Raw genomic sequence first — 142,108 nt, 5'->3', positions numbered from 1 at the left:
AATGAAAAAGGACAATCACTTTACAATGGCATCCTGTAACAAGCCGATAGAGCAGGTGTCATTTTGGACATATGTAACAGCTGTGCCAGCTCGTGTCCATGCCCAGCAACTAGTTGAGTGCAGACCCTGACTGGTGGGGAGAACTAACAGGGGGATAGGAGCCTGTGACTATGTGAGGCTTCTCTACTGGGACTGTGAAAAAAACTGAGGGAGTGTGGGAGGGAGCATGGCTGGGACTCTGGGCACTCACACTGGGAGACTCCACACGCTCAGGGCTTCCTGGTTACCTGGAGAGAGACATCGCTGGAGAATCTGAACTTACACTGAGGACTGCACAGATCCTTTGTGTGCTCCTTGGGACAGAGTGGATGAATATTATAGCCACTGGGGCTAGCGCTGAGGTACTGGACTCCATTAAGGAGAGGAGCTCAGCTGAGCAGAAAAACTTTCCCTTCTGATAAAAAAGAGAGAGCGAGATTTATCATGCCCAACCTGGGTGTGTCAACATAGGCATGCCCTTAACCCTGGAGAACTGAACAGAGCTCTCCAGCCACATCCACTACAAGCCTCTATAGAGATTCAAAAGCAGACATTCCACTTATCTACACAGTCACAGTACAAATATAAAACACACCAGAGCAAAAAAGGAAAAAAAAAAAAAGAACAATGAGTATCTCCACAAATGCCAAACAACAAATGCAGCAATTCAAGAAACAAGAAGGAGGAAGACAACATGAAGTCCCCAAAACAACACAATGCTTCCATGCTAGATTGTGAAGATGATGAGATGGAAGAAATGCAAGAAACGGAGCTCAAAAAATTGATCATAAGATTACACAGAAATAATCAGAAGCAAACGCACAAACTACTGAAATCCATACAGCATATGAAAGGAAATTTCTCCCATGAAATTGAGATCAGAAGGAGAAATCCAAACGAAATGAAGAATTCAACAGAACAAATACAAAAATGCAACTGAGAGTCTTAACAATAGAATTGGTGAAGCAGAAGAAAGACTATAAGACTTAGAAGACAAAGCACAGGAAAGAATACAGTCAAACCAAAGACAAGAAGAGGAAATTAGAAACCTAAAAAACACGGTTGGGAATATACAGGATACTATAAACACACACACACACACACACAATTTGGGTTCTAGGAGTTCCTGAAGGCATGGAGAGAGAGAAAGGATTAGAAAGCCTTTTTAGGGAAATATTAACAGAAACCTCCCTAGTCTGGAGAGATAAAAAGACATCCAAGTACAGGGAACATACAGGAAATCTAATAGACATGGCCAAAAAATACCCTCACCACAACACACTGTAATCAAACTCACCACAGTAAAACCTAAAGAGAAGATTCTAAAACATGCATGAGAGAAACGCCAGATTACTTTCAGAGAATCTCCAGTTAGACTCACAGCAGACATCTCATCAGAAACCCTACAAGCTAGGAGAGAATGGTGAAACTTAGTCAAAGTCTTAAGAGAAAAAAACTGTCATCCCAGAATATTATACCCTGCAAAAAGATCTCATTTATGAATGAAAATGAAATAAAGACCTTCCCTAACAAAGAGAAATTAAAACAATCTGTTGCCACCTGTCCAGCCCAACAAAAAATGCTTAAGGATGAGTCGCACACAGAAACACTGTCATCACTATGAAAGAAGGTGAAGGAAGGAAATCAATCAGTGAAAGCTCAAAGAAAATTCAAACTAAAAAATGGGAATGTTTTTGGAAAAACGGCAGGAAAAAGTGATTACATATCAATAGTCACCTTGAATATAAATGGCCTCAACTCCCCCATTAAAAGGCACAGACTGGCTGAATGGATTTAAAAAAACATCTATTTTCTGCCTACAAGATTCACATCTCATCAAGAAAGATGCATGCAGACTGAAAGTGTAAGGGTGGAAAAAGATATGCGATGCCAACAGAATCCAAAAGGAGGTAGTGTAGCCATCCTAATATTAGACAAAATAGACTTTAACACAAAAACTGTTGAAAGAGACAAAGGATAGGCTTGGTGCTGTGGCACAGTGGGTTAACACTCTGGTCTGAAGCACCAGCATCCCATATGGACACCGGTTTGAAACCTCGCTGCTCCACTTCCAATCCAGCTCTCTGCTATGGCCTGGGAAAGCAGGAGAAAGGTGGCCGAAGTCCATCAGCGCAGCTCCAGCCATTGTAGCCAATTGGGGAGTGAACCAGCAGATGGAAGACTGACTGACCGCTCTCTCCCGATCTCTCTCTCTCTGCCTCTGCCTCTCTCTATGTAACTCTTTCAAATAAATCAATCTTTTTTTTTTCTTTTTTAAAAACTTTTATTTTTAAATATAAATATAAATTCTGAAAGTACAACTTTTGGATTATAGCGGCTTTCCCCCCCATAACCTTCCTCCCATCTCCCACTCCCTCTCCTATCCCATTCTTCATCAAGATTCATTTTCAATTATTTTTATGTACAGAAGGTCAACTTGGTATATACTAAGATTTCAACAGTTTGCACCTACACAGATACACAATGTATAAAGTACTGTTTGAAGATTAGTTTTACCATTAATTTGCATAATACAACATATTAGGGACAGAGATCCTACATGGGGAGCAAGTGTACAGTGACTCCTGTTGTTGATATAACAATTGACACTCTTATTTATGACACTAGTCTTGTTTATGTGGTCCCTTTGACATTTAATCCTATCTTTTTGATCAATTATGAACTGCAACTGATCACTTTGGCTAGTAAGATGGCATTGGTACATGCCACCTTGATGGGACTGATTTGGAATCCCATGGAACATTTCTAGCTCTACCATTGGGGTAAGTCCGAGAGAACATGTGCCAAACTATACATCTCTTCCCTCTCTTATTCCCACTCTTATATTTAACAGGGATCACTTTTCAGTTAAATTTAAACACCTAAGAATATTTGTGTGTAAATCAAAGAGTTCAACCAATAGTATTAAGTAGAAAAAAAATACTAAAGGGAATAAAACAGTAAGTTTTTCCTTGACAGTCAGGACAAGCACTGATCAAGTCATTGTTTCTCATAGTGTCCATTTCACTTCTACAGATTTCCTTTTAGATGCTAAGTTAGTTGTCACTGATCAGGGAGAACATATGATATTTGTCTCTTTGGGATTGGCTTATTTCACTAAGTATGCTGTTTTCCAGATTCCTCCATTCGGTTTCAAATGACCAAATTTCATTTTTTACTGCTGTATAGTATTCTATAGAGTACATATTCCATATTTCTTTAGCCAGTCTACTGTTGATGGGCATTTAGGATGATTCCATGTTTTAGCTATTGTGAATTGAGCTGCAATAAACACTGAAGTGCAGACAGATCTTTTATCAAATAAATAAATCTTTAAGAGGGGGGGCACTATGTAATGATTAGGGGATCAATTCAACAGGAACATGTAACTACTATAAATATATATGCACCTAATCACAGGGCAACTGGCTATTTAAAAGAAATGTTAAAGGATTTAAAGGGAGACTTAGACTCCAGTGCAATAGTATTGGGGAACTTCACTACTCCACTTTAAGCAATGGACAGATCAACGAGAAAGAACATCAACAGGAGAAAAGCAGATTTAATCGATGCTATACACCAAATGGACCTAACAGAGATCTAGAAAACTTTTCGCCCTACAGTCGCAGAATACACATTCTTATCAGCAGTGCATGAAACTTTCTCTAGGACTGACCACATATGAGGCCATAAAGGAAGTTTTAGCAAATTCCAAAAAAATCAAAATCATACCATGCGTCTTCTAAGACCACAATGGAATGAAGCTGGAAATCAGCAACTCAGGAATCTCTAGAGCATATACAAACATGGAGACTGAACAACATGCTCCTGAATGAACAGTGGGTCAAACAACAAGTCAACAGAGAAATCAAAAAATTTCTGGAAACAAAGGAAGACAACAACATAACATATCAAAACTTATGGGATATAGCAAAGCAGTGTTAAAAACAAAGTTTATAGCAATAGCGGCCGAAATCACAAAACTGGAAAAGCACCAAATAAATGAGCTACGTGCATCTCAAGGATCTGGAAAAAAACAACAGTAAACCAAACCCAAAACTAGTAGGAAACAAGAAAAAAATTAGAGGAGAAATCAACAAAATTGAATTAAAAAATATAAAAGATCAGCAAAATGAAGAGCTAATTTCTTAAAAAAAAAAATAAACAAAACTGACACACCATTGCCCAACTAACCAAAAAAAAAAGACCCAATTCAATAAAATTAGAGATGAAAAAGGAAATGGACAACACACACCACAGAAATAAACAAAATCCTCAGAAATGACTACAAAGAGCTGTATACCAACAAACTGGGAAATGTAGAAGAAATTCCTAGACACATATAAGCTACCTAAATTGAGGCATGAAGACATAGGAAACTTAAACAGACTCGTAACCAAGACAGAAGTTGAATCATTAATAAAGGCCCTCCCCACAAAGAAAAGCCCAGGACTGGATGGCTGCACTGCTGAATTCTACCAGACATTTAAAGAAGAATTCACTGCAATTCTTCTGAAGCTATTCAAAACAGTTGAGAGGGAATCCTCCCAAATTCATTCTACAAAACCAGCACCACCTTAATTCCTAAACCTGAAAAAGATGCAACAGAGAAAGAGAATTACAGGCCAATTTCCCTGAAAAACATACATGCAAAAATCCTCAACAACTTCTAGCCAATTGAATCCAACATCAGAAAGATCACTCACCCAGACCAACTGGGATTTATCCCTGGTATGCAGGGATGGCTTAACACTCACAAATCAATCCATGTGATACATCACATTAGAAAAATGCTGACAAAAACCGTATGACTATCTCAATAGATGCAGAGAAAGCATCTGATAAAATACAACAGCCATTCATGACGAAAACTCTAAGCAAATTGGGCAAAACTTGGAAGCATTCCCACTGAGATACAGTACCAGACAGGGATGGCCACTCTCACCACTGCTACTCAATATAGTCCTGGAAGTTTCAGCCAGAGCCTTAAGGCAAGAAAAAGAAATCAAACGGATACCAATTAGAAAAGAGGAAATCAAAATTTCCTAGCTACAGATGACATCATTCTATACGTAGGGGATTCAAAAAAATGCCACCAAGACTCTACTGGAACTTATAGGAGAGTTTGGTAAAGTAGCAGGATATAAATTCAACACACAAAAATCAACAGCCTTTGTATACACAAACAATGCCAGCTGAGAAAGAACTTCTAAGATCGAACCCATTCATAATAGCTACAAAAAGTCAAATACTTTGGAATAAATATAAGCAAGGATGTCACAGATCTCTCCAATGAGAATAACAAAACATTACAGAAAGAAATAGAAGAAGATACCAAAAAATGGAAAAACCTTCCATGTTCATGGTTAGGTGGAGGCAATATCATCAAAATGTCCATTCTTCTGAAATCAATTTAAAAATTCAGTGCAATTCTGATCAAAACACCAAAGACAATCTTCTCAGATCTAGAAAAATGATGCTGAAATGCATATGAAGACACAGGAGACCTCGAATAGCTCAAGTCAGCTTATACAACAAAAATAAAGCCAGAGGCAGCACGATACCAGTTTTCCAGACATACTCCAAGGCAGTTATAATCAAAATAGTCTGGTACTGGTACAAAAACAGATGGATAGAACAATGAAACACACAGACTAGACACACCAGAAATCAATCTGCACATCTACAACCAGTTTATATTTGATTAAGGAGCCAAAAAACTGATCCCAGGAGCAAGGACAGTCTCTTCCTGAAATGGTGCTGGAAAAACTCGACTTCCATACACAGAAGTTTGAAGCAAGGCCCCTACCTTATCCCCTTACACAAAAATCCACTCAACATGGATTGGAGACGTAAATCTATGACCCAACACCATCAAATTATTAGAGAACAGTGGAAAAACCCTGCAAGACATTGGCACAAGCAAAGAGTACTTGGAAAATACCCCAGAGGTGCATGCAGTCAAAGCCAAAATTAAACATAAGATTACTTCAAATTGAGAACTTTCTGTATGGCGAAAGAAACAGTCAGGAAAGTGTAGAGGCAACCAAAGGAATGGGAGAAATTATTTGCAAACTATATAACTTAAGAAGGATTAATAACCAGAATCTACAAAGAGGTCAAGAAACTCCATAACAACAAAAAACAACCCAGTTAAGAGATGGGCCAAGGACTTAAACATTTTGCAAAAGAGGAAATCCAAATGGCTAACAGACACATGAAAAAATGTTTAGGATCACTAACCATCAGGGAACTGCAAATCAAAACCACAATGAGGTTTAGCCTCACCCCGGTTAGAATGGCTCACATAAAGAAATCAGCAAACAACAAATGCTGGTGAGGATGTGGGGGAAAAGGTACCCTAATCCACTGTTGGTGGGAATGCAAACTGGTGAAAACCACTATAGAAGACACTTTGGAGAAACCTCAGAAGTCTGAATATATTCCTACCATATGACCCAGCCATCCCACTCCTTGTAAGTTACCAAAGAGAAATGAAATCATCACACAAAAGAGCTATCTGTATCTCCATGTTTATTGCAGCTCAATTCACAATAGCTAAGAAATGGAATTAACCTAAATGCCAATCAATGGAAAACTGCATAGAGAAATTAAGGGATATGTACTCTATGGAATACTACATTGCAGTAAAAAAAAAAAAAATCCCATCATTTGAAACAAAATGGAGGAATCTTGAAAACACCATACTTAGTGAAATAAGCCAGTCCCAAAGGGACAAATATCACTTTCTCCCTGATCTGTGACAACTAACAGGACACCTAAAAGGAAACCTCTAGAAGTGAAATTGACACTAAGAGAAGCAATGACTTGAACAGCCCTTGTCTTGACTGTCGAGAAACAGTTTATGCTTTTATTGTTTTCACTATGCTCTTTTTCTACTTAATGCCACTGGTTGAGCTCTTTACTTAACATAGAATTAATCATAGATGTTTAAATCCATTTGAAAATAGATCCCAGTTTAAAAAAATAAGAAATGGAATAAGAAAGAGAAGAGATGTACAGTTCAGCAAAAAGTTCCCATGGACTTACCCCTGAGGGTAAAGCTAAAAACTTGCCATGGGACACCAAATCACATGAAGCTGGGTGGTACTAATGCCACCTTACTAATCAAAGTGATCATATTAGGTGTGTAACTGATCATATAGATAGGATGAAGTGTCAAAGGAATCACATAAACAAGACCAAGTGTCTGCTAATGACAATAGAGAGAATTAAAAAGGAGAGAATGATCCAACATGGAAAGTAGTCCACACAGCAGACTCACATAATGACAAATGCCCTAAACAGCACTCTGACCTCAGAATCAGCCCTTAAGGCATTTGGATCTGACTGAAAGGCCCATGAGAGCATTTCAGGCATGGAAAACCAAGATACTGTGGCAAAAAAAAAAAAAAATGATCACCATGAAGGATGTCTGTGAATGAGGTTCCAGGGTAAAGAAGAGGCCATCAAAGAAGGATGAGCTTTTCTTTGAAGGGAGGAGAGAACTTCCACTTTGCTTATGGCCTTGTCTAAATACTGCCAGAGTTTGTGGACTCAAAATGCCTCCATAGCCTTGGCAGCTCATGTCAAGAGCCTCGGGTGATTACTGATGTCATCAATACGAGTGTCAACTGTTAAATCAACATTACAGGAGTCACTGTGCACTTACTCCCCATGTAGGACCTCTGTCCTTAATGAGTTGTACTATGAGAATTAACTGTAAAACTTGTCTTCAAACAGTACTTTATACTTCGTGTGTGTGCATTAGGGTAAACTGTTGAAATCTTTACTTAATATAGAGTTGGGCTTCTGTATATAAAGATAAGTAAAAGTTAGCATTAATGAAGAATGGCACGGGCAAAGGAGCAGGAGGTGGGATGAGACTGGGGGGTGGGAGGGTGGGTATGGGGGCAAGAACTGCTATATTCCTAAAGATGTACCTATGAAATTTGTATTCATTAAACAAAATCTTTCTTAAAAAACTCACAGTGTTCATACCACACAAAATACTGGATGACGGGTGCATTATGAACACCCTGATGCTAGAGAAGAGCACCGGAGATGGTTATTCATGCAATCACCCCACTAAAAATGTAAAATTCTAACTGTGACAGCTGCTATGAAAGGGGAACTGTGCCTGGCTTTGTGGTGTAGGGAGTTAAGCTGCCACTTGCAGCACTGGCACCCCATATGAGTGCTGGTTCGAGTAGCAGTTGTTCCACTTCTGATCCAGCTCCTTCCTAATGTGCCTTGGAAAGCAGAAAAGAATGGCCCAGGTTTTTTGGCCCCTATGCCCACCATGTGGGAGACCAGGAAGAAACATTACTATGCTCCTAAGTCTGCATATATATTAAATACATGACATTTGTTCACTTAACATTTTCATTAGATTTCATTTAAGGTAAACAAAATTCATGTATTTCACACATACAAATTTAGGAACATAGTGATACCTCCCACCCTACCCTTCTTCCCATCCACTCTCCCACCCATTCTCCTCCTTCCTCTATTATTCCCAAGAACTGTATCTATGAACTATATTGAATCTGTTAAGACTAACTGAAAATAAAATAAAACCCTTAAAATAAAAAAAGGAAAGGTCAGCTGAATCACAAGAAGGATTTCAAAAACAAAAAGGGGACCCAGCTTATAAACAAAAAAACTACAATGGCTGTTCTGTTGTTCAGTGATGATTTGTTTTCCTTCTTTGACGTTCAGTTTCCTAGTTAAACCTAATTTTATTTTCCTGAGGTAAACATACTTTTTTTAATTTCTGGAGCACCTAGTGTGTACATCATGGTACTATACTTTAAATTACTTCCACCTTAAAAAAAAAACTTAAAAATAATTCTACAGATGAGACATCTGAAATTCAGAGAGATAGAGAATCTCCCCTGAGTCCTATGCTATTTATCATCTCAATGATCTGGGGAGTGTAAATAGAAAGAGAAGTCAGAGAAGAGAAGGACGGGTGCCCGCCCGAAGGATTCCAGAATCCAGGTGCAGAGGGGCAGTCTCCAGCATCCAAGGAAGTCCATTGACAGGCTGAAATTTATATGAGACTGTATTCATTTGACTTAAATTCCCAATTTATGAATTTTTAATGGTTCAGTTTGAAATATATGAACAAACATTTATTGAATGAATACAAAACTAGACCATGCAACTTATTCTTATCCATACAGAAGGAATTTCACATTGTTCTATCTATACAGAAAAGTTTACTGTCATTGGAAGCAGTTTTTTTTTTTTTTTTGGTGGGGGGGAGATTTATGTAGTTAATTGAGAGAGTTATAGACAAAGAGTGGGAAAGACAGAGAGAAAGGTTTTAAATCCACTGCTTCCCTCCCCAAATGGCCACAACTGCCAAAGGTGGGCCGAATTGAATCCAGGATCCAGGAGCTTCCTCCGGGTCTCCCACATGGGTGCAGGGGCTCAAGCACTTGGGCCATCTTCTACTGCTTTCCCAGGCCATAGCAGAGAGCTCGATTGGAATAGGAGTAGGAAGGACATGCACTGGTACCCATATGGGATGTCAGTGCTGCACGTGGAGGTTTAGCCTACTACACCACGGTGCCAGTCCCTGGAATTAGGTTTTGAATATTTTCTTTAGTATAGTCTGTCACTCTGTGGCCTAGGGAAAATGTTTTGGATTTTCTGGGATTGAAAAAGCATGGGTAGTGATTTCAAGCTTTCTTATTTCAACCACTTTCTAGGCTGTGAGTCTTTGCAAACGTGATGAATGCAACAATGCATCAAAAAGATACCATATACACACACACACACACACGTATGATATATATATACACATATGTATGATATATACATATATACACATATGTATGATATATGCATATATACAAACACACACACAACATGTAATGTGACGAAGTATGTTTTATCACAGGAATGCAAGTGTGGTTCAGCATCTATAAAAAAAAATCAATGAAATCACATCAGCAGAACGAACAACAAAAAATAAATGAACATCTCAACAGATTAAGGGAATGCTCCCGTCAAAATCCCTTAATGATAAAAAAAAAATTCTACTAACAAGGTACAGGAGAAATATAGCTCAAAATTATCAAAGCTAAATGATAAACAATAGCCAATATCATACTGAATGGGAAAAAGCTGAAAATATTTCACCAGAGTTTTGGAGCAAGATAAGAACTCCACATAGACCATTCTTAGTCAATACAGTATCTCAAGTACTCACCAGAGTACTCAGGTAAAGTAAAGAAATAAAGGATGAAAATTGGGAAGGAGGAAATCAAAATACCTGTTTTTTCAGAAGACCTGATTTTAGACGGAAAAACTTAAAACACCGCAGTCAAAATATGTTGGAAGTGATAAACCAGTAAGTCACAGGATACCAAATCAATGTTAAAAAAAAAAAAAGTTGCATTCTTACACACCAATAATGATCCTCTGAAAAGGTTAGTTTAAGATCTTTGTAAAAAGTAAGCATGGGAAGAGGAGAGGGAAAAGGAAGGAGGGTGGAGGTGGGATGGAGAGTTGAATGGAAAGTATCACCATCTTCCTGAACCTCTATATATGAAGTATATGAAATTTGTATATTTTAAATAAAAAATAGGAAACAGGAAAAAAGAAACCTAAATTTATAATAGCTACAAAAATTAAATATTTAGTAATAAATACAACCAAATAAGTGAAAGATCACAATAAAATTATAAAGCACTGCTGAAATAAATCATCAGACACATGAAAATGTGAAGACATCCCCTGTTCATGAATTAGAAGAATTAACATTTAAATCTTCATATTCCCTAGGAAATCTACAGATTCAATGCAAGTCCTATCCAAATACCAATGACATTCTTTAAACTGTCAGAAAAAAAGCTTCTAACATTCATATGGAACCAGAGAAGGCCCAGAGAAGTCAAAGTGATCCTATACACACCTGGGGGCGTAACAATACTTGATTTCACAAAGTTATAGTAACTAAAATAGGATGAAACTGGCATGAAAATAGATACAAAGATCAATGAAAAGAGAAAAAAATATATAAATACAAACATACATACATAACAGCTACCTGATTTTTTGATGAAAATCCGGAAGTCTTTTCAATAAGTGGTGCTGACAATACTAGATAGACATATATAGAAGAATGAAATTAAATGCCTGTCTTTCACAACATATAAAAATCAACTCAGATGGATCAAAGACCCGAAAATACGAAATTGCTGGAATACAACATAGGGAGACACCTCTTAAAAGAGGCAGAGGCAATGACTTTTTGTTTAAAACCCCAGAAGTTCAGGTAGCAAAAGTAAAACTAGATCAAACTCTGAAGCTTCTGTACAGCAAAGAAAACAGTAACAGAGTGAATAAACCACCAATGGAAAGGGATAAAATACTTGCAAACTACTTACTTATCCAACAAAGGATTAATAGCCAGAATATCAGGAACTCAACAAATTCAAAATCAAGCATCCAATACAGTTAAGAAATGGGCACAAGGGGCCTAAAAAGACAATTCTCAAAAGAAAAAAAAAAAAGGAAATGACCAACAAATATATGAAAAAAACTATTACGAGCCATCAGAGAAATGAAAATAGGGGCCCACACTGCAGCATTCTAGGCTAAGCCTACGCCCACAGGGCTGGCGTTCCATGTGGGCACTGGTTCATGTCCTGGCTGTTCTTCTGATCCAGCTCTCTGCATATGGCCTTGGAAAGCAGTGGAAGATGGCCAAAGTGCTTGCGTCCCTGCAACCACCTGGGAAGAAGCTCCTGGCTCCTGGTTTTGGATGGGCTCAGCTCTCACCAATGTGGCCATCTGGGGACTGAACCAGTGTATGGAAGACCTTTGTGTGCCTACCTCTCTGTCTGTAACTCTGCCTCTCAAGTAAATCTTTTTTTTTTTTTTAAAAGAAGAAATGCAAATCAAAACCCCAAAAAGATATCACCTCATAACGCTAGAATGCCTATCAAAAAGAAAAAGTAAAAAATTCTAGCAAGGATATGGAGAAAGGAGAACTCTCCTATACTGAGTGTGGGAATCCAAATGAGTACAAGCACTGAGGAAAACACCGTGGAGATCTCTTAAAAACTAAGAATAGCACTGCCATATGACTCGACAATCTCAATACTCTGTATACATCCAAAAGACATGAAATCACTGGATCTAAGAGACACCTGCTCCACCATGATTACTGCAGCACTGTTAACAACGGCCAAATTATGGAATCAACCAACGAATCCATCATCTGATAAAGAGATCAAGAATTTGTTGAGTATCTACCAAATGGAATACTATTCAGCCATTTAAAAATGAAATCCTGTCCTTTGCAGCAAAATGTATGCAACTGGAGGATATCATGTTAAGTGAAAAAGGCCAGACACAGAAAGACAAATAACACGTGCACGGCTTCACATATGCAAGCTAAGAACCTGACTGCATAATGATGAATAAAGGATGGCAGGCACTGCGGCGGATGAAGGGAGTTTCGACGAGGGGCACAATATCAGAGTCGGATCAATGGAATAAGTTCCTATCGTTACACAGCACAGTGAGGAGACTAGCTCACAATAACCTAGTATATGTTACATGAACACACAGAAGAAATTCCAGGCCTTCTGTCATAAAATAGTGACAAAGAAAGGGAAATGCTGATCATCCCATTTTTCAACAGGACACAGTACAGGCATGCACCGAGACATCATCCTGTAGACCCTAGGTATGTGAAATTATTGCTAATGTCAAAATTTTCAGAAAACAGAACCATACCGTGCACCAGCAACACCACCACTGGGTACATGTCCCACAGAAAGGAACTAAGTGTAAGTAGTTCTGTGTATCTATAGCTCCGTGTCTGAAGCACCAGGGAGCAGTTCATACATCTACAGTCCCATGTTTGAAGCACATTTTCAGCCATGAAGGAAAAAGCAAGGAGCATCTGGTGTGCCCATCAACAACGATAATCACTTGCCTCTTGAAACAGCAGACCAATAAAACCCACCTGCCAAACAGCATGTGAGAGTAACCACTTCTCCAAATGCCACCGTGGGAGAAAAAGGAATGATTTAAGTTTTGTCTGCAAAGCAGACATTCCTGGGGGACTTTTCCAACTGGGTTGGATGGAATAGGAAAACCACAATCAGAACTCCAAATTGACAGGCATAAGATGTCCCCAAATCAGATATGCTCGGGAGCAGAAACTCATTCTCATACCACAGTCCCCACTAGGAGGGCAAGGATGCAGATAAAGTAGACTGCATTTCTGTCTCACTAAAAGGGAATAGTATCTTGGCAAACAAAATGAGCAGAGAGTTCATCAGACGAAGTGGTCAGGAGTTTGTTGTATATATGCAAAATGGAATACTATCCAGCCATTTGAAAAGAATGAAGTCCTGTCACTTGAAGCAAGAAGTATGGAACTGGAAGTAAGTGAAAACAATCCAGACACAGAAAGACAAATACTGTACCCACTCCCTCACAAACACAAGCTAAAAACAATCGGGGGCCAGTGCTGTGGCACGGTAGGTTAAGGCTCTGCCTGTGGTGCCAGAATCCCATGTGGGCACCGGTTCTTACCCCTGCTGCTCCTCTTCTGAACCAGCTCTCTGGTTATGGGTTGAGAAAGCAATGGAAGGTGGCCCTAGTGCTTGGGCCCCTACATCCACTTTGGGAGACCCACAAAAAGCTCCTGGCTCCTGGCTTTGAATTTGCTCTGCTGCAGCTGTTGCAGCCATTTGGGTAGTGAAGGAGCAGAAGGAAAACATCTCTCTGTCTCTCCCTCTCTCTGCAGCTCTGCCTTTCAAATAAAAATAAATAAATCTTTAAAATACACCAATCTGAATATATACTAATTAATAAAGGATGTAAGAGGTTGGAGGGAAAATGCAAGGAGTTTGGATGATGGGTACCAAGTCAGAGTAAGATCAAAGAAATAACTTCCTAATGTTACACAGAATAATGGAGAGGATAGCTCACAATAATGGAGTATGTGTTGTATGAACATACAGAAGAAATCCCAAGACTTCAATCATAAGTACTGACAAACAAAGGGAAATACTGATCACCCCATTTTTAATCAGGACACATTACAGACATGTACCAAAATATCATACAGCAGCCCTTAAGTAGGTACAATTATTGTTAACTTCACAATTAAAAAAAAAATAACCTTCACATGAACTAGAAACTCCATTGCTGTGTATACACCAAATGGACAGGAACTAAGTATTTCAGATACTTTTGGTCCCATGTGTAATGCACCAGGGATGACGTACTTAGACTCTGATGACATTTTCAGCCACGAAGAAAGAAGCAAGGAGAAGTCTGGTGTTGGCTTACATAACAGGAAGCACGTGCCATTTGCTACAGCAGGTCAATAAAATCCACTTGCCAGGTAGCATGTGAATAATCACCACTCCAAGTGCAACCGTGCAACAAAGAGGAATGACAGTTTTGTCTACACAGCAGGTATTCCTTGGGAACTTCCACAACTGATGTGGATACAATAGGAAAGCTACAAGCTGAAATCCAAGTCGACAGGCCTATGATGTCCCAAATAACATAAGCCAGGGAGACTCCACTATGAAAGCAAGGATGCAGATAATACATAGTGCGGTTTTGCTACATTAAAAGGCAGTAGAATTTTGGCAATCAAAATAGCTGAGAGTTGGTCAGTGAGGTTAGGCCCGTAGCACAGATATCAACAGTGTCCCACCAAAGGGGGTACTCCAATGTAAGGGTATGGACTATCCAGTTTGAGGCCACACAAAGGCCACTAGCAATTGGTGATGTCCCAAGAATTGGTGGACATGTGAATTTCAAGATGGCCTTGAGTGAGGGTGGGCTGCTCAAGGACCAGTAGGATGATCACACGTTCTGCCCACTTCCATCTAACTTGAGATTCCCAGTGGCTGGAGGCCAGGACACAGCTCATGATGCTGAGTGAGGTAGTCCAAACTCTCTGTGAGTCAAACAGTAGTGTCACTAAAAGCTCACAGCTAAGTTCAAGTCCTTTACCCATGTGAGCCTCAGAACCACAAACTATCCGCCAAGGTGCAGCCTTGTGGGTGACTGGTGAGATAGGTGGGTCTTAGGGTTCACTAGAGGTGAGGATGTTGGTGTTATCACAAAGTGAAAATGTGCTGGGCTTCCTTGGTTGAAACCGAGTCACTGAGGAGAAGGAGTTATATGGGGATTTGCTGAGGAATTTTTCTGAATTCCTTTTTCAAAACGTACACCAAAAATTTGAGGTTGCAAGCTCTCACCTCCTATGGGACTAGGGTCCACACTGACTGGGACAAGGCGTCAGATGCTGATGTTTGAGGCCCATTTTTCCTCCTCCTCTTGATTATCAGTTGAAACAACGTCCTCAACATAGTGTCACAGGTGGATGCTAGATGACAACTGAAGGCCAGCCAGAGCCTGTTAACACAGACCACGAGCCCTGGGGGACCAGAGGCAGCCCACAGAAGTCTCAGAAAGGTGCAGTGTTGGCCTTCAAGTTAAAAAGTAAATGGCCCCAAATCTCCACCGGACACAATAAAATGCTTGCCACACCAATAATGGCAAAATTCTCAGGGGCAGCCTGGTAATGTCAAGTAAGGCGAATTCAAAGCGAGGCATGACCTTCTTGAGGTCGTGGTAATCTGCAGGATGCCTCCAATCCTATCCTCCAGCTTTGAGAAGGTGCTTGATGAGTGGGTTAATAGATGACTCAGCGTATTTCAGACAATACTTCTACTACGTCAGGGACAGCTATGCCAATTCCCCACTTGTCTTGCCTGAGTGGCTATTTTAGGGTGCTGACAATATAGGGAGGTGTGTGGTAAATGTCCAGGCTCTAGGCAAGCATGCCACATCAGTACAAAAGACTTGGGCTTGATCTAGGTGAAGAACAGAAGTGTTAGGCTGTCCATACCAAGGAACAGAAATGACAGCTGAGCAGTGGGCAGAAGCAACACAAGGACTCAAGGGAAGAGGTTGGGTCCTGTCTTAATGATGGCCATGGCAGTCGACCCAAGGGCATGTCCTCTCCATAGTCTGTCAATGAATATTGCTGGGCAGATGCACTCTACTGGGAAAGATCACAATGCCGTAGGAGTTAGTGCCCAATGATCCACAAGGCTCTATAATGTGACCCTGCTACACGGTGGTTGCCATCCATAAAGTTGCCTGGTGATGACAGCTTACCTTCGTGTGCAGAAGAAGCCTACCATTGTTGAATCTCTGGTGGTCTTCTGTCTAGAAGGCATCCGTGGTGTCCAGAGGGTCTGGAGAAACTCATGAGACTTGCCTGAAGTGAGCCAGTAGGCAGCAGTGCAGCCTGCAAAGCCATTGGCTTTGTTGTTGATGCTCAGAATAGGTCCCATCATGTACACAATGGATCAGAGCAAGTCAGAGAGCACCACATTCGATTACATAGCACTGGACTGCAGGGAGATGTTGAAGGAAACTCTGGCTGTGAACACTCTACGTGTCCACCTTGCTATTTCCCAGGATGCGCAGCGTTTGCATAGCTTGATGAACTTCTGAAGTGGACGCCAACAGGGCCAGAAATTTTGCTTGGTCCTGTGGTGGGACCGCTCTTACAAATACCGACGGGAATGCTGACGTTGTGGAACTGCAGGTAAGGCGTCAGCTAACAAAGCTTCCATTTCATATTGTAGTGCTGGGTCATGCCCCAGCTGCTATGCTTCGACTCCAGCTTCCTCCTAAGGTGCAAGGAAAGACAGTGGATCCTGTCTGAAGATCTCAGGCCTCTGCAACCCATGTAGGAGAAGAAGATGGAGTTCCTGCTCCTGGCTTCACCTTGGCTAATCTGTAGCTGACGCAGCCATTTGGAGAGCGAGGTAGTGGATTGGACAATATCCCGATATCTCTCCCTCCATAATGTTTTTTTTTTTTTCCAAATAAAAAATCATTACAATATAACAATAGCCAAGGAACTGAGACAGAGTTGTTAAGATGCCATTTGGGTTATCAACGCCCCATATCAGAGTGCCTGGATTTCCGTACAATCTTCTTGCAGTCCAGTTTCCTGCTAATGTACACTCTGATGGGTAGCAGGCATTGGGTCAGATACTTAGGTCTCCTCCACCCCCGTGAGAGAAGTGGATGGAGCTCTTGGCTTCCGACTTTGGCCTAGCCCTTCCATAATGTTTGCAGGCTCCGGGGTTGAGGCCAACAGATGGAAACATTTTTCTCTATCTCACACTGCCATTCTAATAAATTAGAATATAAACGCATCAATACATTGTATTTGGCATGGCAATTAAAGACATCATCTTTGGTGCCAGCATCCCATTACAGAGTAATTACAGAGGATCAACACCTGGTCGTGCATTCAAATCCAGGTTCCTGCTTATGTATACCCTGGGAAACAACAGAGGATGGCTCAGATATTTGGGCCCTTGCCACTCAAGTGGAGTGATCCAGCCAATGGGAAATTTGTCTTCTTGTCTTTCAATGAAACAATGAATAACGCTTAAGCAAATGAATAAATAATTCCACTGGGTCCAAGGTACCTTGTATGGGACTGTCCTACGGGCAGCTTTGCCATTCAGGAGTGGGGGCTGCACATAGTCGCTGAAGAATGCCTAACAGCCTCAGTAGCTCTCTTTTTTTCTTAATTGTACGCCATACACGGAAATATAGAGGCTCCTTCTGTAGTGTGGTGTTTAACATGCTCTGGACACCCACTGCAGTAGAAAAAGGGACAGTTTATGGTCACCCTCTGTGCAAACATGACGCCATCTGTTTGTGCTTTCCAGACAAGTCGGACAGGATCTTGATGTAGTTCCGTGAGAGCTGCCAGCTGCCAACTCTGTTGCCCGGTGATTTATAGACTACTTCCTGTCAGGAACACGGCAAGGTTGCCCTTCTCAATGCGTCCCTGTCCAGTCTTTGAGCAGGCTTTGTGTCTCCATCCACAGCAAGGTGTGTACCTCTATGTGGACTTCCTTGGTGTCTGAGATACGGCACTTCACCATCTGAGACAGCTGCAGAGGAGGCAACTACTTTCTTACATGTCCTGGGTGGTGCCTGGCAGCATGTGAGGGGCAGCCGGCAGTCATCTGGTGCATCCAGACTCACCATCTCACAGCACACAAGACTCTGCATCACCCAGGTGCAGGTACAAATGTCTGAAATGATCCCATGAGATCATGTTACTTATATGCTGCGGACAGCAACACTCAGCACACAACCTTGTAAGAAGCCTCACTGTCTCACTGGGAGTCGGGGGGGGGGGGGCACAGAAAGCAGTGATAAACCAATGGGTGAACCCATGCACTTCATCAGCAATGTCAGTCCACAAGTCTGCCAGGTACTACTCTAATTCCCCCATGGCAAACAACAGAGAAATTTTCCACAGGTAAACTTTTAAGCCTCTATGACATGCTCTTATATTCATAACATGAAATATTCCTCAACACAACTATTAACAATAACTGAATTCAACAACATTGTAGAATACATGATGTTGTGCATGGAAAAATCTAAACACTCCACCAAAAAATGCTTCAAGATGAAAAACCAATTCAGTAAAGTCACAGGTTACATAATCAACATACAAAATACAGTAGCTTCTTTATATTCTAATAACCAACTTGCCAAAAATGAAATTTAAACATTAATCCCATACATAATAGGGACAAAAATAAAACATTTAGGAATAAATGTACCCAAATAAGTAAAAAGATATCTACAATGAAAATTCTAAAACATTGAAGAAATAAATCATCAAGGACTCCCAAAATGGAAAAAAATAGAACTTGCTCATGGATTGCAAGAATTAGTATAATTAAAATACCTATAAAGCAACCTACAAGTTAAATGAAATTCCTATCAAACACCAATGACATTTTTTTTACAGAATGAGAAAATAATCCTAAATTCCATAAGAAATCACAAAATATCAATAACAGCCAAAATGATCCTTAGCAAAATAAAAAAATCAACTTGGACATGTCAGAATACCAGACTTCAAAGCTTACTACAAAGCTATAGCAATCAAAGCAGCATGATCATGGAAAATTAATTAATTAATTAATTAATCCACACAGGGAGAGCCAACTGATTTTTCATGAAAGTGCCCAGACTATACATTGGAAAAAAGTACAATCTATTCAGTAAATGGTGCTGGCAAAACTGGATGCATATATGTAGAACTGAATATTACAGAACCATAAAAAAATTAAAACGCTGTTATTTCTATCAAAATCGTTGCAACTGAAGGACTTCACGCTCAGTGAAATTATCCAGACACAGTAAGACAAATATTAGATGTTCTCCTTTATATATGGGAGCTAAAATTTTCTTTTAAAAAATGAGAAAACAACAAAAAATACAAAAAAGAAAATAATGCCTCTGTGTATCAGTATTGCTGCAAATACAGTTTTGTCACACTTTCTTTTATATCTTTGTCAAACAAATTCTTAAGAATGATATGCTGGCCGGTGCCGTGGCTCAATAGGCTAATCCTCCACCTGAGGCGCCAGCACACCGTGGGTTCTAGTCCCGGTCCGGGCGCCGGATTCTGTCCCGGTTGCCCCTCTTCCAGGCCAGCTCTCTGCTATGGCCCAGGAGTGCAGTGGAGGATGGCCCGGGTGCTTGGGCCCTGCACCCGCATGGGAGACCAGGAGAAGCACCTGGCTCCTGGCTTCGGATCAGGATCAGCGTGATGCACCGGCCACAGCGCGACGGCCGTGGCAGCCACTGGAGGGTGAACCAACAGCAAAAAGAAAGACCTTTCTCTCTCCTCTCTCTCTATCCACTCTGCCTGTCCAAAAAAAAAAAAAGAGAGAGAGAGAAAAGAATGATATGCTACTATTATAATTTTAATAATTCATGATCGTTTTAAAATTTACTGTGTATGAGCGCAGCTGACATTTTTATACAAACCTCTGATTTAATAAATATAAATCTCGTAAGCACACCTTTTGGATTATAGTCATTCTTCCCCCCATACCCTCCCTCCCACCCACAAACCATCCCAACTCCTACTCCCTCTTCCATCCCATTCTTCATTGAGATTCATTTTTAATTATCTTTACATACAGAAGATCAACTCTATACAAAGTAAAGATTTCAACAGACTGCACCCACACAGACACACAAAGTTGAAAGTACTGTTTGAGGACTAGTTTTACCGTTAATTCTCATAGTACAACACCTTAAGGACACAGGTCCTACATGGGGAGCACGTGCACAGCGACACCTGTTGTTGATGTAACAACTGACACTCTTATATTTGACATCAGTGAGCACCCTAGGCTCTTGGTCATGAGCTGCCAAGGCTATGGAAGCCTCTTGAGTCCACAAACTCCAACATGATTTAGACAAGGCCATAATCAAAGTGGAAGTTCTCTCCTTCCTTCAGAGATAGGTACTGACCGCTCTGACAGCCCTTCCTTTCTCCTGGGATCTTACTCCCAGAGATCTTTCATGTGGGTGACTTTTTGCCACAGTGTCTCAGCTTTCCATGCCTGGAATGCTCTCATGGGCTTTTTAGCCAGATCCGAATGCCTTAACGGCTGACTCTGAGCTAGAGTGCTGTTCAGGGTATTTGTCATTCTATGAGTCTGCTGTGTGGCCTGCTTCCCATGTTGGATCATTCTCTCCTTTTTAATTCTATTACTATTAGCAGACACTTGGTCTTATTTATGTGATCCCTTTGACACTTAATGCCATCTTACTAGTTAAAGTGATCAATTCGAGTATACAACTGATCCTAAAGATGGGACTTCGTTTGTTTGATAATTTTTATGGCCCTTGCCTATATTCTTCCTTACTAGCTGAACTCTTTATGAGTGAAATATAAAGCTCTTAGGAGGCAAGTTAAAAAAAATACACTATTTCAAAAATAATAAAAGATTTAAAGAGAATGACAAGCCCTTACTTTCTAAATTTTTGGTTTGTTAAGAATAGTATACAAACTGCAATGTCTCTGTAGGGATTCTCAAAATCCAATAAAATCTCAATTATGAAAAAAAGCTTATCTCGTATTCATTGTATTGCTCTGATGCTATTCAATTTCACATACACGTGAAAACATACTACCATTTTCTTAATTAAAGGAAACAATCTAAAATAAATATTCATCACCAACTTAAAATGCAGCATAATAGCCTTTTGACTGAGCACGTCAAGAAAGAACCATTCAGTCATTTACAGGTTATGTTTTTGTATTGATTAACCTTTTTCAAATACCATAATATTAGTTGTGACATTAATCATTTAAAACCCCTTAACCTTATACACCAAGTAACATGTTGGTATTTTTACTTACATTTTATCCACAAGAGTTGTACATATGTATGGGCTAGTGTGACATTTCAATACTTATATAAAATTTGTACTGATCAAATCTACATTTCTCTTTGGACATTATTTTACGCTTAGAGCCTTGAGCTCGTGTACTTGGTTTGCTAATAAAAGATCTAACAGAGATTACTGTGAGCTACACACAGCCCACTGTGTGACTTTAGGAAATGACTCAATGATCTACTGCCACTAGGATACAGCATCATCCGTAAACCCTTTTTTCCACCTCGTTTTAATATCGCAACTGGTTTCAAAAGCAAAACACAGAGAAACAATAAAGGGGAGAGGGGGAGAGACAAAGAGAGAAAGATACCCACCCGTCTAGCAGTTCATTACCCAAATGCCCACAAGGGCTGATCTGACCCAGGCTGAGCTGGGAGATGGTCTCCAAGGTGGTAGCAAGAATCCCACTACTTAAACCATCATTGCTGCCACTGGTATCCTGAGCATTGTCTTTCCCACTAGGCCAAACATCCATCCTTCAAAAAACTCTGACATAGCCTCATATAGCCCTGGCTTCCAGAGGAGGAGGCCACAGTCCCCTGTCTTGACCCCATCACTGCATGGTCTCCTACTCCCCAATCACCACACATGCCCCCATGTGTGCCTCCCACAACCTCCCTAACTTCAACCAGCCCACTGTCTTCTCTGGCATAAGGGCCACATCATAATACAGCTTCAGATATCTGTATGTGGATACTCAGTTTGGTTCTGCCTGAGATATGGGTACCCGGGTCTGCTGAGTGTACACTTAACAACCCCAGTGTGCAATGAGGCCCATTGTCACCTGGGGACCTAGTACCACAGATAGAACAGAACATCAGAGCACTGAAGCTAGGACGGCGGCATGGGACTCAGACCACGAGCCAGCAGTAAGGGCCAACCTGGCTTCTGCCAGCTTCTGCCAAGCTCCTGCTCAACTCCAGCCACAGCATCTGGTTAAACGGATCCAACGGAAGACACTGGGAACCCTGGCCCACCAGGGCTGCCAAACATGCAGTCACTGGACGTAAGGGCCCACATCTGAGGCAGAAGCAACCTAGCTATCCACATGTACAAAACTGAAACTGTGGCACGGCACTGTCACACCACATATTAAAATCAACTCAAAATGAACTGAGAGTCCACACAGAAGATCTGAACCCTTACAACTTATAAAATAGAAAAATCCTTGACATTAGCCTCAAGAGTGGTTGCTCATGTGTTAACAATTAAGCACATGAGCAAATAAAAGGAAATGAAACTACAACAAACTAGTAAAGCAAGGATCAATGAAATGAAAAGGCAAACCAATGAATAGGAGAGAATGTTAGCAAACCAGATGTGCGATCAAGGGAGTAATACAAGGAATGTGCACCACTAAGAAGCAAAGAATACAATTAAAAAGGGACAAAGGACTGAATCAATGTTTTCCAGCAAAGACATACAATGTACCCAGTGGGTATGTGAAAAAGTTCTGAACATTGCTAACATCAGCAAAATGCAAATCAAGATGACAATGGTTATTATCTCCTATCTGTTAAATGGCTACTGTTAAAAAGCTAAAAGATAACAAGTATTGGGCACAACATAGAGAAAACGAACACACATTATTGGAGGGAAGGTACACTGTACCGTCCATTATGAAAAACAATATGGAAGTTCCTCAAATACAATTTAAAAAGGAACAACCTTTATTGACCATGAATCCAAAAGAAAATCACCATCTCAATGAACTGTCTGCACCCCCACATCACTTCAGCATCATTCACAATTGCACGATATGGAAATAATCCAAATGTTTGCTGATGGACCCATAAGGAAAAATGGGATACACACACAGTGGCATCCTCGCCAAACCTTAAAAAGAAAGGAAATATTACTACTTGTCACAGATGGATCCAAAAGTATGGAACTATAGGACATGACCATGAGGGAAACAAGACACACAGAAATGAGCACTACTACACGATCACACTTCCATGTGGAATATACAAAGTCCAACTAACACAGTCAGAGAGCAGGATGGTGTCTGTGATGAACTGGGAGCATGAAACTGAAGAGAGGGCAGTCAAACGATACAAACATATGGTGATGGGGCTGGAGCTGGGGTGTAAAAAAAAAGCCTGAGCCTCCACCGGCACTGCCAGCATCGCGTATAAGCACCAGACCAGGTCCCAAGTGCTCCACTTACCATTCCCCTCCCTGCTAACGTGCCTGGGAAAGCACTAGAAGATGACCCAAGGACATTGGCCCCAGTGCCAAAGTGGGAGACCTGGGGCAGAGCCCTGCCACTGAGGACATCTGAGGAGGGAAATAATGCATGAGATGAGATATCCCTCATCCTCTCGCTCACCCTGTCTCTGCCTTACTCTCTTTATCCCTCTCTCCCCTTTTCTCTGTTTCCTGCCTTTCAAAAGAAATGTACAGGGGTCGGCACCGTGGCTCACTAGGTTAATCCTCCACCTGCGACGCCCGGCATCCCATATGGGCACCGGTTCTAGTCCCGGTTGCCCCTCTTCCAGTCCAGCTCTCTGCTGTGGCCAGGGAGTGCAGTGGAGGATGGCCCAAGTGCTTGGGCCCTGTACCCCACGGGAGACCAGGAGAAGTACCTGGCTCCTGCCATTGGATCAGCGCAGCACGCCAGCCGCGGCGGCCATTGGAGGGTGAACCAACGGCAAAAGGAAGACCTTTCTCTCTCTCTCTCTCTCTCTCTCTGTCACTGTCACTGTCACTGTCCACTCTGCCTGTCAAAAAAAAAAAAAAAAGCATAGGAGTGTCAATGAGAGGGCAGGTACGGTAGAAGAATTACTGCTACCAATAAATACAGCTGCTAAAGCTGCAATTATTGAATGCATAAAGTATGTATACCTTAAATAAAAGTTGTCTGGGAAAATACATAAAGAAATAAAATTTGAAAAAGTTACAAAACACGGTAAAAGTGATAAATTTGTTAAGTGGCCTCATTGTACTAATCCTTTCATAGTGTACTGTAAGTACCAGGAGAGTCGAACGGTCTGTGTGAAAATGCAATATGCAGATCAGACTCACATCGAAACACAGAGAACGTGCCTTGAATAGATAGAATTTTTGTTTCTCAGTTACACTGTGAAAAGGCTGGAAAAAATAAAGCATTCAAAAATAGGTTCCTATACTTAAAATGCATCATAAAAGTTAAGGAACTTAGGTTAATATTGTGGGGTTTTGGTAGGCTTCATGGGACAGAAATGATGCTAAAACATTCATGATTGGGGCTGGCACTGTGGCATAGCGGGTGAGGCCACCAAATGCAGTGCTGGCATCCTACACGGGCACCAGTTCAAGTCCCGGCTGCTCCACTTCCAATCCAGCTCTCTGCTATGGCCTGGGAAAGCAGTGAAAGACGGCCCAAGTCCTTGGGCCCCTGAACCCACGTGGGAGACCCAGAAGAGGTTCCTGGCTCCTGGCTTCACACTGGCACAGTTCCGGCCCTTGCAGCCAACTGGGGAGTGAGCCAGCAGGTGGAAGACCTCTCTCTCTCTCTGCCTCTCCTTCTATCTCTGTGGAAGTCTGACTTTCAAATACATAAATCCTTAAAAAGAACATTCACAACTTGACTAAACTAAATTTCAGGAGATTTATATCTTGAAAATAAAGATTCGGGAATTCCATCAAGAGAATATTTAAGACAATATCCAAGTAACATAATGCATTGTCGCCCCACCCCACCTCCCTCAAACTGAAAACTCAGAAATACAACATGAAAGGAAATGTATCTGAAGGAAACCAGGAAAGTGAAAAGTGAAACGAGAATCCTAAATTACTATGTGCTATTCTCCCACCAATGTGTGCACATTCCTATGTGCATTTAACATAGCTACTATTATAGGCAGGTTGTGAATTAGCCCAATTAAACTATGGAATGGAAAATGCAGGGCCTGCTTCATCAGTAGGCGACCAGTGACACTGCAAGAAAATGTTAACATAATTTAAATGTCTTTAAAGTAGCACTCTGAAAACCACAGATATACCAATTCATTGAAGGATTTCCTGGACTCCATGCCTGTTCTCTCACTACAGAACTCCCAAATATTTGCAACATTGAACTGCAAGTCAGTTTTAGTTTTCCCATTCATAATTACTGAGGTGTACATAACTCACAAACAAAACAAAGGCATTGTGTGAGGTGAAGACTCCATCTAGTCTCCCCCCCCCCCCCATAGATACGATTCTAGTCAAACACAGGGAAAGCATCTTAAGACGTTTGGCGTAAACCACTTTAATTTTGGAATTTCCCCAGAAAGTTTCTAAATTTTAACTTCCTGTTAGTAGTACACTAGTAGTTGCTAGCCTAGGGAGAGGCTAGGCTTATGGGAGATGATAAAGTTTTATGGTGGTCACAGGAGCAGAGGTGTGGAAAAGGTGACGGAATTGAGACACAAAAGCGAAAAGCCAAAGAATCACGTATTCATGTGGCTTCCAGAAGGGTGTGGGGACCAGCCAGCCTTTGAGATGCCTGGTGAACGTTATCAGAGAACATGTGTGGACTGGGAGCATGAGAAAACAAGAGAACAGATTTTTCCTGGTTTGTTGTGTGTGAGGGAAAAGAATTATGGAATCAAGGAATCAAGTTTGAAAATAGCCAAAATGAGAAAACCATGGGCAACATAAACAGGTCTAGCTAATGATGGGAGAAAAAGCCAAGACCCTCCTGAAACACGGTACAGAGATGAGGCTGTCTAGGATGAGAAGACCAGTGAGAACAAACACTTAGACTGAACATGGGGTCATTTCAACATCTGGATTTGAATAATCAGGACTAAGAGGAACACCAAGAGTGGATAATGAGGAAACTGGAACATCCATGATGACTCGCCTCAAGGGGTTGTTACCGATTAGTCCCTGCTCAGCATCTCCTAAAATGAAAATCAAGGAATGATCCTTGGATGTCAACACTAGTGAATGCTAACCAGCAGGAAGGAAGACTCGATTCTCCACATACTATAAGAACCAAACCACAAAACACAATACCTAGGGATTCTGAAATTCTGTGTTGTTTAAACACACGGACTAACAGGGATTTCATTTCGTCAACCAAAGTTTCACAACCAATGGCATGGCAACCATTGTGGATACTGTGCAGAAACAATACCCCTCTCCTCTCCGACCGAAAAATATCATAATCCAAGTGATTTCAATATTTCAAAATCTAACTTAGAAATAAAAAGAACCAGTATTGAGTTATTCAGAACCTTATAGTTTTATACCTGCAACAAATATACTTAGGGAATAATGCTTCCTTCTCAAACTTTCGGTGCCATCCTCTGATCTACTTGCCTCTGATGATAAACAGAGTCCCCACAGTCCTAGCTAATGTAATAATATGACTGGGATATGTGAAGTTTACATCGTATGTCTCCCCATATAGCCGCATTCGTTAAGACGATCTAACAATATCTTGCTAAAGAACTTTTTCATAAAATTAGGGCAACACTGGATATCACAGAGGCAGAATTAGAATTCAGTGGGGCAATGACATCGATATACAACCATTTTGGGGGGTTTCCCAGTCAATGCTATCACTGCTGTGTTGCAGAACCTTCCATGTAAACTGAGATAAACTAGCTTAGCAAATTAGGAAAAACAGGAGTCAAAGCCTGTGAGCAGGAACTTCCTTTCTGGATGACTAGATCCGTTTTCTCAGCTCCTATCCACCAAGCAGAACTATAAATCCAGAAAATAACACAAGAAACCTGGAAATTAACGCAGTCGCTGGGCATCGTAAGTGCCCACCCGACAGAAGATGACTCACCTGCTGGTTCACCCATCCTGGCATGACAATTCAGCCAGGTAGGCCCATTCCTTCTGGAACCGTATGTGATACCTCCGAGCACATACACATTTTACGATATACAATGTAAAGCCTATTTAGAACATGTGACATGAAATTTATAATATATAATACAAATTGAATATACAGCATTCAATTTATAACATACAATATAATACACAATTTATCCTTCCTTTCCCCTGGCTCCTGAAGGCCCGAGTGTCCCCTGCCTGTGGCCAGGGCCGGCATATGATACGCACAAACATTTCAAGAAGACTCACCAGGCGAGGAGGGACAAACCTGAGGGTCCTGTGGAACCTACTGCCACTCCTCCGACACCAGCAGCCCGGCCCTTCGTGCAGGTGTTGCTCTTGGCTGCTCACCTCCTTGTTCGAAGGTTTGGCGCCAGTGCTCAGCACATGTTCCAACAAAGAACTCCACGACGCTGGATGCTAAGAAGAGAAAAGGGAAACAGCAACACTGAGCACCCTTTTTATAAACTCGGTATTCGACAGCATGCGTCAATTCTGATTGGATTCCCTTCAGGCACCAACCAATCAGAAAACAAAGACCAAGCCCACACAGGTTTGCACACGGGATGTGGCTCCAGGCTTCTCCGGAGCTCCTGCTGTCTGTACCAAGTAGACAGCGAGGCCAGGCTCCAGTGCGGTGGGGCCGCGGGTCAGCTGTTTGCTTCACTTTTGCCATGGAATTTATTCCACCATTCGATTTAAAATTTGACAGTTTTTCTCTTTAGGTACAGTACATACTCCTCTGATTTTCTCCCTAGAGTGTTCAAATAAAGTGAAACTGCTTTTATAGGACTCATGCATTGGGAGTGGTTTTGTTTTTCAACGACTGGATTACAGAAAGAAAACAAGTATGGGATGCTGGCATTACGGGTGGTGGCTTGACCCACTGCACAACACTAGCCCCTACCCACAGGAATTTAGAAGCCCAATGATTTAGAAAAAGACTGTCTCACATGTGGAAGGAATGCAAATGTATAGTTTCGGTAAGTCTGAATGACTTTTATTGCAGAAAACAAGAAAACACAAAGATATTTCAACTAGGTGATGAGGAGTCTGATATACAACAAATGATTCATTTAGCAGTACCGTTACCACTGCGGGATCTTTTCCTCTAACTACTGGTTTAGACACTTGATTTAAATTTGCGGCCAGCCTTGGAAAGCTGGAAATCTTGATGCCAAGCAGAAGCGAGATGAAATTTGAAACAGAGGCATACCAGCTAGAACCACAGCCTAGACCTAATTCTAGTGTTTACCCTTGGCGAGAGTTGGAAATCACAAACTCTGTAAGTAAGAAAACACCATCTCCACCTCCAGATTCCACGTTAAGCACCATGTGCGCTGACCAACAATGCTTTCCTCCCTCCTACTTAATAAAAATATAATAAAAATAAGTCTATGATTGCTGCACTAATTGTAAGATACCTCTGCTTAAAGATACACCATGAAATAAAATATTTCAAGGATTTATAATAACTCTAAGAGGTTTCTAACTCAGAGAAAGTTCCAGGAGGCAAGGGTAGGTCTGTTCTAGTCTCTAGAACAGTGGGCAATCAATCCCCCAGGGCCCCAACTGTTCCCCTCCGAGGTGACTCAAAAACACGTGCTTGAGCAATTTTGAAAAGTCACAAGTTGAGGGGCTGTGTACTAACAGAACCCTACCAGCCATCCAAATGAAGGGAGAACCATCATGCAGACATTGTGCAGACACCACACCACCTGTGGGTAAGGCCTCCCCAGTGTGCACAGCACTAGCCCTGGAAATGCCAGTCACAGGGCGTAACGATGCCCACGGGGGCTGTGCAGTGTGACGACTCTGCCAGTAATAACATCTCTACCCAACAGCTCTCGAGTAGCTCAGGAGCGTAGCAGTTACATCTTGTAAAAACTAGCAGACGTGACTTTTACACAGGCCAAGAATATCTACTAGCTCACTTCACACAAGTCAGTATGTGTCATTTCTGATGATCACTTTATCAGCAAACTTCAACAAGAATTTCAGGCAAGATTTTAGGTCAGTAAGTACTGTAGGTCTGCAAGATTCTTCTTCTTTCCACTTGAGTCTTTCTTTGAATGGTTACAGGTTTTTTTTTTTTTTTTTTTAAAAAAAAACATTTTATTTATTTTAAAGGCACAGTTACAGAAAGAGAGGGAGAGAAAGAGAAAGAGAAAGAGAAAGAGAAAGAGAAAGAGAAAGAGAAAGAGAAAGAGAAAGAGAGAGGTCTTCCATACACTAGTTCACTCCCCAGATGGCCACAATGGCCAGGAGCCTCTTCTGACTTTCCCACGTGGGTGCAGGAGCCCAAGCACTGGGGCTATCTTGTGCTGCCCTCCCAAGTGCATTAGCAGAGAGCTGGATTGGAAGTGGAGCTGGGAATCTGAATCAGCGTCCATATGGGACGCTGGTATCATTGGGGGCGGCTTTACCAGCTAAGCCAAAACACTGGCAGCAAAAGTTCTTATCTTCTACTTTAAGATTTACAAAACCCCTCAGAAATCTAGAAATTTTATGACACAGCTAACAACTCGGAAAGGACAAGAGTTATTAATGGGTGGAGTAGGGCATCTGGTACAGTGCTTAAGGAGAAACAACCTGGGCCTGGTGAGTGGACAGTGCTGTCTGTGACTGTCCTCCAACCTACTTTATTTTCAGCTGTGAGCCCTAGAGGTTTGAGAGCACATTTAATAATGTACAAAGCAAAGAGGCAGAAAGAAGGGCAGTCAGGCACAAGAGTGCACTGCTCTAGTCTTTTCCACACTGCAGGTGCGGAGATCTGTTCAACACCTGTGTAAATTTCAACGCGGTCAGCCTTGTGCTAGGGAGCGAGCTGGCCTGCAACCCCACTGCCTACTGCAGAATGCTAGCAAAGACCTAGTGATTCTGAACTAACACAAGTCATCAAAACAGTTCCAGGAATGCTCTGGTATGGATAATCCACGTTGCTCCCTGCAGCATTGCTTTAATGGTGAAATAGCCGAATTATCATACAAAATAGCAACCGCTTATGTTGGAATACAATGTAATCTTATACAGTCACAGCCAATGGATTATACTCAGCAGCCAAGGCCAACCTCACGGGCGCAGCCTACAGGGTCACAAAGGAGCCATCACACAGCGCTGGTACTCAGAAGGGCCTTCACTGGGTGTAAACCTCTGCTGGTGGTGACTCAAAATCCTCGGTTTATAAGCGAGTCCAAAGAACATGAGGCTGAGCCAAGGAGGTATGCGGGAGAAAGGAAAGAGCTTTATGACTTAGTACCTTTAGTGGCACTTTATCCCTGCCTTAGGAACAAGGTGCTCACAAAATTATGCAGCAGGCCCTGTTAGCAGTGGTGATGTAAGCCCCTCCCAAGCAGCCAGCCACCCTGTGAAGGAGGGAACGGAAGACCAACCAAGGAATGGCTTCTGGTATAGTGGCTAAGCCACTGCTGGAATCCCCACAGCCCATGTTAGAGTGCCCAGGATCAAGTCCTGGCTGAAGTCCTGATTCCAGCTTCCTGCTAATCCACCCTGGGAGGCAGCAGGTGAAGGCTCAAGTACTTACATCCCTGCCACTCACATAGGAGACTTGGATTGAGTTCCCAGGCCCTGGCTTCAGATACAGTTCCAGCTGTTGTGGGCACTAGGGAAGTAAACTAAGGGATGAAATATTTCTCTCTTCCTTTGAAATAAATAAATAAGAAACAAAGACTAATCGCCAGGGACCTTGTGGACCCCTCAAGCCCTCTGGTCTTAACCCTACCAGCAAATCTCCTTTCATACCTAAGGGTCCCTCTCAAAAGTCAGTTCCAGTCCCCGGGTGGCAAGATGCCCACCTCAGACTCCTCCGATAGCTCAAAGAAAGATGACCACTGGTGGGAACCAGGACACAGGACCTATATTAACAAATCACAGCATGAGGCCACAGAGTTATTAAGAAGGGTCCTTAGTAACATGGGACAAGTCCCTGTGGTTCTGCTCCATACAAAGACAAGCCCAAAAGAAAAGTACCACTGGTTTTTATGAGCTACACCTCTCTGATACGCCACCTCTAGAACTACTGGAACCTGGGGTTCCAACCCCAGGAGGGACACAGCAGAGCAGGTTTTAAACTGGGGCTTTACTGTTTTTGATATATGGCCTAGGGCAGGTCCCCACCTCCTTTAGCCTCCTATTTCAAAGGGGATCAGCAGTGCCTTCCTCACAGAGCTTTGAAGAGGATTAAACAGTACAATGTGGTATAATTAAATAAAACTCTTGCTTTCCCTCCTTGTGCTGTTATTTAGAAATGAGACGATGGTACACTAAGAACCCTGACAAGTGAAAGTGCTTCAAGAATGCTGATTCTGTTGCTGTCTCCTTCCTTGGCCCTCGTGCCCTTGTTCTTGAGACCAGACCCTTCATAAACCATCAGTTCCTGTCCCAAGACCCACCAGTGAGTGTATTGTTAGTTCTGCATAGGCTGAATACCAACTGTGTACCAGGGACTACAGGAATGAAAGCAGAGAGAAAAGGCCTGCCCTGGACAAGCTCACAGTCTTCTATGAGATACAGGTATTTAGCAAATACATGCTGATAAAATGGGTTAAGCGCTTTACGAAGATAAGCAGTGTGTTATGCAAGTTCTGGAAACGTATCCCTGCCTGGGAGGATGAGAGAAAAGTATCACAGAGAAGGAAGACCCTTGAGTTGGATATTTTGAAACATGGCTACGACTTTCTCAAGCTGAAAACACTGAGGAACATCAAGTAGTGGCTGCCTATCTGCAGAGCAGTGGCAAGTCTGGCATGACAGAAGCAGAGGCTGTGCAGCTTGGAAAAGGAAGCTGTGAACAGACCTGAGAACAAGGCCTTGGAATGCCCCCCTAAGGGATTAGGGCTTTTGAAAGTATGCAAGAGGAGATGAGAAAAGATCAGACAGTCCCCTGTGCTTTCTAGGGAAATGCAGGTGGTATGCAGGCCTGAAGCAGAAAAGCCTGGAAGAAAGAATCCGGAGAGCAATGAGACTTGGCAGCAGGCAGCCTCGGCCTGAGGGCTTGTGTAGGACCTGAGCCACCACTGACATAGATTCGGTGACTACTAGGAGACAGATGCTGGTAAAGAGGGTGCTGCCAAGCTTGCCAACTTGGAAGGCAAGTCAGATGGAGCCGCCAATACAGAGATCAGTGCAATGTGTGGAGCAGGTTTGAATGGAACAGGAAGTCTGCAGTACCTGCAGGACACTCAAGTGTGTGTCTAAGAGGCTTCTCACGGACGCGGCCAAGACTGATTCCGGCCAGGGCCAGGAAACCCCCAAAACGGAACCCGGGCCGTGGGAAAAGTTCTTCCTCTCCCAACCCCCGCCTCCACCCGCCCACCGGCACTCCTGTCACACTCGCCCTCCCTCGACGCTGCCCCACACGCCTTCCTTCCCCTTCCTTCCACGCCACCCCACCTTCACGCCACCTTTTCCTTCTCCCCCCTTCCTCTCTCCTCCCGAATCTCCCTTGGCCGCCTCTCTCCTCCTCCTCTCCCCTCCACCCCTCACATGCACACCCCTTGCCTGCTACCTGCACCCCAGGCCCCACCTACCCCGCGACGACGGGAAGGCCATCGCGCCCAACTCACCAAACAAAAAGCGTTTCTGCTCCTCTGGAACAGGAGCCGAGGCCCGAGGGGTAGACTTCTGGAAGCTGCCCAAGAAGAGGCCCGCGCCTACACATTTCCAGAAGGGCAAGGTAACTGATGCGGCTGTCCCGGGCTGCAGTGTCTCTGATTCAGGCCTGACCCCAGAGGCACTGGGTCTCACTCAGGCTCCGCCAACAGCATCGAGGACGGCTCCTCAAGACTTGAACAGGCTTTTGGGCAGGAACAGATGAGGAGCAGACTTCCATCTGAGGATGGCTGAGCAGGAGATGTACCTACGGGTACAATTCCTGGTCACAGCGCAGGGCAAATTCACTCCCCACAGGCAGCTGCCATGGCACCATGGGACACATCTGCATGCTGCTACGTCCAGTGTGGGGCGCCCAAGAGCCGATTCCAATCCCGCTACTCCAGGTTGGGAACCAGGGAGGCAGCCGCTGATGGCCCAGGTACTTGGATCCTGCCTCCTTCCCTCCTGGGAGTCCTGAATGGAGTCCTTGCCTCCTGGCTTCTGCCTGGCCCAGCGCTGGCCATTGAAGCCGCCTGGGGAGAGAAGCAGTGCATGGGGCATCGCAAGCACTCTTGCTCTCTCTCAGTGATTGCCCATCTGGTGGTTTGCCCTCCTCCCAGGTGGCTACAAAGGCCAGGGCTGGGCCAGGCTGAAACAGAAGCCAGGGACTTTATCTGGTGCCCCATTCTGAGAACCTGCCACCGGGCCCCTGGCTCCTGAATACTGGCTCCGGATCTGCTCATCCCCCATCATTGAGCCAATTTGCAGAGGACCAGCAGATGGAAGACTTACTTTCTCTTTCTCTCTCTCTCTCTCTGCATATAACTCTGAATTTCAAATCAACAAATAAGAACTTTATATAAAAAAAAGGGGGGGAAGACATAGCTATAAATAAAATACTACATCACGGCCAACTACTAGAGTTTATATCGAACTTGATACTATATGCATCACCTGGCCTATTAACACAGAACTCCTGTGGGAAGGATAGTTAAAACCCGTGATTTGCAAACCCTTCCAAAAAGGAGATGAAGGGGAAAAATCTTCCATCTCATCCCTTCGGACCAACATTTTCCCAACATCCAAAACAAATGCATCATAAAGAAAACGGCACATACGTATCTGTCATGACTGCGCTGTCACATTCCTCAACAAAATATTACCAAACGCGCTCCTGAAGCACAACCAAAGCTTAGCACGCTGGGTGCAACTCCAGGAATGCAAGGATGGCTACCATACACAATCAATATATCACAGAACAGAATAAACATGGGGAAAGCCCACAAAGTATCCCTATAGACACAGAAAACCTATTTCACAAAAACTCCCACCACTTTGGCGATATCAAAATAAAAAGGAATCATCAAATCAGGAACAGAAGGTAAACCTCGGCTTGACAATGGCCTCTCACTGAAAACCCACAGAGCGCTAACATCACACCAAATGCCAGTTAACCGGAAACTGTCCTCCTAGACCAGGAAACAGACGAGCGTTTTCGCTCTTATTCCTCCCCGTCAGCAGTCTCGGGGGTCTCGAGCAGGGCGGCTGGGCCATCAAAACGCAAACAGACGGGAACGCGGAGCCGCTCCGGGAGGAGACGGAGGCCCCTCTGCTCTGGCACAGCTGCTCGCACACTGGGGAAAGTTGCAGACCGACCGTCCGCACAGCAAGACCACGACTCCACCCGCGCCTTCGGGACCCGAGAGCAACAGGCACGCCGGCAGCGAAGACTCGAAGACTCGCAGCGGGAAACCCCAACAGCCCCCGCATCACTCACCGCCAAGGGGGCCCGGTCTGCTGGCGGCACAGGGGCCCGCGAAGGCCGCTGCTTCCACGAAGGGCCGAAGAAGAGAACCGCGCCCGGGAAACGGCGCGGCAGCCTCGGGCCGCAGCCTCTCTGAGCCCGGCCTGACCCCGGGGGCGCTGGGTCTCCCGCAGGCTCCGCCGGCAGCGTCCAGGACGGCTCCCGACGGCTCGCGCGGGCTCTCCGGCAGCAGCGGACGGGACCCGCGAGGACTCCTACCTGAGCGCCGCGGGCCACAAGGGGCCACTTCCGGGGCACAGCGCCGGGCGCAGGCGCACTCCCCACGGGTGGCCACCGTGGCGCCACCGGACGCACCTGCGCACTGCCTGCCGCGTCCAGCGTCCGAAGCCCCAGGGCCGCTGGCGGGGCGGCCTCTCCAGCCTGTGACCCAGGGACCACGCCTCCCGGCCTCCTGGGCGCCCTGAATGGAGGTCAAGCCTCCTGGCTTCTGCCTGGCCCGGCGCTGGCCGTTGGAGCCGCTTGGGGAGAGAAGCAGAGCACCGGGCATCGCGAGCACTCTTGCGTCTTGCTCTCTCTCACGGATTGTCCCTCTGGGGGTTCAACCCCCAGGTGGCTACTAAGGCCGGGGCCAGGCCGGGCCGAAGCAGAAGCCGGGGACTGTATCTGGTGCTCCACTCTGGGTTCAGGGGCCTGAGTCCTTGGGCCGTCTCCCTCTGCTTTCCTAGGCATGGCAGCAGACAGCTGGATCCCACGGGGAAAGGCTCCCAGGAGGGGCCGGCGCTGTGGGGGAGCGGGTAAAGCCACCGCCCGCAGCGCCTGCATCCACATGGGCGCCGGTTCGAGTCCCGGCTGCTCCACTTCCGGTGCAGCTCTCTGCAGAAGATGGACAAATCCTTGGGCCCCTGCACCCATGCGGTACACCCCGGGAAGGCTCTTGGCTCCTGGCTTCAGATCCGCTCAGCCCCGCCCATTGCAGCCAATTGGGTAGCAGACCAGCAGATGGAAGACCTCTCCATAGCGATTCTCTCTCTCTCTCTCCCCCTCTCCCTCTCCCTCTCCCTCCCTCCAGCCCTCCCTGAATTTCATATAAATAAGATCTTCAAAAAAATAAAAAATTAAGAAAAGGAAGACATAGCTTTAAATAAAATACTACATCAAGGCCAACTATTACAGTTCATTACAATTTGATATTATATACATTACCTACCCTATTAACATAGAATTTGAAAAGGAATTTAACTCACTCTTAGAAAAGGTGTTGGTGGCAGGCAACGCAGCTCACTAGGCTAATCCTCCACCTAGTGGCGCCGGCACACCGGGTTCTAGTCCCGGTCAGGGTGCCGGATTCTGTCCCGGTTGCTCCCTCTTCCAGGCCAGCTCTCTACTGTGGCCCGGGAGTGCAGTAGAGGATGGCCCGAGTCCTTGGGCCCTGCACCCGCATGGGAGACCAGGATAAGTACCTGGCTCCTGCCTTTGGATCAGCGCGGTGCACCGGCTGCGGCGGCCACTGAACCAATGGCAAAGGAAGACCTTTCTCTCTGTCTCTCTCTCACTGTCCACTCTGCCTGTCCAAAAAAAAAAAAAAAAAAAAAAAAAAAAAAAAAAAAAAAAAGGTGTTGGTACCCATTCTTTCTCTTCTGCCCTTAGAAACGTTCCGTGTGGTATTATCTATGACTTACGCATGAGGAAATCAATGTAGTTTATTTATTCAGACACTTGGGTACCCACTCGCACAGGGACTTGAGACACCTGTGATCTACAGAGTTCTCCACTGAACACAGGTCTGCTCCCCAACCTCCGCCCTCCACAGTCTAGGCCTGCATTTAATGGATGGAGCATGCTTGAACTAGGACAAACCGTGTCTTCCACAAAGCACGATAGAATACGTAAATGTAGCGTCTGAGGTCCCTCTTGGCATTTTCTACGTGCACGTTATCACGTTGGTACTTTTTCTCTCCTTTCTCAACGTTAGATACAAATTGGGAGGGAGGAAGTCAAACTATCACTATTGGCAGAGGACATGATTCCATACAGAGGAGATCCACACGACTCCACTGAGAGACTATCGAAACTCAGAGTAGAGTTTGGTAAAGTGGCAGGATAGAAAATCAACAGCCTTTGTATACGCAGACAGTGCCGTGGCTCAGAAAGAACGTCTAGGACCAATCCCGTCCACATAGCTACAAAGAAAATACAGGCTCTGGGGACCATTTCAACCAAGGATGTCCACTAGCTGAGAATCACAACAGATTAAAGAAAGGAATAGAAGAGGGCAAAAAGCAATAAACCAAATTGAGAAGCTTCTGCACTGCAAGCAAAACACTCGGCAAAGCGCAGAGGCAACTAACAGAATGGGAGAAATTATCTGCAAAGTATGCAGCTGGTAAAGGATTCACTACCAGAGGTTTTCAAGAAACTCAACAGCAGCAAAACAAACCACCCACTCAAGAAACGGGCCAAGGACTTCCGCAGGCATGGTTCAAGAAAGGAAATCCAAATGGCCAACAAACACATGCAAAAATGCTCAGGGTCACTAGCCATCAGGGAAATGCACAGCAATACTACAACAGCCTTGAGGATGTCGGGGGGGAAAGGCGGCCTGCTCCGCTGTTGGTGGGAATGTAAACTGGTATAGCCACTGTGGGAGACAGTATGAGAAACCTCAGAAACCTGAATATAGACAAACCAGCCGTTCCACCCCGGGGAATATACGCAAGGGAAAGGAAATCAGCATATGGAAGAGTCATATTTACTGCAGCTCATTTCACAACAGCAAAGATAGGCAATCAACCAAAATGCCGCTCTCCTGAAGACGGAAGAAAGAAATTACGGGCCATGTACACCACACATACATATACAGACCGCAGGGGAGAGGAAAGGCCATCATTTTGAAATAGCCCTGCCTATATGTTCTCCACTTGAGAACAAGGAGACCACTCTACCTTAGAGCCTAATCGACCTTGGGGAAGGGCAATTAACCAACTCCTGCCCCTGGAAGACTTGCTGTCTTACACAGGGGATAAAAGAGCAAAGAAAAAGGCTAGAAAAGTATTGTGAAAGCTACAGGCTAGGGGTGTAGGCCAATGAAACCAAATATTCAATCCTAAGATTATACATGCTTTCTTCCTTCAATACTTTAGCACATCACCCGGGCTCCAGATCTATACCAGACACAGGTTCTATTTAAGAAGGAATTTCTAGGGAAACCCCAAAAAAGAGTGTGAGACACCAAAATAAAGGCCCCAAAGGAAAATGAAACCTCTGATACCTACAGCAAAGCAAACATTAAATAGCCTAACTCCCACCCAGAGGAACATAAACCTCACACTAAGAGACCTGCTTACTTTGCTTTCTATTACCTGATACATTGTGTCCAGCTTTCAGAAAAAAAAAAAAAAAAGTTAAAGCAAGAAAAATGCAGTCTGAAGAGACAAAGCAAGCATCAAAACCAGGCCCTACCATGGCAAAGATTCTGGAGCTGTCTGACTGGGTTATTAAAACAACTGTAATAGGAAAATTGGACGATATACAGAACCACATGAATAATGCAAACAGATAGATGGAAACTCTCAAAGAATCAAAAGGGGCCGCCAGATCAAAACAACCACTGAGACAGAAACGAAGAATGTCTTGGAGGGGCTCATTATCAGACTAGACACTAGAGAGAAGACAATCCGTGAGTGGGTGTGTATCAATAAAAACTTCCTCAACTAAAAGCCAAAGAAAGAAATGGGGAAAACGCTAATGGAATGCCTAAGATTATGGGACAATTACAAAGGTATGACACACACAAAGCAGGAATACTAGAAGAAAGGAAGGAACAGGGGCAATATTGGAAGTAATGACGGCCGAAAACGTTCCAAAAGCTGAAGGTAAAAACGATAGAGGTTGAGGGGCTGGCGCTGTGGCGTAGCAGATACAGCTGCCACCTGCAGCATCGGCATCCCATATGGGTGCCGGTTCGAATCCCATATGCCCCACTTCCGATCCAGCTCTCTACTGTGGCCTGGGAAAGCAGCAAAAGATGGCTCAAGTCCTTGGTCCCCTGCACCCACATGGGAGACCCAGAAGGTCCTGGCTCCCGCCTTTGAATCGGCATAGCTCTGACCATTGTGGCCATCTGGGGAGTGAACCAGCAGATGGAAGACCTCTCTGTCTGCCTCTGCCTCTCTGTAATTCTGCCTTTCACATGAATAAATAAATACATCTTAAAAAAAAAAAAAGGTTGAATATCACTGGTAGAAAATGTTTGGTGATAGAAATATCTCAGATGAGAAACAATGACTTGATCAGCCCTTGTCCTGACTGTCCAGGAACACCTTACTACTTTATTCCTTTTAGTATTTGTTTGTTCTACTTATTACCATTGGCTGAACTCTTTAATTTACACACAATTATTCTTAGGTGTTTAAATTCAACTGAAAAGTGATCCCTGTTAAATATAAGAGTGGGAATAAGAGAGGGAGGAGATGTACAGTTCGGCACATGCTCACTCAGACTTACCCTTAATGGTAGAGCTAGAAACGTGCCAGGGGATTCCAATTCAATCCCATCAATGTGGCATGTACCAATGCCATCTTACTAGTCTAAAGTGATCAGTTTCAGTTCATAATTGATCATAATGAGAGGATTAAATGTCAAAGGGATCACATAAACAAGTCTACTGTCTGCTTCTACAACTGATAGAATTAAAAAGGAGAAAACAATCCAACATGGGAAGCAGGATACACAGCAGACTCATAGAATGGCCAAAGCCCTAAACAGCACTCTGGCCTCCGAATCAGCCCCTAAGGCATTCGGATCTGGCTAAAAAGCCCATGAGAGTATTTCAGGCATGGGAAGTCAAGACACTCTGGCAAAAGAAAAAAATGACCTAAATTTAAGAACGCTGTGAGTGAGATCCCAGAGGAAAGAACAGGCCAGCAAAGGAGGAGGTACTTTTCTCTGAAGGGAGGAGAGAACTTCCACTTTGACTCTGGCCTTGTCTAAATAAGATCAGAGTTGGTGAACTCCAGAGGAACTTCCATAGCCTTGGCAGCTCATGACAAGAACCTCTGGTGATTACTGACGTCATCAATAAGAGTGTCCATTGTTAAATCAACAACAGGAGTCACTGTGCACTTACTCCCCATGTAACATCTCTGTCCTTAATGTGTTGTACTCTGTGAATGAATGCTAAAACTACTACTCAAACAGTACTCTATACTTTGTGTGTCTGTGTGGGTGCAGTCTGTTGGAATCTTTACTTAGTATATACTAATTTGATCTTCTATACATGAAGAGAATTGCAAATGAATTTTGATGAAGAATGGGATGGGAGAAGGAGTGGGGGATGGGATGGTTGCGGGTGGGATGGATGTTACTGGGGGAAAAGCCGCTATAATCCAAACATTGTGCTTTGGAAATTTATATTTATTAAATAGAAGTTGAAAAACTAAAGTATGTGTGTATGTTGGTACAGTAGAGCATATGTGTAGTTTCTCAAATGGTAGCATCAACAGGAATAGAACAAAATTTTTCAAGTTAAAAGAGAGGTCAAAAAATCTATTAAAAAAGAAAAAGGAAAATAAATGTATTTAAAACTATTTTGGAAAATAAGAAAACAAGTATTCAAAATCAATCCCACGAAAACCCCTTTTGATGCCAGCTTGCCAACAGAAGACGTATATGCTCATATAATCACAGGCTCAACTAAGAGGTGATCCTTAACACTTTATAAGCATTTACCCACCTACTTAAAAACTTTTCATAACAAAAGAAATAGCTTTCGGGGCTGCCGTTGTGGGTGGGTGGGTTAATCCTCTGCCTGCAGCGCCTGCATCCCATGTGGGCGCCGGTTCTAGTCCCAGCTGCTCCTCTTCCAATCCAGCTCTCTGCTATGGCCTGGGAAAGCAGGGGAAGATGGCTCAAGTCCTTGGGCCCCTGCAGTCATGCCGGAGACAGGAAGAAGCTCCTGGCTCCTGGCTTCGGATCGGCACAGCTCCAGCCGTTGTGGCCATTTGGGGAGTGAACCACCAGACGGAAGGCCTTTCTCTCTGTCTCTCCCTCTCACTGTCTGTAACTCTGCCTCTCAAATACATACATACCTACTTACATCCATACAATCTTAAAAAACTAAATAGCTTTCTAACATTTTACTCTATGGATGCAGCAGAATTTGCTACTTACTTATATATTATTCTTTTCCATGTATATATTATTCCTAACTTCATTTTTCCTCCCTCATCAGAAAGGAAGACATGCTCAGGTTTGAAAAACTGTAAATCACAATCATTCAAAAAGGAGAGGATAAAAGCCACCATAACCCCTTCACTAGAATGAGCATGCTAACATGGAGGATTACCTTCTGTGCATTTATCCCATTCTTCATTACAACTAAGGTGACTTTAAACATCTTTGCACGTGAATGTTTGTTTGCATTTTTATTTCTTTAGAGTAGAAGATTGCAGAACAAGTGGATCATAAAGCACTAACTGTGTTGTGATCCTAGAATGCAATATCTAATTTCCTTTGGGAGCATTTCTTTCAATGCTGTTTTTCTCAATGCAACCCCAGATTACTAAGTCTGAAGCTAAAGCAGCAACTCTTAAGGTTCCAAAGCAATCATACACACATCTGACATCCTAGGAGCAGTGAGTCTCCCTTTCCATGCTCACAGCCCAGGCAGGCTGCCAGGTGTCTTCCCTGCGAGAGCCCACAGGCGGAAAACTCCACACCTCCTGGGCTGAGCTCACTCACTCCCTTCTTCCTTCTCCTGACAGGCCGGCACCACTAATCACCAAGCATTAGAACTAAGAGTTATCCTGAACCACCAATGTTACCTAAGTTCAATTGGTTAAGTTGTACCAGTAGCTACAACTGAACTGTCACTAAGGCCAACTGGTCCTATTTCACACAGACCTTGCACATCCTCCCCCTGCACAGCCACTGTCCCAGTTCAGAGTCTCATCGTGTCACCTACATAACTGCAATAGCTGCTCCCAGAAATTCACTCTGGATTTAAATCTATCCCAGTCGTCTAAAACAAAAAGTCATACCATTCCATCAACATCTGTCCTTACACAACCACAACCACACACACAGGAAACTCAATGTATCAAAACCAAACTGCTGATTTCCCCATGAAACCTCTTGCTCTGGCCCCCTATCTTCCCCTGCAATAACTGACCCACCATTTCACCAGCAGCTCAAGTCAAACCCTAGCATCATTCTCACTCCTTCATTTCCATCAAGCCATCAGTGCCACCTGTAAACTTTCTCCACTTCTCTCCATTTTCAGCCTGAGCAGATTTGAAGCAGGAGCCTGCAGCTTCCTCCAGGATTCCCAAACAGTTGCAGGAGACCAAGGACTTGGGTACTCTTCTACTGCTGGGCCGGGCCACAGCAGAGCTGGAATGGAAGCGGAGGTGCTGGGACGGAAGTGGAGGTGCTGGGACTTGAACCACCACCCATATGGGATGCTGCTACTTCAGGCAGCAGCTTCATCCACTCTGCCACGGCTCGGCCCGCCCCCACCCCCAAATGCCCAGGTTGTTGCACTCGTGATCCAGCTGGCTGCTAACAAGCCCAGGAAAGCAGAGCAAGAGGCCCAAGGACTTGGGCACCCGAACCCACACTGGAGTCCTGGATAAAGTACCTGGCTTCTGCTTCAGCCTGGCGCAGCCCCAGGACATCGTAGCCACCTGGGGTGTGAACCCATACACTGACTCTCTCTCCACCACTGCCTCATCAGTAACTCTGCCTTTCACACCAGTCTTTAAAAAGAAAAAACAATCCAGTACTTACCATGAGGTGTCAGAACCTTGGACAGGCTGGAACAGAGCACAAAGGGATTCCTGGGGTTTCTCTAAGCTTCTGCTGTCTAGTCCTTGTGTGCAGTCTGTGAAAATTCACCGGATTACGTGCAAGTTAATTCGAGTGCCCCAGGCCAGCTTTCCCGCACACACATTACAGTTCAGAACCACCCAGAGAAGAGAGGCCGGGAGTCAAGGCCGCTTCTCACGGACGTGGCCAAGACTGATTCCAGCCAGGGCCAGGAAACCTCCAAAATGGAACCCGGGCCGTGGGAAAAGTTCTTCCTCTCCCAACCCCCGCCTCCACCCGCCCACCGGCACTCCTGTCACACTCGCCCTCCCTCGACGCTGCCCCACACGCCTTCCTTCCCCTTCCTTCCACGCCACCCCACCTTCACGCCACCTTTTCCTTCTCCCCCCTTCCTCTCTCCTCCCGAATCTCCCTTGGCCGCCTCTCTCCTCCTCCTCTCCCCTCCACCCCTCACATGCACACCCCTTGCCTGCTATCTGCACCCCAGGCCCCACCTACCCCGTGACGACAGCAAGGCCATCGCGCCCAACTCACCAAAGAGCGTTTCTGCTCCTCTGGAACAGGAGCCGAGGCCCGAGGGGTAGACTTCTGGAAGCTGCCCAAGAAGAGGCCCGCGCCTACACATTTCCAGAAGGGCAAGGTAACTGATGCGGCTGTCCCGGGCTGCAGTGTCTCTGATTCAGGCCTGACCCCGGAGGCACTGGGTCTCACTCAGGCTCCGCCAGCAGCATCGAGGACGGCTCCTCAAGACTTGAACAGGCTTTTGGGCAGGAACAGATGAGGAGCAGACTTCCATCTGAGGATGGCTGAGCAGGAGATGTACCTACGGGTACAATTCCTGGTCACAGCGCAGGGCGCAAATTCACTCCCCACAGGCAGCTGCCATGGCGCCATGGGACACATCTGCATGCTGCTACGTCCAGTGTGGGGCGCCCAAGAGCCGATTCCAATCCCGCTACTCCAGGTTGGGAACCAGGGAGGCAGCCGCTGATGGCCCAGGTACTTGGATCCTGCCTCCTTCCCTCCTGGGAGTCCTGAATGGAGTTCTTGCCTCCTGGCTTCTGCCTGGCCCGGCGCTGGCCTTTGAAGCCACTTGGGGAGAGAAGCAGTGCATGGGGCATCGCAAGCACTCTTGCTCTCTCTCAGTGATTGCCCATCTGGTGGTTCGCCCTCCTCCCAGGTGGCTACAAAGGCCAGGGCTGGGCCAGGCTGAAACAGAAGCCAGGGACTTTATCTGGTGCTCCATTCTGAGAACCTGCCACCGGGCCCCTGGCTCCTGAATACTGGCTCCGGATCTGCTCAGCTCCCATCATTGCGCTAATTTGGAGAGGACCAGCAGATGAAAGACTTACTTTCTCTTTCTCTCTCTCTGCATGTAATTCCGAATTTCAAATAAACAAATAAGAACTTTATAAAAAAAAAAAAAGGGGGGGGGGAGACATAGCTATAAATAAAATACTACATCACGGCCAACTACTAGAGTTTATATCGAACTTGATACTATATGCATCACCTAGCCTATTAACACAGAACTCCTGTGGGAAGGATAGTTAAAACCCGTGATTTGCAAACCCTTCCAAAAAGGAGATGAAGGGGAAAAATCTTCCATCTCATCCCTTCGGACCAACATTTTCCCAACATCCAAAACAAATGCATCATAAAGAAAACGGCACATACGTATCTGTCATGACTGCGCTGTCACATTCCTTAACAAAATATTACCAAACGCGCTCCTGAAGCACAACCAAAGCTTAGCACGCTGGGTGCAACTCCAGGAATGCAAGGATGGCTACCATACACAATCAATATATCACAGAACAGAATAAACATGGGGAAAGCCCACAAAGTATCCCTATAGACACAGAAAACCTATTTCACAAAAACTCCCACCACTTTGGCGATATCAAAATAAAAAGGAATCATCAAATCAGGAACAGAAGGTAAACCTCGGCTTGACAATGGCCTCTCACTGAAAACCCACAGAGCGCTAACATCACACCAAATGCCAGTTAACCGGAAACTGTCCTCCTAGACCAGGAAACAGACGAGCGTTTTCGCTCTTATTCCTCCCCGTCAGCAGTCTCGGGGGTCTCGAGCAGGGCGGCTGGGCCATCAAAACGCAAACAGACGGGAACGCGGGGCCGCTCCAGGAGGAGACGGAGCCCCTCTGCTCTGGCACAGCTGCTCGCACACTGGGGAAAGTTGCAGACCGACCGTCCGCACAGCAAGACCACGACTCCACCCGCGCCTTCGGGACCCGAGAGCAACAGGCACGCCGGCAGCGAAGACTCGCAGCGGGAAACCCCAACAGCCCCCGCATCACTCACCGCCAAGGGGGCCCGGTCTGCTGGCGGCACAGGGGCCCGCGAAGGCCGCTGCTTCCACGAAGGGCCGAAGAAGAGAACCGCGCCCGGGAAACGGCGCGGCAGCCTCGGGCCGCAGCCTCTCTGAGCCCGGCCTGACCCCGGGGACGCTGGGTCTCCCGCAGGCTCCGCCGGCAGCGTCCAGGACGGCTCCCGACGGCTCGCGCGGGCTCTCCGGCAGCAGCGGACGGGACCCGCGAGGACTCCTACCTGAGCGCCGCGGGCCACAAGGGGCCACTTCCGGGGCACAAGGGGCCACTTCCGGGGCACAGCGCCGGGCGCAGGCGCACTCCCCATGGGCGGCCGCCGTGGCGCCGCGGGACGCACCTCCGCGCTGCCTGCCGCGTCCAGCGTCCGAAGCCCCAGGGCTGCAGGCGGGGCGGCCTCTCCAGCCTGTGACCCAGGGACCACGCCTCCCGGCCTCCTGGGCGCCCTGAATGGAGGTCAAGCCTCCTGGCTTCTGCCTGGCCCGGCGCTGGCCGTTGGAGCCGCTTGGGGAGAGAAGCAGAGCACCGGGCATCGCGAGCCCTCTTGCCTCTTGCTCTCTCTCACGGATCGTCCCTCTGGGGGTTCAACCCCCAGGTGGCTACTAAGGCCGGGACCGGGCCAGGCCGAAGCAGAAGCCCGGGACTGTATCCGGTGCTCCACTCTGGGTTCAGGGGCCTGAGTCCTTGGGCCGTCTCCCTCTGCTTTCCCAGGCATGGCAGCAGACAGCTGGATCCCACGGGGAAAGGCTCCCAGGAGGGGCCGGCGCTGTGGGGGAGCGGGTAAAGCCACCGCCCGCAGCGCCTGCATCCACATGGGCGCCGGTTCGAGTCCCGGCTGCTCCACTTCCGGTGCAGCTCTCTGCAGAAGAGGGCCCAAATGCTTGGGCCCCTGCACCCATGCGGTACACCCCGGGGAGGCTCCTGGCTCCTGGCTTCAGATCCGCTCAGGCCTGCCCATTGCAGCCAATTGGGTAGCAGACCAGCAGATGGAAGACCTCTCCATAGCGATTCTCTCTCTCTCTCTCTCTCTCTCTCTCTCTCTCCCCCTCTCTCTCCCTCCCTCCAGCCCTCCCTGAATTTCATATAAATAAGATCTTCAAAAAAAATAAAAAATTAAGAAAAGGAAGACATAGCTTTAAATAAAATACTACATCAAGGCCAACTATTACAGTTCATTACAATTTGATATTATATACATTACCTACCCTATTAACATAGAATTTGAAAAGGAATTTAACTCACTCTTAGAAAAGGTGTTGGTGGCAGGCAACGCAGCTCACTAGGCTAATCCTCCACCTAGTGGCGCCAGCACACCAGGTTCTAGTCCCGGTCAGGGTGCCGGATTCTGTCCCGGTTGCTCCCTCTTCCAGGCCAGCTCTCTGCTATGGCCCAGGAGTGCAGTAGAGGATGGCCCGAGTCCTTGGGCCCTGTACCCGCATGGGAGACCAGGATAAGTACCTGGCTCCTGCCTTTGGATCAGCGGCGGTCACTGGAGGGTGAACCAATGGCAAAGGAAGACCTTTCTCTCTGTCTCTCTCTCTCACTGTCCACTCTGCCTGTCAAAAAAAAAAAAAAAAAAAAAAAAAAAAGGTGTTGGTACCCATTCTTTCTCTTCTACCTTAGAAACGTTCCGTGTGGTATTATCTATGACTTACGCATGAGGAAATCAATGTAGTTTATTTATTCAGACACTTGGGTACCCACTCGCACAGGGACTTGAGACACCTGTGATCTACAGAGTTCTCCACTGAACACAGGTCTGCTCCCCAACCTCCGCCCTCCACAGTCTAGGCCTGCATTTAATGGATGGAGCATGCTTGAACTAGGACAAACCGTGTCTTCCACAAAGCACGATAGAATACGTAAATGTAGCGTCTGAGGTCCCTCTTGGCATTTTCTACGTGCACGTTATCACGTTGGTACTTTTTCTCTCCTTTCTCAACGTTAGATACAAATTGGGAGGGAGGAAGTCAAACTATCACTATTGGCAGAGGACATGATTCCATACAGAGGAGATCCACACGACTCCACTGAGAGACTATCGAAACTCAGAGTAGAGTTTGGTAAAGTGGCAGGATAGAAAATCAACAGCCTTTGTATACGCAGACAGTGCCGTGGCTCAGAAAGAACGTCTAGGACCAATCCCGTCCACATAGCTACAAAGAAAATACAGGCTCTGGGGACCATTTCAACCAAGGATGTCCACTAGCTGAGAATCACAACAGATTAAAGAAAGGAATAGAAGAGGGCAAAAAGCAATAAACCAAATTGAGAAGCTTCTGCACTGCAAGCAAAACACTCGGCAAAGCGCAGAGGCAACTAACAGAATGGGAGAAATTATCTGCAAAGTATGCAGCTGGTAAAGGATTCACTACCAGAGGTTTTCAAGAAACTCAACAGCAGCAAAACAAACCACCCACTCAAGAAACGGGCCAAGGACTTCCGCAGGCATGGTTCAAGAAAGGAAATCCAAATGGCCAACAAACACATGCAAAAATGCTCAGGGTCACTAGCCATCAGGGAAATGCACAGCAATACTACAACAGCCTTGAGGATGTCAGGGGGGGAAAGGCGGCCTGCTCCGCTGTTGGTGGGAATGTAAACTGGTATAGCCACTGTGGGAGACAGTATGAGAAACCTCAGAAACCTGAATATAGACAAACCAGCCGTTCCACCCCGGGGAATATACGCAAGGGAAAGGAAATCAGCATATGGAAGAGTCATATTTACTGCAGCTCATTTCACAACAGCAAAGATAGGCAATCAACCAAAATGCCGCTCTCCTGAAGACGGAAGAAAGAAATTACGGGCCATGTACACCACACATACATATACAGACCGCAGGGGAGAGGAAAGGCCATCATTTTGAAATAGCCCTGCCTATATGTTCTCCACTTGAGAACAAGGAGACCACTCTACCTTAGAGCCTAATCGACCTTGGGGAAGGGCAATTAACCAACTCCTGCCCCTGGAAGACTTGCTGTCTTACACAGGGGATAAAAGAGCAAAGAAAAAGGCTAGAAAAGTATTGTGAAAGCTACAGGCTAGGGGTGTAGGCCAATGAAACCAAATATTCAATCCTAAGATTATACATGCTTTCTTCCTTCAATACTTTAGCACATCACCCGGGCTCCAGATCTATACCAGACACAGGTTCTATTTAAGAAGGAATTTCTAGGGAAACCCCAAAAAAGAGTGTGAGACACCAAAATAAAGGCCCCAAAGGAAAATGAAACCTCTGATACCTACAGCAAAGCAAACATTAAATAGCCTAACTCCCACCCAGAGGAACATAAACCTCACACTAAGAGACCTGCTTACTTTGCTTTCTATTACCTGATACATTGTGTCCAGCTTTCAGAAAAAAAAAAAAAAAAAAGTTAAAGCAAGAAAAATGCAGTCTGAAGAGACAAAGCAAGCATCAAAACCAGGCCCTACCATGGCAAAGATTCTGGAGCTGTCTGACTGGGTTATTAAAACAACTGTAATAGGAAAATTGGACGATATACAGAACCACATGAATAATGCAAACAGATAGATGGAAACTCTCAAAGAATCAAAAGGGGCCGCCAGATCAAAACAACCACTGAGACAGAAACGAAGAATGTCTTGGAGGGGCTCATTATCAGACTAGACACTAGAGAGAAGACAATCCGTGAGTGGGTGTGTATCAATAAAAACTTCCTCAACTAAAAGCCAAAGAAAGAAATGGGGAAAACGCTAATGGAATGCCTAAGATTATGGGACAATTACAAAGGTATGACACACACAAAGCAGGAATACTAGAAGAAAGGAAGGAACAGGGGCAATATTGGAAGTAATGACGGCCGAAAACGTTCCAAAAGCTGAAGGTAAAAACGATAGAGGTTGAGGGGCTGGCGCTGTGGCGTAGCAGATACAGCTGCCACCTGCAGCATCGGCATCCCATATGGGTGCCGGTTCGAATCCCATATGCCCCACTTCCGATCCAGCTCTCTACTGTGGCCTGGGAAAGCAGCAAAAGATGGCTCAAGTCCTTGGTCCCCTGCACCCACATGGGAGACCCAGAAGGTCCTGGCTCCCGCCTTTGAATCGGCATAGCTCTGACCATTGTGGCCATCTGGGGAGTGAACCAGCAGATGGAAGACCTCTCTGTCTGCCTCTGCCTCTCTGTAATTCTGCCTTTCACATGAATAAATAAATACATCTTAAAAAAAAAAAAGGTTGAATATCACTGGTAGAAAATGTTTGGTGATAGAAATATCTCAGATGAGAAACAATGACTTGATCAGCCCTTGTCCTGACTGTCCAGGAACACCTTACTACTTTATTCCTTTTAGTATTTGTTTGTTCTACTTATTACCATTGGCTGAACTCTTTAATTTACACACAATTATTCTTAGGTGTTTAAATTCAACTGAAAAGTGATCCCTGTTAAATATAAGAGTGGGAATAAGAGAGGGAGGAGATGTACAGTTCGGCACATGCTCACTCAGACTTACCCTTAATGGTAGAGCTAGAAACGTGCCAGGGGATTCCAATTCAATCCCATCAATGTGGCATGTACCAATGCCATCTTACTAGTCTAAAGTGATCAGTTTCAGTTCATAATTGATCATAATGAGAGGATTAAATGTCAAAGGGATCACATAAACAAGTCTACTGTCTGCTTCTACAACTGATAGAATTAAAAAGGAGAAAACAATCCAACATGGGAAGCAGGATACACAGCAGACTCATAGAATGGCCAAAGCCCTAAACAGCACTCTGGCCTCCGAATCAGCCCCTAAGGCATTCGGATCTGGCTAAAAAGCCCATGAGAGTATTTCAGGCATGGGAAGTCAAGACACTCTGGCAAAAGAAAAAAATGACCTAAATTTAAGAACGCTGTGAGTGAGATCCCAGAGGAAAGAACAGGCCAGCAAAGGAGGAGGTACTTTTCTCTGAAGGGAGGAGAGAACTTCCACTTTGACTCTGGCCTTGTCTAAATAAGATCAGAGTTGGTGAACTCCAGAGGAACTTCCATAGCCTTGGCAGCTCATGACAAGAACCTCTGGTGATTACTGACGTCATCAATAAGAGTGTCCATTGTTAAATCAACAACAGGAGTCACTGTGCACTTACTCCCCATGTAACATCTCTGTCCTTAATGTGTTGTACTCTGTGAATGAATGCTAAAACTACTACTCAAACAGTACTCTATACTTTGTGTGTCTGTGTGGGTGCAGTCTGTTGGAATCTTTACTTAGTATATACTAATTTGATCTTCTATACATGAAGAGAATTGCAAATGAATTTTGATGAAGAATGGGATGGGAGAAGGAGTGGGGGATGGGATGGTTGCGGGTGGGATGGATGTTACTGGGGGAAAAGCCGCTATAATCCAAACATTGTGCTTTGGAAATTTATATTTATTAAATAGAAGTTGAAAAACTAAAGTATGTGTGTATGTTGGTACAGTAGAGCATATGTGTAGTTTCTCAAATGGTAGCATCAACAGGAATAGAACAAAATTTTTCAAGTTAAAAGAGAGGTCAAAAAATCTATTAAAAAAGAAAAAGGAAAATAAATGTATTTAAAACTATTTTGGAAAATAAGAAAACAAGTATTCAAAATCAATCCCACGAAAACCCCTTTTGATGCCAGCTTGCCAACAGAAGACGTATATGCTCATATAATCACAGGCTCAACTAAGAGGTGATCCTTAACACTTTATAAGCATTTACCCACCTACTTAAAAACTTTTCATAACAAAAGAAATAGCTTTCGGGGCTGCCGTTGTGGGTGGGTGGGTTAATCCTCTGCCTGCAGCGCCTGCATCCCATGTGGGCGCCGGTTCTAGTCCCAGCTGCTCCTCTTCCAATCCAGCTCTCTGCTATGGCCTGGGAAAGCAGGGGAAGATGGCTCAAGTCCTTGGGCCCCTGCAGTCATGCCGGAGACAGGAAGAAGCTCCTGGCTCCTGGCTTCGGATCGGCACAGCTCCAGCCGTTGTGGCCATTTGGGGAGTGAACCACCAGACGGAAGGCCTTTCTCTCTGTCTCTCCCTCTCACTGTCTGTAACTCTGCCTCTCAAATACATACATACCTACTTACATCCATACAATCTTAAAAAACTAAATAGCTTTCTAACATTTTACTCTATGGATGCAGCAGAATTTGCTACTTACTTATATATTATTCTTTTCCATGTATATATTATTCCTAACTTCATTTTTCCTCCCTCATCAGAAAGGAAGACATGCTCAGGTTTGAAAAACTGTAAATCACAATCATTCAAAAAGGAGAGGATAAAAGCCACCATAACCCCTTCACTAGAATGAGCATGCTAACATGGAGGATTACCTTCTGTGCATTTATCCCATTCTTCATTACAACTAAGGTGACTTTAAACATCTTTGCACGTGAATGTTTGTTTGCATTTTTATTTCTTTAGAGTAGAAGATTGCAGAACAAGTGGATCATAAAGCACTAACTGTGTTGTGATCCTAGAATGCAATATCTAATTTCCTTTGGGAGCATTTCTTTCAATGCTGTTTTTCTCAATGCAACCCCAGATTACTAAGTCTGAAGCTAAAGCAGCAACTCTTAAGGTTCCAAAGCAATCATACACACATCTGACATCCTAGGAGCAGTGAGTCTCCCTTTCCATGCTCACAGCCCAGGCAGGCTGCCAGGTGTCTTCCCTGCGAGAGCCCACAGGCGGAAAACTCCACACCTCCTGGGCTGAGCTCACTCACTCCCTTCTTCCTTCTCCTGACAGGCCGGCACCACTAATCACCAAGCATTAGAACTAAGAGTTATCCTGAACCACCAATGTTACCTAAGTTCAATTGGTTAAGTTGTACCAGTAGCTACAACTGAACTGTCACTAAGGCCAACTGGTCCTATTTCACACAGACCTTGCACATCCTCCCCCTGCACAGCCACTGTCCCAGTTCAGAGTCTCATCGTGTCACCTACATAACTGCAATAGCTGCTCCCAGAAATTCACTCTGGATTTAAATCTATCCCAGTCGTCTAAAACAAAAAGTCATACCATTCCATCAACATCTGTCCTTACACAACCACAACCACACACACAGGAAACTCAATGTATCAAAACCAAACTGCTGATTTCCCCATGAAACCTCTTGCTCTGGCCCCCTATCTTCCCCTGCAATAACTGACCCACCATTTCACCAGCAGCTCAAGTCAAACCCTAGCATCATTCTCACTCCTTCATTTCCATCAAGCCATCAGTGCCACCTGTAAACTTTCTCCACTTCTCTCCATTTTCAGCCTGAGCAGATTTGAAGCAGGAGCCTGCAGCTTCCTCCAGGATTCCCAAACAGTTGCAGGAGACCAAGGACTTGGGTACTCTTCTACTGCTGGGCCGGGCCACAGCAGAGCTGGAATGGAAGCGGAGGTGCTGGGACGGAAGTGGAGGTGCTGGGACTTGAACCACCACCCATATGGGATGCTGCTACTTCAGGCAGCAGCTTCATCCACTCTGCCACGGCTCGGCCCGCCCCCACCCCCAAATGCCCAGGTTGTTGCACTCGTGATCCAGCTGGCTGCTAACAAGCCCAGGAAAGCAGAGCAAGAGGCCCAAGGACTTGGGCACCCGAACCCACACTGGAGTCCTGGATAAAGTACCTGGCTTCTGCTTCAGCCTGGCGCAGCCCCAGGACATCGTAGCCACCTGGGGTGTGAACCCATACACTGACTCTCTCTCCACCACTGCCTCATCAGTAACTCTGCCTTTCACACCAGTCTTTAAAAAGAAAAAACAATCCAGTACTTACCATGAGGTGTCAGAACCTTGGACAGGCTGGAACAGAGCACAAAGGGATTCCTGGGGTTTCTCTAAGCTTCTGCTGTCTAGTCCTTGTGTGCAGTCTGTGAAAATTCACCGGATTACGTGCAAGTTAATTCGAGTGCCCCAGGCCAGCTTTCCCGCACACACATTACAGTTCAGAACCACCCAGAGAAGAGAGGCCGGGAGTCAAGGCCGCTTCTCACGGACGTGGCCAAGACTGATTCCAGCCAGGGCCAGGAAACCTCCAAAATGGAACCCGGGCCGTGGGAAAAGTTCTTCCTCTCCCAACCCCCGCCTCCACCCGCCCACCGGCACTCCTGTCACACTCGCCCTCCCTCGACGCTGCCCCACACGCCTTCCTTCCCCTTCCTTCCACGCCACCCCACCTTCACGCCACCTTTTCCTTCTCCCCCCTTCCTCTCTCCTCCCGAATCTCCCTTGGCCGCCTCTCTCCTCCTCCTCTCCCCTCCACCCCTCACATGCACACCCCTTGCCTGCTATCTGCACCCCAGGCCCCACCTACCCCGTGACGACAGCAAGGCCATCGCGCCCAACTCACCAAAGAGCGTTTCTGCTCCTCTGGAACAGGAGCCGAGGCCCGAGGGGTAGACTTCTGGAAGCTGCCCAAGAAGAGGCCCGCGCCTACACATTTCCAGAAGGGCAAGGTAACTGATGCGGCTGTCCCGGGCTGCAGTGTCTCTGATTCAGGCCTGACCCCGGAGGCACTGGGTCTCACTCAGGCTCCGCCAGCAGCATCGAGGACGGCTCCTCAAGACTTGAACAGGCTTTTGGGCAGGAACAGATGAGGAGCAGACTTCCATCTGAGGATGGCTGAGCAGGAGATGTACCTACGGGTACAATTCCTGGTCACAGCGCAGGGCGCAAATTCACTCCCCACAGGCAGCTGCCATGGCGCCATGGGACACATCTGCATGCTGCTACGTCCAGTGTGGGGCGCCCAAGAGCCGATTCCAATCCCGCTACTCCAGGTTGGGAACCAGGGAGGCAGCCGCTGATGGCCCAGGTACTTGGATCCTGCCTCCTTCCCTCCTGGGAGTCCTGAATGGAGTTCTTGCCTCCTGGCTTCTGCCTGGCCCGGCGCTGGCCTTTGAAGCCACTTGGGGAGAGAAGCAGTGCATGGGGCATCGCAAGCACTCTTGCTCTCTCTCAGTGATTGCCCATCTGGTGGTTCGCCCTCCTCCCAGGTGGCTACAAAGGCCAGGGCTGGGCCAGGCTGAAACAGAAGCCAGGGACTTTATCTGGTGCTCCATTCTGAGAACCTGCCACCGGGCCCCTGGCTCCTGAATACTGGCTCCGGATCTGCTCAGCTCCCATCATTGCGCTAATTTGGAGAGGACCAGCAGATGAAAGACTTACTTTCTCTTTCTCTCTCTCTGCATGTAATTCCGAATTTCAAATAAACAAATAAGAACTTTATAAAAAAAAAAAAAGGGGGGGGGGAGACATAGCTATAAATAAAATACTACATCACGGCCAACTACTAGAGTTTATATCGAACTTGATACTATATGCATCACCTAGCCTATTAACACAGAACTCCTGTGGGAAGGATAGTTAAAACCCGTGATTTGCAAACCCTTCCAAAAAGGAGATGAAGGGGAAAAATCTTCCATCTCATCCCTTCGGACCAACATTTTCCCAACATCCAAAACAAATGCATCATAAAGAAAACGGCACATACGTATCTGTCATGACTGCGCTGTCACATTCCTTAACAAAATATTACCAAACGCGCTCCTGAAGCACAACCAAAGCTTAGCACGCTGGGTGCAACTCCAGGAATGCAAGGATGGCTACCATACACAATCAATATATCACAGAACAGAATAAACATGGGGAAAGCCCACAAAGTATCCCTATAGACACAGAAAACCTATTTCACAAAAACTCCCACCGCTTTGGCGATATTAAAAAAAAAAAAAAAAGGAATCATCAAATCAGGAACAGAAGGTAAACCTCGGCTTGACAATGGCCTCTCACTGAAAACCCACAGAGCGCTAACATCACACCAAATGCCAGTTAACCGGAAACTGTCCTCCTAGACCAGGAAACAGACGAGCGTTTTCGCTCTTATTCCTCCCCGTCAGCAGTCTCGGGGGTCTCGAGCAGGGCGGCTGGGCCATCAAAACGCAAACAGACGGGAACGCGGGGCCGCTCCAGGAGGAGACGGAGCCCCTCTGCTCTGGCACAGCTGCTCGCACACTGGGGAAAGTTGCAGACCGACCGTCCGCACAGCAAGACCACGACTCCACCCGCGCCTTCGGGACCCGAGAGCAACAGGCACGCCGGCAGCGAAGACTCGCAGCGGGAAACCCCAACAGCCCCCGCATCACTCACCGCCAAGGGGGCCCGGTCTGCTGGCGGCACAGGGGCCCGCGAAGGCCGCTGCTTCCACGAAGGGCCGAAGAAGAGAACCGCGCCCGGGAAACGGCGCGGCAGCCTCGGGCCGCAGCCTCTCTGAGCCCGGCCTGACCCCGGGGACGCTGGGTCTCCCGCAGGCTCCGCCGGCAGCGTCCAGGACGGCTCCCGACGGCTCGCGCGGGCTCTCCGGCAGCAGCGGACGGGACCCGCGAGGACTCCTACCTGAGCGCCGCGGGCCACAAGGGGCCACTTCCGGGGCACAAGGGGCCACTTCCGGGGCACAGCGCCGGGCGCAGGCGCACTCCCCATGGGCGGCCGCCGTGGCGCCGCGGGACGCACCTCCGCGCTGCCTGCCGCGTCCAGCGTCCGAAGCCCCAGGGCTGCAGGCGGGGCGGCCTCTCCAGCCTGTGACCCAGGGACCACGCCTCCCGGCCTCCTGGGCGCCCTGAATGGAGGTCAAGCCTCCTGGCTTCTGCCTGGCCCGGCGCTGGCCGTTGGAGCCGCTTGGGGAGAGAAGCAGAGCACCGGGCATCGCGAGCCCTCTTGCCTCTTGCTCTCTCTCACGGATCGTCCCTCTGGGGGTTCAACCCCCAGGTGGCTACTAAGGCCGGGACCGGGCCAGGCCGAAGCAGAAGCCCGGGACTGTATCCGGTGCTCCACTCTGGGTTCAGGGGCCTGAGTCCTTGGGCCGTCTCCCTCTGCTTTCCCAGGCATGGCAGCAGACAGCTGGATCCCACGGGGAAAGGCTCCCAGGAGGGGCCGGCGCTGTGGGGGAGCGGGTAAAGCCACCGCCCGCAGCGCCTGCATCCACATGGGCGCCGGTTCGAGTCCCGGCTGCTCCACTTCCGGTGCAGCTCTCTGCAGAAGAGGGCCCAAATGCTTGGGCCCCTGCACCCATGCGGTACACCCCGGGGAGGCTCCTGGCTCCTGGCTTCAGATCCGCTCAGGCCTGCCCATTGCAGCCAATTGGGTAGCAGACCAGCAGATGGAAGACCTCTCCATAGCGATTCTCTCTCTCTCTCTCTCTCTCTCTCTCCCCCTCTCTCTCCCTCCCTCCAGCCCTCCCTGAATTTCATATAAATAAGATCTTCAAAAAAAATAAAAAATTAAGAAAAGGAAGACATAGCTTTAAATAAAATACTACATCAAGGCCAACTATTACAGTTCATTACAATTTGATATTATATACATTACCTACCCTATTAACATAGAATTTGAAAAGGAATTTAACTCACTCTTAGAAAAGGTGTTGGTGGCAGGCAACGCAGCTCACTAGGCTAATCCTCCACCTAGTGGCGCCAGCACACCAGGTTCTAGTCCCGGTCAGGGTGCCGGATTCTGTCCCGGTTGCTCCCTCTTCCAGGCCAGCTCTCTGCTATGGCCCAGGAGTGCAGTAGAGGATGGCCCGAGTCCTTGGGCCCTGTACCCGCATGGGAGACCAGGATAAGTACCTGGCTCCTGCCTTTGGATCAGCGGCGGTCACTGGAGGGTGAACCAATGGCAAAGGAAGACCTTTCTCTCTGTCTCTCTCTCTCACTGTCCACTCTGCCTGTCAAAAAAAAAAAAAAAAAAAAAAAAAAAAAAAAAGGTGTTGGTACCCATTCTTTCTCTTCTACCTTAGAAACGTTCCGTGTGGTATTATCTATGACTTACGCATGAGGAAATCAATGTAGTTTATTTATTCAGACACTTGGGTACCCACTCGCACAGGGACTTGAGACACCTGTGATCTACAGAGTTCTCCACTGAACACAGGTCTGCTCCCCAACCTCCGCCCTCCACAGTCTAGGCCTGCATTTAATGGATGGAGCATGCTTGAACTAGGACAAACCGTGTCTTCCACAAAGCACGATAGAATACGTAAATGTAGCGTCTGAGGTCCCTCTTGGCATTTTCTACGTGCACGTTATCACGTTGGTACTTTTTCTCTCCTTTCTCAACGTTAGATACAAATTGGGAGGGAGGAAGTCAAACTATCACTATTGGCAGAGGACATGATTCCATACAGAGGAGATCCACACGACTCCACTGAGAGACTATCGAAACTCAGAGTAGAGTTTGGTAAAGTGGCAGGATAGAAAATCAACAGCCTTTGTATACGCAGACAGTGCCGTGGCTCAGAAAGAACGTCTAGGACCAATCCCGTCCACATAGCTACAAAGAAAATACAGGCTCTGGGGACCATTTCAACCAAGGATGTCCACTAGCTGAGAATCACAACAGATTAAAGAAAGGAATAGAAGAGGGCAAAAAGCAATAAACCAAATTGAGAAGCTTCTGCACTGCAAGCAAAACACTCGGCAAAGCGCAGAGGCAACTAACAGAATGGGAGAAATTATCTGCAAAGTATGCAGCTGGTAAAGGATTCACTACCAGAGGTTTTCAAGAAACTCAACAGCAGCAAAACAAACCACCCACTCAAGAAACGGGCCAAGGACTTCCGCAGGCATGGTTCAAGAAAGGAAATCCAAATGGCCAACAAACACATGCAAAAATGCTCAGGGTCACTAGCCATCAGGGAAATGCACAGCAATACTACAACAGCCTTGAGGATGTCAGGGGGGGAAAGGCGGCCTGCTCCGCTGTTGGTGGGAATGTAAACTGGTATAGCCACTGTGGGAGACAGTATGAGAAACCTCAGAAACCTGAATATAGACAAACCAGCCGTTCCACCCCGGGGAATATACGCAAGGGAAAGGAAATCAGCATATGGAAGAGTCATATTTACTGCAGCTCATTTCACAACAGCAAAGATAGGCAATCAACCAAAATGCCGCTCTCCTGAAGACGGAAGAAAGAAATTACGGGCCATGTACACCACACATACATATACAGACCGCAGGGGAGAGGAAAGGCCATCATTTTGAAATAGCCCTGCCTATATGTTCTCCACTTGAGAACAAGGAGACCACTCTACCTTAGAGCCTAATCGACCTTGGGGAAGGGCAATTAACCAACTCCTGCCCCTGGAAGACTTGCTGTCTTACACAGGGGATAAAAGAGCAAAGAAAAAGGCTAGAAAAGTATTGTGAAAGCTACAGGCTAGGGGTGTAGGCCAATGAAACCAAATATTCAATCCTAAGATTATACATGCTTTCTTCCTTCAATACTTTAGCACATCACCCGGGCTCCAGATCTATACCAGACACAGGTTCTATTTAAGAAGGAATTTCTAGGGAAACCCCAAAAAAGAGTGTGAGACACCAAAATAAAGGCCCCAAAGGAAAATGAAACCTCTGATACCTACAGCAAAGCAAACATTAAATAGCCTAACTCCCACCCAGAGGAACATAAACCTCACACTAAGAGACCTGCTTACTTTGCTTTCTATTACCTGATACATTGTGTCCAGCTTTCAGAAAAAAAAAAAAAAAGTTAAAGCAAGAAAAATGCAGTCTGAAGAGACAAAGCAAGCATCAAAACCAGGCCCTACCATGGCAAAGATTCTGGAGCTGTCTGACTGGGTTATTAAAACAACTGTAATAGGAAAATTGGACGATATACAGAACCACATGAATAATGCAAACAGATAGATGGAAACTCTCAAAGAATCAAAAGGGGCCGCCAGATCAAAACAACCACTGAGACAGAAACGAAGAATGTCTTGGAGGGGCTCATTATCAGACTAGACACTAGAGAGAAGACAATCCGTGAGTGGGTGTGTATCAATAAAAACTTCCTCAACTAAAAGCCAAAGAAAGAAATGGGGAAAACGCTAATGGAATGCCTAAGATTATGGGACAATTACAAAGGTATGACACACACAAAGCAGGAATACTAGAAGAAAGGAAGGAACAGGGGCAATATTGGAAGTAATGACGGCCGAAAACGTTCCAAAAGCTGAAGGTAAAAACGATAGAGGTTGAGGGGCTGGCGCTGTGGCGTAGCAGATACAGCTGCCACCTGCAGCATCGGCATCCCATATGGGTGCCGGTTCGAATCCCATATGCCCCACTTCCGATCCAGCTCTCTACTGTGGCCTGGGAAAGCAGCAAAAGATGGCTCAAGTCCTTGGTCCCCTGCACCCACATGGGAGACCCAGAAGGTCCTGGCTCCCGCCTTTGAATCGGCATAGCTCTGACCATTGTGGCCATCTGGGGAGTGAACCAGCAGATGGAAGACCTCTCTGTCTGCCTCTGCCTCTCTGTAATTCTGCCTTTCACATGAATAAATAAATACATCTTAAAAAAAAAAAAGGTTGAATATCACTGGTAGAAAATGTTTGGTGATAGAAATATCTCAGATGAGAAACAATGACTTGATCAGCCCTTGTCCTGACTGTCCAGGAACACCTTACTACTTTATTCCTTTTAGTATTTGTTTGTTCTACTTATTACCATTGGCTGAACTCTTTAATTTACACACAATTATTCTTAGGTGTTTAAATTCAACTGAAAAGTGATCCCTGTTAAATATAAGAGTGGGAATAAGAGAGGGAGGAGATGTACAGTTCGGCACATGCTCACTCAGACTTACCCTTAATGGTAGAGCTAGAAACGTGCCAGGGGATTCCAATTCAATCCCATCAATGTGGCATGTACCAATGCCATCTTACTAGTCTAAAGTGATCAGTTTCAGTTCATAATTGATCATAATGAGAGGATTAAATGTCAAAGGGATCACATAAACAAGTCTACTGTCTGCTTCTACAACTGATAGAATTAAAAAGGAGAAAACAATCCAACATGGGAAGCAGGATACACAGCAGACTCATAGAATGGCCAAAGCCCTAAACAGCACTCTGGCCTCCGAATCAGCCCCTAAGGCATTCGGATCTGGCTAAAAAGCCCATGAGAGTATTTCAGGCATGGGAAGTCAAGACACTCTGGCAAAAGAAAAAAATGACCTAAATTTAAGAACGCTGTGAGTGAGATCCCAGAGGAAAGAACAGGCCAGCAAAGGAGGAGGTACTTTTCTCTGAAGGGAGGAGAGAACTTCCACTTTGACTCTGGCCTTGTCTAAATAAGATCAGAGTTGGTGAACTCCAGAGGAACTTCCATAGCCTTGGCAGCTCATGACAAGAACCTCTGGTGATTACTGACATCATCAATAAGAGTGTCCATTGTTAAATCAACAACAGGAGTCACTGTGCACTTACTCCCCATGTAACATCTCTGTCCTTAATGTGTTGTACTCTGTGAATGAATGCTAAAACTACTACTCAAACAGTACTCTATACTTTGTGTGTCTGTGTGGGTGCAGTCTGTTGGAATCTTTACTTAGTATATACTAATTTGATCTTCTATACATGAAGAGAATTGCAAATGAATTTTGATGAAGAATGGGATGGGAGAAGGAGTGGGGGATGGGATGGTTGCGGGTGGGATGGATGTTACTGGGGGAAAAGCCGCTATAATCCAAACATTGTGCTTTGGAAATTTATATTTATTAAATAGAAGTTGAAAAACTAAAGTATGTGTGTATGTTGGTACAGTAGAGCATATGTGTAGTTTCTCAAATGGTAGCATCAACAGGAATAGAACAAAATTTTTCAAGTTAAAAGAGAGGTCAAAAAATCTATTAAAAAAGAAAAAGGAAAATAAATGTATTTAAAACTATTTTGGAAAATAAGAAAACAAGTATTCAAAATCAATCCCACGAAAACCCCTTTTGATGCCAGCTTGCCAACAGAAGACGTATATGCTCATATAATCACAGGCTCAACTAAGAGGTGATCCTTAACACTTTATAAGCATTTACCCACCTACTTAAAAACTTTTCATAACAAAAGAAATAGCTTTCGGGGCTGCCGTTGTGGGTGGGTGGGTTAATCCTCTGCCTGCAGCGCCTGCATCCCATGTGGGCGCCGGTTCTAGTCCCAGCTGCTCCTCTTCCAATCCAGCTCTCTGCTATGGCCTGGGAAAGCAGGGGAAGATGGCTCAAGTCCTTGGGCCCCTGCAGTCATGCCGGAGACAGGAAGAAGCTCCTGGCTCCTGGCTTCGGATCGGCACAGCTCCAGCCGTTGTGGCCATTTGGGGAGTGAACCACCAGACGGAAGGCCTTTCTCTCTGTCTCTCCCTCTCACTGTCTGTAACTCTGCCTCTCAAATACATACATACCTACTTACATCCATACAATCTTAAAAAACTAAATAGCTTTCTAACATTTTACTCTATGGATGCAGCAGAATTTGCTACTTACTTATATATTATTCTTTTCCATGTATATATTATTCCTAACTTCATTTTTCCTCCCTCATCAGAAAGGAAGACATGCTCAGGTTTGAAAAACTGTAAATCACAATCATTCAAAAAGGAGAGGATAAAAGCCACCATAACCCCTTCACTAGAATGAGCATGCTAACATGGAGGATTACCTTCTGTGCATTTATCCCATTCTTCATTACAACTAAGGTGACTTTAAACATCTTTGCACGTGAATGTTTGTTTGCATTTTTATTTCTTTAGAGTAGAAGATTGCAGAACAAGTGGATCATAAAGCACTAACTGTGTTGTGATCCTAGAATGCAATATCTAATTTCCTTTGGGAGCATTTCTTTCAATGCTGTTTTTCTCAATGCAACCCCAGATTACTAAGTCTGAAGCTAAAGCAGCAACTCTTAAGGTTCCAAAGCAATCATACACACATCTGACATCCTAGGAGCAGTGAGTCTCCCTTTCCATGCTCACAGCCCAGGCAGGCTGCCAGGTGTCTTCCCTGCGAGAGCCCACAGGCGGAAAACTCCACACCTCCTGGGCTGAGCTCACTCACTCCCTTCTTCCTTCTCCTGACAGGCCGGCACCACTAATCACCAAGCATTAGAACTAAGAGTTATCCTGAACCACCAATGTTACCTAAGTTCAATTGGTTAAGTTGTACCAGTAGCTACAACTGAACTGTCACTAAGGCCAACTGGTCCTATTTCACACAGACCTTGCACATCCTCCCCCTGCACAGCCACTGTCCCAGTTCAGAGTCTCATCGTGTCACCTACATAACTGCAATAGCTGCTCCCAGAAATTCACTCTGGATTTAAATCTATCCCAGTCGTCTAAAACAAAAAGTCATACCATTCCATCAACATCTGTCCTTACACAACCACAACCACACACACAGGAAACTCAATGTATCAAAACCAAACTGCTGATTTCCCCATGAAACCTCTTGCTCTGGCCCCCTATCTTCCCCTGCAATAACTGACCCACCATTTCACCAGCAGCTCAAGTCAAACCCTAGCATCATTCTCACTCCTTCATTTCCATCAAGCCATCAGTGCCACCTGTAAACTTTCTCCACTTCTCTCCATTTTCAGCCTGAGCAGATTTGAAGCAGGAGCCTGCAGCTTCCTCCAGGATTCCCAAACAGTTGCAGGAGACCAAGGACTTGGGTACTCTTCTACTGCTGGGCCGGGCCACAGCAGAGCTGGAATGGAAGCGGAGGTGCTGGGACGGAAGTGGAGGTGCTGGGACTTGAACCACCACCCATATGGGATGCTGCTACTTCAGGCAGCAGCTTCATCCACTCTGCCACGGCTCGGCCCGCCCCCACCCCCAAATGCCCAGGTTGTTGCACTCGTGATCCAGCTGGCTGCTAACAAGCCCAGGAAAGCAGAGCAAGAGGCCCAAGGACTTGGGCACCCGAACCCACACTGGAGTCCTGGATAAAGTACCTGGCTTCTGCTTCAGCCTGGCGCAGCCCCAGGACATCGTAGCCACCTGGGGTGTGAACCCATACACTGACTCTCTCTCCACCACTGCCTCATCAGTAACTCTGCCTTTCACACCAGTCTTTAAAAAGAAAAAACAATCCAGTACTTACCATGAGGTGTCAGAACCTTGGACAGGCTGGAACAGAGCACAAAGGGATTCCTGGGGTTTCTCTAAGCTTCTGCTGTCTAGTCCTTGTGTGCAGTCTGTGAAAATTCACCGGATTACGTGCAAGTTAATTCGAGTGCCCCAGGCCAGCTTTCCCGCACACACATTACAGTTCAGAACCACCCAGAGAAGAGAGGCCGGGAGTCAAGGCCGCTTCTCACGGACGTGGCCAAGACTGATTCCAGCCAGGGCCAGGAAACCTCCAAAATGGAACCCGGGCCGTGGGAAAAGTTCTTCCTCTCCCAACCCCCGCCTCCACCCGCCCACCGGCACTCCTGTCACACTCGCCCTCCCTCGACGCTGCCCCACACGCCTTCCTTCCCCTTCCTTCCACGCCACCCCACCTTCACGCCACCTTTTCCTTCTCCCCCCTTCCTCTCTCCTCCCGAATCTCCCTTGGCCGCCTCTCTCCTCCTCCTCTCCCCTCCACCCCTCACATGCACACCCCTTGCCTGCTATCTGCACCCCAGGCCCCACCTACCCCGTGACGACAGCAAGGCCATCGCGCCCAACTCACCAAAGAGCGTTTCTGCTCCTCTGGAACAGGAGCCGAGGCCCGAGGGGTAGACTTCCAGACTGCCCAAGAAGAGGACCGCGCCTACACATTTCCAGAAGGGCAAGGTAACTGATGCGGCTGTCCCGGGCTGCAGTGTCTCTGATTCAGGCCTGACCCCGGAGGCACTGGGTCTCACTCAGGCTCCGCCAGCAGCATCGAGGACGGCTCCTCAAGACTTGAACAGGCTTTTGGGCAGGAACAGATGAGGAGCAGACTTCCATCTGAGGATGGCTGAGCAGGAGATGTACCTACGGGTACAATTCCTGGTCACAGCGCAGGGCGCAAATTCACTCCCCACAGGCAGCTGCCATGGCGCCATGGGACACATCTGCATGCTGCTACGTCCAGTGTGGGGCGCCCAAGAGCCGATTCCAATCCCGCTACTCCAGGTTGGGAACCAGGGAGGCAGCCGCTGATGGCCCAGGTACTTGGATCCTGCCTCCTTCCCTCCTGGGAGTCCTGAATGGAGTTCTTGCCTCCTGGCTTCTGCCTGGCCCGGCGCTGGCCTTTGAAGCCACTTGGGGAGAGAAGCAGTGCATGGGGCATCGCAAGCACTCTTGCTCTCTCTCAGTGATTGCCCATCTGGTGGTTCGCCCTCCTCCCAGGTGGCTACAAAGGCCAGGGCTGGGCCAGGCTGAAACAGAAGCCAGGGACTTTATCTGGTGCTCCATTCTGAGAACCTGCCACCGGGCCCCTGGCTCCTGAATACTGGCTCCGGATCTGCTCAGCTCCCATCATTGCGCTAATTTGGAGAGGACCAGCAGATGAAAGACTTACTTTCTCTTTCTCTCTCTCTGCATGTAATTCCGAATTTCAAATAAACAAATAAGAACTTTATAAAAAAAAAAAAAGGGGGGGGGGAGACATAGCTATAAATAAAATACTACATCACGGCCAACTACTAGAGTTTATATCGAACTTGATACTATATGCATCACCTAGCCTATTAACACAGAACTCCTGTGGGAAGGATAGTTAAAACCCGTGATTTGCAAACCCTTCCAAAAAGGAGATGAAGGGGAAAAATCTTCCATCTCATCCCTTCGGACCAACATTTTCCCAACATCCAAAACAAATGCATCATAAAGAAAACGGCACATACGTATCTGTCATGACTGCGCTGTCACATTCCTTAACAAAATATTACCAAACGCGCTCCTGAAGCACAACCAAAGCTTAGCACGCTGGGTGCAACTCCAGGAATGCAAGGATGGCTACCATACACAATCAATATATCACAGAACAGAATAAACATGGGGAAAGCCCACAAAGTATCCCTATAGACACAGAAAACCTATTTCACAAAAACTCCCACCGCTTTGGCGATATTAAAAAAAAAAAAAAAAGGAATCATCAAATCAGGAACAGAAGGTAAACCTCGGCTTGACAATGGCCTCTCACTGAAAACCCACAGAGCGCTAACATCACACCAAATGCCAGTTAACCGGAAACTGTCCTCCTAGACCAGGAAACAGACGAGCGTTTTCGCTCTTATTCCTCCCCGTCAGCAGTCTCGGGGGTCTCGAGCAGGGCGGCTGGGCCATCAAAACGCAAACAGACGGGAACGCGGGGCCGCTCCAGGAGGAGACGGAGCCCCTCTGCTCTGGCACAGCTGCTCGCACACTGGGGAAAGTTGCAGACCGACCGTCCGCACAGCAAGACCACGACTCCACCCGCGCCTTCGGGACCCGAGAGCAACAGGCACGCCGGCAGCGAAGACTCGCAGCGGGAAACCCCAACAGCCCCCGCATCACTCACCGCCAAGGGGGCCCGGTCTGCTGGCGGCACAGGGGCCCGCGAAGGCCGCTGCTTCCACGAAGGGCCGAAGAAGAGAACCGCGCCCGGGAAACGGCGCGGCAGCCTCGGGCCGCAGCCTCTCTGAGCCCGGCCTGACCCCGGGGGCGCTGGGTCTCCCGCAGGCTCCGCCGGCAGCGTCCAGGACGGCTCCCGACGGCTCGCGCGGGCTCTCCGGCAGCAGCGGACGGGACCCGCGAGGACTCCTACCTGAGCGCCGCGGGCCACAAGGGGCCACTTCCGGGGCACAAGGGGCCACTTCCGGGGCACAGCGCCGGGCGCAGGCGCACTCCCCATGGGCGGCCGCCGTGGCGCCGCGGGACGCACCTCCGCGCTGCCTGCCGCGTCCAGCGTCCGAAGCCCCAGGGCTGCAGGCGGGGCGGCCTCTCCAGCCTGTGACCCAGGGACCACGCCTCCCGGCCTCCTGGGCGCCCTGAATGGAGGTCAAGCCTCCTGGCTTCTGTAATGTAATTACATACTGTACTGGCTTCTGTAATTACATTATCCTGATTTATAATAAATAATATCATGAACTGAAGAATCAACAGAGAGCAGATTTTACATTTCATTATTAATACGGAGATATGTAAGAGCCAAAACAATGGTTTGTAAAGTATATCATGGAGGCTTCAGGGGAGATGAGAGGGACAGAGATTCTGGTGTTTTATTACGTACCCTGAGCACTATTTGAGTCTTTAAAACTATGTGCAGGTGTTGCTGGGAAAAATCAGGATAACACACGCTTACACATACACAATCAGTATGCCCAAGAGAACAACCATATCTCCTGTATTCCTACAGAATCATGGGAAAAATGATAGAGGTATCAAATATAGCTGCATTATTCAACTATCTACATAGAACTTACAAAGTAGATAGACTGTAGAATTTGAACTCGGGCACAGATTTGCAATTTACTTTCTGAATTTCTGATTTTTCACCTCTTGTGTGGTTATACTGCTGGAAAGGAATCAAGTGTTAGAAAAGCTGAACCTTTAACACATATCTGGCAAACAGTAAGTGGTCATCATTTTTAATTCCCTCCCGTCCTCGGTAACATAATGCAGGCAGGAGGAAAGAAGACAGTTACTGTATTGTATTGATTCAAAGAGTTTTCACTGCTTTGAGCTGAAGATGTGTAATATAATCAATTGTGCCTAACAACTGCCAGCTGCCATTTTTCACATTTTATATCCCTGAAATTGGGCTGTTTTATAATGAACGGCATCCTAGAGACAATGAAACGTGTACAGTAGTGGAAAGTACAGAACTCAAAGCATCGGTTTTTGCACTGGCTCAGGCACCGCCCACTCCACTGTCCCAAATGGCAAAATATTTCAATGTGAAACATTTACTTACATATATAGTTCCTTTCTATCAGTGAAAATGGTATCTAAACAATGAAATGAGAAATATGAGTCTTTTTGTGTCATGATTCCATAGTGGGGAAAAACTATAAAGGAAGTTTATTCTGAATATTTCTCAAATATTTCAATCACAAGAATTAATCTTTGTGTTTTCATAATGAATTGCATTTATTATACAGTCCCATGTCCCAAATGTGTTTAAATTATGAGGGAAAAAAAGACTAATTTCCGGTATACTTCCAGAAGTTTATGGGACACTCCCAGCTCAAATGCTCTCATATCATTTTATTTTATTTTATTTTTTATTTCCTCTCCCACAGAATGAGAGATTTCACTGTGGCAACCTCAGTGCTGTAATACTCCTGTCTCTCCCCATACAAGTTATACCTTGACATTTAGTGCTGTTTTCTGCATCTTCCTTGATAAAAAAAAAAGTACAGTTAGAACAAAAAAGAAATTGATCATTAATAATCCCAAAAAACAGGTATACCAATATATTATTTGTAGAACTGAAAGTTCAATATTTCATAAATGATTTCCAATGGTGTGGGGATTTCAGGAGTATAAACCATTCATCATTGTGAAAACTGATTGGGGTTTAATAACAATCATCTTTCACCAACTGGCATTGGCAGTTTCATTATCAGATATCATTTGAAAGCAGGGACTTCTTGATACAACCATTGTGCAATTCAATATAATTATATTGAGTCAACCTTCATCCTCCTGTGAAAATGCTTTTGGAAAATTATAATGAATTATCCAATTAGAGAGTGTGGTACCACTTGCTATTATGAAGAGGAAACTATGAAACAAAAATAGTGGGTATTTTATTGTATAAGAATTCAGGCTAAGAAATGGAATCCCAATTTCTGTGGCAGACTGTTATTTGAAAGGTACAGTAAGATTACCTTGATTACAATTAATAATAAAAGATCATCTGGTTTCATTTAAACAATTAAGTGAGGGAACAAATGTAGACAGAGAACATTTGTCGAACTTCAAGTTGTTGAGAAAACTAGATTTAATTAGTCAATAAATAGCTTTAGTTTTATGTGTGCGTGTGTGTGTGTGTCTGTGTCTGTCCAAGCATTAGAAATTCAGAGGACTGTATGGATCCCTTTCAATACATGTGCAAACGGTGTTAAGCAGCAGTGCACTTAACCATAGTAGAATGGCACTGAAGTTGTTAAAATTGCTCCAGCATCTACCTCTATCTTCTTGTTAATGCAGAACCTGGGAGGCAGCAGTGTTCACTCAAGTAGAGAAAATATTAATCATTTCTCATTTTTATATCCAGGGTAATCATTTGCAAAAGCTATGTTTCACTATTGCAAATAAAAATTAAGGGTATTATCTAATTGATTTGTCCAGCATGGAACTGACCTGAAAGTTACAAGCTCAAAGACAGATTCTGAATGTCTTACTTCTACAAGAAACTCAAACAGAAAACTCAAAAAATGCACCAGGTGCTGACGGTACATGATTGACTCACACATTCAACAAATCTTTGCTGTATGGCCAACATACATTACATGCTATCCTAAGCAGAGGACACAAGCTAACATTTATTGATCAATTTCAATGGGGAAGACACTGATCTATTAATTCCTTAAATCATCTCCATAATTATCTCATCTGTCCATTCTTACTAATGGGAAGATGAGGCCGTGATACTATGAGGGCACTAACACCTTGCCAAAGCCACACAGCCGGACAGTGGCAGAGCCTAACTTTGAAACCTGGGGACTCAGCTTCACGCTCCAGACTAAAGTCATTAGTCTCTATCAATTGTATAAGTTGACCTTTTTATAAGAAGACCTGAAAAAGGAAATAATCTATTACCGGAACCTGGAAATACAGAAAGAACAGTCACATTTCAGAACTGCTGTTGTTTCTGCAAGGTGGAGAAGCAGCAAAGCTCCACTGTTCAACCCCCAGCTGCAGCTCTGGGTTATTTTATTTACTGGTTTAAAAAAACCCAGAAGATGGGGCTGTGATTCACAGTTGCAAAAATTCAAGTCAGCTCTAAGAGTACCTGATTTCAAAACAAAGAAAAACAGGGCAAGAGAAAGAACACAAGAGAGAGAGAGAGAGAGAGAGAGAGAGAGAGAGAGATTTGCAAGCAACAGATAACAAGGAAGCAGAAAATATCAAAGGCAGAGTAACTTCTGAGTATTTTTTCTTAATTACACCAAGAAGACATGACTTAACTAACAAGGAACCTAGTTCTCCAAGCTTCTCAGCTAAAACACTTTCAATATGAACAAAAGACTGACATCGAATGTAGAGGCCGGAGAGAGAGGACTTACTTATTCCATAAATGACTTATTTTCAGTGTTATAATTAATCAATTATTCAGTAAAGGTACAGAATGTGCACAACTTAATAAAATTGGAATTTTGCAATTTTACAAGACTATGTCTATAAAACAGTATGAAGTGTCCAGCTCATGATTAACTGTTTAACATAATACAGAAGCCTACAAACAGAAAACAGACTGGCTTCCGAACCTGGGTCCTTAAAATACTCATCCAAATTTTCCAATCATGTCTCTGTCTTATTAGATATTCCTCTCGTGATCTGATCTGTTCATGTTCTCTTGTATGTGGAACAAGAAAAGGACAAATAAAATATTTTAAAGGGCAAGTATTTGTCTTACCACTCAAGACACTCCATCCTGTATCTTATCCCTGGGTTCCCTGCCCGGCTCCTAACTTCAGCTTCAGGCAAATGCTCACCCTGGGAGGCAACAGTGATGGCTCAAGTGGCTGAGTCCCTGCCACCAAAGTGGGAGACTCAGACTGAGTTTCTGCCTCCTGGCTTAGCTCAGCTTAGTCCTGGACTTTGTGGGCATTTAGGAAGTCAATCTCTCTTTCTCTTTCTTTCTCTCCTCTCTCTCTCTCTCTCTCTCTCTCTCTCTCTCTCTCACTCTGCCTAACTAAATAGCATTTTTAAAAAAGGAAAATTTCTTTTTTCCCCCAGGTAACTGAAAATTGTAACTGAACAGAGTGAGAAACAGGAGATTAAAGTTTACTCTGTATCCGGGAAAGAAGATAATAAAAAAAGCCAAACGTAACCAGGTCATACGAGAAAAATTAATGGGAGGCACAGTCAACACCAGTCTGCCTGTGGCCAGGCCCCAGGTGAGGGAATCTTCACAGCCCGCCTGGGGTCTCTGAGCACCTATCAGTGGACTGACGCTGAGAGCAGGAGATAGGATGGGGCGGGGCACTGGGGATGCTGCTGACAGGTGCAGGACTCTCCACTCCAAATCATAAGCAACGTTTACAGGCAGGCGAGTTCAAATCTCTCTTTACTCTAACAAGGGGATACACTGAATTTGAGCTTTTAACAGTCTGGAAGTAAATAATCAAACATCATTGTTCATGCCCCATAGGAGATACCCACTACCTAAAAGTTGGAATAATAAATAAAACTGTATCTCCAGTGACAGCAGGAGCTGCTCACTCAGCCTGAGGTTTGTAACCAGCCACACGCACGGATTTACCGAGAGAGGATTCCTGATAGCTGTTTTGTTCCTTCTGTACTTCAGATTATTACACGTAGATAGAAAAGAAAGTGTATCCCCTAAAATGGGTAAGAAATTCCAAACAAGATCTGGCCAGTTTACCCAAATGAATTTGTTCAGTTCATCTATATTATATTTAAAATATATCTACAGACTATTTTTAAAAGTATTTTTTAAGTTTGTTACAACTTAGGGGTTTTAAAAAGGGAAGTATATGTGTGTGCATATATGTACATGTGTATAATACACATACATATTGCAGATAGATAGACCGAAAGACAGACTGACCAAACCAAGCAGGCATTTCCTTTTGGACAGATATATCTGGTTGACAGTTCACCAAAGCTATTTTCCTCCTTGTTTTTTTATTTTTTTAAAAAAAGATTGATTGGTTGATTGATTTGAAAGACAGGGTGACTAGGCAGGGGTGATTTTCCATCCACTGGTTCACTTTCCAAATGTCCACAACAGCCAAGGCTGCTGGGTCAGGCCGAAGCCAGGAGCCAGGAGCTCCAGTTGGGCCTCCAGAGTGGATAGCGAGGATCCAACAACTTGAGCCACAGTCTGCTGCTTTCACAGGTGCAGGAGCAGGGAGATGGACTGGAAGCAAAGCCTCTGGGACTGGAACCAGCCTCCAATGTGGGATGCTGGCATCACGAGCAGCAGCGTGACTCAGCGTGCCGCAGTGGCATTCGCATCACCGAAGTTTTGAGAAAGTCTGGAAAGATTTCAGAGTGCATACTTTTGCAAGGGTGAGTAACTTTACCTCATGCGTCATGCATGAAACACGAAAATTCTCATGCAAGAAATCACAGGAACGAAGCCCGCCTGCTGTTTTCCTTTTCTAGTTCTTTCTATTAACCAGCTGGCCCTTTACAGAACCACACGCACACTGACGTCTCCCTGTCATCTCTTCCTTCATTCACACCCCACACCTACAGCCCAGGAGAGCAGCCAGGTGTGCTTCACTGGCCTAGAGTTACATTTTGACGACCTGCTACTTTCATTCTCCAGGATGAAAGGCAGAGAACCAGAGAACGGATGCCCACAAGCACTTTGTTTATCTATGCAGAAGTGGCCCTTAATTGATGGAGCAACAAAAGCAAAAATGGCTCTACTTCTACTTTTCATTATTTTCTCTCTTTCTATGACAGCAGGTCCAAACACTGTCATTACAGCTTCTCATATGTGTGTAAATGGCTTGCACGATATTGCCTTCACTGATTTTTATGTTCCTTTGCATTCTATAACTTTCTGGCTGGCACTTTTAGCCTGTATTTCAAACTACTTGGCAATTTCCTGAAAAACGTGTTTATTTCCCCTCCGGAAACCCATATCTGGTCATTGCTCTAAATCTGAAGGATGCTTGTTCAGTACTGATACTGAATTCTTCATATGCCCTTCTAAAAGCATTTAATAGTGACAAGAACAGAAAGAAAAAAAATCTGTTTTCATATAAACTATTCATGCCCCCATATATTTCTTTTTTTACTGGTTTACATATTCTTTGCTTAATTCAACAGACTTTTTTTTGACAGGCAGAGTGGACAGTGAGAGAGAGAGACAGAGAGAAAGGTCTTCCTTTTCCGTTGGTTCACCCCCGAAATGGCCGCTGTGGCCGGTGCACCGCGCTGATCCGAAGCCAGGAGCCAGGTGCTTCTCCTGGTCTCCCATGCGGGTGCAGGGCCCAAGTGTGTATTAAGTAATGGGCATTGTGCTAGTTCTGGTGTTTCAAACAATCATCAGCTTTGACTTCAATAACCTAAGAGTACAACGAGAAAGTCTGTTGAAGAAGAAGGAGAAGGAAGAAAGGGAAGAGGAGAGTGAGAAAGGAGGGAAGAAGAGAATGAGAAGGAAGGAAGAGGAGGAAAGAGAAGAGAGGGAAAAAGAGCAGACATTAGTGATCACTACCTAATATGATCACTGCTGAGACAGTGGTGCACCTAAATTCAGAGCCACGTGGGTGGGTCCACAACATACTTCATGGGTGGAGATGCATCCAAAAGCAGAGGAAAGGCCACAGGATTACGGGTCATATCAAGTTAAGTGTATTGACTGAAGGCTTTTCACAATATTTTCTGTATTTTGTTGAGCCTTGGAAAGGAAACAATAACGTACTTGTGACTTATTTATGAGAGAACACAATGGAACAGCCAAATGATTACATAAGACTGATTCAAATAGCAGTCGTAAGATCTTGTATTAGTATAGCGTACTTCCATTCATATTCTTACTGCTCCAAAACTTTTAACTCACATGGAACATAGCAATTGTATTGCAAATTTTATTTAAAATCATATTATATTGAAAGAATAGTAAAAAGTATAAGGATGAAAATCGTGGTAGAACACAGGAGAAAAGATATTCTAAGCATCCCGTGGTTCCAGAAGAAAATACATCACCAAATCATCATTTATAAGTGCACTAATATTGTATTCTAAAATTAAAAAAAAGAATCTGTTCACTAAAGCAAACAGAGCTAATCAAATGGAATAGAGGGCTTCAAAAGTGCACAGAAATTGAAAGTTATGAAAAAAGTCTCAAAAACTTTTGCACCAAAATTATCCTATATTTTGTTTCCATTCTTTTCCCCACATACTTTTTGAGGTGCCCTCATATAAAGAATTTATAATAATCGAGTTTCCATTTTCCAGGATGAAACGTGGAGCAGGGCACTTGATGAGGTACAACTAAGGTTTAACACCAGGTAGCAAGAGCCCATGTGAACCCAGGAAGAGATGGGCCTAGTGCCTCTAAGATGGGAACTGAAATTCTAGAAGCCAGAAAAGATGCCAAATTTTGAGAAATGGATAAAACAAAGAGCTTGTCAGAAAAAAAATTGCTTCAGGGAAAAAAAAAAAAGCTTATAGAGTAGGCCCCAAGGGGCTCCAAAAATAAGCTGTCCTTTAAATTGTTTAAAAGTAATGCAAGCAAATAGACACACACAGAGACACACGTACACAAATGGACATTTTCTTGGTCTAAATCAAGTCTTTGCTTTTTGTAAAACACATTTTCAAAAAAATGTCCTTGAAGTTTTAAGCTCCACTGGTCCAAGACAAATCTAATGAAAGTCAGATTTCAGTGTGACTATGACACGGTCTGCTTCCTCCCTAGGAGCATACAGCTGCCACTTGCTTTATGAGATGTGCTTCTTGGTCCGCCCCAGAACTACCTGGGACTCTTAAAATGATGCAGCAAATGCACGCCTCTGTGGGTCTCACAAGAAAACATGAGTGACCTAAGGAACTTCTGGCTCCACTAAAGAAAATCCTCGATAATTACAAAGGGGAGTTGTCTTCCCAAGAATGAAACTGTCATTTAGGTTTGAAGGTGTAGCCCAGGGGTAACATGAATGATACCACTTCTTATTCAACCAGTAACCCCACAGTCTGTCTACACCATGGCATATTCCTCATCACACTGCCTTTTTTTTAATTCTTTTTTTAAGATCTATTTTATTTATTTAAAAGAGTTACAGAGAGAGGTAGAGACAGAGAGAGGTCTTCCATTCACTGGTTCACTCCCCGAATGGCCACAACTGCAGGAGCTGAGTTGATCCAAAGGCAGGAGCCACGTGGGTGCAGAGGCCCAAGGACCTGGGCCATCTTCTACTGCTTTCCCAGGCCATAACAGAGAGCTGGATCAGAAGTAGAGCAGCCAGGACCCAAACCAATGCCCATATGGGATGCTGGCACTGCAGGCTGGGACTTTAACCTGCTGTGCTACAGCGCCGGCCCCTACACTGCCCTTTAAAGAACCATCTTAGCAAAATCAAAGTTATGGGGTCAGTGCTGTGCTGCAGTGGGTTAACGCCCTTAGCACCGATATCCCATATGGGTGCCGGTTCGAGTCCCAGCTGCTCCTCTTCCAACCCAGCTCTCTGCTATGGCCTGGGAGAGCAGTAAGAAGATGTCCCAAGTCTTTGGGCCCCTGCACCTGCACGGGAGACCCAGAAGAAGCTCCTGACTCCTGGATTCAGATCAGCGCAGCTCCGGCCATTGCGACCAATTGGGGAGTGAACCATCAGATGGAAGACCTCTCTCTCTCTCTCTCTCTCTCTGCCTCTCCTCTCTCTGTGTGGCTCTGACTTTCAAATAAGTAAATAAATCTTTAAAAAAATAAAATAAAAGTTATGGTTTAACTAATTCTTAGACACCTTTTGCTTCTGAGAAGACAGCCATGGCTTTCAAACTCTAAAGTTTTATTTTAAATTCAGGTAACAATGATTATGGGTTGCTGCTCTCAAAATTCACTTTTTGAAGGGGTAACCTTCAGGACCACACAGTGTGAGCTTATTTCAAAAGAGGGTCTCTATGGAGAGAATCAGGTTACAGTGAGGCCATTAGGGTGGCCTGTTACCCAGGATCCTTGATATCCTCATAAAAGGAGGGACGAAATTCAAACCCAGAATCAGGCAGAAAGGGATGAGCATGTCTTTTAAGTCTTGTTTATCACGTTGTCCACATATAGACAAGTGGGCCAAAGACAGAGCATCAGCAGACCAAGAATGAGTGTGATATACATAGTCATACTGCCATTGGATGGGGTAGAAATAAAGCTGTCCCCAGCAAGGCAGGGAAACCCTCTGTCTCTACAAAAGGGTAGAAAAGACTTCTACCTGCCAGCAGCCCAGGGAGAGAGCCCTGTCAACCTTGCAATCCTGACAACTCAAGCGAAAGCACAGCTAAGACTCCCAGCAGCAGTGCCTGGTGGGACCAGGTCTGTGTGTCACTGTTTCCCAGCGTGGATGATCAGCAGAAGAAATCAGTAATGAGGATGAGAAACAGAGACATTCTTTCTGAGATATCCCCAAACTGGCATTAGCAAAGCAATGTTCAGTTCACCCCTACTAAATAGGTGAGGACATTTGCCATTTTCAAGAAACTAGAGGGCAGTTATTTAGCAAGACACTAGTTTTCATGGGCTTTCCTGGGCACTAGGAGACAAAGGAATTACCAGTCTGTGGCCTGAACCACTGAGGGCAGGGATGCTGCAGGAGATGGAAAGTCTCTAGGAGAAGAAACTCGATGGATACAAGTCAAAAGTTACAGGAAAAGCATCAGGCAGGAGCACTGATGGCCAATAACACCTTTATTTTATTTTTTAGCGTTTATTTTATTTATTTCAAAGACATAGTTTCAGAATAGAGAGAGACAGAGAGCAAGTGTGTGTGTGTGTGTGTGTGAGAGAGAGAGAGAGAGAGAGAGAGAGAGAGAATCTTCCATCCACTGCTTCACTCGTGAATGGCCCTGGTCCAGTACTTGAATATGCAATGCCTACATCACAAGCAGTGGCTTAACCCACTGTGCCACAATGCCAGCCACCATTTCATTTCTTCACTCTGTCTCTTTTTTTCCTTCAAATCATGCATGTTCTGAGTCCTTTACACTAATTAATTTTAGCCTCATAAAAACCTTATGAAGTATTACTACTGTCATCATTGACATGCACTCCAAAGTCCCTATCAGAGGCATGAATGGTTGCACAAGTCAGGTTTAATCCTTGCTGCATTAAGGAGAGGCAAGGAGAGTTATAGGGCATTTTGTAGCCTGATTCAAAGAATCTACAGGATTTGGGATTTACGAAGATGATTTGGGATAAGGCTCCGAAAAGCCAGGTTTCATTATGGATCAGGTCCTGTCATGAGGCAGAGTTGATCCTGTAACTGAGTATATTGGTCAGCAAATTCTAGAAGAAAGACAGGTTACATAAGGCTAATGAAGTAGCAGTCACTCATATCACCAGGAATTTTGTAGTCTGCACAGGGAGATTTTCCTTTATCTTCACTTAGACAATATTATCAATTGCTCTCATCTTGTGTCTCTTTATCAAAAGCACAGAATGACCTTGTCTGATATTAGCTGATATTAACACTCTATGGGTTTTTTTATTTCTAACAGGATAACACCAAGGCCCAGGCCAGCTCCTAAGAACACCAAGGCCAAGATGTGTCAATTCAGTTGCCCCAAATTACCCATTGATAAAGAAACAGACGTGGGCATTAGGCATAGAGGCACTCCCACGATGGAGTGACTGAGTTCAAGTCTCAGCTCTGCCCCGACTCCAGCTTCCTGATACTGCACACCCTGGGAGGCAGCAAGTGATGGCTCAAGTACTGGGGTCCCTGCTATCCACCTGGGAGGCCTCAGTTCCTAGTCCCCCAGGAGTGGCCTGGACCAACCCTGGCTATTTCAGATATTCAAAGAGTGAAACAGCAGATGGGGCATCTCTGTCTGTCTGTCTGTCTGTATCTCTCTGTCCCTGTGACTTTCAAAGAATACATACAAATGAATAAAAATAATGGTTGTTGTGCTGCAGTGGATGAAGACACCACTTGGGATGCCTGTATCCCATATCAACACACCAATCAGAGTTGTGGCTACTCTGCTTCTGATTTGGCTTCATGATAATGCACCTGGGAGGTAGTGGGTGATGGTCCAAGCACTCAGGTACCTGCAAACCAAGCCATGTGCAAGGCCTGGAGACAGTTCCTGATTCCTGGTTTTGCCTTGGATCACTGAGAGGTGAACCAGTAGATGGGAAATTTCCTTCTCTTTCTCACTCTCTCAGTGTGTGTCCCTCCCTCTCTAAGTCATTCTTTCAAATAAATAAATTGTTTAAAAGAAAAGAAAACAGAGGCCCAGGAAGTTCGAGTTACTGACCAAAGGTCACACAGATGAGTGCAAAGCAAGCTGTGAACCTGAGTAATTTCACTCCAGGCTTTGACCCTGTGCTATAATCAAGAGCCAGAGGTAGCAGTGGTGACAGCCTAATGCCACCTGTCCCAGACCAGAGGACACCACAAGTGATATTCTAGGAGATACGGTGTCAAGGATGCTTTTGTCTGCACAATTTTATTCTTGTTTATGTAACTTGTATTTATAATTTCCTTTTTTAAATTTATTTGACAGGTAGAGTTATAGACAGAGAGAGAGAGAGAGAGAGCAAAGTCTTCCTTCTGCTGGTTCACCCCCCAAATGGCCACTACGGCCGGCACTGTGCCGATCTGAAGCCAGGAGCCAGGTGCGTCCTCCTGGTCTCTCATGGGGGTGCAGGGCCCAAGCACTTGGGCCATCCTCCATTCCCTTCCCGGGGCCACAGCCGGAGCTGGACTGGGAGAGGTGCAAACGGACTAGAACCCGGTCCAGCGCCACAGGCAGAGGGTTAACCAAGTGAGCCACGGCGTCAGCCCCTGTACCTTCTTTTTATTTTTTCTCAACTTTTATTTAGTAAATATAAATTTCCAAAGTACAGCTTAAGGATACAATGGCTTTTCCCCCTCCATAACTTCCCTCCCACCCGCAACCCTCCCATCTCCCAATCCCTCTCCCATTCCATTCACATCAAGATTCATTTTCAATTCTCTTTATATACAGGAGATCAATTTAGTATATATTAAGTAAAGATTTCAACAGTTTGCACCTACACAGAAACATAAAGTATAAGATACTGTTTGAGTACTAGTTATAGCATTAATTCACATTGAACAACACATTAAGGACAGAGATCCTACATGAGGAGTAAATGCACAGTGACTCCAGTTGTTGACTTAACAAATTGACACTCTTGTTTATGGTGTCAGTAATCACCCTAGGCTCTTGTCATGAGATGCCAAGGTTATGGAAGCCTTTTGAGTTCGCCGACTCCAATCTTATTTAGACGAGGTCACAGTCAAAGTGAAAGTTCTCTCTTCCTTTCAGAGAAAGGTACCTCCTTCTTTGATGGCCCGTTTTTTCCACTGGGATCTCACTTGCAGAGATCTTTCATTTAGGGTTTTGTTTTGTTTTGTTTTGCCAGAGTGTCTTGGCTTTCCATGCCTAAAATACTCTCATGGGCTCTTCAGCCAGATCTGAATGCCTTAAGGGCTGATTCTGAGGCCAGAGTGCTATTTAGGACATCTGCCATTCTATGAGTCTGCTGTGTATCCCACTTCCCATGTTGGATCATTCTCTACCTTTTTAATTCTATCAGTTAGTGTTAGCAGATACTAGCCTTGTTTATGTGATCCCTTTGACTCTTAGACCTATCAGTATGATCAATTATGAACTGAAATTGATCACTTGGACTAGTGAGATGGCATTGGTACATTCCACCTTGATGGGATTGAATTGGAGTCCCCTGGCACATTTCTAACTCTACCATTTGGGGTAAGTCAGAATGAGCATGTCCCAAATTATACTTCTTCTCCCTCTCTTATTCCCACTCTATATTTAACAGAGATCACTTTTCAGTTCAATTTAAACACCTAAGAATAATTGTGTGTTAATTACAGAGTTCAACCAATAGTATTAAGTAGAACAAAAAAAAAAATACCAAAAGGGATAAAGTATTAAGTTGTACATCAACAGTCAGGACAAGGGCTGATGAAGTCATTTTTTCTCATAGTGTCCATTTCACTTCAACAGGTTTCCTCTTGGTGCTCAGTTAGTTGTCACCGATCAGGGCGAACATATGATATTTGTCCCTTTGGGACTAGCTTATTTCACTCAGCATGATCTTTTCCAGACTCCTCCATTTTGTTGCAAATGACCGGATTTCATTGTTTTTGACTGCTGTATGATATTCTACAGAGTACATGCTGTATAGTATTCTATAGAGTACTTCTTTATCCAGTCTTCTGTTGATGGGCATTTAGGTTGATTCCGGGTCTTAGCTATTGTGAATTGAGCTGCAATAAACATCAAAGTGCAGACAGCATTTTTGTTTGCCAATTTAATTTTCTTTGGGTAAATTCCAAGGAGTGGGATGGCTGGGTTGTATGGTAGGGTTATATTCAGGTTTCTGAGGAATCTCCAGACTGACTTCCATAGTGGCTTAACCAGTGTGCATTCCCACCAACAGTGGGTTAGTGTCTCTTTTTCCCCTCATCCTCGCCAGCATCTGTTGTTGGTAGATTTCTGTATATGAGCCATTCTAACCGGGATGAAGTGAAACCTCATTGTGGTTTTGATTTGCATTTCCCTGATTACTAGTGATCCTGAACATTTTTTCATGTGTCTACTGGCCATTTGAATTTCCTCTTTTGAAAAATGTCTATTGAGGTCCTTGGCCCATCTCTTAAGTGGGTTGTTTGTTTTGTTGTTGTGGAGTTTCTTGATTTCTTTGTAGATTCTGGTTATTAATCCTTTATCAGTTGCATAGTCTGGAAATATTTTTCCCATTCTTTTGGTTGCCTCTTCACTTTCCTGACTGTTTCTTTCGCAGTACAGAAACTTCTCAATTTGATGCAATCCCAATTGGTAATTTTTGCTTTGATGGCCTGTGCTTCCAGAGTCTTTTCCTAGAAGTCTTTGCCGGTGCCTATGTCTTACAGGGTTTCTCCAATGTTCTCTAATAATTTGATGGTGTCGGGTCGTAAATTTAGGTCTTTAATCCATGTTGAGTGGATTTTTGTGTAAGGTGAAAGGTAGGGGTCTTGCTTCATGCTTCTGCATGCGCCAGCCCCTATAACTTCTATAACTATCAAGCTAGTACCAGTGGTGATGGTTTCACGTCTCACCATTCTGCAGTTTAAGTTATGTTAGGCACTGGCATCATGATACAGCAGGGTAAGCCTCCTCTTGGGAGGCTGGCACTCCATTTGAAAGTATCTGGGCTCATGTCCCACCTCTGTTTTTAGTCCAGTTTCCTGCTAACACATCTGGAGACAGCAGTAAATGGCCCCATATTTGGGGCCCTGCCACTCATGTTGAGAGACCCAGAGACAGTTGAAGGTTCCTGGCTTCATTCTGGCCCAGTATCAGTCAGTGCAGACATTTGGAAAGTGAATCAGCAGTTGGAAGACCTCTTTGTGTCTCTCCCTATCTCTGTCACACTTTCAAATAAACAAATATATAAATCCTAAACTAAATAATAAATCAATGTTCTTTTATTTAAATATATTTTTCACTTTTTGGACTTGGACTTTGTCTAAGATGGAAAAAAATCTTCTAACTGTAAACCAAAAGGATAATTTAGTGTTATTAAGAATTACTTTTAACCAAGTCACCAGATATTCCCATCCATCAGACTGATGATCTCAGTTCCAACATCTTTCTCACTTTACATGTGAGTATTGCAACACATGTTTCTCATCTGACCAACATACATTGTATTACTATCAACTGTTATGCAATCCAATCCAAACTTTTAACATTTAGTGATTCACGGTGTCAGAAAATAATTTAAAATACCGTTCTTTTTTACTTTTACTCAAAGATATATGATAATGTAATGAGAAAGAGTTTCCAAGAAACTTTTTTAAAATTATACTATAGTTTAGGAAATTAGTACAACTTAAGAAAGTAGGTGATAACCATGATTTCAAAGACATACAAGAATGATATCAATGTAAAATACATGTTTAAAATAAAACACAATATTCCAAGTTGATGTAACTTTCATACTCTATTAGATGCTTCTAGGAGAATTGCTTAGTAGGTTCTTTTAATGCCAATCTTCATAATAAAGGATTATGTCCTAGCTAATTAAACTTGATGAACAGAAATTCAAATGCCAACTGAAAGGATTTGCAACTATCTAGTTATTTATTTTTCAGAATCATTTTAGGGGGTTCCTACAGATATTTATTAAATTTTTAAAGCATTTTATTTTTAACTGACAAATTGTACATAAATATGGGCATCATGTAATGTTTCTATACTATTTTTTTAAAGTTTATTTATTTGAGAGGTAGAGTTACAGACAGTGAGAGGGAGACACAGAGAGAAATGTCTTCCACCCACTGGTTCACTCCCTAAGTGGCCACAATGGCCAGAGCTGCGCCGATCTGAAGCCAGGAGCCAGGAGCTTCTTCTGGTCTCCCACGTGGGTGCAGGGGCCCAAAGACTTGGGCCATCTTCTACTGCTTTCCCAAGTCACAGCAGAGAGCTGGATGGGAAGATAAGCAGCTGGGACTAGAACCGGCACCCATATGGGATGCTGGCACCACAAGCAGAGGATTAACCTAATGTGCCATGGCTCCGGCCCCTATACTTTTTTTTAAGATTTTATTTACTTATTTGAGAGGTAAAGTTACAAACAGAGAGAAGGAGAGGCAGAGAGAAAGGTCTTCCACCTGCTTGTTCACTCCCCAATGGCCGCAGCAACTGGAGCTGGGCCAATCTGAAGCCAGAAGCCAAGGAGTTTCTTCCAGGTCTCCCATGTGGGTACAGGGGCCCAAGTCCTTGGGCCATCTTCTACTGCTTTCCCAGGCCATCCATCAGCAGAGAGCTGGATGGGAAGAGGAGCAGCCGGGGCTTGGACCGGAGCCCATGTGGCATGCCATTACTGCAGGCGGAGGCTTAGCCTACTACATGATAGCACCAGTCATATTGCATAAAGGCCCATCAGAATACACTTACTATCTTCTCAAACAATTAACATGTTTAAATTAATTAATTAATTCATTAATCAATTGTTCATTTTTTAGTTTTTAACAGATTCAGTGTAAGTCCAGGATAAACTTACTGTCCCCTCAGTTTACATTTCTTTCCTTAATTGATTCATTAATTTCTAGTTATTTAGTTTTTAACAGATTCAATGTCGTTCACTGACAAAAATCCAAGAACACAATGATATTCCCTTCTTCCTCCCTCTCTGCCCCCCTCCTTCCTTCTTTAAGTTTTCAAGGTAACATATTTTTAATTCTCATTGTAATCAAGGGCTTAATGCACCACCAAATAAAGAGTTCAACAAGTAAGAAGTGCAGAGATCCTAGTTTAGTGAGCATGCAGCCAAGGGCTATACACAATAATAAAATAGAAAGATGACCATTTCTCCCACATACAGGAAATTTTAAAGTAACCCCAGATCATCAGAACTATGGCAGTATAACTTTCTTAAACATTGGTTTGACAAAGTTATAAAACAAAGTTTAATGAACCCTAAAACTCTTTTTGAATATGAATCATTTATACTATTGTAATTTACCCAAGACAGTTCGTAAGACGTCCAGAGACACTCCGAAGGAAGGAATCCCAGGAGGGGGAGGTGGCAACACTTTATACCCATCAAAGGCCCTGGTGAGTTACTGTTTTCAAGCATGACTACAGACAAACAGTAGAAAACCGTTGGGGTGGGCACAGAAGAAAGAATCCACTTTCCACTATCACCGTGGGCAGTTCTGGCCACAGAAACCTCCTGGAGTTGTTCAAATGATTTCCCAGAGGGAATCTGTTTTATAATCAAGTACCTTTTACTCATTCTTGGACGTTCTACATGCTTGCCTAATTTATCAAGTGTGGATATCTTATAATCTCAATATAAAAATTACACGAACTGTCCTAACCCACAATGATTTCACCTAATATTTTCACCTATTTTAAGCTTTACAAGAAGTGGACACTGAACATTTTGCTATATTCAGACCAGAATGATAGCATGGTACATTAATAAAGATATGTTCATGATATTTAAAAGACAGGCATCCTAGCTATGCCACAATTGAATTGTAGATACGTCTATTGAAAGAAATAAGGAAACATCTTTCCCTGCATTTGAAATTTATTTGAATCTACTTATTTCCTTAGAAGTTTGTGTGTTTTGTTGTGTTTTTAAAAAATAAAACCTTGGGGCTGGCTCTGTGGTGTAGTGGGTAAAGCTGCTGCCTGCAGTGCCAGCATCCCATATGGGTGCCGGTTCTAATCCCAGCTGCTCCTCTTCCACTCCAGCTCTCTGCTGTGGCCTGGGAAAGCAGTAGAAGACGGCCCAAGTCCTTGGGCCCCCGCACCTTCATAGGAGACCCAGAAGCAGCTCCTGGCTCCTGGCTTTGGATCGGTGCAGCTCCAGCCATTGCGACCAATTGGGGAGTGAACTAGCAGATGGAAGACCTCTTTCTCTCTGTCTCTCCTTTGCTCTCTGTGTAACTCTGACTTTCAAATAAATAAATAAATCTTTAAAAAAATAAAACCTCAAATATCATGGCAAGAATCAAATAATTCACAGAAGAGCTAACAAACTAGCATCAGCACATGAGTGGGGAGGAGAAAGTGAGAAGGGACAAGGTTAATGCCCCCAAAATCACACATTGCAAGAAGAAATTGTGGCTTTCCTGCAGGGACTGCAACTCCTAAGTTTAGTTTAAATAACCTGGACCCACAGGCAGACCTGAGAACTGGAGCTTGTATGAAATTGGGCACAGCTGTTACAATCCAGCCCTCCTTGAGGACACTCTGGGAAAAGAATCAGGAGAAGTTCAGAAAAGCAGTATCCACTCCAAGTCTTTTGTTTTTTAAAGATTTATTTATTTGGAGGCAGAGACAGAGAGAGAGCAAGAGAAAAAGAGACATAGAGAGGACTTCCATCTGCTCGTTCACTCCCCAAGTGGCCGCAATGGCCAGAGCTATGCTGATCCAAAGTTAGGAGCCAGGAGCCTCTTCCAGGTCTCCCATGTGGGTGCAGGGGCCCAAAGACTTGTGCCATCTTCCACTGCTTTCCCAGGCCATTAGCAGAGAGCTGGATCGGAAGTGGAGCAGCTAGAACCGGCGCCCATATGGGATGCTGGCACTGCAGGCAGTGGCTTTACCTGCTATACCACAGTGCCTCCCCTCCCCCCACTCCAAGTATTTAAAAATCACTGTCCGGAAAGCTTCTGAGCAACGACAGTTCAAAGAAGGACATTTGCCGTGGAGATGAAGAAGCAGAATTGGGGATTTTTTAGCTCACACAGAGATGAACTTGACAGAGGAATTAGCTGACATTGAGGAATGCCCACCAAAAGGGTGTGTGGTGGAAAAGCCAGGGCAGTGAGATACACACAACACCTGTAGCCTAGAGTCAGGTCAAGCCACACTCAGCAGCTTGAGGTTCATTATCGATGAGGAGAAAATATTAAAGAGAAACCAGAAAGAGAAGCTGTGTCCCTGTAAGTACGCAGGCTCTACTAAGGAAGAAATCTTGAGGGTCAAGAAGCACTGGGGTGGTCACATTTTTGTGTACAGAATGACAAATTACGATGATATTTCAGCATTTTTTTTAAATATCAACAACCCAGCTATTATTTTTTTAGCCACTAGAAAAATACTAAGATTGACTGAGATTCCTGACTTTGAATTCAACAATCCGGGTATTTTACTTTTTTTTTTTTATATATAGATTTGTTTATTTATTTGAAAGGTAGAGTTGCAGAGAGAAGGAGGGAAAGGAGAGAGAGATCTTCCATCTGCTGGTTCACCCCCCAAATGGCCACAATGGCTAGTGCTGGGCCAGGTCGAAGCCAGGAGCCAGGAGCCTCATCGGAGTATCCCATGTGGGTGGCAGGGGTGCAAACTCCCAAGCCAGCTTCAGCTGCTCTTTCCAGGGCACCAGCGGCAAGCAGGATTGGCAGTGGGGCAGGCAGGCCATGAACCAGAACCCGTATGGGATGCCAGCACTGCCGGAGGCAGCCTAACCCGCTGTGCCACAGTGCAGGCGCCAATCCAAGTATTTTTTAAAGGCCAGATTGAGGAACCAGCGTTGTTTCACAGCAGGGTAAGTAAGCTGCCTTAGACCTGGCCCAGCCCTGACCATTGCAGCCATTTGAGGAGTAAACCAGCAGATAGAAGATCTCTCTTTCTCTCCCTCTCTCTGTAATTCTGCCTTTCAAATTAATGAATGAATTAACTGAAAAAGGAAGGCATATTGACCACTGGGCATTTCACATGGCAGTTACGCCACTGCTCAGAACACCTGCATTCCATATCACAGCACTTGGGTTTGAGTCTCGTTTCTGCTCCCAATTCTAGCTTCCTGTTAGCATACACCTATGGTGGACGCAGGTGATAACTCAACTGGCTGGCTGTCTGCCTCCCATGTGAGAGACCTGGATTGAGTTTCTGGCTCCTGGCTTCTGCCTCGCTGAGCCTCAGCAATTTCAAATATTTGGGGAGTGAACCAGCAGGTTGGATAGGAGCTCTGTTTGTTTGTCTGTCTCTTTCTCACTCCCCATCTCTTTTAAATGAATTTAAATAAATAAATGAAAGCAAGCAAGCCAACCAGATAGACACCAGGAAAACATGGCCTAGAATTTTTAGCATAATAACATTCATGTAAGTGATACTATTTTGTTGTAAACACACAAAAAAGTGACAAATTTTCAGGCCACAGAGGATTTGATTTAGTAAATGGATATGTTATTATCACATCAAAATTGGGAAGTCTTAAGTTTCAATTCAAATTATTTTGGTGTTAATTAACCTTTTACAATAACTTAGGATCATGTCCAACAGCGCCAATTTATCATGCACTGATTCTTAAGTATTTCATTAACTGATTTAAATAAGTTCCATTGTTTTAAAAACCAGCCATTGACTAATGATTTTCAGATTTATGCCTTTGTTCCATGGACTCCTTAGTACTCCAAACTCACATCTATATGCCTTCTGGCATACTTAAGTGTCTCAAGCTTAAAATCTCAAACTTAAAATGTCCCATGAAAGATTCTTGAATCTCTCCGTAAGTCTGTGCCTCCAACAATCTTCCCCATCTTGTTATAGGGTAACTCCATTCTTAAAATGTGTAGGACAAAAAACTTTGAATCAGAGGCAGGCATTTGGCCTAGCAGTCAAGAGACCAGTTTGGATGCCCACATGCCATGTTAGTGGGGCTGAGTTCAGTTCCCAACCCTAGCTCCTAACTCCAACTTCCTGCAAATGCAGATCCTGGGAGGCAGAGGTGATGGCTCAGTGCTTGGGTTTCTGCCACTCCCATGGAAGTCCTGGATTGAGTGCTCAGATCCTGACTCCAGACCCTGCCGTGGGGCCAAGGTGAGCATCTGGGGCATTAACCCAATGACTGGAGCACTCTTGCTCTCTAGCTCTCTCAGCCACCCTCCTTCCCTCTCTCTCTTCTCTCTCTCCTTCTGCCACTCAGGGCCAGTAGTGTGGTACAGTGGATTGAAGCCACAGCTGGCAACTCCAGCATCCCATATCTGAGTGCCAGTTCAAGTCCTGGCTGCTCTGTTTCTGATTCAGCTCCTGCTAATATATCCTGGGAAAGTAGCAGATAATAGTCCAAGTGCTTGGGCCCCTGCCACCCACTTGGGATACCTGCATACAATTCCTGACTGCTGGTTTCAGCCTGGCCCAGCTTTGGCCATTGCATCCCTTTGAGGAATGACCCAGAGGATGAGAGATCTCTTTTCCTGTTTCTCCTCCCTTCTCTGTAACTCTGCCTTTCAAATATATACATAATTTTACAAGGCAGATTCATCTCTGATTCCTCTCTTTCCAGGGTTCACATTGAATTCATGAGCAAATCCTGTGAGCTCTCCTTCAACACATATCCCAACGTGGACAATGTCTCACTATTTCTATTACTGTCAAACCATCATCGGCAATACTACTATAAGAATTTTCTAACTTGTCTCCATGTTTCTGCTCTTTGCTAGAAAATTTGATCACAGGATTGTTCCAATAGCTTCCTATTTCTCTGCAATGATGTGACCCTTCATATTTGCCTGGGTCTACATGATCTAGTTCCTTAGAAACCATTCTGACATTATATTCTGCAATTTCCCACTCAGTTGTTTCATTTTCATTTTAGCTACAAAGGCCTCATTTGGTAAGTCAAATTCCCACTATTCAAAATCAGGACGTTTTCATTTGCCCTGTCTTCTAACTAGAAAGTTCTTCAATTAAATCTATGAATTATTCTTAGGCTCCTTTTTCAAGATACACTCAAAAGGTACACATGCCTTGTACTCTTTTTGATCAACAGATACAATGAGACACACTTTACCCTTCTCATTAAACTCCCACTCTAATAACCAATTTATACTCATTTTTATGCTTGTCTTCCTCAGCCAGAGTAGGTTCCATAGGATCAAAATACCATCCAATGTATCCACTGTGGTCTCCCTAGCACATACATATCAGATGTTTAACAAAGGTTTATTAATACATTCTATAATGGCAAAAAAATAGAACTTCATGATTTTATAATATATCCTCTTTTAATCTATCCTTCACTGACTTCCTAAAAGACTCATTGTACAGAGTTACAATTCATAAAATATTAGCAAATTTCATGTGGTTAATGAATTATTAGAGAACATGGTGTGCCTATTCTGGCAAACTTAGCTTTTTCCCTTGGTTATAAATTTTCAATACATGCTCAGGTTTTTCTCACCATCAACACACAACCACAGTCTATATCTGTCTACAGTTCCATCATAAGGGAACTTTTGCATACCTGAGTGCAATCATGTGAAGCCAGAACTAACATTACCTGCCCCATCAGATCTCAGATTTATATATGAGCCAAAGATAAATGGAATTCTCTAGAGCCAAAAGAATGACAACAACCAGAGAAATTTATTCCTAATTCCCAGGCTCATAGATATTTTTAGAAATCACAAGTGGTAGAAAGCTACAATTATGAAAACAACTGTACATGTATTCAACAACTGTGTAACTTACACAATTACATAGCGAAGTTCTAATCTCCTTCCTTACTCTTTGGTGGATTGTGGTAATGATCTCAATCATTTGCATATTCCTGTACCCACCTCCTTTCCATGGTTTCAATATTGGCAAAGAACTGGTACCTATTCCTTAACTTTGGTCTTGGCCAGGTGACCCTGTTGAACCAACAGAGTGAAGGCAGACGTGACAGTATGCTGCTTTCTGAGCACAGAGGTGAAGGGACTGTGAGGTTTCTGGTTGTCCTTTGCTCTGTGGTCATTACATTAATTATGGCAGGCTCTACAGGTTCTATATGAGAGCTCATGGAGCACAGCAAATCCAATCAGCCCATAGAATTCCAGGAACAAGTAAGAGACCCCACAATCACAATACCCTGAAGAAAGTACTTGGCTGAGCCCAGCCCAGCCAAGCCAAAGCCATTTGAAGAATAAATACTTATTGTTTTAAACACTGAGTTTGGAGGTACTTTGTTGTACACAACAGAAAATCAACAGAATCGTCTTTCCAAAACATTCCTTTAAACTTCCTTAAAAAAAGTTCTCATAAGTTTGAAAAAAAGTTCAACCAAATTCAAAAACATGAAATGACTTCCAATCAAAATTTAGGTAGAAATACCCAGTATGATACCTTATAAAAACAAAATGCACAGGAAAAAATTCTAATGAATTATCATTTAATAAATTATTTTCATAGAAATATTAGTAAAATGTGATATTGGAGAGTTTTCATGATAAAGAAGCTTGAATGAAACAAAATAGGAATAAAGAGAATAAAAGCCTTGTGATACTCCTTGATGTTAGCAATTCCATATTCCATAAAGAATCTGAGTGTGCGAGAGCCATGTAAGACTGTAGTTTGCTTAAAAGAAAAGAATTCCCAGAATAATAAAAGCTACCCTTTGAAAAATGGAATGAAAAGCGGCACACGATTTATCAGACTGTAACTAAGAGATTGTTCAAAAGCCTAGGAGAACAATCGCAGCAAACAGTCCTCAGCCACGAGGGCTACAGACTCAACCTAACATTACCCAGAGGGCCCACTGAAGGAAGACACAGAGGAGACATCTAGACACAGACACTTTTATAGGAGACTGTCATAAAGCATTGGTGGAAAGTCTTCCTGAATATCATGCCAGAATCATTTATTTGAAACCCAAATGGTTCATGAGTCACCAAGACTCTCATAAATCAAAATGGCTGTGAGGGTAACTTGCTTAATTTTCCACTTGTTCTTGTAAAGTACATATACTGAAAGAAAGTTTCCTTTTTATGTGCACATTGAACATACGCTAAAGACAGGCTTTAATTTTAAGAGACTTTGAAATTAATTTCTTTTCCCTCTTATGACTACTTCCCCAAAAGAATACGCATATACATATATGGGCATTAACATCTCTTTAGTCTGACAAGAGAATATATCACTAGATTCAATTCAGAGACAATCAACTAGGTGGAATATTTCAATTCATGGGAATACAGAAGGCCAATGAAACACACATTTTGTCACCTATGTCTCAAATATTCCTAACTCACCATGTGTCATTTTTCCTGTAATAACACATACTCTGTCCTATCCAGCAAAATCAACATGCAGATGGGATTTAGTAGCAGCTCTCTTTTATTAAGAATTTATACAAACCAGAAAATTAATTTCCCATAATTAACTCCCTTAAGCACCAGAGCTGCCCCATAAAATAAATTCTATTATTGTCTGCAGTTTACAGAACAGAGAAAAGAGGATTAGATTTGCTAACTCGGGACAGAACCTGAATTGTAAGCCCTGTTGACTGATAACTGACTCTGCCACCATATCACCAGTCTAAAAAGTGGTAAAACAAAATAGTCGTCACCAGATTTCCTCTTAAGGAAAGAACAGTCAGAATTGAAAGACATCCTGCAAGATGCTTGATTAGGAAGTCCAGGCCTTGAGAGAATTAGTTATCTGTAGTCTTTCTACTGAAGAAATCTCTCATTCAAATATTAAACATGAAGTTCATGACAGTTTGATGCTGAACAGTGAGTGGCAGAAGTCTGGACAGTTATCTAGCAAATGTGAATACAGAAATTATTTCTAAAAATAAAGATGTCTGATACTCAATTTACCCTTCTATGTTGGCTACATTCCTCAGCCTTGTGTGAGACATATTTGGTTTGTTTTATGTGTTGGTAGTGGTTAGAAATGAAGAGTTTGGGTTCTACTTCTTGGTCAATATATTAAATGAATGCAGTGAAAGCAGAACCTAAAATGTGGGAGTGATCATTAAAGTGTTGGGTTCATGGGAATCTACAGAAATCTTCAGAACCTTCTTGGGGCCTATGTTATGGCTCAGCATGTTAAGCTGCCACCTGTGACTCTGGCATCCCATATGACTGCTGGTATCCAGTACTGGCTACTCCACTTCCAATCCAGCTCCCTGCTAATGCACCTGGGAAGGCACAAGAGACGGGACAAGTGCTTGGGTCCCTGCCACCCATGTGGGAGACCCAGACAGAGTTCCAGGCTCCTGGCTTCAGCTTAGTCCAGCCCCAGCCTTTGCAGACATTTGGGAGGTGAACCGATGGATGGAAGGTCTCTCTCTCTCTCTCTCTCTCTTGTTCCCTGTCTCTAACTCTGCCTTTCAAGTAAATAAATAAATAAATAAATAAATAAATAAATAAATATTTTCTTAAAAAATGAACTTTCTTATGGTCCTAGATGTCCATTAGAATGAGGAATATGGGAAGAGGAGTTGGCATTTCTTTTAAATAAATATTCAAAGAGTGACACCCCACTGATATCATTCATCCATTTATCCTTTACTGTGCTATACTCACCATTGATGAATCTATCACCCTATCCCTGCCTCTAAGGACACCCACCCTCCCAAGAACAAGTGGCTCATCCTGAGCCCAGATAATTGCCAATCGATGGCACCTCCTCTCTGGGCTGCATTCTTAGTTTGTTTTCTCTTCATCTCCTCCTTTTTCTCTTTCTTCACCCAAAACGAACCCTGAATTAACCACAGCTCTGTTGTGGCCATGAGTCAAGATTCCCTGTATAAACAACATCTGCTCTGTGGGTTCTTCTCCCACAAATAATTGAGTTGATTAGAAAAATACAGTAGTCAGTGAAGTCATATCGAGGACAAGAACCGTGAACAGCCAGAACAGATTGGAGCTCTCCATATTTCTGCATAAACCAACAGTGTGGGAGGGGCACTCCTCACAAACAACAGCTGCCCCTTCACACACGTTGGAATTTAAATCCTAACAACACAATTGCAGGAAAAAAATGTAACTGCTAGCAGAAAGTAAATCTAAATACAATTAACTATCATTGAGTTCAGTGAGGAACAAAACAATTCAGGATGGTTTTAAAACAGCATTTTTACCCACTTTTATCCCCAATAACCTGTTCTCATTAATTTTTATTGGACAGTGAGCAAGGGAGACATGGAGACAGAGGAACCTCCCATCTACTGGTTCACTCCCCAAATGCTGCAAGTCAGAGTTGGACCAGGCCAAAGCCAGAAGCCAGGAGCCCAGAACTCAATCCTCATCTCTTCTACTTGGGCAGCAGGGACCCAGTTACATATGCAGCTATCACGACCTCCCAGAATCTGCGATAGAGGGAATAGGAGATGGACCTGAGAACTGAATACTGGCATCCATCATGCAACACAGGCATCTTAACTATGAAACTAATGACAACTCTGTTTTTTAAATGAAAACAAAAATGTTATCTAATTTCTTTCTTTGGCCTTCATCCAAGATTTTGATGCCTACATAGTTAACAAACTGTATTAATTAAAGCTGGGAGGTACTCTTGTTTTGTACTATTTCTAGACTATACATACACATCCTCAAATACAACACACGCCTCATACTCTTCTCATTTTCTCAAAGGAATTTTTTTTAATTTTAATTTTTTTTATTTTTTTATTTTTGACAGGCAGAGTGGACAGTGAGAGAGAGAGAGAGAGAGAAAGGTCTTCCTTTTACCATTGGTTCACCCCACAATGGCCGCCATGGCCGGCGCACCCCGCTGATCCGAAGCCAGGAGCCAGGTGCTTCTCCTGGTCTCCCATGAGGGTGCAGGGCCCAAGCACTTGGGCCATCCTCCACTGCCTACCAGGGCCACAGTAGAGAGCTGGCCTGGAAGAGAGGCAACCGGGACAGAATCCGGCACCCCGACCAGGACTAGAACCTGGTGTGCCGGCGCTGCAGGCAGAAGATTAGCCTAGTGAGCCGCGGCGCCAGCCCCATACTCTTCTCATTTTTACAACAAAGTTTGAAAGACATAAGAACAGATGATACTAACATTGGAAAGAGGACAAAGAATAATAGAGAAGTGGTATCTAGCATGTCTCTTTAAGATACATATCCTTCAGAGACATAAAAGCAAATGGAACAATTAATTACACAATACTACACACAGATAGGGTCTCTTACACTGTAAGATGTACATTTATTCTCTTTATAAATAACTCAGTCTGTGATATTAAGTTATACCAACACAAACTGGATTGAGACTCTTGAACTATTTGCTTTTTCTTAATGGAGACATTTAATGTAATAAATTTCCTTCAAACCACTTTCGCTACCACTCCTAAGTTCTGATATATTTTTGTTGTCTACTGTTTGATTTCCTTTTTTCATTTCTCTTTTATTCCACTGGTTGCTCAAGATTATGTTGTTTAATTACAACACATTTGGAAATTTCTCAATTTTATCCAGTTTTGATGCCTAGTTTCATTAGGTTGTGGTTGGAGAAGATACTTGAGATGACCTCAGCCTTCTTAAATGTGTTAACACTCATTTTGTGACCCAACATACTCCTACTAACTATCCTGGAAAACACTCTGTATGAGTTTCAGAAGAATGCATACTCTGGAGGTGAGCATTAGCCTACAGTTAAGACATAAGTGTCCCACATCAGAGTGCCTGGATTCAGTTTCTGACTCCAGCTCCTGACTCCAGCTTCCTCCAGATGCAGGCCATGAGAAGTGGTGGTGATGGCTCAAGTAGCTGGGTTCCTGCCACTGATATGAGAGATGGTTTGTGTTTCCAGCTCCTGGCTCCAGTGCCAGACCAGCCCTGGCCATTTGCAGGCATCTGAGAAGTGAACCAATGGATGGGAGCTCTCTATTGTCGTCCCTCCCCCGCCCACTTCTCTCTCTCTCTCTCCTTCTCTGTGTGTGTGTGTGTTTGTGTGTGTGTGTGTGTGTGTGTGATTCTACAAATAAAATTAATGCTGTAGGATATAGTATTGTGTATGTGTGTCTTAGGTCCATCTAGTTTATACTGCTATTCAAGTCCAATGTTTCCTTAGTGATTTTCTGCCTGAATGACCTATCCATTGTTTAAAGTGGGGTACTGAGGTCCCCTACTTTTATTGCATTGCTATTTATTTCTCTCTTCAATTCAGTTGACATCTGCTTTATGTTCAGGTGCTCTCATATTATATACACATATATTTATTATTTTTATATCCCGTTTATGAATGGATCTCGTTACCTTTATACAATTGTGGTTTTATGTCTTTTAACAGATTTTGAATTAATGTTGATTTTGCCTGATAATAATTATCACTATCCTGCTATCTGAAGCTTTCATTTGTATGGAATATCTTTCTCTGTCCCTTCACTTCCAGTCTCTGTAAATCTCACAGACCAAGAGGCACAACAGAATTGGATCTTTTTCCATTCAGCTACTCCACATAAACGTGGTCCTCTTGAAGTAAAATCATTGGCAATGGTAAGAACTTACTATTGCATCATGTTAACTACTTTCTGCCTGTTTTGTGTGCCTTGGGGCCTTTCTTCTCCTCTTTACAATTTCACATGGATCAATTCCATTCTCTTTATATTTTCTGCATCTACTATAGATTTGTACATTGTGGATATCATGTAACTTACAGAAAATAACTTGGTATAACTACTTTAATCAACTTAACATCAATTGCATATAAAATTTCTACATTTTACTTTTCCCCTTCCACATACTTTTGTGCTACTGATATCATACTTTACATCTTTTTCTATTGCGTATCCATTTACCAATTATTGAAGCTGTCATTACTTTTTTTTTTTTTGACAGGCAGAGTGGACAGTGAGAGAGAGACAGAGAGAAAGGTCTTCCTTTGCCGTTGGTTCACCCTCCAATGGCCGCTGCGGCCGACGCGCTGCGGGCCAGCGCACCACGCTGATCCGATGGCAGGAGCCAGGTACTCATCCTGGTCTCCCATGGGGTGCAGGGCCATTTTCATTTACAAAAGGTAGGCTATGTTTATTTAGTCACAAGCAGTGGACTGACTCAGGTGACTCAATACCACAAGACACTGCTTCTCCTCCACTTCATTCTGAGTCCCAGGGCTGACACCAGACTGGCAGGAGTGCTGCTTGAGGCCTGTTCACAGGTTTACAAGTTTCTCATTGAGGGAGATCTGTGACTGTGTGAGACTGGCCAGGTAGGTCACCATCAGCAAGTCATTGATGTTGCTGTTGAGCATGGTCTCGAAGTCATCCGGAACTATTTTGGGCACTTGGTTAACCAGGCTCATCAAGAAGCGGCCCACAAAGGTATGTGGAAGAGGAAAAGTAAAATGTAGAAATTTTATATGCAATTGATGTACTTGGGCCATCCTCCACTGCACTCCCTGGCCTTTTGCTCCCCGGGCTGACTTGAAGAATTCCAAGCTGGCTTATGTCTCCGCCTCAGCCTGCCCCCACAGCTTCAATTTCCCTAACATTTTTCTCTACCCGGTATGTTTCCTAACTTTTCTTCCAACAATATTCCCCTCTCATTTCTCCTGGCCTCTCCCCGTAGTCCGCATCCGAGTCCAAGCCTCCTCCAGGTTTCACTTTCGCTTTCAATCTCCTAGCTTCCCCGCCATAGTCCGCATCCGAGTCTATGAAAGCTTTCACTTTCGCTTTCAATCCTAACTTCTTTCCCACAGTCCATATCCGAGTCTATGCCTAGGCTTTCAATAGCTTCTTCCGGCACCTTTTCCGTCCGGCTTTCCCCTAGGCTCTTCTAGTCTCTCTCTCCGGTATTTTCCCACTTCTTCCCGTTTCTTCCCTCCTAGGTTTCCTATCCGAGTCACGGCACCATTATGTCGCTCCCCCTCTTCGTGAAATCCTGCTTAAAGGAGATGAGCAGCTTTGAATATCTACATATTCAAAGAAATGCAATGTTATCTACTCCTTGCCTAAAAATAAATCTAGGTCTTTACGTTGTTCAAGGACACCCTATTAGATTTCAATGGCACTCAATCCATAGGTTAAAAAATTTAAAACTCTAAAGAACAACTGGAAATGCTTACAATGAAAAGGCAAGGGCCTCCATTAGTCACCAGATATACCACAGAGTATTCCCAACAAACATCTTTGCTATATATTTCTTATGTAAGCATTTTTACTGGCATAGCACACATATAATATTACAACTGATAACAGCTATGAAGAGCAAAGTCATCAGAGAATTAGCAGATACCAAAGAGCAAAAGAAGGTCAAATGCAATCTTGGCTTGCTGATTTCACCATCATCAGGGACCACAATCACAACGCTAACCTACAAGCAAAGGAAGAAAGTCGGTGATTCTGCTGATATAACATGCCATTTCATTTTAAATACAATAGATTTAAAACCAAATTATTTAAAAGAGTCCCTGGAACTTTCAGTTGACAAAAGAGAAAACATATCCTCTTGGAATCGCATTCTGAAGGGCCCTTCATCCCAAACACAGCCCATCAACAGAAGCCAACCCACTGCGGGGTGCCTGGGCTCACCAGCTATAATCACACAGCTTAATTTCAGCTCTTGCTGCATAGTTTAGTAAGGCTTCTGATCAAACTTTGAAATAACTGAGCGGAATAAAAATATATTCGGATACTGGCAATTTATTCTTGGGGAATAATGACTGGAGAAGCAGAGAGAGAAAGGAAAAGAGAAGAGAGAATGAAAGTTCTTAGAAGAAAAACATAAAAATCAGCAAAGGAAGGAGAGGGAAAATAAAAATGCATTCTTATAAGAATCAGATAACAAAAAACTTTGAAAATGAAAGCTATTGTATTCATTCTTTTTCTGTACATTGTTAAAGTATTTTAATGGATTAAAATTTATTTTGCAAGCTGGCGCCATGGCTCAATAGGCTAATCCTCCGCCTTGCGGCGCCGGCACACCAGGTTCTAGTCCCGGTCGGGGCACCGGGTTCTGTCCCGGTTGCCCCTCTTCCAGGCCAGCTCTCTGCTGTGGCCAGGGAGTGCAGTGGAGGATGGCCCAAGTGCTTGGACCCTGCACCCCATGGGAGACCAGGAGAAGTACCTGGCTCCTGGCTCCTGCCATCGGATCAGCGTGGTGCGCCGGCCGCAGCGCGCTGGCCGCAGTGGCCATTGGAGGGTGAACCAATGGCAAAGGAAGACCTTTCTCTCTGTCTCTCTCTCTCACTGTCCACTCTGCCTGTCAAAAAATAAAAAAAAATTATTTTGCATTATGATAATGAGGATGATGATGATGACATCCTTCTTGGTCATTTGATAAAACAAAGTATGATAAATGATCTCATCCATAAAGTCTATATGAAATAAGAGAAATATTCAAAAGTTCACGGGAACTACATACTTATGAAGAGTATACATGGATTTCAAAATGTTTTACGTGGATTACAACATGCTTTGCATTTAATACATTTTAATTTCATTTCTTCAAAAAGTGTTAAAAGTCAGCTTGTATTAAGAAAAGAAGTATGAAGACTGTGATGCAGAACTTCCCAGATTCCTTAACATATCAAATGCACTCCTTAAGTTGAATCTCTGGATCATCATAGGAAATAGATAGCTGAGGATGAATACATGCCTTCTTTTGTAAGAGGAACACTTCTTAGTAGACATATTTTTAAAATGTGTGTAGTGAATTTAATATAAAATGCATTCTCATATAAACATGCATATTGAAAGCACATTTTGTCAATTACAATAGAAGAATTCACATTATTTCTTCTATAATAAATACTACTGCAGCGCTATTTCTCGCATTCTGGAAATTAAAATCTAGCACTGCATCTGGTGATTTTATGCTGTACCCAATGTTAGTAGTATAGTAGGAAAACTAGATTTAAACAAGTGTCAATTCTAAGAAATTTAAAAGTGTACCTGCGGACATTCTCAGAATCAGGCCAAATAATGATATGACTTATGCATGACTTCTATAGGGCAATTTCACAGTTCCATATATTATGAATGTAATCTCCCGGAGTGTAAACACTATTCCTCACTTTAGTTCAGCTTTATGCACTTACTTAATCTATAGGACAGAATTTACTTATCTTTTGGTCAACTCAATATGTTTTGACTTCAGAATTAAATACATAGCATGAAATGAGAGTGCTGAATGCTGCTTTATAATTTTACAACCATTATTAGGACTAGCTTCTTGGGCTAATCCAAACAAATTACTGCGCTGTGTGCTGTTGTTTACCTACTCTTAAGTGCCACGACCTGTCTGCAGATTTCAGACAATGTAATTTCCACCAAATTTTGTTCCAATAATGCTGTTCTACAGCTGAGACTACAATCCATTATTTATAATAATCAAATGCCAATTTGCCTAAAGTCATACAAACACAGTTATTTTGTAATTCGGGTACTATTTTAACCAAGAGATAAAGATACATGTTTAGGCAGAAATGAAATAATAAAAAAACCTGAGACTGTGAATATGACATGTAAAATGTCACAGAAACAGTCATATTTATGAAAGTCACCATTTTAAGTAGTTGGCAAGTATCATAAAAATACATGTGATGTACAGCAGAGTTTTTAAACCAGTGCACTGAAGCTTTTGGAGATGCCACAAGAAATCTTGTACTAAAGGCGTGACCAGTTCAAATAATCCAACTATCAGGGGAAACACTGTGGTGACTGAGCCACTGTCATCCACATGCGAGACCCAGAAAAAGCTCCAGGCACCTGGATTTAGTCTGGTCCAGCCCTGGACAAGGCAGCCTTTGGGAAGTGACTCAGCAGATGGAAGATCTCTCATTATGTCTCATCCTCTAACTCTACCTTTTAAATAAATAAATAAATAAATAAACCTTTTACAAAATAATCCAATGGTCATCATTTGCAGTGCTATTGTTCTGTAACTCTCCACCTGTGAATACATTTACATTTGCCTTGCAAATCATACTGTCAATCTCAACTGTTAATGGTAAAGATGTGCATGTGTCTCCCGCCCCAAGAAACAAGGATCTCTTTACACTTCTGATAGATCTATTCCCAAAATAGCCTTAAGTGTGTTCAATGAATAAAACAAAAGAGACTGCCTTCTTGTTATTCCAGCATTCTTAGCTCAAAGCCAGAGGTCAGCAAAATTAAGACAAAGATAAAGAGGAATAGCAAACCGTTTGACCTATGGGTAAAGATACTTCCACAGTATAATTAGTGTGAGTTTTTTCTCCTCCTACACACATTCTTTCATGATTTTTAAGTTCTTTTATTTACTCTTCTCTATCACTTCTCAGCCTTTTGGCTAAGATCAAGTGTATTTAGACTTTGTATTTTTCTTTAAAATAATATGGAATAATAATTTTATTTACCTTGGTGTTATTGATGCATATATATATATATATATCTAAAAGACAATTATTCCTAAACTATGTAAATTACAAAATATTAAATCAAATTAAACAGTGATTTCAAAAATAAAAATTTTCAGAAATTACTGATTAATTCATATTTTGTGACTATTATAACAGGAAAATTATATGTGAGACTACATATACTGAAATTTAAAAATAACATTACTACCATAATATAAGGCCACAAACAGATTTCATTCATTAACGATCTTAAGACAATAAAAATAAAGGTGGAAGCATCATAATTCAGAATTTCAGTACATACTACAGATCAGTTATTCAGAACAGTCTGGTACTGACATGTGGAACAATGGAAAAAATTAGAGACCCCAGAAATTAATCCACACATACATAACCAACTAATCTTTGACAAATGGGCTAAAATCACTCCCTGAAGAAAGGACAGTCTCTTCAGCATATGGTGTTGGGAGAATCAGATTTTTCCATACAAAAGTATGAAACTAAATCCCTACCTTACACGCTATACAAAATCAACTGACAATTGATTAGTGATCTAAACCCTAGAACCATCAAATTACTAGAGGCAAACAGAGAGGAAACATTTCAAGACAGTGGCGTAGGCAAAGACTTCTTGGATAAGAAACCAGCTTCACAGGCAATAAAGGCAAAAATAGACAAATGGGATTGCATCAAGCTAAGAGGTGTCTACATGACAAAGGAAACCTCCACAGTAAAGAGGCAACTGATGGAACAGCAGAAAATACTTGCAAACTATACATCTGATAAAGGACTAATATCCAGTATCAACAATAACAAAACAAACAATTCAGTTAAGAAATGAGCTAAGAATATGAACAGACATTTTTGAAATGATGAAATACAAATAACCAACAAACACACAAATATGCTCAGGATCACTAGCCATCAGGGAAACGCAAATCAAAACCACAATGAGGTTTCACCTCACCCCAGCTGGAATGACTATCATACAAAAACAAAAAATAACAAATACTGGTGAGGATATATGAAAAAGGTACCCTAATACACTGTTGGAGGGAATCAAAGGAGATGAAATCAGCATATGAAAGAGTTGTCTATACCCCTATGTTTATAGCAGCAGCTGATTACTGAATAACAAAAATGTGGTATATATACATGATGGAATTCTACTCAGTCATAAAAAAGAATGAAATCCTGCCTTTTGTAACAAAATGGTTGCAACTGGAAGCCTGTCCCCAAAAGACAAATATATATTTTCCCTGACTTATGGTTACTAATACACAGAATACAAAAGAAGTGATGTATATAGCAAAAGTGACATTTTGAGATTTGATTATTGTTTATAGTGCCTGTCTATACTATTTGAATAACAGTGGTTTCTCTATTTACTCTTTGTTGAATTTTTTATTTAATGTAGTAGTAAACTTCTAATTATGAAGTAAATTGAAAGTAAGTCATTGTCAGTATGGAGATACCTTAGAAATCTGAATACAGACCTACCATATGACCCAGACATCCCTCTCCTGGGAATATGCCCAAAGGAAATGAAACCAGCATATGAAGGAGATCTCTGTACATCCATGTTTACTGCAGCTCAATTCACAATAGCTAAGGTACAGAATCAACCCAGATACCTGTCAACTTAAGACTGGATAAAGAAATTATGGTATATGTAAGCCATGGAATTATACACAGTGCTTAAAAAAATGAAATCCTGTCATTTACAACAACATGGATCCAACTGAAAACACTATACTTAGTGAAATAAGCCAGTCCCCAAAATGCAATGTTCTCCCTGATTTGTGGTAATTAATAAATATATGTTTATTATGTTCTCCCTGATTTGTGGTAATTAATAAACAACCTAAAAGGCAATTTAGAGAAGTGAAATTGACACGTTGAGATGCAATGACTTTGAACAGCCCTAGTCTCAACTGTTGAGGAACAGTTTTTTTTTTTTTTTTCATACTATTCATTGAACTCTTTACTTAGTATAGGGTTTATCTTAGTGGATAAAGTTAATCGAAAGTGAATTGTAGCAGATAGTAAGAATGGGAATAGGAGAGGGAGGAGGAAGAAGGGTGGCAGTGGGGTGGGAGAGAGGGTAGGGTGGGAAGAATCACTATGTTCCTAAATTTGTATATCTGAAATGCATGAAGTTTATATACTTTAAATAAAAGGTTTCTAGGTAAAAAAAAAAAAAAAGCTATATAGATTCCAAAAGTTTTTCTGCACCAAAATAAGATTCATTATTTTATTCAAAAAAAAAGAAAGAAAGTAGGTCATTGTAAAACTTAAATGAAAAACAAGAAAGGAAAGAGTGAGAGAGGGAGTTTAGGGTGGGAATAGTCATTACACTCTTAAAAATGAAAATTAAAACTGAAAATTTTAAAATTTTATGAAAAACATGAAATTTGTTCCCTATAGAAATAAAGATAAAAATGTTTTTGAAAAAATGAATTCAATGTTAAAGCAGCAAATTGGGGGCCATTTACTGCAGCTCAATTCACAATAGCTAAGGTACAGAATCAACCCAGATACCTGTCAACTTAAGACTGGATAAAGAAATTATGGTATATGTAAGCCATGGAATTATACACAGTGCTTAAAAAAATGAAATCCTGTCATTTACAATAACATGGATCCAACTGAAAACATTATACTTAGTGAAATAAGCCAGTCCCCAAAATGCAATGTTCTCCCTGATTTGTGGTAATTAATAAATATATGTTTGACTCTCACAGCGAGTTAAGACATTAACCTGCAGTATCAAAATCTCATCTAGGTGCCAGTTCAATTCTTGGTTGCTCTATTTTCAATATAGCTCTCTGCCAATGGTCTGGAAAAAGCAACAGAAGATGGCCCAGCTGTTTGGACCCTTGCATCCACCTGGGAAAGCGGGGTGAAGCTCCTGGCTCCTAACTCCTGGCTTCAGCTTGGCCCAGCCTTGCCTGTTGTGACCATTTAGGGAGTGAATCAGTACGTGGAAGATCTCTCTTTCTCTCTCTCTCTGTAATTCTGCCTTTCAAATAAACAAATCTTTAAAAAAAAGAAATAAAATATTTCTCTTTTTAATAATAGCTTCCACATTAGAACTGTTTTTGAAATGTAAGTAAACATCAAATGCATTTCTATATATATATGCTTATGAATTACATAACCTAATTGTGGTTGAGATTTTTAATGTTATTCAAGCATAATTTCCTAAATATTTTCTTTTCTAGAATATATTAACACTTTCTGCAACCAAGACAAAAAATGTGTGACTCATAGTTTTTCATTCAGTCCTATAAGGAATCTGGGAGACAACAGAAACAATTTTTTCTATCTGATTTTAAAATAAGGGAGCAAAGAAAGGTAAATAAATAAAGAATGGGCTTCCTACATTTGGGCATGGCTTTCTGAAAAGGTGTTGCCTGGAGCTACAGTAGCCATTTGTAACCATGAAGACAAAATTGTAAGTGACAATCTTGCTGAGGATGTCAAGTGGAGATCAAGGAAAACTGTATATCCTTGATAAAATTCCTGAGTCAAAGTAGCCAATCTTGGGGGCTGACATAGTGGTGCAGTGGGTTAAGCCACCACTTTCAATTCCATCATCCCACACTGGAGAGCCAATTTGCTCCACTTCCCACCCAACTTCTTACTGCGCCTCGGAAGGCAGCAGATGGTGGCCCAAGTGCTTGAGACCCTCCACCCACATGGGGGACCTGGTTGAAGTTCTGGCTGCTGGCTTTGGCCTTGACAAACCCTGGCTGTTGTGACTATTTGGGGAGTGAACCAACAGATAGAAGATAGAGAAGATGGATCTCTCCCTACCGCCTGCCTCTCTCTTCTCTCTCCCTCTTTCTCCTACCATCTTCCTTTCTGTCATTTTGCCTATCAAATAAACAAATAAATATTTTTAATAACTGATCATGTCATAGCTATCCTTGTTTCAGCTAAAAAAAATGTTCTTATAGTATACACCACTTTCAATTACATCACTTGGTGTTTTCAGTATAAAAAATTCTAAATTGGGGCTGGCACTGTGGCATAGCGGGTAAAGCCACCATCTGCACTGTGGGCATCCCACATGGTTTGGAGTTCCAGCTGCTCTGCTTCCTACTTCCCATCCAGCTACCTGCAAATGCACCTGGGAAAGCAGCCACAGATGGTTCAAGTGCTTTGGCACCTGAACCTATAGGGGAGACCTGGATGGAGTTTTTGCTCCTGGCCTCAGCCTGGCCCAGCTCCAGCTGTTGTAGCCATCTGGAGAGCAAACCACTGGATGGAGGATCTCTGTATCTCCTTTTCTCCTTTCTCTCTCTGTAACTCTGACTTTCAAATAAATAAATCTTTTTTTTTTTCAAAGAAACTATTCTAAATGATGCACTAACATTTTAGGCAAACATCTTTGTCTAAGACTTCTAAACTACATTCTGACATTCCTATAGCAGAAACTACTTGTTTTCAACTAATATCCATTTTTCATTTGTGTTAGCAACAGAACTTCTGATTTTAGCTGTAGAGACACATACATCTCCCTGCCCCTCTGAGTGAATGCATGCCAAGAAATCCTTGCCAAACAGGTACCAGTGAGATTGGTGTGTAGGATTTCCCCAACGGAACCAGGCCTAGAGAGAAATCCTGCCCTCCACTGTCCCTCCCTCCCCTTCCCAGGAGCTGGAATCCAGATGTGCTGGCAGAGTTACAACAACCATCTGGAGCCACGAAGTAGAACAGAGCAAGAAAGAAAGGCATGACTCCTGCGTTCTGTGCTGCAACTGTCCTTGGTTGACTATGCTTGAACTGTTATATGATAGAGAATTCATCTTTGAAAAATTTTGTCACTGTTATTTTTGAGAGTTTTTTTATTTTAATATTAGCTTAGCCTTTACCCTAATGAAAAAATTTACCCATGATCTCTCTATCTCTTTCTGTTTCTCTTTTTCTCCCTCTCTGTGAATCTGCTATTCAAATAAACAAATCTTGAAAGAAAAATGTTCCCCAATAGGGAAAATGATTTATTTTAGTTTAGATGAGTTTAAATGCTGTAGAAGAACTTCTTGATTTTTCAATTTGTTCAAGGTAATTACCCATCAAAAATTTACATTAATTACATATGATTCTAGAAAGCTTTTTATGAAATTTATATTTTTGATTGACACCCTGTAATTGTACATACCATGAAGTAGAAGGTGATGTTTTGATTCATGTATGTATATCTGGATTAGACTAAGCCAGAGTAATTAGCACACTTATTATGGAAAGACTTTTTAGAAGTATGTTTACATGTGTCACATATGCAGATTGAATGTATAAATCATTAATAGATAAAAGTATCTGCAAACAATTTAATGTATTATTTTTATCACAATACATAACAACATAAAATAATAAATTACTATGTTGTTTAAAGCGTTCATCAATGAGAAGGAGATGTAGCTATTCTTCAACAAATAGACATGCATGGAGTGCTGGCAGTGACACAATGGATGAGTGTTGCATTGAGTCCTAGCTGCTCTACTTACAATCCACCTCCCTGCTATGCACCTGGGAAGCAACAGAAGGTGGCCTCCAAGTACTAGGGCCCTTGCCACCTGTGTGGGACACCAGGATGGAGTTATGGCTTTCTACCTTCAGCCAGGCCCTGGCTGCTGTGGCCATTTGGGGAATAAGCCAGAGGATAGAAGATCTCTATCTCATATTCATTCATATTCTGTCTCTCCTTCTCTCACTCTCTTTCTCTTCCTTTCAAGTAAATAAGCATATACATACATAAAATATTATATAAACTGAACATAGTAAGAAGCTTAAAATTCAAACATTTTTATGAACAAATACCAACTTTCTCTTTTGAGTCACAATTTCTTTTGTTTTGTCCTTGTGTTTGATTTCTTGGTGGGTTTTTTAGTCTAACAAGCAAGCTGTATGACTAAAAATTATCAAATTTAAATAACTGGGAGGCCAGCTGTCATTGTGCAAATATTTCATGGATTTCGTGTTCAAGCTGTTTTATTTGTCTGATATAAAACTACACAAGAATGCATGGGTAATAAGGCTCAGCAGATTTGTTGATTTACTATTTATACTTGTATAGTAATTTATTTACAACTTCAAACAATCAACTTCTACTCTCTCAAAAGAAGTTAAGAACTGTAAACATTTAAATACTGATATCATCAAATTCATAGCATTGTGAAAGGGTTGTAGAAATGTATGTTAACAGAACACTGACCTTCTAATAAAGACTATAAAATTAATGTAGGAAATACCTTTAAAATAATATTTTCTAACTACTATACCATATAGTATGTAAAATCACTGCAGCTATACATAATTTTTAAATGTCAAAGTTAAGTATTTTAATCAATGATGAGCATAATGTAAAACCTTATTGAGTACTCTATTATTCTATACAAACCCACTGGAGTGCTGTCTAAAATATTTATTTTAACATGTTATTTTAAATGTTGTGAAGCATACTACACATGTTCTGAGTAATGGTTAACATAAAAGTAAATGTATTCCTACAGTTAATTGTAAATTTTAGATTATTCATATTTTAATTATCCAACAAAAATTAAATTCCAAATTGCCTCTAGCAAAATTGGGTCATGCTGCTTTCATTCTGTGTGTGCCCAAGAATTGAAAACCCATTCAGGGAGGAAGCCTGATTTGTGAATGGCCTCCCAAGCTTTCCTACTTCCAAGCTCTTATTCAGGGCTCCCTAGGACTCAACACTTCTCTACTCCCCAGTTGCTAAGCTTTGGCAAATACTTATTCCTCAATACTCGCTTCAAGGAATCCTCTTCTATGAGAAATTTCCTGACCCAGGGTAAAAAAAAAAAGGTAGGATTCTTGAGGTATTTGTCTTTGAATAACCACTGCCTGGCACAGTGAGGGAGAACAATGAAGGGGCAGTTTCAAAGAGATCGGTTGATTCATAAGTGGAATGAAAATGTCCAACCAACCAAAACTAAGGAAACATTTTTTTTTCAATTCTTGCAGTTTGTTATTTATAGTTCTTTGTCTCTATGAGGTACAACAAGAAATGTAGGTGTTGTCTTTTAGAGCTATCATTTCACTCCAAATGGTACTAGACTCTGGTCATTTACTTTTAGGATCTGTAGACTTGAAAATCCATCCTGATTTGAGTTATCAGTGAAGAACATGAGTAAGAAGTTGGGCTTCAGAGTGAAACAGGACATCTCTCAGAACTACTGGTTAAGTCATCTTGGGCAAATAAATTCTCATACTTACTGGTATTTATATATTTTTTCTTTTTTTTTAAATCTTATACATTTTTTAATCAAGTACATTTTTGGCAATGCAAGCATGTATTTACACGTAGCAGTAGCAACTGAGTGAGATTCAATATTTTCTTAGTTTTTTAAAATTTATTTTCATTTTATTTGAAAGGCAAAGAAACAGATGGAGAAAGATCGTCCATCCACTGTTTCATTCTCCAAATGCACACAACAGCCAGAGCTTGGCCAGGCCGGAACAAGGAGCCTGGAACTCAGTTAAGGTCTCCCATGCGGATGGCAAGGATCCAATTACTTGAATCATCACCCACTGCCTCCTAGCATGTGCATTGGCAGGAAGCTGGGTTGGAAGCAGAGCAGCCAGGACTGTAGCCAGGCACCCCAATAAGGGATGTGGACAGCAAAATCGGCAACTTAACAACGGCTGTGCCAAATGCCTGCCTGCCTCCAATTTAACATTCTGTTTATACAAGTAGGTCTTTCTGAAAATACAAGAAAAATTTCTTCTAAATTTAACACACTTCTATCTATTAAAATTAAGTGATTATTTTTTATTTATATATTGACAGAAAATTCTCCTTTCCCAGAGAGGCTATAACTAAAAAGATTCAAAGTATTCTAGCAAGGAAAACATCACAATCTTATTGTCAAACACAATAGTCTGCACATTATATTAGTTTGCAATAATTCCTTTCAAAAATTAAATATGCTAGTTAACTATTTATTTGTATTCTGCATATAGACTACTAGAAGTTAACTTTCTCCTTTGACATTTTAATATACAGATGAAACTGGATGAGTGAAAGCGCTATACAGGTGTCCTAATCACTGTCTCACTTCCCATAAAACAGCACAGTCACAGCTGAAGCCAGAAGAAGGTCAGCACTTTAGTTTCAATAACCGAAGAGGAAGGTGAAGCAGCTAGTGTTGACAGCATGCCTCTCAGACTGGGGAACACACATCAGATGACAAGCCATGGAAAGTTCATGTCCCCGGAAAAGTAGCAGTATCTTCTAAACTTCCAACTCATCAGTTCTCCATGTACTGTTTGAAAATATAACTTTTACATAGAAGCAGACAGTTTTATTATGCTTAATCTGGGTCTGATGGATGAGTAGACTTTGCATTTGTACAAAAGGCTTATGAATTTTAAAGAAAAATGATATTTCCAAGATACTGCACAGTGCACACACTGAAAAGTTTTGCAATCTTAAGTATAGAAATTAATCTTGTTTTCTCTTTTTGGATGCTAGCAGGAACACTCTCACGTCTTTACAAGTCCTTATGTTCAAAATACCCCAGTGTTCTTGCAGATTTCCTGTTAATGCTATCTGGATTAAGACATCATTCCAGTCCTCATTCTCTCCCTTAAGTAGACAGAGTACAAAATGTGAATGTGTTCCCAAGTCATTACTTGGGAAACCAATCATTTAGAAACAAATGGCCTGAGATGGCACATTAACTGAGAAGTCTAGCAAACTAAAAACCCCCAAACAGTTTTTAAAAAAGAAAACAGGGAGGTGGTGTTGTGGCACACTGGATAAAGCCACCACCTATGATGCCAATATCCCACAGAGGCACCAGTTCATGTCCCAGCTGTTCCTCTTCTGATCCAGCTGCCTGCTAATGGCCTGGGAGAGCAGTGGAAGATGGCCCAAGTGCTTGGGCCCCTGCCGCCCATGTGGGAGACTTGGATGAAGCTGCTGACTTTGGTCTGATCTGCCAACTAGGAAGTGAAGCAGTGGATGGAAGATAGCTTTCTCTGCTTCTCCCTTTGTAAGTGGATCTTTTTTTAAAAGAAGAAAACAAAAATTATAGAGATTTTTAGACTTTCTATACTTTGGAAGAATCAAAGCAAAGCAGACATCATGGTGGAGGGAGACAGAACTTTGCTGAAATCCCTCATAGGAGTTTCACACTCTTATTTTTATTTCATATTGCATATGGAGCAGTGGAGCAGGAATCACAAGCTGTTCTGAACGGGAGAGCCTCCTCTGATTTCATGGACATCCATCAAAATTATTCGGGCAGCTGTCATGAGCGGTAATCCTAAGAACCTTCCACTGTTTACAAAGGACAATCTGCTTAGCAGGTTGTAGCCTTCAAATGAGAGCATCAGGATGCCCTCCCATTCCAGACCTTATACTTTACAGTCCCATCTCCCATGAGTCCCTATCATCTAATCTTCATTTATGCCACACTTAATTTCTGTACAGCTATTCAACACGCCGTGTCCTTGCACACTTCTCTTACCTTCACACATGGAAATCCCTCTCAGGTTTGCTTTCTTCCAGTTGTCCAAACAGCACACTCTACTCATCCATCAAAACTCAGATTAAGTGTCATGGACTCTGCCAGGCCTTCCCTGAATCACCTCCCCCTGCAGATGTAATTTGCATGTACTTATCTGCTTCCCTTGTCACATTGCAGTCTCATCATTCGTCATCATGTCAACCTTTACAACTATTCCAAGGATTCTTCAGAGAGAAGATGGTATGTCTTGGGCAAAGGTAATAAATAGTGCATGTGATTAAGATAAAACATCATTTATCCTTCATTTTGATATGTATTTTAGTGAAAATGATTACTATAGATTTTATAAATAGAAATGTTTGTATTTAGCAAAGAGATCAGATTTATAAACAAATGAACATCTGTTTTTGAAAAGATACAATATTTTAACAATTTATCTTCCAGTTTTCAGGTACATCTAATCATCTGAAGTTTATAATAATTCTCTCATTTTTATTTTATTTTATTTTTGACAAGCAGAGTTAGACAGTGAGAGAGAGTCAGAGAGAAAGGTCTTCCTTCCATTGGTTCACCCCCCAAATGGCCTCTCATTTTTAGAAAGAACAAGTATTGTTCTCTTTTAATGGCTAAATAACTGAGTATTATAGTTATGTAATTATCTCCCAAGCAAATAGGTTAGTAAAGAATGCTTCTTTTAGTCGGCGGCGCAGCTCACTAGGCTAATCCTCCGCCTAGCGGCGCCAGCACACCGGGTTCCAGGCACCTCCATGGGAGACCAGCAGGAAGCCCCTGGCTCCTGGCTTCGGATCAGTGCAGGGCACTGGCTGCAGCGCGCCGGCCATGCCGGCCATTGGAGGGTGAACCAACAGCAAAGGAAGACCTTTCTCTCTGTCTCTCTCTCTCACTGTCCACTCTGCCTGTCAAAAAAAATAAAAATAAAAAAGAATGTTTTTTTTAGATATATTTACTTTAACTTAACATCTGATCATACTTCTCAGTCATTGAATATATACTTCTAATGTATTAAAAAAAATTCCAGATCTTCAAATTTCAGACAACATGCTTAATCTAAGTTTGGTTTAGTTGTCAAAAAAACAATTATTTTTGTAAAAGGTCAACAGATTATAAATCAAAATAATAAGTTATGGGTAATGATCTGAACAAAATATTATTAACATATATTATACACTTAATATATGACAACATGAACTAGGAACGTCATATGTACTAAGACATCACACTCCTGCATACTAGGACGGGGGTGTTAACATCATCTCCCTTTTACAAAGTCAGACAATTAGGACAGACTATAACTCACCCAGGTTCATTCAGCAGTATCTCTTCAGTGTTCAAACTCAGGAGGTCTTACACCAAGATAATATAACACCATAAAAGCCATTCTTTATAGTATCCAGATCGAAGCTCCCAATATTCAACAGAAGATTACAGTGTATTGAACCAAATAAATGACATCTCACTATGTTTATGAACTGTAATAGGGTTCCTTGCTGTTACTGTGTGTTGAAGCGTTTTCTGGTTTTACTTGGGCTGACGGAATCCAGCGCAGCAGTCAATCAGATCAATAACTTCAGGCTTTGACTTTCTTAAGATGCTAATGATGCAGAACTTAAAAAAGAACTTTCAAAACCAGGCACCTATCTCTTCAGGAATAACGGATTCTAAGAATCTCCAAAAAAAACCAGATTCATTCATGTTTGATCAGTATCTCAGAAAATAGTACAAACTGTAAAACTGCTGCTTCTTAGAAATTATTATGTTTCTCTTTCTAAAACTATATGAAAAGAAGGTTTTTCTTACGTAAGCATTATTTGTAGCTCAGGAGCTAAAGAGCCATGCCAGGCCTCACATATAACCCCTCCAATAATGAAGACACCATACTTTGATGCTTAGCATCTCTTCGTCTGATGTGGATAATGATCTTAGGAAATGAGACCAATTCTATCTTTAATTTTTAATTAAATTAATTTTAAATCATGTTTCTCTAAATAAATGTAAATATTTGTTCATCTAATCTAATGAGCCAACCACTAATATTGTCTTAGATTTTTGTCAAAGACCAAGTATACGCTCTGCATTTTGAGACTGCTTTGAATGGATTTTTAATGGACCACTAATGAATAGAGGTTTAACACTAAGTCTTAACAAGCAACTTAGTACAGTCAATCAAATCAGCTTTTCATACAGTTAAGATAGATTAAATGCTCTGTCTTCTGTAAAGCGTATTAGGATTGTTCTTATCTTTATAATTATTTATTGACAGTTTGCAGAAAACAAAACAAACAAAAAACCATATTGTCTATCTAACATTTAAAAAACATATTTCATTTTAAAAATGACCTTTATAAAATTATGAAATACGCACATTAAAATGTAATAAATATAATCCTTTTCATTTTGACAACAGGCAATAGCATACTTGGACTCAGTGGTTTAATTAAACAACTTTCTCATGCTAGGCTATGCAGATCATTCTGTAACACAGAGACTTCAACATATAGTTTCATTACTATTTACAGGTTCTTAAAGCTGCCACACAATAGCCAATATAAACACACTTACTCTAGTATCAGACTAATCTACAACCACCATTTTCTGTTACTCTGCCTTCTTTGTTAAGCAATGACAATGATACTACATTACAGCATTTTTAAAAACTGGTGATGCACAACAAAAGCAAGTTCAAAGTGTTTTCTGCTCCTTTTCTAGGCACTATAATCTGAGTAATCCTTATTTCCAGTTTTTACTAAAGCTGTTATTTTGTTTATCTAACTTAAAATAAAGCTAGACAGTCTACTACCTCTTAACTATGGATATATAACTGTATTAAAGCAGCTTTAACCATCTCAACTTAAACTAATCATTCTTCTCTCCCAATTGCTTCCACAAAGAGCAACCATTGCCTAGAAAACTATTTGATGTAAATCAGTCAACAACCAAAGGACTCCTTTCTTCACTCAACAGATCACAGTATAAAATAGCAAACTCTCTCAAGTCAAAATCCATCTAGAGTCATTTCAAAACTGATAAAACACCTTTTTCCCATTTGTTTACATAAACTCATTAGAAATCTTTAGAGTAATAGAAATCTTGAGAAATTCAAGATATTTAATGACACGAGTAACTTTTTTTAAAGACATGTGACAACATGCAACACAAATTAAAACACAGAGCATTAGCCCAGATAAATCCAAGAACCATTTTAAAATGCTTGGTTTGGCTATCACCACTGCCTACAAGCAATGATGCCGCAGCCTAATCTATACCTGAGCATTTTCAGCTGTTCTAGAACAACCACTTCAGTGCTCTCAGCGGCACGCACTTCAGTCACTCAGGTGTTTGCATAGATGGCCTGGCGTCAGTCTGTGCTCACTGATGGCAAAGTAAGTAGTGATGCTGCTCCCACAGGTCTCAGCTCCTTGCTCGGGAAATAGTGCTGTCCTCCTATAGTGGTTTAAAATATACTCAGCCACTAAAACATGACAATACTTTAGTTTACCCTTGACATAAAATTCACTGTTTGGGGGCAAATGTTGTGGCATAGTAGTAGGTAAAGATGCCACCTGGGACTCTGGCATCCCATGGGGACACTGGTTCACGTCCAGATGCTCCACTTCCGATCTAGCTCCCTGCTAATGTGCCTGAAAAAGCAGCAGAAGATGGGCCAGTGTTTGGGTCTTCCGCCCACATGGAATACCTGGAAGAAACCCGAGGCCCCTGGCTTTTCCCTGGCTCAACCCTGGCCATTGTGGGCATCTGGGGAGTGAACCAGTGGATGGATGGTTTCTCTGTCTGTCTCTCCATTTCTCTCTATAATTCTGACTTTCAAATAAATAATAAATCTTTTTTAAAAAAATCAGTTTACAACTTAGATTTATTACTGCATTTGTGAAATTAATTAAATGCAGTTCTGTGTTATACGGAGTCATTGTCATAAAGACCTACCATAATTTATTCAAGCATTGTAATTATGTTAATAAAATTTCTGTCATTTATATGAGGATATAAAATATTTATTCTGTTTCATTCATGTTCATTAAAGGTAGGCTGTGAAAAAAATTCTAAGTTACACTATTAAATAACTCTCTCAAAAACATAGAAACATTAAATATTAAGCAGAACATCTCTATTTTATTGTGACTTTTTTATAGTATCAGTTGATACTAAGTGTTGAACAAAAAAACGGAGCTGTAGTTTGAAATGCAAACACTATTGCCAGAAATATTTATTTAATCATAATGAAAGAACAGAAATCTCGTTTTCCTCATGATCAATTTCAGTAACAATCAAAACATAACTGCTTTCATATAACTAAATTCAGCTACCTTACATTATTAAGGTCAGATTCGTAAATCATAAGAAATGATGCATTTAATTCTTGAATCTTTGAAGTACTACAAAAGAGTAGTAAGTATAAAATGTCATATGACAATGTTCATAAGCAGTCACTGTAAAAATTGGTAAACTTCAAGGTAGCATTCCATGGTAGATTTGGTCATCTTCTGCATTGTAACAAGATGGTATGATTTAAATATCTTAATTTTTCACTATGATGAAAATTGAAACACTCTAATCTTACACTTGTAAAATGCTATGGTAAAATTCAAGCAATTGGAGTATATGATTTGATCTCAAATTATGTTCTCAAAGGCCTCATTTCTGCTTTTGATTTTATGAGTATAGATGTACCGTCCATTAAATTGGCTAAGGCTCCCTTCCAAGAAGTAACTTTAGAAAATGTCTTAAGAAATAGAAAGTATAACAGGATGAAATCATCCAATATATAGCAGATTTCTGGTATTGTATTTGTTGTTCCTACTGCATTATACAGTTGAATAAAATGTCAACAAATAGTAGTTGTCATTACCCTTTAAAAATAAGTTCAGTCCATATCATGGATTATAAGTCCATCTGTCTGACTCTAGTACTCCAAGTTCTCCAAACTGAGTGTATAACAATATAAGATTACAAGGAAAAAAGAAGAAAAAGGTTTTGTGGCGAATTATGAATTCAATGGCATTTGTAGTAATCAAAACCTGTATTTTGCTTAATTCATATGGTAAAACTTCAAGCTATGTAATATATCTCGGATAAACTGTGTCTTTATTGAAAGATTTTATTTATTTTATTTGAGAGGTAGAGTTACAGTGAGAGGGAAGGACAGAGAGAAAGGTCTTCCTTCCTTTGGTTCACTCCCCAAATGGCTGCAATGGCTGGAGCTGTGCCAACCCGAAGCCAGGAGCCAGGTGCTTCTTTCCAGTCTCCCACATGGGCGCAGGGACCCAAGGACTTGGACCATATTCTGCTGCTTTCCCAGGCCACAACAGGGAGCTGGATTTGAAGTGGAGCAGCTGGGATTAGAACCGGCACCCATATGGGATGCCTGCACTCCAGACGGAGGATTAACCTACTGCGCCACTACGCTGGCCCCAAACTGTGTCTTTTTAATAGGTGTTTCCCAAATGATTATTCTTGACATTAAATATGTTTTATTATGAAATCAAGTTAAAGAGTTACCTTTCAGCAGATCATCTTTCAGAAAGTCTATAAATTTCATTTTTCTCTAATATTATCAGAGAATAAATAAATCATTTTTGAGTTTTAACAGTAGGTCATCAATGGTGCTTCTTACTTAAGACTCTCATTTTTAGAAAGTTTGAAGGTAGAAGAAGACAGGCAGTGACAACCCTTTCTCTGCCTGTGAAAGATTGCCTGGGGGTGGCTAATGTCTGTGATGACTGTGGCAGAAATCCAGCAGCCTACCGTTGACATTTTTATAGTAATTATAGATCAGGAGTTGGCTGCTTGGAAGAGCAAAAATGTGTCACATATGACATGGCAAATTTTTGTTAATATTTTTTCTTTTATATTAACCCCACAGTACAGTTCAAACTTGGTGGCAAAAGAAACAATGTTCTTGTATATTAGCTGAGCATTTAATTGCAAAATCAGGTATCTCAGAAAGATGGTCTGAAATTGGAAATGAACATATGTTCCTTAACTGACAGGCTCAATGAAAACCCTAAGGGAAAATAAGATTAAATGTTGTGCAATCAGCTAATAGTGTTAACCAGAGTTTTGATATCTGTCAACACCAGGGATAGACATTTGGCTTGGTGGTTTAGATGCTGCTTGCGTAGCCTTCATCCCACACTGGAGGGCCTCTGTTTCCCAATTCCAGTTCCCTGCTCATGTGCACTTTGGGAGACAACAGGTGATGGCTCAAGTACTGGGATCCCTGTACCCACCTGAAAAACTCAGACTGAGTTCTAGGCTCCTGCCTTCCACCTGACACAACCCTAGCTGATGTGGGCATTTGGGGAGTCAAGCAGTGTGTGTGTGTGTGTGTGTGAGTCTGTCTCTTCCTCCCTCCTCCAGCATTCAAATAAAATGAAAATAAGCAACAGGAAAATTATGCCACATGTAATCAGAAAAGAACCAGTCACATCCCTGTTCACTCATCTGTACATGAACTTGCTTGGTAGGTGTTCCTGCTGCACTCAGACGCTAGAAACAACTCAGTAACCCCAGAACATACGCAAACACATGGAGACTGAACTACATGCTCCTGAATGAACAGTGCATTATAGAAGAAATCAAAAGAGAAAACAAAAAATTACTGGAAACAAATGAAGATGACAATATAACATATCAAAACTTACAGGATACAGCAAAAGCAGTAATAAGAGGGAAGTTTATAGAAACTGGTGCCTACATCAAGAAATCGGAAAGGTACCCAAATAAATAAGCTATCAATGCATCTCAAGGACCTAGAAAAACAACAGAAAACCAAACCTATAACTAGTAGGAGAAAATAAATAATTAAATTAGAGAAGAAATAAACAAAATTGAAACAAAAAAATACAAAACATCAGCCAAATGAATAGCTATTTTTTTGAAAAAATAAACAAATTGACACACCATTGTCCCAACTAACCAAAAAAAGAGGGTAAAGACCCAAATCAATAAAATTAAAGATGAAAAAGGAAATGTAACAACGGACACCACAGAAATAAAAAGAATCATTAGAAATTACTACAAAGAGCTGCATGCTACAAATCAGGAAACCTAGAAGAAATAGATAGATTCCCAGACACATACAACGCACCTAAATTGAGTCATGAAGACAAAGAAAACCAAAACAGATCAATAACAAAGACAGAAATTGAATCAGTAATAAAGACCCTCCTAGCAAAGAAAAGTCCAGGACCAGATGGCCTCACCATCCCAATTCTTCTCAAGTTATTCAAAACAATTGAAAGGGAGGGAATACTTAGATGCAATACATAGATGCAAAAGCCCTTAACAAAATACTAGCCAATCGAATCCAGCAACATATCAGAAAGATCATTTACCTGGACCAAGTTGGATTTATCTCTGGTATGCAAGAGATGGTTCAGCATTCAAAACTCAATCAATATGATACATCACATGAACTAACTAAGGAACAAAAAAATGTATTATCATCCCAATAGATGCAGAGAAAGCATTTGACAAAATACAATACCCTTTCATGATGAAAACTCTAAGCAAATTGGGTATAGAAGGAACAATCCTAAATAGAATCAAGGCAATTTATGATAAACCCACAGCCAGAGTCCTATTGAATGGGGAAAAGTTGGAGCATCCCCACTGACTTCTGGAATCAGACAAAGATGCCCACTCTTACCACTGCTACTCAATATAGTCCTGGAAATTTTAGCCAGAGCCGTTAGGCAAGAAAAGAAATCAAAGGGATACAAATTGGAAAGGAGGAAGCCAAACTATCCCTATTTGCTGGTAACATGATTCTATATATAGGGGATCCAAAAGACACCACAAATACCATATGCTCCCCCTCATCTGTGATAACTAATAATGCACCTTAAAGATAATCTATAGAAGTGAAATTAACACTTCAAGATGCAAATGTCTTGACAATTGAGGAATAGCTTTTTTTCCATAAAATTTGTTGAACTCTTTACTTAGTATAGAGTTAATCATATGTGTATAAAGTTAATTGAAAATAGGTTTTATTAAAAAATAAGAATGGGAATAGCAGAGGGAAGAGGAAGAGGGCTGGGAGTATGGGTGGAAGGGCAGGTATGGTGGTAACATCCATTCAATTCCTAATGTTACATTATGAAAAGCATGAAGTGTATTCTGTAGATAAAAGATTTCTTGGGGAAAAGAAAGAAGATGAAGAAAAAAAGGAGCATAATCCTCTGAGCAAACACAAATGTTTCAAAAAAGCTTCAGGGGTTCAAGGAAAAGAAATGTTGCATTTGACCATGGAAATCATGGCAGGAGTCTTGGGAAAAAAAGAATATGAAATGGGCCATCAAAAATGAGAAATATTAGGGAAGTTATAAATAGTAGGGCCTTGGTCTCTTCCCTTCTGGATGAAGGGCTCATAGTGAGTAAGCCACACACAGAAAGCAGAAAATGTAGCAAAAATACAGGTAAGAATTCAATTTGATTGGCAAAGAATGCAGGACAGAGGGAAGTAAATATGGTTTGGAGGAGGTAGATAAGGGGTTTTGGATTTGAGGACAGGAAAACCGAATGCTATTTGGTGCTGACATTTGAACAGAAATCTCCTGGAGATCTCTGTCTGCACCAGAAAGATCCTGGCTACCAACCAAGGAGCTCACACCGTGGCGTTACCTTGATAAATTTACCACCACCTAGGACCTGGCCTCCGGCCCCGAAGCCTCAGGAAAAAACCTGGTTCTGACAGCAGAAACAGCATGTCAGAAAGCCCGGTGCATGATCTCCCCGAGTCTGAGCTACATGGAAATCAGATGTTTGCTGCATGAACACAGACTCGGAGACAGGGGTTTTTTTTCTTCTACATGTTACAGAGCACTAGACCAAACTTGGAAGGAATTATTCTCCTTCCGGGGCACCGTCAGAGTTTTCTGAGAACTATTTTCTCTGACTCATTTCAGACTCCTTTGACAGCCCTCCTCCCAGTAGGTGTTACAATATCCTTGGGGCTTACATTAACTCTAACATATTTAGGAGAATATAATCTTCCTCCAATATGCCTATACAAAATATAAGAACAGTCCCACTATGTGCAGGTTACAATTTATCCCACTCAAGGCAATTCTACTCTGGAATTTTTGGATGGCAGCTTACAGTAGCAATGGGATCAGTACTACTCCGTAATAAATTAAATGCTGAATGGGAAGCCTTGAACAGAGGAGCAACACAGGAGAGCTACACTGTAGGAGAACGTACTTGATCAATAAGCACTATAGATCTCACTGGCAGGTAAAAGTCTGAAAGCACGACGCTCACAGAAAAACGGGAAGATCGTCTAGAAACATGAAGGTCACCAGGAGCATGAGGGTAACTTCTCACAGTCTAAGTGAGCGGCTCGGAAGAGCAAAGGGTCTTGCTTTGAAACATACTGCAGAGGAGATCCTGACAAGACTGGCAAGGGCCTGGACTGGGAACAATGGAGGCATGCACGGCTCTAAGACAACTTCCATTAGAAATTTCCTAAAATCCCAAGAGCATCAAAAAATCCCCACAGCTCCAAGCTACAGCCTCTGTTCCACAGTGATCGCTGCCTTGCAGAGGCACCTATATCCATGTTTCAGATTATCACAGCGAAGCAATGAGTCATCTGAATGTGTTTTTTTTTTTTTTAAGATTTATTTATTTTATTTGAAAGGCAGAGTTACAGAGGCAGAGAGAGAGAGAGAGGTCTTCCTTCCACTAGTTCACTCCCCCAAATGGCTGCCAGTAGCCTAGAGTGTCCTCCAGGTCTCCCACAGGGGAGCAGGGACCCAAGAAGCTGGACCATCTTCCACTGCTTTCCCACGCCATAGCAGAAAGCTGGATGGGAAGTGAAGATGCAGGCATTGCAGGTGACGGCTTTTCCCGCTTTGCCACAGAGCCGGCCTTGAGTCACCTGAATTTTAAAACATGTTTTGTGTATCTAAACATTTTCTGGATAAAGTGATCGTAGCTGTCCTTGAGTTCTGAGTTTCTGTACCCCACAATGTTAAAGACTTTTGGCTCAGAAGATTAGCTTTGGAAAAGAGTCAGTTTTATAAATATAGAAACTTTTTTATTAATTATATTGCAGAAGTTAATACTCCTGATTGAATGACAACATTAGGGGTAACTTAAAAGTAAATTTAAATAGGATCAGAGAGTAGAAATAAACATTTTGTCAAACTAAACATACACATACAAATTGCCTTACTCCAGTGTCGGTATTTTTAAAACTTGACTAAACAATGTAAGATGAAATTAATGTTGGTTTTTATTTGCACTGTATTAATGCATTTGAATTCCAAAAAGAAAATAAAATTTTTTAAAGAGACTATTTGAGGCCGGCGCCGCGGCTCACTAGGCTAATCCTCCGCCTGCGGCGCTGGCACACCGGGTCCTAGTCCCAGTCGGGCACCGGATTCTGTCCCAGTTGCCCCTATTCCAGGCCAGCTCTCTGCTATGGCCTGGGAGTGCAGTGGAGGATGGCCCAAGTGCTTGGGCTCTGCACCCCATGGAAGACCAGGAAAAGCACCTGGCTCCTGGCTTTGGATCAGCACGATGCACCAGCCGTGGCAGCCATTGGAGGGTGAACCAACGGTAAAGGAAGACCTTTCTCTCTGTCTCTTTCTCTCTCTGTCCACTCTGCCTGTCAAAAAAAAAAAAAAAAAAAAAAAAAGAGAGAGACTATTTGAAACTTCTAAACTAGCCATTCCTTTAATTTACAAAGCTATTTCAGAAAAATTGTAATATATTAAAATATTACAAAATTTGGAAAACATGCTATTTCAAATTTGCATAATACACATTCTATTAGCATATGTTCTTTACACAGTTTATTTTGACTTCTAAGTGCTTAGCCAATGTTTATTTAAGAAAGGATGTGGGAATGAAGATAATTTAAGCCCAGTTCAGAAGCCTGTCCTAAATAGGTATTTTCACATACTCCAGACCTATAATGTGATACAAATATTGCTGTATTTCTGGAAAAGTGAGATGCTGAGATTTTTATTGCACTATCTAGGAGAAAGGTATTTATACAACTTTGTTTAAGTAAAATAAAAAGTTACACTCACAAACTTCAATACACCAGGGTTTTATTCAAGCACAAATACAAATAAGAAACATCACAGTCTACCTCAGCAGCACAGAAGTTAAAATGAAATGATTTCATCCAAGACCAATAATTAAAAGCAATTTTAAGTACATTTAGAAATCATAAACTACTTACCACGTATTAAGAGCACTGTACACAAAAAACCTATTGTGAGAATTCAAGACTAGAGTTCAAAGGACACTCGAAAGTCATTCAGGAGCCCAGAGCAGAGGAAGCTGAGATCAAGGGACCGCTGTTAGCTCAAAAATGATCCTGTGTTCAAGGCCAAATACACGCAACCTTCAGTGCAGTTCTGACACTTTATGCTACTTTCCTTGCAGGACCAGAGCAGTAGCCACACAAGACACCTGGGCCATGGGTGCTTTTGTCACCACTGAGGCTGATGCAAATCTTTTTCCTGAGCCAAACATCAGTGCACACAGTGCATGTAAATAAACGGGCCTCCTTCCAAGAACAAATGCAAGACTTCCGGCAGCAAAAGCCAGGCGACTTCCAGATACTCAGAGCAAACAAAACAGTTCTCAATTAGATTTCCAGATCTCATTCATTGCCCTATAAACTACTTGTGGTTGTCAGTCACTTTAAAGATTTGAAGCACTGTATGCATCCAATAACTTCTTTTTCTCAAATACATTTTAATCTCCAAAGACAAGGTGGGATGTCTTCTCCTACAATATTGATATGCTGTGTAAGTTAAATATGTCATTCTCTATTGGCATTTTTCACATGTTTTCAAAACTTTTACATAGGAAATGCGTAGATTAAAAAGAGAACTCTTTTGATTCTGATTATAAATAACAATAACACTAACAAGTAGGATTAGCATTTTTGCTTATTCATTTTCATCTTATTTGAAATGCAGAGGGCCTGGCACTGTGGCATAGAAGGTAAAGACACCACCTGTAGTGCCTGCATCCCATATCGGCACCAGTTCAAGACCCAGCTGCTCCACTTCCGACCCAGCTCTCTACTGTGGCCTGGAAAGGCAGTGGAAAATGGCCCAAGTCCTTGGGCCCCTGCACCTGTGTGGGAGACCTGGAGGAAGCTCCTGGCTCCTGGCCTCGGATCGGTGCAGCTCAGGCCATTGTGGCCAATTGTGAAGTGAACAGTGGATGGAAGACCTCTCTTTATCTGCCTTTCCTCTCTCTGTGTAACTCTGACTTTCAAATAAATCAATCTTTAAAAAAAATGCAAAGAAACAGATTTCCCTGGTTCAGTCCCCAAATGTCTGCAGTCTGGGCTCAGCCAGGGCTGAGCCAGGAACCAGGACCTCCATCTGGGGCTAACATATGGATGACAGAGATCCAAATACTTTGAGACATCATCTGCTGCCTCCCAGGGCACACATTAGCTGGAAACTGGATGGGAAGCAGAGTAGCTGGGACACAAACCCGACACTCCACAATGGGATGTAGGCGTCCCAAGAGGTGACTTCACTGCTACACCAAACTCCAATTCTGGGTTAGCATTTTCATCAACATGGAGTTCTGGGGACAAAATGCCCAATGTATTGATCTACAAACAAATGTGTACCTTTGCCTAGGACTGCTTTCAAATTTTACATCTTCCAAATGAACCTTCCCAAGTTATCAGCATGGAGTGGGCTTTTAATTCACTCAATTTCAGTAAATACAATAGTTCTTCAAAAACAATAAAGAGTATAAGATCTCAGCCCTATATTTTTATGTCCAAGAAAGGTTTCTCAGGTAACACTAGGTGAATGCTGTTGAAACAATGTTCTAGAAAGCTTTGCCTCAGGGAATGTTCACTTTAGATGACTCTGGCTGCCTGAGGGACATTTGAGGAGAATATCAGATGTTGCCAAGGGCACCTCAGACAGCCTTGCTAAAGACTAGAAGGTTTCCTATAATTCCCTACTCTATGCCATGAAAGGACTATAAATATTCTCCTGATATTCCAAAACGGATCCTTCAGCAGATGCTAATACCATGTGCCAAGGCAATTAGCGAGCTCATATTTCAGAATACCCTGCCTAGAGCACCCTGTGTAAATATTTTGAAAGTCACAAAGTAGCTTGGTGATAGGAAAATAAAAGTGAGCTATGATTAAGGCGCCATCAAATTACTATTTTTAGGAGCTCTCTATAGTAAGTATATCACCATATTCAGAAGACATGCCCAGTAACGTTTTATGTATTTGCAGAAAATGAGATTAAGTTGTTACATTTTTGCTCCCTCTTCTTTCAGTCCAGCTAAATAAGTTTGTCCTTATGCTGAGAATCAACTCACAAAATTCATCTGGAACGCTCAATATAAATGCTGGTTTTCATTTTTGTCAGAGAATATTTCATATACCCACTTATTTCATATCGCACTTAGTTTAAAATTTAGCATTAAAAAGTTCAAAATGATTTAGCTTCACTAAGAATAAAATATAGAAATCATTGAATTTTAATTTATTCTGTGTTTTCCTTAGTCTGGCAGCTAATTAGTTTTGCTCTTTTGCTACAAAACTCCAAAGCAGTGAATCCATGTTCAATGATTATGCTATTTAATCTCTTAAATGAAATTCTGAATAGAAAGGCCTTCCAAATATAAAACATTAGCTATATTCCAACCTACTTTATATATGACAGGGCTTCATTTTTCTAAGTCAATAGCATTATATCATGCTTTGATATTCAACATGAAAGAGTAAGTGATCTGCTAGATACAGACTGGAAGACTCTCAGAACCCATTCCACATGGATTTCACTTACATTACAGGTGCATGTGATTCTATACAATAATAATTTATGAATTCCTAATGTTTATTTGAAGCAAATAATTTCTTTTCCATTTCCAGGTTTTACATGCTTTGAAAATATGTGTGCACATGTGAGTTGGGGCGGGGGTGGAAGGGGCTTAATCTATCAAGAAAAAAAAAAAAAAAAGAAATCAACCACAACTGTAGATGGGCACACTGACACCTGACCAAACAATAGCTAGTGTAAGGATATTTTAACATTCCTTCTAACAGCCATTCCTGCCCAACTAAGATATTTAGCACTGTGCTGAGATGTCACAGAAAGCTCACTAGTATAAATAGCAGTAACATGCTATTACCAGTAGTGGTGTCCCTACAACAACAAACATTACCCTTTGAGCAGAGTGTGCCTCGTGACTACTGGCCAGTAAGGCAGTCAACCAGGACAGTCAACTGGAGGCCTTTTATTCTGACTTCAAGATAAACTCATCAAATTACTGGGATTCTGTATTAAAGACAATAAATCCTAATAAACATCCCAAAGCATTATCCACCTCTTGGTCTCAAAAATAACAAAGACAGTCAAAGTGATGATTTTGAAAGACCAAATGTCACATTTCAAAAGATAGAAAACCGTTCTGAGTGGCCAGTAATGACTAACCTAACAGCTGTTAATGACTAACCTAACAGCTGTTAATGAGTAAGAAAACACAAATGGGCCGGCACCTCGGCTCATTAGTAAAGTTTTGACACGTATGAAGGAGGAAGGAATCAAGGATCTCTCCAAAACAACAAGAGTCAACCAGTGTCATCCCCCAGCGCTGCCTGGGATCCAGGCCAGAGACTCGGCATTCAAGCTGCCATCCGTCTCTGATGTCGAGAAACAAACAGAAAGCACAAGGGCCACTCAGCAAGTCTAACTGCCCCAGAGATGGGACTGCTAAACAGACTGTTTGCTTTGCTTCCATACCAGGAGCTGCATGAACCTGGCAATGGCATGATCTCTAGCAATATTTCAGTGAATGGGAATTGGCACATTTGTCCCTTTTCCTTTTCTCAGAGGAAGTACAACCTGGGCTGCAAGACAGCATCCTGTCCCTTCACCTCAGGGAAGTGAAAAGTAAATTCTACTTCCCCCCGACGCATCACTACTGACACACAAGGGCATTCGGAAACTCTGACCCCCACATTGAAAGCTGAAAAAACTTTCACAGAAGATACGCTAAATGCTTTCCCTGGAGGAAAACAGGGCTGGTCAGCAGAGGCAGGCTCTCTCCTGTGATAACCTGTCGGATACCCCTGGGTTCTGACCAACACTTCCTCTTAGAAACCAGCACACCACCACCTGCAACCATACTGAACCCCTAGACTCACCCCCTTAGGTACCAGGCACTCCAATTTTATGCAGGCTGCCTGCCTGTTCAGCCTCTCTCATGGGCTGAGGACAGAGGGCTCACATGAAATTAAGAGGAAAAAACTGAAGGCAAGGCAATTTGCTGACTACAAAAAATTTTATCAGTAGGCACAGGATGGAGGTTGAGAACATCTTCAAGAGATATTTAGATGACTGATAGAGCATGATCAAATATGACAGAACTTCAAAATGTGTGTGGAAAACTGAATTAAAGGATAAATTCATTTTGATACAAAATTTTGAAATCTATATGTACAAGGCGGTCTTCAGAAAGTCTTTGGGAAATAGGTATTATCAAAAAAAATTTTTCATGGATGTCAAAAACAATTTGCACAAAAATTTTCTTTTAATTCCATTTTTCTGCAAATGTTTTAAAGTTCCCCTGTAAAGTAGTAGTTGTCTACTACATTATAGTTCTCTATATTCTCTCTCTCTATATATAATATACAATATAATATATTCTTTATATTTCTTTCCCAGTACCAGGTATTGACTTCTTTCTTTAGAAATTAATCCTTCTCCACCAGGGATTAAATTTTGTTATTTCCCCTTGTGGTTAAGTGTAGACATGGAACTAAATTGAGGACTGGGGGATACAAGTAGAAGTCCTGTGTGACCAGTTCAAGGGCACTTGTAGGGTGAGCTGCCTGCTCCGGACTTTCTCTTAAATGTTTCTTGTTCATAGAAAGGCCATATAGGCACAACCCTGCTGAGGGAGTCATTCAAAGCCCAGGCCTGGTCAGCCATCTCTTGTTGGTTGCATGGTTGGGAAATGACCTCTATCTTAATGAAGGCACTCTGGTTCAAGGCCTCCCTTTTGCAGGATCTTCCTCTATCTCTAATATATTGACAACAGGAGAGGCAGCACTGAATATCACGTTCCTTCATTTAATACATATATTTTCATTTTTTAAAATGATTTATTTTATTTATTTGAAAGAGTTACAGAGAGAGATAGAGACAGAGAGGTCTTCCATCCACTGGATCACTCGCCAAATGGCCACAACAGCCAGAGTTGCATCAATCCGAAGCCAGGAGCCAGAAGCTTCTTCCAGGTCTCCCATGCGGATGCAGGGGCCCAAGGACTTCTACTGCTTTCCCAGGTCATAGCAGAGAGCTGGGTCAGAAGAGGAGCAGCCAGGTCTCGAACCGGCACTCATATGGGATGCCAGCACTTCAGGTCAGTGTTTTAATCTGCTGCGCCACAGCACCGGCCCCTATTTTCTAATACAAGTTCCCAGCTAGTTATTGTGCTAATGCTAGCTAAACTGTCGTATGGAGCAAAGGGAGACCACAACCTATAGCCAACCTATAGCCAACCTATAGCCAACCTATAGCTGTAGCGAGCTCACAGTTGCATGGGGGTCTCCAACTCTAAAAACCGGCAGACAGAAAGATGAAAGGAATTTCATAAACAGGAAAAGACATGTAAATACTATAGGAACTCAGAAGGGTCAGATGGTATGTGTTGAAGATTCAATGATGAGCCCATAAAAATAAGTACACACAATACAGTTCTGACCCAGAGTATGCAATCATGAAAAAATAAGAGGTAAAATGTCACTCCGAGTCAGAACCATGAGATCTAAAAGCTTCCAACCCAGTAGTCTTACCCAGCAGTCAGAGTAGGAACATAAATGCTTTACCACAGTACACAGTGTTCCTTTTGAACATCCAACTGCAAAGTTGAAGGATATAATCCAATCCCAGACAAGCTGATTTCCTGTAAGAAGCAGGAAAGCACACAGGCCACACTCACAGAAAGTAGGATGCAGAAAACCCAACGAGGGATGCGGGAGGGAACCCTAACACATCATAACGTTCTAGGTGATGGTGCGGCACTTGCTTTCTACTTAGTATATTAAGTTTAATAACTATAATACACATAGGAGCATATTACAAGGGCGGTACTTTCGAAAGTTGATGCAAAATCTTTATCATTTTTGGTCAGATTTTTCACACCCCTTTTGAAGCCCCTGGTATATAGTATCTTTAGTATAACATATGCATGTCTTGATATTCAGATTATTTCACCTGTTAGCTATTGGAAGACACACACATGTATACAAGCATACTTCAGAATGTTCATGGAAAATGAATCGAAAAGTTTATTTTGGTGCAAAAACTTCTAAAACACAGGCATCTATGGGATCTTCAAGAAGTTCATGGAAATTGCCTACTATGAAAAACCTATATGTTGATCTCAATTTCTTTCTACCAAAATAAACTTATCTTTCCTGAATTTCAAAATACCCCCATGCAAATACATTTATGCATACACCTACAAATACAGAAATGTACATATATATGACATAAACATGCAGAGAATAATTTATTTCTCAATATACTTTGTTAGGAAACTGGCGCAGTTGTAGCCAGGTGCCGCATGGCCCAGCTACCTGAGCCAGGCTCCACCCCCATCCTAATGGGATTTGCTGCTCCTGCTTCCCTGCCCGCTCTCAGGCAAAGTTTAAAAGGGTCTGTTCCTGCCCACGGGATCTCTTGACTCTTCTCTCTGGGTTCCTCTCTCTAGCCTCCTCCTCTGGTCTCTTGGCTCTTGGTTCTTCTCTCTTGGCTCTGCTCTCCTCTCTCCTCTTCTCTGCTCTATCTTCTCTCCTTGCTAGCTCCTCTCTGTTTCTCTCTTATATTCTCTTTCTCTCTTTTTCCTTTGCTGCCCCTTCACTCTGGTCTGTAGGGTATTCCCCAATAAACCCTTTCCCTTACTCCGGTGTCTGGTGTGTTTTGCGACGGCTAACATTAATATATAACATACTTCACTGCACTTTTCTACTAATTCACTAGAAGTTATGAGAGCTGGGGAGTTAAAAAGATTGTCTACTTCCCTATCATTTCAGTGATACTGAGCCCACAGCAAATTTCCTACACTTTGTATTCAGTTCAAACACCCTAGTGGAGTCTCATAATGTGATACCACCACTTTCAAGGTTCCCTCTCCAGAAACTATCAAATAAGGGTACATCCTCTGACCTGGCTTCCTTCGTGATGTGATACCTGACGTGACAAAGCCAATCTTCACTCTGACAAGTGAGCATGGCAGTGGTGACAATGGCAGCGTAAAGAAATAGGAATGCAGAAGTTATATGGCAATCAGAGCTAAAGTAGGACCCAGACAACAAGGTATGCTTCAGGTTGCTGCAAATGGCTAGCCCTTGGCACTGTGGGTACTCACTGGTCCCACAACTGTCAGACTATTACTTGACTTCAGAAGTCAACTGTCTCTCACTTGATTAAATGTCCTGATTTAAACAATATGAATAGCAGTCCCATATAAATGCTATTTCATTCTATATTCTCACTTGCTGTGACCTGCAAATACAAACAGTATCAAGGACTTTCAAATTATTCAGGTAAAATGAATATTAAGAAAATGGTATGCATGGATTTCAATTTTTGCACAAAAATCAATGTATCTTCTAATTCTTTTTTCCATGAATTTTTTGAAGCACCTTGGGATAGTCAACAGCTTGTTAAGTACTAGGCACATGGTATATTATCATCAACGAAGCAAAAGAGGAATAGGCATTTGCCCTAGCACCTAGACACAGGCAGCCCACATCAGAGTGTCTGGGTTTAATTCCAGGCTCTGGCTCCCAACTCCAGCTTCCTGTCATTTCGGATCCTGGCAGGCAGATGACAGCTCAAATAACTGGCTTCCTGTCAACCACAGAGGAGACCTGGATTCAGTTGGTGGCTACTACCTTCAACCTCAGCTCAGCCCCAGCCCTTGTGGGTATCTGAAAAGTGAACCAGCAGATGGGAGCTCCCTGTTTCACAAATAAATAAAGCAACAGAAAGAAAGAAAAACACTGATGTTAAGGCAGTGAACTAAATATTAAGAATTTACAAGAAAAGCCTATGATCTCAACTATGATAAAACATAATTACCACGGTTAGCAAAGTTCCATGACAAGAAACGCTGATAGTGTGCATTTTCTTAAGAATCGAGTATCCATTATTAGGATTAGAAAATAGAAACTGCTATAGAAAATAGCAGTTACTTTGTTAAACTTATCCAAATTATTAATAATCCTCTAATTTTATGTTTGGCACATATTCTCTGAAAAGTAAGAGTGAACTGTGCTGCCACCTGTTGAGGTAGCGTAAGGGAGAATTCTACAGTGCTCAGGGTATGCCTACTACTCAAGAAACACGATCAGGCTGCATCATCAACCTTAAACAATACTGAGGACATTCTTTGAAGATTCTCCTGGTTTGAATTTTAATGTCTTAGGAAGCAGTAGAGTGCTGTCCTTGCAGTAGGCATGGAAACCAATTGTTTTATTTACTTTCCAACAACAGTAAAAGTTAATAGACTCTCAGCAGCCTTCAGCCCTCTGTGGAGTGACGGGAAATGTCCCTCTCTATCAGCCATTATTATCCCTTAAATGACCTGTACCCTCAGGAACCTGAATTCAGATGAAAACAGCACAGAGAACGAAAAAAGGAAGTTAAGAAAGGTTTACTTCTATTCAATTCAGTTTAAAAAAGGTTTACTCACTACTGCTCAAATCAAGCATTTTTGAAAAGGCCTCTAGTGACTTGACTTTCTCTGAGACACACCAACCAGTATTTTTTCAGTTTTACAATGTTATACACATTCTTTAGCTTACATTAAGGTTAAATTTTGCAAGTTAAATTGTAGGGCTTTATTAGTGCTTTCAATATATCTAAAGAGCACTAAAAATCACTTAGGGAATAAATGTAAATTGAAGCTGATTGCGGGTTTTGCAACAATAATGGCAACCATTTTTTAAAACCAAGTTCAAATGAGTGCCAGGTACTTTAATTGAAAAAAAAAATCTAATGCAGAACTACTTGAATTTCAACTTACTGCCACAATCCTGATTTTATTACATGATTTATTAAAAATAAGCCTGACCATCATCGCTCCTTTTGCTAGCATTTTATGTGACAGTATTGCTTCCAACACACAGTGTTTAAGGGTGTCTCCTGTTCTACTTATTCTGCTACTCTTAATTACTACTTGTACCTCAGGAAAGTAAAAAATATATAAGAATAAGACTGATGACAGCATTACATCAGACAGTGCCAATTAATTCACTGACTTCCAAATTTTTTACTCATTTATTACATGATAAAGGACATGGTTTAATAGATTTTATAAAATATAAATGTTGGAAATATGTAATATATGAGCCGTCTGAGGTAATGATCAGGTTCCTCAAAATGATGATGGTTTCCAATTCTAAGACGTATGCAGGAATGTGACGAGACAGTCCTTCACTCCTATCCTTGGAGAAGGCGGTAGTACTCTCATACTTCTCCCACTGAGGAATCACAAGTTCTTGGTTTTAAGACAACTTAACAAGAGCTAGAATCATTTAAAGTAGCACACAACGAGTGTTATCTGCTCAACAGATCCCAATTGTTGACAAGGCTTTTTTGGATTTATCTTAAAAATCATATCTTAATAGCTTGAAAATACCATGCTGGTTCTACCTCCTGCACTTCTTTTTCAATGTGCTGATTTCTCTATATTTTTAGATTAAGTCAAATTCTATTAAAACATGGAGATTAAAATCTCAACTAGAATTTGGGAGATGAAAAGCTTTACTACAATCTTTACACAAATAACCAAGAATATTAGTAATTTTCCTAAGGATAAAAACTATGTCTATGTAATATATATAGTTATACACTGTGCATTTTGAAGAAAAACTAAAGTTAACTTTTTATTCAAGGAACGGTTCTAGTATGGAGTGGTGAAAATTGTTTGAAGTTTCTTCTATGTCAACACTTATTGTAGACTTGTGTTTGATTTTACTATTTCTCTGTGATTTGTTCTGAGGAAACTGAAGAAATAAGACATTAGCAGCAGTAATTTCTAAATCCACCATGTCTCACCTAACACTTCCTATCTTTGTTCCCAAAGATTTCTTATAAATAAACAGATTTATATATCTAAATCACATATAAATTATACCATATTTTTAAAAATCATTCTATCAAAATAAGAATGAGTTGCATTAACAAGTAACATTCAAGAGACTTTTCAAATAGAATTCAAAAGAAGGGACAACTCAAACTTGCATGTAATCAAAAAACAAAAGGTAAGTACTAATTTCAGAATTAATTATGCTGAAGCATCTTCCGAAGCTTTTATTGCTAAATGAAAGTAGCTATTCTTTTTTAATGGAACAAGACCAAGCAAAAGTACTTCAGCTAAACTGTTTCTCAGAGAGGTTCAGATTTCCTTGTTTCTTTGCCTTCATACAGACGGAGTACATAAATCCATTATTTTAGGTAAATGCTCAGGTTTAACATTTCAAGGCAGTTTCACAGGCAATGCAGTCTATTTTCAATCATTTGGTTTGATCTAAAAAGGAACTAAAAGATAAACAACATCCTGGAAGGTACACAAAAAATTATGAAGCTAATGACTCTGGGATAGATTCTGTATCAATTACTCGGTAGTGGGATTTGAGACGCCAGGCTCTCAGCATGCCTTCTATCATATTAATAATAAGCAACAGGTGGCTCAAGGGGGAAAATGATAGCACTTCATTTCTCCACCACCTCCAAAGTCATCTTCATAAAAATGAAATTGTCTTACTGAAACGGCAACGCTGAGAACCGAGATAAGCGTTTCAGATAAATCATTTTTATAGTCACATATATTGCAGATATTTCCAAACGTATTTGCTTCAAGTATCTCCTAAGTCCTTTATTTACATTTGCATACCATTTTCCCCAGAGATCACTTAAGAAGATCTGAAAATATGAGTGCTGTAACAACCCACTAGTCTGTCTCTATACAGTTTGGCTGCACAAACTGTAGAGTACTAAGTTCTGCAGTAAACAACTCAACTTTTCTCAATACTTTAAACCAAACAAATTCACAAACTGCCCAAGTGTGGACCGGTCACTCTTAATAATTCAACAAAGTAACTGAAGCAACGTAAGAGAACACTAACACATTAAAATCTTAAAGTATGTTTTCAAGATGAAAGCCCAAAGTTCCCTTTTAAAAAACATTTCAACAGCCAAGAAATAAAAAAAAAACTTGAAATTTGAAATATTGTTCTAATACTGACAAAATTTTCAATGTTCCCCCCACTGAGAGCATGCTGAACACATTCTCTCCAGGTTTATACATATCTCACTCTCTAGCTTTTTTGTAAATATATACATATATCTAATATATATATTAATATACATTCAAAACAAACGCCTAAGAGTTTTTTTTTCTTTATAAGAGCATCCAGTTAGCAATAAAACTAGGCTCTGCTTTGTTTCTAAGACAGAGCCCTCATTCAGTATTTCATCATTGTTCCTCCTGGGTGCCCACGCACCAACCAGCTGCACCTACACTTAAAGTCAAAATGACCATTTTCTGCGGATTCCCTCTCCCAGGCTGGGCTCGTCGGCTACTTCCTGGCCCAGTGAGGGCTGGGGGGCCGGGGGACCCCAAGTCGCGGGGAAGCCGGGGCGGAGGAGAGAAGTTAAGGCGCGCGGGGCTCCGCAGCGGGACCCCGCGGGAGACCCCCGCCAGTGCCCAGTGCCGCGGCGCGGGCCGACTCCGGGTCGGGCCTGCGGGTGTCCCTCGGAGGGGCTGGGACCTCGGAGCCGGGCGCGTCCAGGGGACCCGCGCCGCCCGCCCCGGCCGCCAGGCTCCAAGCTGAGGGGCAGACCGAGGGGCTGCGACGTCGCGGTCTCGGGTTCGCACCGCGGGCCTCCCGGAGGGGTCCGCACAACCCCGGACGGACGGAGCGCCCCGGTGCTGGGGCTGGGGCGGTGGGGAGAGCCCACCGTTTAACCCTTTCCTGGCCGACCCCCGCCCCACCTGCCAGCTTCCCCTTCGGAATGAGCCCGGGTTCCAGAGCCTGGCGAACGGGTTCGGGATGACACTCGGACCGGATCGGCGATTTTTAAGGCGTGAGGGGGCAGTTCAACTTCTGCCGACCGACCGGTGCGGACTGACCACCTTCCCACCCCCGGGGAGCCGGGCGTCCGTCAACCCGTACATCTGTCCCTCTCCCAGCGGATTCCTCACTGAACCACTCAGTGCACGGCGGGGATGGACCCCGGTGACTTTCGGCGCATCCGCTGCATTTACCGGGCCCCGGAATCGCACTCAAAAGTTGGGAAGGTGCAGCCCGCACTTTGCAAGCCTCGGGGGGCTGCGGGGGCGCTGGGCGCCCACCCACCCTCCCAGCCGGCCCGGCCCGGCCCGGCCCGGCGCCGCCAAGTTCTCCCCGGCGGGGCGGCGGAGAGCGGCCCCGCTCCGCCCGAGCCCACTCCCCCACCCCAGCCGTGCCCGGGGACTGGGGGTCGTGGCGGTGGGGTGAGGGGGGCGCGCACTTTGCAAGCCTCGGGGGGCTGCGGGGGCGCTGGGCGCCCACCCACCCTCCCAGCCGGCCCGGCCCGGCCCGGCGCCGCCAAGTTCTCCCCGGCGGGGCGGCGGAGAGCGGCCCCGCTCCGCCCGAGCCCACTCCCCCACCCCAGCCGTGCCCGGGGACGGGGGTCGTGGCGGTGGGGTGAGGGGGGCGCGCAGCACTCACGTCTCGGAATTTGTTCCACTGTCCGACTTCCGAGAGATGGTGGTGAGCCATTGTTTATCATCCAGAAAATTACCGCCGTCCGAACGCCCCCCGGCCGCAGCCTGACTGCACCAAGCCGCTGCACACACGCACAGTACGGCGGACACCTTGAGCATCTGGGAGAGGAGACACAACCGGGGGCGGGGGCCGGGGTCAGCGGAGGGGTGCGGGCGCCGCGGGGGAGGAGACGAGCGGGGTCTGGGGGTGAGCGGGGGGCATGGGGGGCTCCCTCCCCGCAGACCGCACGCCCACGCGCGAGCACGCAGGGGTCGGGGGGCAGCAGCCCCGCGCCGGCAGGCGGCCGCCTCCCCGCACCTCACCTTGCGGCGAGCCGGGACTGCGCTCGCAGCCTCCCGCTGGAAATGCAGGCGGGCGCTGCTGCCGGAGCCGCCTCACGCGCCGCCGTCTCCTGCCGGCCACTCCGCGCCCTGCGCCCCGCGCGCTCCGCAGCCGCCTCCCCCCGCGCGCCGCGCTCGCGCGCGCCGACTCCCCGCGCTTCCCCCGCGCCCTCCCCCGCCTCCCCGCCCGCCCGCAGCAGCCCCGGCCTCCGGGCGGGCGGCGCCGGGCGCGCGCGGGTGCGGGAGCTCCCGCTCCGGAGTCCTCGGCGGCGCCCCGAGCGCGCCCCGTCGCCCCGTGGTTGCCCCTACCGTGCAGGTGCGAGCGAGGAAAGGCAGGGAGTGGGAAAGCGGAGGCGAACTTGGCATCGCCGAGCCAGGATCCCCGCGACTCGCTCTCCTGTCAGCCTGGGCCGACTCTGCCCCTGAAAGCTAGGCCACATGTAGGCGCTTGGGAGCCCTGCTTCATTTCAGGAAATTCAAAGTTGGCCGTGAACTTCTAGCTGGCTGAGCACGAGCCTAGACGGTTGGAGGGATTTTAGGGTTTGGCTGTTTTTTCTTGTTCCTTGGCGAGTGCATTGGACGTTCTAGAACCTGACTCAAGGCTGGACAAGTCTCCCGTGTCTCCCCTGGGAGAGGTAAGCAGACCATTTGCAGCCCTTGAACGCGCATTTGACACGACACGACCCCCCCCCCCCCATCTTTGACAACATATTTAGTTTTCCCTGCCTTCTCTACATCTCCCAGTAAGCCAGAAGGAAACCAGTCATCAGTTCCCTGTAAGGGGAGCGCGACCAAGACTCTCCCGGTACTTAGAGTTTTAGGGCAAAGTGAATAGCCCATGTAAATCCAGAGGTTTCTGGAAGCTGAAACACTGCAATAATGTTATGAATCTCGAGTGGACTTAATAGGTTTTTCAGGCAGAACTACATCTCCCAAAGCCAAGAACCGCACAGGTTTCCTGTAGCTTCCCAACTTCAGGAGCTACTTGGATGGCACCAATACCATCTACTCCCATGTTCTGTGAGGTGACATTTGTCAAGATATGTTAAAATAGCAAACACAATGAGTAATGTTCATTTCAAGTTTCGCATCCAGGATGTTTAAAAATGTAGCATACATGATAGGAAAGAAATGGCTATTCAACTCAGAAAAGAAGTGTTTTCCTCAACTTTCCTATTTCTCTTCTGATGAATTAGAGAAAGAAAAACACACACACACAGAATCTATAGCAGAAACCCACAGAATCCCTGGTTGACAGAAACACACACAAGATAACTGTCAGGACACTAATGTGTAAATTCTCCAAGGACATTTATATTAGCTTGGTCACAGAGCTGTGCTGTGTATGTTAGCATCTTTGAGATCTTGCTTTGTGCCTCATTAAGATAATAATAGGTTCATCCTCCACCATCACTGCTACTGCTGCCCTGGCCCTACCTGTTTAGCCCACTCTTGCCTCTCCACCCCAATATTTGACAAAGTCCTTTGTTCTCAATTCAATAAGAATAGTTCGTCGTATTTTAAAATCTTATTATTTTATCATTTGAAGCCAACATGGAAAACGTAGACATTGTTCCTTAGGTGAAGCCCTGCTGCATGGCGGAAGTCAGTACTTCTTCAATTAAACTAAGCCTCTACCTTGTATAAGCTACCTTGCAAGGAGAGGTATGCTATTTGCCATGAAGTATTTGATGAGGAACGATGCTTTCACACACACCCTCTTCAGCATCCGTTATGTATTTTAGCATAAATATATGATGCCATCTAAGACTAACATTCACTTAGAGAATTATGGAAGCACATATATTTATGTTTATATTCTCTTCCACCAAATCGTTGATGTGCTTACTTCCAAAATTTATGGAAAATGCAAATTATTTGGAGGCAGAATTTTTTGGAAGGATGCATAGTTTTTTCCATTATGCACTTTCCATAAGCTTTTAGAAGACCCTTCTTATTTCATTGCTTTCTCTACTTGCTTATAGAATCTTTTCACATCTGACTTTCGCTAACAACTTCCAACAAGGCAGCTCCATGAGGACTGCTGATAAGTGTAAAAACTTGTTTTTGAAGAACAAATAATTATTTTCTGAATCTTGTGGGGGTGGGGAAGCATCTCATAGAGCATTAAACTCCAGATCTGGTAGTAGATAAGATGTACAAGCAAATCACAAATATGAAATTCTGAAGCAATAAGAGGTAGGCTGGGCCTATTTCCTTTGAGGTTTTGTGGCTCTGGGATGGTCCAGGTCATCCTCCACTGATCCTCAGGCCTCTCCTACCAAGGCCATTGCCGCTGTCTAGGCAAAGTGACTGGGAATGTGGGTAGAGAGTGAAAGTCTGAAGTGTAGTGTTGGGATGCTACTGATCATGGGGAAATCTTCTCTGCATGTTTCTCTGTGTGACCTAATGGGTCTTCAAAGACCCCGTCTTGAACATTTAAATGGTGCTCAGATAATGGACACTTGGGATAGTTAACACCTTGGTTATGAGTTAACACTTCTGTGGGAATCGATTGAAAGCTTACTAGCAGCAAAACACAGCAAGGAACAATAGGAGGAGAGGAATAACATGAGAGGTAAAACTTGGCAGGGTTAGAAATGTTATCTCTGTAGGTGCTTCCCAGTTGTACTTGCAGCCTATAGGAAACTGGAGATGTAAAAAATGTAAAAAGAAAAGAAATAGTAAGAAAAAAAGTCCCAGAAAGTAGAATGTGGTATGTCAGGGGAAGGGGGTAGAAAAAAAAATCCTGACACCATAAAAGTAAGTGGTGGGTCTAGACCTTGATCTTGTGTATCTGATCATGCTTAGCAAAATTAGAACTCACCGCAGGACACAAGTCTTCAGGTTTCCAGCCCCGTCTCTGTCACTTCTATCATCTTATGCAGAAATCATGGTTTGTATACATTTTAACTAGCGGATACTGGGGCCACTGTGAGCTTGAACTCTACCTCTGTATTTATTTCTTTATCCTTTTAACTCTTAATCTGGTAAACATTTAGGCAGTCCATAACTCTCTATTATTGAATATGTGCAAGTCACTTTTGGTAGGAACTTTTTAATTAAGTCCATTTCTTCTCTAGATTTTTTGCTCTTCATCTCTTCATTTTCAGATTTGCCATAATTCTTTTTTTTTTTATTTGACAGGTAGAATTATAGACAGTGAGAGAGACAGAGAGAAAGGTCTTCCTTCCGTTGGTTCACTCCCCAAATGGCCGCCATGGCTGGCGTTGCACTGATCTGAATTCAGGAGCCAGGAGCCTCTTCCTGGTCTCTCATATGGGTGCAGAGGCCCAAGGACTTGGGCCATCCTCCGCTGCCTTCCCGGGCCACAGCAGAGCTGGACTGGAAGAGGAGCAACTGGGACTAGAACCTGCACCCAAATGGGATGCCAGCGCCGCAGGCGGAGGATCAACCAAGTGAGCCTCGGCGCCGGGCCCAGACTTGCCACAATTCTAAAAAGAGAAATACTAAGCATATAATGGCCTGGGGTCCATTTATAACTCCTTGAGATTGGATCTATGAAGATTTTAATAGAATTTCATTTCTTTAAATTCATATGTGCACATGCACACACACATACACACACTCAGCTATTTTTCCCAGATTACCTTCTCCACCAGTGTAAAAGCATACTAGTCTTGTGTTTCCCGGCTCCCAGGACGATATGTAGGAAAAACCCATGTGGTCCTGCAGCTCCTGTGGACCAGCACAGAGCTGGGATCTTTGCACACAGGGCATATTTTAGTCTCCACCATGATCCCATGGCTGGTAAGAGTACAGGGGTGGCTTTGAGTCTCTGTAGGGTTCTTGAGAATGACCATACCACACTGCTTCTTGATTTTCCCTCTCTCTCACCCTGTAAGCTGTGGATCAATCCCTGCTTATATTCTTCAGTTCTGCTGTTCTTGTATCTTTCTTTCCTCACCTGTTGCACGTTTATTTGTCTTTATTTGAGTAAAGGCTAGAACCATTCTATGATTAAAACCAGGAAAAGAGCAAGTGGGCAATTCAGGGAGCTTCCTAAGCTATAGCAGAAGTCATTCCACTTCCACACTGAGCAGTTTAGTCCCTGTCTCAACTGATGACCCTGTCCCTTAGGCCCTTCCGGGTCAGCAGAAGCAAGCCAGGAGCCCTGTGAGAAGGGAATTGACTAAAGCTGCCTCATTCTCATGCAAAAATGTTTGCTAGTTAAGCAAATGTCCATCTTCCCATTTCATCCAGCTCCTGGAAGGTAAAGGGAGGTGGACAGTAAGGGGCTTCCAGAGAGTCTGACATCACCACAAGCTGTGGTTTAATGCGAAATAAGGGGTCCTAACATCACTACTTGATAAATAAGCTTTATTAATAACACTACTTGAAACATTTTGTTATAAGGCTAGACTTACATTATCTGATCTGTAAAAGTCAATTATCCAGAGTGTTGTCTTACACAGACTCCATCTATGAGCTTAAATTAAGCATATGAAACAAAGGGAAAAATAAAGCAAAAAGCAAGTATTAAAAATCCAGGATCAAATTAAAGATTTGCTAATCCCATCATAAAAACCTATCAAGAAGGAACAATTTGTGTCCTCATTTGGAAATTTAATTTGCTGAAATCATTTAAGTTTTTTTTTTTTTTTTAAGATTTATTTATTTAAGGGCTGGTACTGTGGTGTAGCGGGTAAAGCTGCCATCTGCAGTGCCAGCATCTCATATGGGCACCCGCTCAAGTCCTGGCTGCTCTACTTTAATCCACCTCTCTGCTATGGCCTGGGAAAGCAGTAGAAAATGACCCAAGTTCTTGGGCTCCTACACCCACAGCTATGCAGCTCTGGCCTTTGCAACCAACTGGGGAGTGAACCAGCAGATGAAAGCCCTCTCTCTCGCTCTCCCTCTTTCTCTCTCTCTCTGCCTCTCCTCTCTCTCTGTGTAACCCTGCCTTTCAAATAAAATATTTATTTATTTACTTATTTGAAAGGCAAGGTTACACAGAGAGAGCATAACGGATGCTGGCACTGCAGGTGGCGGCTTTGCCGCTATGTAACAATGCTGTCCCCCATTTAAGTTTTACAGGTCATCTGTTCTTAACTTAATAGAAAGCAGCAGTAATCACTAAGACTTATGTTGGGAGAATTTAAAAACATACAAACGAAAAACCGTACAGGAATCACTGGAATAGGATGTTAACATGCTTTTGTTTGTGGTGTTAATGTATCTTTGATTTTTACAAATGACCCCACTTAAACTCAAAAGATGTTAAATACTTAATTTGATTTAGCCTTCCTGTGATTTAGCTTCATCAAAAGCATCCAGTTGGTAAACAGACTCTAAAAGCTGTAGGAAATATGAGAATTTCATCAATGAGTTCAATTACTGTAATTCTTAACATTTAAACTAGAGGGCTAATTAATTGTTACTAAGATATACTGGACAGTGGCCAATAAGCAAACTAATTTCTTTAAATTGAGATATTTTTAAAGAAAATCTTTTTAATATAATGAGCATCAATTATAACTATGCAGATTTTCTTGAGGAGTGAAAAGTACTGATTAGAAAAAGGCAAAAAAAATTGAAGAATATTTTTAAAAATAATTTCATTCAGAGATATACAAACTTTTATTAAGGTTATTTAATGTAAAAATGTTAAAAGAGACAAAGAAGGGCACTATGTAATTATTAAGGGAACAATTAAACAGGAAAATGTGACTGTAGTAAATATATATGCACCTACTGTGAGGGTGCCTGGCTATTTAAAAGAAATGTTAATGGATTTAAAACAAGATATAGATTCCAATATAGTAATGGGGGACTTCATCAACCACTTTTATCAATGGACAGATCAACCAGAAAGAAAATCAACAAAGAAACAACAGAGCTAGTCAACACTATGGGCCAAATGGACCCAACTGATATCTACAGAACTTTTCACCTCACAGTTGCAGAATACACATTATTTCCATCAGTGCATGGAACTTTCTCTAAGACAGACCATATGCTAGGCCATAAAGCAAATCTCATCAAATTAAAAAAAATCAAAATCACACTACACGTCTTTTATGATATAATCAACAAGTCAAGAATCTCTAGAACACGTGCAAACACATAGAGACTGAATAACAAGCTTCTGAATGAACAGTGGGTCATTGAAGAAACCAAAAGAGAAATGCAAAAATTTCTGGAAGTGAATGAGGATGACAATACAACATATCAAAATTTATGGGACACAGCAAAGGCAGTATTAAGAAGGAAGTTTATAGCAACTGTTGCCTACATTAAGAAATTGGAAAGGTACCAATTAATGAGCTATCAGTTCATCTCAAGGACCTAGAAAAACAACAACAAACCAAACACAAAATTAGTAGGAGGAAAGAAATAATTAAAATTAAAGAAGAAATAAACAAAATTTAAAAAATACAAAAGATGAGTGAAATGAAGAGCTAACTTTTTGAAAAAAAAATAAAAAAAAAAGATACACCATTGGCCCAACTAACCAAAGTAAAGAGGGAGAAGACCCAAATCAATAAAATCAGAGAAGAAAAAGGAAATGTAACAAAATATATCATAGGAAAAAGAATCATCAGGAATGATTACAAACAGTTGTATGCCAACAAATTGGAACATCTAGAGGAAATATATAGATTCTTGGACACGTAAAATCTATCAAAATTGAGTCATGAAGATATAGAAAACCAAAACAGACCAATAACCAAATGGAGACTGAATCAAGAATAAAGACTTTGCCAACAAAGAAAAGCCCAGTACCAGATGGCTTCACTGCTGAATTCTACCAGACATTTAAAGAACTAACTCCAGTTCATTTCGCAGTTAGGGTCAGGGTTAGGGTTAGGGTTAGGGTTACAGTTAGTTCTCAAGCTATTGAAGACAATTAAAAGGGCAGGAATCCTCACAAACTCTTTCTATGAGGCCAGTATTACCTTAATTCCTAAACCAGAAAAAGATACAACAGAGAAAGACAACTATAGATCAATATCCTTGATGAACATAGATGCAAAAACCCTCAATGAAATACTAGCTAATCCAATCAAACAACACATCAGAAAGATAATTTACTTGCAACAAAGTAGAGATTATCCCTGGTATATATGTATGTTTCAACATTCGCCAGTCAGTCCATGTGATACATCACATTAACAAACTAAAGAATAAAAATCATATGATTATCTCAATAGATGCATAGAAAGCATTTGATAAAATGCATCCTTCCATGATGAAAACTTTAAACAAATCGAATATAGAAGGAACATTCCTCAACACAATCAAAGCAATTTATGACAAATCTACAACCAACATTTTATTGAGTGGGGAAAAGTTGGAAGCATTCTCACTAGTATCTGGAACTAGACAAGGATGCCCTTTTTCACCATTGCTATTTAATATAGACCTGGAAGTTTTAGCCAGAGCATTAGGCAAGAAAAAGAAATCAAAGGGGTACAGATTAGAAAGGAAAAAGTCAAAATATTCCTATATGCATGTGACAAGATTCTATAAATTGGGAAACCAAAACACTCCACTAAGAGACTACTGAAACTCATAAAAGAGTTTGATAAAGTGGCAGGATATAAAATTAACACACAAAAATCACTAGCCTTTGTATAGACAGACAATACCATGGTGGAGAAAGAACTTCTAAGATCAATACCATTCACAATAACTACAAAATTGAAATTCCCTGGAATAAATTTAATGAAGGAGGTGAATGATCTCTACAATGAAATTTATAAAACATTAAAGAAAGAGAAGACACAAAAAATGAAAACACCTTCCATGTTCATGGATTGGAAGAGTTGATATCAAAAAACTATTGAAAAAATCTGCATATTAAAATGGTTTTTTAAATACCAGAGGGGTTTTCCATAATCTCATAAAGTTTACTCCTCACTCCTCCTTCTGTTAAGAATGTGTGTGGAATGAGTTTATTCTTCTACTCAGAATGCTGGTTGGCATGGTTATGTTCTAAAATGGCAATAGAGTTTCCAAATCAAGATCTACAGAGAAATTTTTGTTTATCTCTGAAAATTGTTATTTGCTTATTTTTGTCTGAGTCCCCGGACTTCATGTGAGGTTCTCTATGAAATTATGAAATGTTGTTTTTCAGTGGGCAAAAGCTATCCCAAGTGACACTGAAATTTTTTCTCTGACTTCTATACTCCTGGGTAATGTGGAGCTTCTTACACATGAGGCAGTTGCAGTCAGAAAGAAGCATTCTTGCATTTCTTATTATTTTAAACATTTAAACTATTTTACTTATCTGTCCTTTAATTGATTATATTATGGGGCACTGTGTGACATTTCAATACAAATGTATATAACGTGCACTGATCAAATCAGAGTAACTGACATTTGTTTCTGTCAATTCTATAAATTAATAATTAAAATACAATGAATGAAGGAGAAATCATATGGAGCAAGCTTCTTCATGAACCAATGCAAGAACATTAAAATGTAAGTTGACATATGTAAACTAAAAGTTGACCTCAGACAAAAACTTCAAACAAAGCTGAGGGATGTCTCCATCATGAGCCCATTTAGTCAGTTTTTTATTTCATTAAAATAAATGTATTTTTAATCCATTTTTACCACAATTTTAAAAAAAATTAAGATACAAAGAGAGAACCCTTGTGCCAACCCACTCCCCAAATACCCATGAATCCTGTCCTAAGGCAGGAGCCAGGAACTGAATTCTGGTCTCCCATGTTGGGGTGGCAACCCAACTAGTTGAATCATCAGTATTGCCTTCCAGGGTCTGCTCCAAGGGGAAGCTGGAATTGGGAATAAGAGGTGGGCTTTGAACCCAGGAGCTCTTATATGGGACACAGCTGTCTCCATCTGTGTCCTAACCACTGGGCCAAACACTTGGCCAACTCAAAGAGTTTTACAACATGAAGCTCCACCCCAGGAAGTCCATGAGCTGTTGTGCCTGAAACAATGCCCCAGCACTCACAGATCTCACATCCAGGAACAGACAGGGATTCTTTTCTTATCACACACCCCCAAGAAAAAGGGGATTTCCTCTGCCCTAGAAGCTCCAGCTGTTCTGTTGCTGAAGCGCACTGGTTTTAATGTGGTTGTAGCCCCAGTCTTTCATAAATAAGCAGACAGTGATAACCCAACACTGCAGCTCTGATGGCAGCAGCCCCGATCAAATCTTTGGATTTGATATGGGGGAGGAACTTGCTTCCCGAAGGACAGAAGCTCAGAGCCTTGTTTTACCCTTGGCAAATGAAAGAGATTCCCACCAAACACAGGCAGCAGAATCTGTATGAACAAAGGAACAGGTCATTAAAGAGACATGGCCTGTGGCCCTTGAAGAATTATTAACCAGGGAAGTATAAAGAATGTGGTAGGGGTAGCATGTCTTGTAGAGGGAAGAGCATAGATGTGATGTGAAAGCTGTGAAATAAAGTGTTGCTCAAATATTTTTAAATGGCTTTATTATATTAATTTGTTAAAGGCAGAGCAACAGATAGACCTTTCATCTGTTGTTTTACTCCCCAGATGCTTGCAGTAGCAAGGGTTGGGTCAGACTGAAGCCAGGAGCCCAGCATTCTATCTGGGTCTCCCACACGGTTGGCAGGGATCCAAGTTGTTGAGCTATCACCTGCTGTCTCCCAGAGTATGCATTAGCAGGCAGCAGGAATTGGGAGCTGATCTGGGATGCAGAGATCCCAAAAGATATTTTCACCACTACACCACATTGCCCTTCCTACACATAATGTAGCTATTTTCTGTCATCCAGACTTCACCAATATGGAGACACAAATAAAGTGAACTATGGTATCAGGGGGAAAAATAAGACATATTTCTCTTAAAACATACTCTTCTTTTTAAAAAGATTTATTTTAATTATTTGAAAGGTAGAGTTACAGAGAGAAAGGGGAGAGAGAGACAGAGAGATCTTCCATCCACTGGTTCACTCCCCCAGATGGTCATAATGGCAGGAGTTGGGCCCATCCAAAGGGAGGAGCCAGGAGCTTCTTCAGGGTCTCCCGCATTAGGCCAACTTCTACTGCTTTCCCAGGTGTTTGAGCAAGGAGCTGGATTGGAAGTGGAGCAGTTGGGATTCCAATTGGCACCCATATGTGTTGCCAGCATCATAGGCACGGGCTTAACCTCTTATGCCAAAACACTGGCCCCTTAAAATCTATTTTTAGCATAGTTCAACCTAACATGCCTCACTCTTCTCTGTAAAATGTTTTCCAGGCTCGCTTTCCCCTGTAAATCAAGCAGACTCTTTCTCAACTTTTAGAACGTAAAGACATAAAGGGTAACACAGATTAATAATGAAAACTTTTTTTTTTTTTGGTATAGAGACTGCTTTTGCTCTTTTTAAATGAGCCACAGTAATTTAAAAGATTTACTGTACTAATCAAGTGCTGGTTGCAATCAACATTGAAAGCTCAATTTAACTCAGATTCTACTCTGAATTCAGATTCTTTTTAAACATTTTTTTGAGAGGGTTGAGGTCTGTAAGAACAAATTTAATTTCTTTACTTGATATAGGACTACTCAGGAAGTATATTTCATCTTGGT

General features: G+C 42.8%; 1 protein-coding gene across 4 annotated transcripts; it reads right to left on the bottom strand.

Annotated features, from left to right (window-relative positions):
- Positions 1-32,762: 32,762 nt before the first annotated feature.
- Positions 32,763-132,185, bottom strand: LOC149124944 (uncharacterized). Of its 4 annotated transcripts, XR_016211781.1 has the most exons (9): positions 131,555-132,185; positions 131,196-131,350; positions 63,214-63,500; positions 62,641-62,734; positions 53,060-53,348; positions 52,487-52,580; positions 42,908-43,196; positions 42,335-42,428; positions 32,768-33,049 (listed from the first exon to the last, which is right to left on the bottom strand). XR_016211781.1 is itself a non-coding variant. In XM_089302204.1 (7 exons), exons 1-2 carry the CDS (start codon positions 55,189-55,191, stop codon positions 53,205-53,207), a joined length of 477 nt encoding a protein of 158 aa, XP_089158330.1. In that variant the 5' UTR covers positions 55,192-55,203; the 3' UTR covers positions 32,763-33,049; positions 42,335-42,428; positions 42,908-43,196; positions 45,966-46,279; positions 52,487-52,580; positions 53,060-53,204. The 4 variants fall into 4 exon arrangements, 3 of the variants coding, with proteins under 3 accessions (XP_089158330.1, XP_089158329.1, XP_089158331.1); XM_089302204.1 differs by lacking the exons at positions 62,641-62,734; positions 63,214-63,500; positions 131,196-131,350; positions 131,555-132,185 and adding exons at positions 45,966-46,279; positions 54,859-55,203 and having other exon boundaries at positions 32,763-33,049; XM_089302203.1 differs by lacking the exons at positions 62,641-62,734; positions 63,214-63,500; positions 131,196-131,350; positions 131,555-132,185 and adding an exon at positions 54,859-55,203 and having other exon boundaries at positions 32,763-33,049.
- Positions 132,186-142,108: the final 9,923 nt, after the last annotated feature.

The sequence above is a fragment of the Oryctolagus cuniculus genome, chromosome 8, assembly GCF_051225735.1.
Source record: "Oryctolagus cuniculus isolate XC-2025 breed Fujian yellow rabbit chromosome 8, ASM5122573v1, whole genome shotgun sequence".
Lineage (NCBI taxonomy): Eukaryota > Metazoa > Chordata > Mammalia > Lagomorpha > Leporidae > Oryctolagus > Oryctolagus cuniculus.
Note: the sequence above shows the minus strand (reverse complement) of the source record. Positions and strands in the feature narration are given on the sequence as shown.

What these genes read in the sequence shown, in the direction of transcription:
- LOC149124944 (XM_089302204.1), bottom strand. Translation starts at nt 55,191, where the DNA reads ATGGGGAGTGCGCCTGCGCCCGGCGCTGTGCCCCGGAAGTGGCCCCTT. An exon ending in CAGACCGGGCCCCCTTGGCG is followed by an intron (nt 53,349 to 54,858) that starts GTGAGTGATGCG and finishes TTGTACCCGTAG; the next exon opens with GTACATCTCCTGCTCAGCCA.